General features: G+C 44.7%; 1 long non-coding RNA gene across 1 annotated transcript; it reads right to left on the bottom strand.

Moving 5' to 3' along the window:
- Positions 1 to 25208: 25208 nt before the first annotated feature.
- LOC138467117 (uncharacterized) lies at positions 25209 to 101376 on the bottom strand. The gene is made up of 5 exons (XR_011268049.1): positions 101234 to 101376; positions 100375 to 100459; positions 84945 to 85058; positions 84680 to 84829; positions 25209 to 27346 (listed from the first exon to the last, which is right to left on the bottom strand). It is a non-coding gene; the product is annotated as an uncharacterized lncRNA (long non-coding RNA).
- Between the last annotated feature and the right edge of the window lie 42803 nt (positions 101377 to 144179).

Genomic DNA, 144179 nt, shown 5'->3' with positions numbered 1-144179 from the left:
TGCATTCATTCACTTGCACATTCAAAATCATTCATTCACATTCACTTCCACCAGGCCCACCTTACCGAGCCCATATCTACCCTCACGCATATACATAGTGCACTCCCAAACATGCACACACACTCAAAAACACAAAGTCACTCAAATACATGCACCCATGAAGGTGAAGGACTAGAATGAAGGTGGATGTTTAGGGCACAGGAAAAGGACTGGAATTAATTACTAGGATGAGGATAAGTACTAGGAGAAAAGAGTAGATGGACTGTGACAAAATAAAAGTGGACTAGAGTAAAGTAGAACGACTGGGGAGAACAGAAAGGGGAAGAGGGAATAAAATAAGGGAGAAGGAGTGGGACTCTGATTTATAAAAAGGCATGAGATAACGGAGAAAGAGTGGGATGAAACAAAGAGAAGCAAAAAGACTGGGTCTCACAGAGGGAAGAGAATTTTAAAAAAACTATAAGGAAAGAAAAGCAGATGAATTGGCACACTGAGAAGGCAAAGGACTGATATGAAGGAGAAAGAGAGGGACTGGGGTGGAGGTTGGGAAGGTCTGGGACAAAGGAGAAGGACTGGATTAATAAAGGAGAAGTAAAACTATGATGAAGGAGAAGGACTGAAATAAAGAAGAAGGACTGGGATGATGGGTGGGGGCGGGTGGAGAAGGACTGGGGAGAAGAAGGTCAAAGGAGAAAAGGGATTAGGGTAAATGAGAGGTAGATGGGCTGGGGCCAAGGAGAAGCACTGGGAGGACAAAGGGCTACAATGCAGGTGAAGGACTTGGCTGAATAGGAAGGACTACGACTAGGACAAAGGAGAGGGAGAAGGGCAGGAATGAAGGTGAAGGCGAAGGTCTGGGGTAAATGGGACGCATGAGAAGGACTGGGATGGACGTCGTGGTCGAAGTGTACGAAAAGAAGTAGTGGAACTATGTTCCCTGCTGGCCTGCACCCACTCCCCACAAACCCCATTGCCACGACCCCTCCCACACACAATACACCCCCCAAACATTTGCACCTGCTGTTTAAGGGAACGTTCAGTGCATTGCACTGAAAGTGAAGGTTTCAGCTTCTTCCTACACTTTTATTTTAAAATGAAACCATTCTGGAACGGTTTCTTTTTCAAATAAAAGTATAGGAGCTGTAAAAGGTAATTTAAAAAAGTAGATGAGCACCGCTCCCGACCGCTCCCGCTCACTTCGACCACTTGGAGAAATACCAGGATGAAGGAAAGGTCAGGCAAGAAAGAGGACTAGCACAAAGGTGAAGTAAACGATTATTATTTGGTAAAAGGGGAAGGACTGGGACGAAGGAGAAGGGTGATAATAAAGGAAAAGAAGAAGAAGTAGGACAAAGAAGAAGTACAGCTAAGGAGGACAGGGACCAGGGTGGAGGACTGTGACAAAGGAGAAGGACGAGGACTTTTCAGAACATTTTTCTTCCTGTAAATATAATGTGATTTAAAAAGAAAATACACATGTTCAAAGCACAATTCATTTTAAATGTAAAGAAAATGAGACCAGGTTTACCATGAGCTCTCAGGTCATTGTGAAAATCATCAATATCTGCTGTCAAGATAGCCACCCTGTGTACATGCCACTGATGCTTATGAAGAAGAAAGGATTCCTCTATGTGCATGGTTTGGGTTAGGAGGGAATGCAGAGGGGAGGGAATGCACATGGGCTTTACCGTGGCATTGGTCATGGAGGAGGAGGACAAATACCCAGACCAAATTGCAGGCTGTGTCCCTCTTCACATGCCATCTTTTTCCTATCTTAACTTCCCAGGCCACGAGTTTGGGCTTCTATTAGCCATCACTAATGAATAAAGAAAAAGTAGACAGTAGTAAGCATAACATTAGGGGTGTACCGAATCGCACATTTAGTATTTGGTGAATGCTAAATATCTCATCAAGTATTCGACCGTAGATGCATATGAAGCAAATGGTTGCTTTATGTAATACATCTTGTTCCAAACTTGAAAAATAAACCTTTTTTAATGCAAGCACAATTTTAAATATGTGCTCCCAGGTTTCATTTATTTCTCTTAATTTCAATCAACATGTTATTCGTTTCTAATGCAGACAATCCAGAAAAGAACAGATAAACTAAAAGTAAGGGCCCATATTTAAGCAGGAATGTTGCAAATGGGGATACAGTACTACTCAAGGTGGCAGTCTTCAAGAGTGCAAAGTGTTAGGTTACAATGAACAAAAAGGATACAGGATTTTACAAGCACTGCAATACCTTGCAAGGTAGCTTAGGTGGAAAGTGAATGTAACACTTCCTTTTAGCTTGCATAGGAATGTATAACTGGTCTCTGTTCACTCATGAAGGACACAAGACCAGGATGCATGTGGGGTGTGTGCACTGTATCCCCTCGCTATTTTTAAAGAGGAGACTCCTTGCCTCATATGATAAACATGGGAGAGGACTCACTAAGAAAATTATTGAAAAGATGTCACACGATTCGCCTCTACACTACATCCACTACAACTTCACAAATATTACAAAGAAACACTTACCACGAGCAGTCTTGTGTAACCACACGACTGATAGACACATCACCTATTTTCCTCTCAGCAATACAGCAACGATACATATAATGCATGCCAAAGTGGAAAGTCATCATACTTCAAATTCGCTAAATTATTTATAATACACAGAACCTGGAAAAACCAGAAGTCCCAGTTTTGCCGGAACCATTCCGGAGTTAGGTCACCTATCGTTTATTTAAAAACGGGATAGCGACCATTGCAGAGATTTCACAAATCAAGGTGACCATTATTTATAGTTAAGAGCTCCCTGGCTTCTCATTATTGTGGCGTTGCCCGATGACGGGCGAACGCGGCGGCGTGACGCGTCACGCCGCCGCGTGGTGTTTAAATAAAGGGGGCGTTCCCGGCCGCAGGAGAGCGACCGGGAAGCCCGAACGAACAACACCGTGTCTCCGTGTGCTGTCTGTTGTGGGGCTTGCGGGACCGCATCGGGGGCGCGGATGGCGACCCCCAACAGTGGCGACGAGGTGTAGAGGAGACCCGGGCCCGGCGGTGAATGTATTCATCACAATTTTTCTCGTGGGAGCGGATCGAAGATTCGCTCCGATCAAGGCCGGGTCGCGAGGACGCACACGCGGCCGGCGGCCATTTTGTTTGAAGGCCATAAATATTTCGAAGGCTCCGGTTCGGAGCGGAATCACTTTATGGGCCTAATTTTTGGACACATCAGGAGCGGACAGCTCCATCTGCACGCCCATACCTGTGATATGGTTTTTTGAGTTTTCCTGGGACTCACACGTCGTGTAGAAGCCCGGAGAAGGATTGCCATGACTGGGCTTGCCTGATACCAATCCAATGCTCCAGGCTTAATTTTTGGAACTTTCTGAGTTGGAAGGGACATGACACAGTGGCTGCATGCAATTTTCTTCATCACCCTCATCATCAGTGTGCTGTGCATTCTTTTTCGTCTCCTTCATCATCAGGTGGGTCTGAGTTGCGGCCCCCAACGCTGTGGCTGGGGGTGCCTGTGCGCTCAAGTCCATGGATGAATCGGATGGTGCTGACAGTGACTCTTCATTAACGTCGCAGCCCCGGGATCAGAGCCAGGTGACTGCCCCGCTGACCAACCAACAGCCTGCTGCTGCAACACCAGGTCGGCCACTGGGTCAACCTGCACCCCCCATCATGGCTCAACTCCCGGTGCCCATCGCACATGCAGCTCTGCAGCCCATCCCGGAGTTTGATGCATCGGGTCCGCCCTCAAGCATGGGGCCTCGATGGAGGAGATGGGTGAGTCGTCTGGACATGTATTTCAGGGCGGCACACGTAACGGATGACGACAGCCGAATTGCCACTATGCTGTACTCGGCTGGGTCGGCAGTCCAAGACATTTTTGAGTCCCTGACGCCTGCCAACAACACATATGATGCGGCCAAAGCGGCACTCCTGAATCATTTTATCCCCCTCGCCAACGCGGACTATGAGAGGTTTATCATGCTCTCGGCCAAACAGAAGGAGGAAGAGACGCTAGACACTTTCTATGGTCGCCTACGCCGTCTCTCTCTGGGATGTGCATGGGGTGATGCGGACGACATGATGCGCACTATGCTCATTCAAGCATGTTCTTCCGGAAAACTCAGGAGACAAATCCTCCGGGAGCCCGGTATCACGCTACAGCGCATACTGGAACTAGGCCGGTGCCATGAGGTAGCGGAGGCCAGGGCCGTCAAGATGGAGTCTGGATCTCGATCAGTGAGGTCGGAGGAGGTGTGTGCCGTGTGGCGAGGTGGGCGAGGAGTGAGGCGTCCAGGCGGAGGACCCAGAGACAGGGCAGGGAGAGCCGGTGAGTCATGCCAAAAGTGTGGCTACGACCTCCCTCATACCGCGGAGTGCCCGGCGGCCGGAAAGGTCTGTGGAAGATGCGGACTGGCAGATCATTTCTCGAGGGTGTGCCGGGCCGCCCTGCCCGTGATGGTGCCGAGAGGTCAGGCTAGGATATGGGCCCCTCGCCAATACCAGCAGCCCAGCGTAGCCCAGGTGGAACAGGGTGAAGGTGATCCTCAGGCGGAGGTGGCGGATGAAGAGGACGAGGAAAACATATTCATCATCTCGAGCGTGGGGATGCTTAAAGGAAAGAGCAGAAGGCAACCACGGTGTATTGTAGGGATCAACAACGCCCCGGTCCCAGTCCTGGTGGACACAGGTGCCTCGGTCAATGTGATGGCCAGGGAACATTATGACTCTCTCAGGCCTCCCCCAGTTTTGGTAACGCCGAGGGCCCGCATATTTGCGTTTGGTGGTCAAGATCCCATACCACTGGACGGGGCATTTATAGCGCAGGTGGAACATGATGGGTCGCACATCAAGGCTCGATTCTACGTAACACCAATCAGTAGCAACACCTTGCTCAGTTGTGCGGCTGCGGAGGCGTTGGGAATCGTAAAATTTGCGTACGCCGTGCACCGAGAGGACATCAGCGACCTCCTAGACCGCTATGCCAAGCTCTTCAAGGGGATCGGCAAGATGGCTGGAGAACCGATCCGATTGCATATTGACGAGTCCGTGCAACCGGTGGCGCTGAAACACCGCAGAGTGCCATTCCACCTCAGAGAACTTGTGGACAAAGAGCTAGACAATTTGGTACAACTCGACATCATCGAGAAAGTGGAGGGCCCGACACCGTGGGTGTCCCCGATCGTGGTTGCCAGAAAGCCCAAGCAACCTGACTCAGTACGCATTTGCGTCGACATGAGGCTCCCCAATAAGGCCATCCGAAGGGAGCGGCACCTGACACCGACTATTGATGACATTATTGCGGAGGTTCAAGGGGCTCGCGTATTCTCCAAGCTGGACCTCCGAACGGGCTACCATCAAGTCGTACTCCACCCTGAGTCCCGGTACATTACGACCTTCACCACCCATCGGGGATTGTACCGGTACAAGCGGCTGAGCTTTGGAGTGTCATCGGCCGCCGAGGTATTCCAGAATATCATCAGGGGCGCGCTGGCAGATCTGGAGGGCGTCCTGAATATAAGTGATGACATTCTGGTGTTTGCCAGGACCGAAGCGGACCACATGCAGAGACTGGACAAGACCCTGGAGCGTCTCCTGTCGCTGGGCCTCACCCTTCACCGGGAAAAATGTGAGTTCCTGCGCTCGTCGATCGAGTTCTTTGGATTCATATTTAAGGAGGGTGGGGTATCGCCAGATCCAAAGAAAGTCCAAGACATTAAGGCGGCGAAAGCACCTGAGTCTGTCACGGAGGTGAGGAGCTTCCTAGGTATGGTCACATACTGTGGGCGGTTCATTCAAAGTCTGGCCTCAAGATCGGAACCCCTCCGGGCGCTCACCAAGAAGGACACGCTGTGGCACTGGGGCCCACTGGAACAAGCTGCCTTCGACGACATCAAAGGTGCCCTCGCCAGGGAGGATACGATGGCATTCTTCGACCCAGCGCTGGAGTCCGAAATTGTGGTAGACGCGAGCCCTTTCGGGCTGGGCGCTGTGTTGACCCAAATTGATATCACTGGGACCATCAAGCCCGTGGCGTACGCCAGCAAGGCTCTCACGGACACGGAACAGAGATACTCCCAAATCGAACGGGAGGCTCTAGCGGTGTTGTGGGGCTGCCGCCATTTCCGGCTCTACGTGCTGGGGCGCCCGGTGACGGTGGTGACAGACCACAAGCCACTGATCCCAATACTGGCGGGGTCCTCATCTAAACCCCCGGCAAGGATCGAGAGATGGATGCTGGCCCTACTGGAATACTCCGTAACACTTGTTTACAGACCAGGAGCTAACAATGCGGCGGACTATCTATCCCGCCATCCTGGAGCGAGTGGGGGAGAGGAGGACGAGGCCTGTGAAGAGGAAACTGACAGTCACATACGCATGGTCGTGGAGGCGGCAACACCAAACGCGATGTCCATAGAAGAACTGGAAGTCGCCGCCGCAGGAGATGAGTGCTTCCGAATTCTGAAACAAGCCATGCACAGTGGGTCCTGGAAGTCCGTGCTGGAGGCCGGGGCTGGACGCACGCCAGGAGCGAGAGCATGCCTGGAACAGTTGTGGAAGGTCAAGGAAGAGCTATCCTTCTCTAACTCAGGGCTGCTGCTCCGGGGGGACCGCATTGTCGTTCCACAGTCAAAGGTTCTTGAGGTAATCAGCCTTGCACACCATGGTCATCAAGGAGCTGCCAAGACCAAGGCGCGACTCCGTTTGAAGGTTTGGTTTCCCGAGCTCGAGAGGAAGGTCGACGAGTTCGTGGCCGCATGTGTGTGGTGTCAAGCGGCATCCCCCCTCCAACGGGAGCCCGCCATTCAGGCCATGCCCCGGGGCACGAGGCCGTGGGAGATCGTCCATGCGGACTTTGGCTCGACATCGGTGGGGACCCATTTCCTGGTGATCATAGATGAATACTCCAGATATCCAGAGGTTGAGTTCGTGGAGTCCGTAGCATTCGAACATGTGGTGATCGCCGTTGAGAAAATATTTGCGGCCCATGGTTTTCCACACACGCTCTGTTCCGACAATGGTTCACCGTTTCAAAGTGAGAGATTCTCTGAGCTGATGGAGAGCTGTGGAGTACATCACCGGAAGGTGTCCCCCCTGTGGCCCCGGGCCAATGGGGATGCCGAGAGACTCATGCGGACCTTGAACAAAACATTCAGAATTGCTCAGGGACAAGGCCAATCACTACAACGGGCCCTGTACCAGTTTCTCCGTGTGTATCGCACCACTCCCCACGCCGCCACTGGAGTGGCCCCGGCGGAGGTGTTGTTCCAGAGGTGCCCCCGAGGACTGCTGCCGGAAGTGGGGGACAGGGAACCAGGGGTCATCGATGATAATCGTGTTGAGAGTGAAAGACGGCTTCGGATTGAGCAGGAAAATCTACGACGGGGCCTCCAACCACAGAGTCTTGAGCCAGGGGATGAGGTTTTAATCCGGAATAGACGTCCCCAGGGCAAACTCTCACTCCCCTACGAACCCGACCCCCTGGACGTGGTGGCGGTGAAGGGTTCCATGATCACGGCCTCGGACGGCAGGTCGGCCGTCACCCGGAACGTTAGTTTCTTTAAGAAGTTGGGTGATTCGCGAACTGAAACCCCCCCTGAGCCTGATCCCCCCTACACGTTGTTCAATGACAGTTTCCCGGCCGAAGTGCCGGAGTCTCCCATCCGAGGTGAAGGAGCCGAGGGGCATCAAGTGCCAGAGGTAGGCCGGAGGTACCCCCAGAGACCTGGGCGTGGGAAGCCCGCCTACCTCAGTGACTATGTTGTGGGGCAGATGGCCCCTGAGTCTGGGGATCCGAATGGGGGTGGCTGTCATTAAAGGGGTCCACGAGTTTGGGTGTGCAGTGAAGTTTTTATAAGTGTGGGTTTAAGTTAATAAAGTTGACGAGTTTGCAATGTTTGTTGATCCTCCCGGAAAAGGAGGAGTGTGGCGTTGCCCGATGACGGGCGAACGCGGCGGCGTGACGCGTCACGCCGCCGCGTGGTGTTTAAATAAAGGGGGCGTTCCCGGCCGCAGGAGAGCGACCGGGAAGCCCGAACGAACAACACAGTGTCTCCGTGTGCTGTCTGTTGTGGGGCTTGCGGGACCGCATCGGGGGCGCGGATGGCGACCCCCAACAATTATCACCTTTGTCAGATCCATCTCTGAGACCCAGAGTAGCCTCGAACCCCCAACCTTTCTGTTTACAGCCACATGTATTTATTGATTGCACCTCAAAGACTGGATGAGAAACATACATTGCAAAGCTTGTAATAACAATCAAAGGAAAACTCTTTTATTTTTAACATGCTTATCTGCAGTTTATTTATAGGAGTAGTGCTGGAAATCGTATTTATTTTAATGTGCAATCCTACCAAGTGGGGCAGGTTTTGGGTTTAGGCGGATTTCAATGGGCGCTAGTCCTACTTTTATGTGTGTGGCTTGTCCCAGTTTTTTATTTTCAAAATCTGTTCACCCTAACAAAACCCCATTACAGTTTGGACATGTTGCATTAACACCAGAGGCGGCCTGGGAACGGGGGTACCAATATTACTGGTGCTGGTAATTCCGGCAATCCCCTCCATGGAGTCCTATGGCACTCCATGGAATGGGGATGTACCGCCCTTTCTGCTGCCTGTAATATCCCGGAGATTCCGGGATATTAGGCAGCGGAAACAGTAGGGGTAGTTTGCCGGTATCCCACCAGAACTTTAATAAGGCCCTTGGTATTGGAATTTATAAAAAAGGACATAAAAGGGTGAGGGTCTTAGCTCAACCAAGTTTTGTGTATTCAGAACAATTCCACCTCCTACCAATTGCAGTCTTGCTGAAAATCTTATTAGTACTCAGTGAGGGGTGTGTGGCAGCATCCCAGCCAATGAGGAGGCTCAGAGTTGGAGTTGGGACTTTACCACACCGTAAAGCTCCTGCTCCCAGCCTCCTCAGAGCGGGTGGCTGTCATCTTCCCTCACCAAGTTTTCCAGTTAAGTGTGCTGCCCTGCTTTCCTGCGCCACCGTGTCATTTCCCCCACCCCCTTTTTCAACCCAAAAAGCACCCACACCACCTCCTCACTTACCTTATTGCTCCTTGTCCGTTGGCTGCGTGGGAACAGTAGTGTTCCTGGCACAGCACCAACGTCTGCAAGGCCACCATGGAAAGGGAGAATGGAATACATATAGTCCCTTCCTCCCGATCCATGGCAGCCATCTTTTCTTTTATAAAGTTGCGGTTTCGCAACTTACAAACTATTAATATCCAGGGTACATCGTGCGAGGTACTAATAGCAATATTCTGGGCCTGTATCTATGTCCCCAAAGCATTACTTGGCCCAGTAATGTCCCCCTGCCCATGTAATACTGCTTAAATAAAGTAGATTCTGTGATTTGTATGGCCCCATAGTAAGTGTTTTCTCTTTCTGGAGACACAACATATTTTCACAATAGTCTGTAATAACAAAAGATTTGTGAAAAGCACCTGGGCTTCCCATTACTATTGCCAGAAGGCCAGCTGGAAACACACCAAGTTATTTCCATTTCAATCAATACTTTTGACAATCTTACAATTGTAGTAAGCCAGTCTGCAAAAATGGTACAGAATAATCTTTCCCACAGTTTCTGAGAGAACGAGCCAGCCTCATATTACTACTTTGGCTAGGATTTTTCCAGTTTTGAAAGCTCTTCTGGGTGTAAATCAGCGGTTGGTTGGCATGGAAAGCCAGCTCCTCCAGCCTTGATCATTTTCATCTCCACCCCCTCAACCCTCTTCCTAGCAACTTCCTCTCTTTCAATCACAATTTCTTTCATTGCTGACAGGAGTGTCTAAAGCTCGAATCAAAGAAATGAAAAGGGAGACTTTCTGAAACATTTAAGATACTCTATCATCAATGTCTACTTTTTTCAATAACTTCAATCATTTTCAGCGGATTTCTTTCTGGAATTGTCTTGCCTTGGCAAAATCTGGTGCTTTCCAGGCTTTTATAGGTCACCAGGAATCACTTTTTTAGGTCACCAGGTCACTGCGACCAGAAATCAAAACTGCACTGAAAGATTAGATGCTGTCTCGTTGTTCATCCATTATGCTCAAAGGCCGGAACAGAATCCTCACAACAAAGTATGTGCTCCGCTTGATGCAGTTTAGGGAGCCACGATTTTTTGCTTCATTGAATGTTAATAATAGATGCCTGATGTGACCACAGTTCTGTCCCTAACATTACCCTTTTGGTCCTGGGCCAGTGCAGTAACCGATGCAAGCTGGGATTACAGAGGTTGCCAGGTCTGAAATGTCCCATTTCAGATCATTGCAGTTTGGATATTTTGTAACCACATGCCGCAGGAAAGTGTGGTGCTCAATGCTCATAAGTGGAAAGCATTTGTCTCTTAATACAGGATCCATGCAAGGTCAACAACCAGGCTCTCAGGTAGCAAAAGGTTTTTGATCTGTCTGCAGTGGTCAGTGCCTATATGGTCAGGGTGAATGTTGATGATTTTTGCAAAGAATGGGATATCTTGGGCATCAGAATGAGTTTTTGAAGTATGCAGACAAGCAGAGCATTGTCCTCAGTCATCTTTCAGTGCTGCTTTCTGGTATGTTTCAACACTCGCATCACAAATTCACATGGTTCAACAAAGACTGTATGAAGACCCTCAGTTATAAGGGGTTATAGAGAAAATCAGGAGCTCAACGCCCAATCTCAGGGTTGCATCTATTCAAATGTTTGTTGACAGCAAATCACTTAACTTTCCTCTGTATCTTCCCAGGCTTCTTCTCAGGTGTGGAATCAAAGTCATTTTCAGATACCATTCTGACACTACAGCCCTCACCAATTTGAGTTAGACCATGACCAAACATCACCACAGCTCTGTCCCATTCCTTTCCACTAGACACAATCCTAATCGTCGAACTAAGTAGCAGATTTAAAAATGGGTTTCCCTAGATCACTGCAGGCTGCACACCACCAGAATCACACACACAAAGGCTGCCACCAGCCAGTGAAGCCCACAAAGCTGTCTCTGTGAGGAGTCTCACACAGGGACTACATGACCTTCTCAGCCCCCTAGGTGTGAGATGTTTAAGACCTCAATGGAGAACATTCAGACTTGCATCCTTATGAGGCATCTGATAAGGAGTCCATAGGAAAAAGTCAGTTAAGCAGGCAGGAAAACAGTAAAGCTCGCTCTACAGGTGCATCTCAGCTTAGGAACTCTGATTTCACAAACATCATTCAGAAAGCCATTACTTCTATCAAATGGGGGCATGACACACACATGTGAATGATTGCAATTCAGCTCCTGTTTGATCACAGTCATGCAGGAAATTATCTCTATCTTTTCTAAATTGTTTTGTCTCTCATTTATGTTCATGTTTAGTACACACATGATAAGAATAAACACAAATGACCAATGAAACAGACATAAACTAGGTTGTAAACATGTGTTAGGCACATCAGTGTGTACCTATGGAATGGTCATTGCACCAACAGGATAGGCATTCAATTTGTGTGTGGCTAGACACCTGAAACAAGAACAACAGGGCGGTGACCCTATGCGATTATAGCTCGCCTCGCCTGGATTCCATAAAGCAGAATGAGGAGAACCTAGTTAGTCAATGTGTGCGTATTCTTGGCAGTCAGATGGAATACACATACTGAAACTTTTTTTTCAGGAATTAATCCTAAAGTTTGAAAGTGAGGTCGTTCATTCATGAGGTGGCTTCTAAAATGTTTGTAGAAGACCCTCCATATGTATGTGAAATTTCGGAATTGCCTGCATTAAAATACGTATAAAGCGGAAGAGGACACTAAGCTAAACTACAAGTCCTCTTGACTGAGAAGCTCTACCTGGTGCCTTGCAGTACTTTGCTTGTGATATTCTAGAGGAAGAGCGGGATATGTTTCCATTTTCCTTTCTTAGCATTACCGCCCAGGCTGATATGCCCTTCACTGCTTGACAGCCGGGGCATGACTGCTGGGAACCTTGAGAACTGAGATGCCCCTCAGCTGAACAAGCCAGCAACCTACATCTGTACAATGACACCAGAGTGCGGCATGAAAAGAAACCTGAGAATGGTGCCCTCACCTCTCCTGCAACCCAGTCTATTACTGACACCCAGTGCCTCCTTCTGGTGCTACCCCCATTTCCCCCAGACTACCCGTTTTTCTTCTTGGGGCTATCTGTGACTTCTGTTTACCAGCACAATACAAGTCGTTTCTCTGCCGGATCAGAATGTCTTCACCATATCCAATCTCATTGACACAGTGGGTCTTCCGCAGCTCTGCCGCTCCGAGTGATGCCTCAGCTGACTCCACACCAGTACTGATAGAGAAAGACATTGCGTGATATGATTCCTGATTACACCAAAGCCTGTAGGACCCCAAAGATGGGTCTACAGCAGTCAATAACCCTAAAAAGCCACATATCTGGGTAGCTGCGGCCTGACAGCAGCAGATGTATTCCAGTTGTAGGATATATGCAGAGCTTGCTGCTGTTCACATAAACTCTCCTTCTTATACAAACATTTTGACCTTGGTAGTAACCGTGAAGAACTGGAAAACGAGGGGCAAAGCATCCCAGGAGCACATGGCAGCAGGAAAGCATAACTGTATTCTTCACTATTGATGTCCAAGTCAGGGTACCTCAGCATCAAGATCATCTCCCGGTCATTCAACTATCCATGGACATTGCTATGGCAATTTGAGTCGATTGACAGACCGGGACCCTCAAATTAACCTAGCCATTTTGTTATTTTCGAATGCTTGCACATAGAGAATGGGGGTTTTCACCAAATAACACTAATTTTAACAGTGCATTACTAATCTTTGTGAATCAAATAGATGCCCTGTATTTAGAAACATACCTCTGCTTGTACAGACATGTTTAATTAAATGAATGTAGGCTCTGTCTGGATTCACTTGCTGCCCGTCCATCTCTACCACGTAGGTAAGCAAAGAGCAGTTACCAAAGTGCTGTTAGCCAATTTCTAGAGTAGTACCAAGCCTCTACCTTGGAGCCAGGAAACCTGTACACTATCCATTTATCCATTTCCACCATCAAAATGAGGATGCGAATGGATAGAATTTGTTTCTACAAACTACAGCAAATGGTACTTGGGCAGATTTTCAGAAATACCACCAATGGGAGGGGTAGTTACAAACGACTGTACTCCTGAAAAACATTCTCCTCAGAGTGGAATGAGGCCCAATTTCCTGGGGAGTTTGGGATCTTTCTGCTTCATTGTGGGCCTTTCATTCCACACACTGAAAACCCAAACGTAGCCCGTGTCTCCTGCTCCCCAACTCCCTCTCGACAGGTCATGCGCTAACGTTCTGACTCTGCAGTCCTTTTACGATTGAAATAAAATTATGTTCTTGCATGGTTTTCCTACACTGTGGCACAGTTGACCTGGCAACACATTCTGTTTGTAATGCTTGATTATTTTCTATTTTCACATTCCTACCATGGATTTTAAAGTGCATGTAAAAAAAGCTTTTTCCCCTGGATTCAAGTTACAGGCCGTTTGCAGCCATCAGCAAAGGTCATCAGCCATAATTGGTGTCATAAACGCTGCTAATGCAGCTAAGCTTACCCTGTGCAAGTCCCTTGTCACAAGCTAATATATCACTGCTTCATGAGATATACACTTTTGTTTGATATGACAAGGGAATTAAGTCACCCAGAAGGAGCCCATAAACTGCCTCTGATCTTGCCTTTCATTGCATCGCTTCACTGCAGACATGCACTTTAATTGGAGGAAAGAAATCTCTGCATTGCCCTCTACAGAGTTTGGAACATTGATACTGAGCTGGATTGCTTCCAAGTGCCTAACATCCTGCAGTGCACTATTTTGTAGTAGGAGATCCCCCCTCTCTTTTGGTGTCCCTCGTCATACTCAACTCCTTGTCCTCTGTGTGGAGGTTGGGGTAGTAGCACGTTCCACACTTTGAAGATGGTGCAGACAACCCCTCTCGCTTGCTCTGATGCCTACAACTCTATCCCTTTTCTTCTAGAACCCTGCTATTCCCAACAACGTACTGCAGCTGATAGGTTGGCAGACCACTAAACTATCCAAACGACAAGCTTTGTGAGGAATATGGGCTTCATTACAAATTCGGCTGTTCCGTAACATTGGTGGTAAAATGGCAGTAATTCCATTACCTTCCCATTACAGCCGCATTACTGCACCACCAAGTTCCGAGTTTGGAGGGCAAGTGGCCGATTCACCTTAAGCAAAACAGCTTGAGGTAGATCCTCCACTTTACCCCAAGTAATCAGCAAATATACCGCACAAAATTACTGCTCACAGTAAATCTGGAAAAAAACCGTGTGGTGACCTATGGACTCCAGAAATGGGGATTTGCACAGCCATGAGGCCACTCGCAATCCTGTGGCAATGGCACAGGACTGAGTGGGGGTAGTGGTAAACAGGTTTGGCAGTAAATCATCAGATTTACCACCGATTTACCACCAAACTCGATATGAGGCCCATACTCTGTTTAACGTTTGTATCATCTGTCATCAGTGAACATGTGTAGTTGCCCAGTGCTATGCCCATTATCTGTGATAAGAAACATTGTTATTATATAAGGTAAATACCCCTATGTTATAAGGATATTGAAAGCACCAAGAGTTTTCGTGACCAAATAGACAAATAGGTTCCTTCATGAGGTCACAGAACAGCAAGGTGATTTGCAATATCCTTTTTTTGTACGCTAGGGGGTATTTTATTCCATATAATACATGGCCACACACTGTCCTTACCTTACATTCCTCGTGTCTTGCACAATATAATGTAAGAGATCTTCCATTTGTCTGATCCATTTAGTCAATATAGAATCTGTTTGGATTTAAAAAAGCAAGACTTCAGCTCGTAATGTGTTGCAGACAAATATTTCAAGCAGTTTAATAAATTGTATTAAAAACGTTTATCATTGTGTGCTTTAAAATAAGTAATAACATGCAGATTCTTGCTCATAAGTGTTAAACTCCAGCAGTGCACGAATTAATAAACATTTTACTAGAAAACTATTCTGCAAGCACAGAATTTGCAATGCTGTTCATAACTTGTGCTGCAGTGACACTTGGACTTTTCTCTGCTGGCTCAAGTAGGCATTGTGGTGTCAAAGTCGAAGCATAATAGCTGATAACAGAGCAGTTGTGATGTCATTTTCCTATTATAGGTCAGCTCTGATGTCACAACTAGCATGTCATAAGAACATTATCTCCAGTCTGTATACGGATATTGCCGGCTACCATGTATTATACCAAATATTTATTCACTTTCATGCATTTATATAGAATTAAATTACTTATTTTTTCCTATATATCACTTTACTATATTGTGTCATTATCGCCTCTCATCACAAAGACACAGGCTTCCTACTTAACGCCCTATCAGCAGTCAGAATTAATAATGAAATTCACAACATCTCAGATCAAAGGATGACTGCATCTTCATCACTAAAAATGTCCTTCTCGAGATTGCAATGTATCGATTACTTTGGGAAACCACCATAACACTGAACTCCTACCCTCAGCAGATTGCTCAGTTATTATAACAAATTGACTTCTACACAGCTGTACAAGGACGAGTCGGGGCTGCTGAGCCCTCACACTTCTACAAAAATAGAGCAAACACAAAATCATAAAGGTAAAACAGGCAAATTCAAGAGCTATACCTCTTTTGCCTTTTGTAGTGACGTGGGCCGAGGAAAGGCTATACCTCTTAAGAGGAGTGTGAATTTGGTTCAGTAGCAACCCGAGCAGCCTAGTATAACAGTCCAAAATAAAGAAATGTCCAATCAAGGTTCTATAAAAAATATATACTTTAATTAGACACCCCATGTACAATACTAAGTAACCAGAAAACACTGTAATAACACACACTTGAAGAAGGAAACCCAGAATATGCACAGATAGAATAGATTCAGCGCTCTGGGTGTCGAGACAAAGGGGGGAAAGGCATTCAAAAGACCACACTATTCAAAAGGATATTTCTTCAAAATGCAAAAAAGGGTACAATGTCCTAGACAGTCTCTAGGGCCCAAAGATGGACCACAGGGGCAGATATCAGTTAAATTCCTTCTGCAAATGTCTTCGGGGGCTTAAACAGCGTCGAACCAGGCTTCTCTGTGTTGACCATGGTGTCGGCTCATGTCACAGGTGTGGCAGTCCCAATGTTTCCGTGGCAAGCTGCGGTCGAGTCAGGGGTGAACGGAAGGGGAGCTGCAGTCTCGAAGCGTCTACTCAAGCTGTACAGATCAAATGGCTACCAGGTGTGTTTCAGTGGTCCAAGATCGATGGAGATCGGGCTGATATCAAGCTGCGTAGGGAGTCGGTTTCGATGAGAAGGCTCAGAGGCTGCAGTTCGGGGAACACCAGCATTGGGTAAGTTGTCTCACAGGCGATGAAGAAGCTGGTGTTTCTGATGGCGACTTGCGCAACAGTACTTCGCAGTTTGAGCCAAGGCAGTGACTCGCTTTTGCTGGTGTGGTGCAGTGGCGAACAAGGTCGAACCGGGGATGGCATTTTAAAGAACAATGAACGTCAAAGGGCAGCATCTATGGGTCCTGTTGGACCACTCAGAAGCAAGGTGTGCCTGAATCACTGTTCAGATGGGCCCTCGCCGACAACAGGGATCTCAGTTGTTCTAGCTTCCAGGTACTGTGAGTGCCACTGCATGGTCTTGAGGGCCAATGTCAGTCCATTCTCTGCCTCCCAAACATGGGGGAGGCTGGCACACACCTTCAGGGGACCTGAAGCACTGTGAGTTTCTGGGCACAGGTGGCTGACAGAGAGGCAGACCTCTGGTCCAGCAACAGTGTTCACTCCCAATGGAAACTGGTGATGGTAATGGAGCAGATCTTGCTTCTGCCTTTGGAACCACTGCATTTACCCCACAACTAGAGAACTTTAGAAGGTACTGCTCTGTCAGCATGGTTCAATTAAATCTTCAGGATGATTCAAGATGACTCCAAATGATTTAAATAAGTGGTGGGAGACCCCTTCTTTTATAGTCAAAAGTCCCCAGGTGCTTGGACTAAAGCTAACCTGCTTTAGGGGTACAATCCTTGCTCTTGAAATGTGTGTATGATGTCACATCCAAAGTGCTTTGCTCCTGAGGAGAGGAGAAGACAAGAAGGAGAACGAGAAGCAGAGAGAATCAAGATGGCAGAAGATGTATGCATACCCCTCTGTGGCTGACCCTAACTCTGCCCCCCCCTCTCAATAGGATCAAAGGTCTTTAGAAATGCTGCCCCTTAGTGTGAGGCCTGGCTATTGTTAAGGATTCCAATCGGGCATCACACACTGGACCAGGACACTTGGTCTTAGCCTGGGATGTGGTGTTCAGTAGGAATGCTTTTGCTTTAATTTCAATGAATCCCGTCTCACACCCCCTTTTACAAATACCCCGGGTCACAATGGACCATGAACCAGGACGGTTGGTGAAAATGCAATATTTATTTATTTTTAAAATTCACAAAAATCACACAAATTTTAATATTGGGCAGCAATCACCAATGGGGTGATAATGACAATGGAAATGGAAGCAATGCACTTGGTTAACCTTCTAGTAGAACACATCCAACGCACAAGTGAATAGGAGCACTTTTTGAATTAGGATAGATAGCACCCAAGGTAAGGTTTCCCCCAGGAATGGTCCCTCAACCCACAAAATCTGACCTTCCCTCAAAAAAATAAGAGGCAAAACGGATTTTAAACCCTTTGCAAAGGCCTAAAATGACACTCGGATTTTGATAAATAAATAATTATATGTGTGTTTAAATAAGGATACACATATGTTTTATCATAGTATTAGGGATTTTATATCACTATCAACAATAAGGTAAGGTATCACAAAAGCATACAGTTCACAAAACAGATTGAAATTGAAAACCGAGTGCAGACGAATTCACACATGGAAAAGTTGCATTTTTTCTAGTTTGCAGTTTTAAATACCAAAACGTTTCTTTTTTTAAAACGGGTGAAAAACAATGAATCGGAAGGCGGTGTTGGGGCTCGGTGATAGATGCACTGCACAGAGACAATACAGAAGTGATTGGAGGGCTGCAGCTGGTGTTTTGAGAGAGTTTTGGAAGGTAGAATGAGGTTTGTTTTTAGGTAAATAGAGCAGTTCAAAAGTGAAAATAGGTTTTAAAAATGAAAAGCAAATTTTACTTAAACTAAATTATTTAGACTATATTGTTAAAGTAAGCCACGGTACTTTCAAAGATTGATTCGCAACATCAACCTTTTCCTGCCGGGTTCTGATCTATGCAGGAATTAATTTAAATTACTCCAAATATTACTAATGAGTTACAAGATGAGGTGACTGAAAGAATTGCATTGTAAAACACTGGAAAACAAGAACAAGGTGCAGAGAGAACAGCCTAGACAAGTTATCAGGGTATGGATATGGGCGCTTAGAGAGTGGCACAAAGACAAAAGTCAAGATGGGGTAGACTATGTGTGATGGGATGGGGGATACTCACACTCCGCTCTTAAATTTGGGATTAGGAACAGTCAACCGGGTTCTGGACTCCAGGGCTCAGGTCACCAGTTGGAGGCAGACTCTCCTAGCAGAACAGCCGCTGGGCCTGTCTGATCACCGGATAATCAGGACAGCTGGATGGCAGGGTTGCAGCGGGCATGCAGTTAGTAGGCAAAAAGCCTGTCAGGTCTCAGGATGCTTCCCAAAAGAATACCACAGCTTTTCCCGTTGGTTATTGGGATTTTTTTAGTGAGATATCTGGATTGAGGCCTTGCTGGGATGGTCAGCAATACTTTAGCCTTGCAGTGGTATCTGGAATCAGCTATGCTTTGGCTTTGCAGTAGAATTTGGAATCACCTATGCTTTGGCTTTGCAGTGGAATCTGAAATCAGCTATGCTTTGGCTTTGCAGTGGGATCTGGAATCTGGCAAGATGAATGTACAAGATCAGGAACGCAGGTGCAGGGAATTCAGGAAAGAGTCTGTCCAGAGTTCTGTCAGCCACCCTTTTTTATACAATATGGTGACATGATAGAACTATAGGGTAGGGCAGGCATAGCTAAGCATGCCTCTAAACAATTGGATTGGTCAGGGGTGATAGTTGCCGCCTTCTTCTCAGCTTCTTGGGTTTCAAGGGCATGATGTTGGATTCATGAATTGAGTTTTACAATGTCCAGAACCTCCCACAGTTACTTTAGCTAAAATCCAGTTTTGACATAAATGGCACATTTGTACAGTTGGGGCATCTTAACAAATTACATAAGCAAGGCACATATTTTATGTAGAGTATGCCAGCCTAACTCTCCAGTTTGTATGACATTGTTTCGCCCTACTAATCATTTTTAGTGATTTTTAGTGTGATATATTCGGCCTAAAATTCTATAACTTTATACATGTGTATGAATTATCATTAGGCATGTCAGTATTGAATTTCCCATTGGCATTATGTACACTTTCCTTGGAATACCCAATTCTCTGCCATTTCTGTTCCCAAAGAGGCAGGGAAGGCTACAACGTCTTAAATTAAAACCCACAAAATTACATTAAAACTGTAAACATTTTACATTACTGCACATTTCTGTTGCAAAAATAACCATCTTCAAAGTTTCTTGATAAAATAGTCTTTTGAAACAAATGGGTTGGCTTTTGTCCTTCACTGGACCATTTTTCTCTCTTCAGGTACCACCAACTGACACTTTTTGGCTTCCCAGTTTGATTGAAGGTTTATGCCCCCTCCACTTGACAGGTTGGTGTCCCAGAACTTCCATTGGAAGAGCCCTCAGCCCAGACAAGAGTCTGCCAAGATAGCAATTAGCATGTGTGTGTTTTAGCATCTACTGTGAGGGGCCTTCTGTTGCTGGCAACCCCCAAGCAGAAACCTGTTTGGGGCTGATTTCCCCATGTAGCCAATGCAATTTAATTCTTTATTTTATTTCTTTTTGTTATAAATCAGAATAAAGCCTGCTGAATAAGATCTCCCATATATGTACAGCACAAAACCCCTTCACATTGCCAGATAAGGGCAGGGCCTTATCCAACATACACTTTTAAACAAGTTTTGTCTTTATTTGCAAAAGTACAATTAAACATGTGGTGACTGCTGACATTTTCCTTGCAAACTCGGTTTTTCTCTTCCCTCTGAATTTCCACATTTTCTTGTAGCCATAGTTAGTTTCTTGTGTGCAGCAATTTGTTTAAACAAAGATGCACTGAAATTGACATAGGCCCAGAAAGCCAGGGCCTCTTTGACGCATTGATCTTTGATATTTTGAAACCCAAAAGTAAAGCATTTGCCATGTAGCTGAAGTAAAGCTTCTTTTGATTTCTTCAGATCTGAACAACAGCCTGTAATTCAGGGATACTGCTCCTGTCTGCTGGAGCACACTGTGAATGTGAATGGGCATGGCAAGGTCTCCTTAATAAAAGTAATGTGATGAAGAATCAGAGGAAAAGAGAATCAGAGCGGCATCATTTTTAATGTAAATATTTCCTTTTTTAATGGGAGATTTGGGCTTGCAGGAAATCAACGCTGCTTTTTCACTCGTTTGTACATATAAGAAAAATACTGGAAGGTTTTCTCAGTGTGCCCCCTTGATCCATCCGGCGCAACATGTGTTTGGCAAGATGGTGCAGCCATCTTTTTGTAGTTGCAAAATGCATTTTTTGGGCACCACTGCCATCAGGCAGTGGTCCCCAAAGGAGCCAGTGCAGCCATCTTGCTGTTTCTGCTGAAATGCAGCTTTGTTATGGATGGGAGTACTGCTGAGTGGGTAAATATATCCCACACTATCTGTGAATGGCTGTCCTGAGTGAGAGGGTGTTACCTGCCTTTAAAAAGGAACAAAGAGAAGCAATCTCCCAAGGCTTGTCCTGTCAGTGGACAAGGGTGGGCCTTGTCTGTGAGAAATACACATAATCCTTCCCCTGCTGAACTGAGCCCACAGGGCTGACACATGTGTTAAATCAATGTAATGTGGAATAACTCTGAGAGATGCTGTCCACCATGCCCTAATTCGAGGGTGACTTATATTTATAGTTTTATGTGCCACCAGGACAACAGCTTCATGGTTATGTAGTTCTTGGAACAGGGCTGCATATCTTAAATGCAGCCCCTGTGCTGCAGAGACTTGGATGTCACTGTTGCTGTCAAGAGGGCACCCGTGGCTTTTGAACCTGCTCTGTGCCACTGGTAGAGCAGGTGCTGCGAATCAGAGATGCATCAAGGCACAGGTACACACTATGCTTTTGGCATGGAGCTTATGAAAGGGGATTCTGATTAGCAGATTTCCCTTTCAGAGATGGAAATACCTGCATCATTTTATTATTTAATACAAATTTGAAAAAGCCAGGGCTTTCACACCCTTGTCAGATGGCAATTCATCACAGTTATGAGGGCCTCTGTCCAGAATGAACACATCTTCAAAATAAGATCCTTACTGGGGCCTTAAACTCCTCACCATTCTGGTCAATATAACTGGATCATAAGGAAGCAGGGTGGTGCTCCTGCCATAACCAAGACCAACCTGATTAATGAACCTTCACAGGGAAGAGGTGGGGGCAGGATAGTGAGTTATGTGGCAAAGCATTGGCCCCAGTTTAATGGTGATTATCCAAAGTAATTAGTGCATTGCCCCTTGTCCACTCCACATCACATTCTTCACCTATGAGGGTGTATTCAGTACAATAAATCTATTTTAACATCACCATTGGAAATGTCAATGAAACAGGACACCTACACATCTGTGACACCCATCTCTATGTACTGCCAAGTGAACGCATGAGACCATCACTGATCTTATACAGCGAGAAGAAATATGGGCTCAACCAGAGCCTAACATAAAATGTTCACTTGCAATTGGCAGTGGGAAGTAAATAGGGAAGGCCAAGTAGTGGCCTCCACACATCACAGAGAGGAAGCCCCACGTTTTAGCCTAGATGATGGCATCCCTCAAGTTGTTTGACCTTGAATAATAGGGAGAAGGGGAACAGCTTCTTCACCATTCTCTTTGCTAATTACCCTTCATATTCATCTATTTCCAGGAGCAGGCTGCCATACAACCAACAATGCTTGGTTCTACACAAATAAACCAACAATGCTCTCTTTAAATCCAGGGCATGAAAACAAACTTCTTTAGGTGAAAAGGAATCTTCACGTAGAACTGGAAGCACCACCTCCTGCTTCATCGGACGTCAAGAACACATTTATGGAGAAAACCTTGTGCAAAAACGAGTGCCCCGGTATTATAGTTTCTTCAGGAAGCTTCCATTTCTATGGAAGCTTCCTGAATTGCATCAAAGAGTGGACCTTGCAATGACCTTAACACCAGATGTAAACCTCAAGTAGGAAATCAAAGCATGCATGGATGATTTAAAAGAAAGAACTATTAGTAACCTGAGCTCTAGAGGGCCTAACATGTCTTCACTTTCCCAAGTGAGCCTTTATGCTTAAATAGATGACCATTGAAACTTTGAGGTAGCCACTGCTTTTTATGAGCTTTCCAATAAACGCCAAAACCCCCTCCCTTGATGTCTGTGCTACACACGACAATCTTTGCTTTTGCACTAATTGTCATTTGCCAAATGAATACCCATGTCTATTTAATTTAATCCTTGAATATATGATTTCTTATTAAATAGCCCTGATTTGAAAAAGACGGCTGAGTCCGTTGAAACACGTGTCCAATCATAAAGGGCACTTGCTTACTATAAAGTTACAGTTGCAAAAAAACCAAGACTCGCCTAAGTGTAGTCTTTACAAGTTTGAACAGGCGCATGAGTGATAATTAAGTAACCACCCCCTTACTATTCAATTACAAAACGGAGTGGAGGAACCATTTTCTCCGTTGTTACATAACTCATGCGACTAGTATTGGGATCTCCTCAAAGGAAATAAAAGGGCGCTGAGGTCTACTTTGACGAGTGTTCTTGAAAAAAGGTTCCTCAACAGAATTCTTTCCAATAAGATGACTAGAATCTTGTATGACAAACCCTTACTCAAACACAATATCATAAATGGTTTCCAGTGATTAGAATCGTCCTTATATGTAGAAACTCTGCTTGCTTTGTTGATTGGAATTTTAAGCGCTCAACAGTTCCAATGTGGGTGTCTTGGTACTAAGGACTTGTGCAGGTCATGGATTCATGCTGATGGAAAGAGAACATTTGTTACCTTTTTCCTAAAACAATGACAAGATGTAAAACCCTAAGCTTGTTCCAATGGGGGCTATCAGATAAGACAAAGAACAATCACCTACCTGTGTACATTTAATTGGTGGTACACAGAGTAAAGCTGTAAAGATAGATCAACAAAATCACAGTAGAGAGAAAACAGAGACTTTTTTCCAGTAGAAACGGGAGGAAGAACACCATGTACTACACCCAGTCCATTGTACAAGATTGTCTGGCCAACAAGAAGCTAGTGCAGCATTAGAAGAGTTAGTTTGGTAGAGGTAGAGAGAAGTTGGTTTAAAAGACTCATTGCTGCATGTGACTGCACCCTTTAAAGCCAGTCAGTAGCATGCTTGGGAAGACTAAGGTAGACCCCATTTGCATATTCCAGCCTAAATAATACCAGGGCCAAGGTACCCGAAATCCATTGGGGTTTGACCAAGTATTTGAAAATATGACTGAGAGTTCAGAGGAAAAAAACATTAGCATTAATAATCTGAAGAGATATAGATAGTGTGTTATTGAGGGGGAAAAAACAAGGTTTTTACTCCTTCACTTGCAATGGGGGCAGGACCTAGGCAGGAGAGACAGCAATCTGAAAAGATAGAAGTGTCTGATGAACCAAATATAATCAACTGTGTTTGCTTGGGTTGACTTTCAATTGTTTTCCCGTTATCTAACAATCAATGTGGGAAAGATGTGTTTCCACTACTATTGGATCAATTTTATTTACAACCCCAAGTTAAATAAATGTGTGTTTGAAATGCATAGCTGAAAAAGCTCAGCCGATAAAATGGAGTGATATGAACCAGAGGCAGTAGATAAAAGTTAAAAAACAATTGTGTGAAAGTAGATCCCTGACGGATGCTGCAGGCAAGTAGTCGGTGTGAGGATGAACAAGTAGTAATAGAAACTTATGGGGTTGAGATAGTTCTTTCACCAGTGAAGAGCAGAATCCTTGACGTCCAGTGTTTCGAGACTGCTTAAGAGGACGGCATAGCATAAGGTGACAAATGCTGCATAGGGAACTAAAAGCAGCCACGCCAATGTTTCCCCTTTTTCTAATTCCAGGGGGTATTGTCAAGCACTGACATGAGCACTAGCTCCATGCCAAAGCCAGGCTTCAACCCTGTCTGCGAGGGTCATAGAATCAGGTAGGTTTTCACAGGTTTTTGTAGTTAGTCTGAACTACCGTTTACAAATGTTAAGCCAGGACATGGAGGTAAGAGATGGGGTAGTAGTTTGACAACTGTTCAGTATAAAGATAAGATTATTTTAAAAGAGAATTCATCACAATATGTTTCAGTGATGGGTTGCTAGAGCCTCCTTAAAATGAATTATTAAGTGTGGAACAACATAGCAATGACAGAATAGGTGAATGAGATTTATTTTAGCGGTCTGTGGAAGGAAGGGGTTATCTGGAAATCTTGAGTATTTACTAGAGGCACCCACAGTTTATTTACACTGCATATCAGTGTAGACATGTCACACTCTACAAGGAAGCAATTTTAGAATAATTCATGATATTCAAATAATAAAAATATAAAACATGTAGGTTCGACAACCATTTATTCATGAAATGTAACACCCTTTAATGTGTATCACATAATGTAGTCATATGTCCACATATCCGCAATATCAAATGAACACATTGACCAAAAATTAAACAAAGTTTTGAAGAATATGAAATAAAGTAAACCATCAACTGGTCACAGTATTCAAGTGTTACCAAAAGTAGAAATATATATTTTCAAAATCTAAAAGACAGTGGGCCTCATTACGACCCAGGCGGTAAGTTACCGCCTGGGTCGTACCTTTACCACCATGGCGTAAACTACGTTTACGCCATGGTGGTTGGCGGACTTACCGTCCCATTCCAAGGTGAGTGGGGCGGTAAGTCCCCATTAACCCATTTACCCTTCCCCATTCCCATTTTTGCCCCATAGGGCATAATGGGAGTGGGGAAGGCGTTAATTACGCCACCGTAAATTACGGTGGCGTAATTAACAACAAGGTCCCTTAGCGCCATGGATTTTAACACCTGCTAAAAGCAAGTGTTAAAACCTCCATGGCGCTAAGGGACCTCGGAATCAGGCGGTAAGGGTCGGCGCTGTTTACGCCGCCGTAAACCCCTTACCGCCTGGGTCCTAATGAGGCCCAGTGATCCTTAACAAAAGAGACAGTGATATGTTTCAATTTCTCTCAGCGGGTTTCGAGTGATGCTGTGCTCCTCTTCAGGAGAACAAGCATCTAACTTCAAATTAGTAACTCTAATAAAAAAAGGAAAAAAAAACGAATTAAATGTATACAAAATTGATCTTTTCAAAAAATAGTCTTCACTTTTTAAAAAAATCATTGTTTTAGAAAAACATTATTCACTAGAATCCACATGAGAGGTATGTGAAAATGTCTTGTCAAATATGCCAAAAACAAGATATTCAGCAGAAATTAATTAAAAAACACCCTAAAAGGAAGTAGGAACCCCATGAAAAAGCCAAATAATATGTAGAGGTAGCAAGAGGATTGAGATCCATAAAATCCAAAAGTCCAAAATTTTATGAAAAACACATAGCTTCTCTAATGAGGATTATAGGGAGAGGACTTTGAAATGTTGAAATGGACTATCGCTAAAAAATAAGCAAAGTCAGTCAACTCTCTCATGGTAGTTAAAAAAGTAAGTGTACAAATGTTTTAAGAAAAAAAATATGTAGGTCTCTCCAAGCATGGATGCAAGTGTGCTCTTCTAAGGCCGCATTTGCAAAATGATACCCAAACAGCAGCAAAACATGTGTTGCCCTTATAAGGGTAAAGGGATCCTGCCAAACTGTTTGAATGAGATTGTTAAAAGAGTCAAAATGAGGAATAATTTTGATAAACAATGGTACAGAGTATCACACAAAACACTTTGGAAAAATCCTCTATCTCCTAATCACAACATTAATAGGTAATGTGGTTAGTGAGAGCGTTAAACTAAAGTTTATCTTGTGCACAGTAAGATCAACATCAGGGTTTTTTTGTGTCCTCAAGGTAGACTAATAGTTTCAGCTCAGCAGAGAGGAGTTTGTCTCTTGTTACAAGATCTGCCCAGATGTGTTGGGACCCGTTTGTTTCAGAAATGGTATAAGCATTAGTAGAATGCTTTAAAATATTCAAGAGCGACCTAGCATAGTAAGAGTCAACTGTGGTTAAGATCAACATTCTAGAATGAACCTGTGAGGTAGCTAAAGAGTTTCAACACCGGTTTTATTTTTAGGAAAGATTTGTAGGTTTCAACTGTAAGACTAGGAACTTGTAAAACCAAGGCTGGACGGTATGTCCAAAAAAGGGGCTGGGATGTCTCAGCTTCAACTGCCTGGTCACTAGTAAACTTCAGGTCGCACACATGGCCTCATTGGTGAGGGCAGGTGTTGAATAGATGAAAGTGATTCATGCCTGGGAGGTCTTCCATGAGGTGTCACTGGGAAGAATTCATGGAGAGGAGTCCTGTCCGGCTCTTATATTGATCTAATACAATAATGTGACAATAATCAATAACCTGTAGTGTGATGAAATCTTTACATGTTTTTAGACCAGATGGCTAAATAAGAAGAAAGCCATTTTTCAGGTACGAGGTACAGTGTAATTAGAGATATTCATCTTATTGTTAAGCAGCAGATACTGCATCATATACTATGCCTAGAGCCCTTAAACTCTCAACAACCAAGCTGATACAAGCTGATACAATATGCTGTAATACCCTCAGAGTTGGCAACGTTGGCCACCTAAGAGGACACAACATCAACTGGCAATTCCCTCAGCAAGGTAGGCCAAGCACTCCTGCTCCAAAAGGGCCACGTGATTCCGTCCATGCACTTTTTCCCGAATTTCAATACCTTGATGTTCAGGCTAATCAGAAGAAAAGTATCCAACAGGCCTTTGTCCAAGCATCTGATAGAATCAAAATCTCACATGATTGGATCCTGGACTCAGGAACATTCTCTTCTCCCCTGTGATGAATAATTCCTTCATTCAAATTCCAATGGTTGTGCAGATCTGATGAACGGCCTCTTGTGGCAGAAGCAAATCCAGAAAGGATGAAAATCTCTTGTTGAGTCTGTAACCAATTGGTTCTGTATTCCCTGAATAGGCTTTACTATGCCCCTTGATTCTTCTTATCCCAGGAACATTTTATTGAAGTTGAGGAGCGGGATCTTTACCTGTGTCCCTTCTTGAAAAAATGAAAAATATCGTTATGTTTATAATTGTGTTGTGTGCTGATAACACAAAGCTACTAAATAGCTCAACAGAGAGAGATTGATGTATCTTTCAGAAGTCACACAAAAAGATCAAGGGGTCAATTTAAAACTACTACTTCATGCAGACAAAACAATCTTTAACAAAGTAGCTATTGTGAGAACAAGTGCACCTTTAATAGGTTCTTAAAAGCTAATATATTACACTGTGATAGGAGTTTAATTGGTAGGTTGTAATGTTTTGGTAATTCTAATGTAGCGTCTCACACAGGAGACATCTGGCCCAATCAAATGGCAAAATTGAGTTTCAGGCTGAGACAGCCTCAGGGCCTCCAAGACTAAGAGGGGCAATCTACAAACTGCCGTTGGTCAGATTGCGTGTTTCCTAACTTGATGAACATAGCATGGTTGCTGGGATAATTGCAATAACATTCCAACACATTTGCACACCAGAGTGATGCGCCAATACCACATCACCTTCTCCCTCATTTCTTAGATGGGTAACACAATCTCACAACAACTGCCCTCTCCATGTCCCACACCTGTCCATCTTGCACTTGTGCAGTATTCTTTCAAGCATGCACATCCTTCTGTTTGTTTGAATATTTCACAATCCCTTTCCTGACATGACCTGGCAAGCTTATTGTAACAAGATCTCTGACCTTCACCCTCATATTCCCTACCTACACAATTCCTCATCAAACCTGGCTTTGGCCTTGCACAATTGTCAGATCATTATTATTTTCACTTGCTCAACATTATCTCCATAGGGCCAGCCCTCCGAAGCCAGCAACCTACAATTAGTTTGCATTTCCATAGACGCTTGAACAGGGACACTAGAGTGGTAGCGAAGCTATGCAATATTGGAAGACTCTCTCAATTGCTGCATCGACCCATTCTATTCTAAAGAATTTTTATATAGCGCCAACACAACTGCAGGCCTCAGGGTGCTCACATGACAAAAGACAACCAGAAACAGAAAAAGGAGGTGTGGAGCAGTGGGAGGGAGTAAAGAGAGTGAAAAATCCTAAACTCCTCCTCCATCAAACTGATATGTCTTCAGGGCTTTCTTGAATTGGGCAACTGATGTTAACTGTTTTAGAGACTGCAGAAGATCATTCCAGACCCTCGGTGCCCAAACATTAAAGCTCAGGCCTCCAAAACTATTTAAGGAGAATCTAGGCTGTATTAACAGGTCCTAATTGTTTGACCATAAGATGCGCCTATGCAGAAGCCTCATGACACGTGAACCAAAATGATCCGAGTATCATCCACGTAATTAGCAAACTTGACACCCAGACCATCTAGGAAATCAAATAAGGGTTTGAAATAAATATTATAAAGCAGAGGGGAAACACAGGAGCCCTGTGGTACACCACATCTGAGTAAAGATTGTTGTGACTGAGAGTCCCCCCTAACAACTCTAGCCTTCCTTGGCCCAAGGAAAGATCTTAATCAGTTAACTGCTAACTTAGAGCAGTTACCTTCCTTGGCCAGCCTGTCCGCCATCATATCATGATTCATCAAATCAAAGGCGACAGAAAGGTCTAGCAGCAACAGCATGGCCAGACTCCCCATATCCACGATTTTAGCCAAGCAGGATTTGGCGTACACGAGGGCAGCTTTGGTCCCATGCTTCTTCCTGAAGCCTGACTGGACCTTAACCAAAATTCCCTTCTCTTCCACAAAAGCATCGTACTGTGTACAAGCAATCATATCTATGACTTTTAACAGGAAAGGAACATTAGTTATAGATCGATAGTTGTCAGGCTCATTTGGGTCTAGACCCTCTTTCTTTAGTACTAGGGAGATCCAGGCCTCTTTTAAATGGTCAGGAACCAACCCTTCTTGACAGAAGTGGCTTATAAAGGTTGAAACAGATGGTGCAATAATAGTAAAGTAGTCCTTAAAGTATGTCGCTGGGAAAAGGTCACCCTTACAGGACGTGGGTTTCATTTGGGCCACAGTTGCTGATACTTCTTGGACTGTGACCTGCTGAAAAGCAAATACATCCATCGCCCAGTCTCCCTCGGTGCTAGTTGTCTCGGGCCCGTATCTATGGCCTGAGAGTTAATGGTTCTAGCTGGTATGCATTCCTGCTATTGATTTACTTTCTGCTTATTGATTTACTTTCTGAACAAATCCATCATATATTTTTTTGACACCATGCATCATCAGTAATTATGTAAGGCTCAGTTATCGTACCATTCTCCCCCAGATCCACACCACACCATGATGGCGTTCAGGTCTGTACATCTGAACCACTTAAGAGTGCCATTGGACTTGGTATGGTACAAGGTTGTACACACATGACTTATGCCATTTTCTTTAAGAAACTCTGTCATATTAAGGGAGGCCATTCGTTTGCAGTTATCTGATGGCAACCTAGAATGGAAGCCTTCCCTCAAAATTAAGACTCCAGGAATCTTATCATGGTGTTGGAGCTAACCTCATTTATGATGCATTTTTCTTGCCACCTGGAATATAGATACACAAGTATCAACACATATGACACATGCCCAGCCCCTAAACTCAATGGACCACAATATCACCATTGTGGCACTCGCAGAATCACGGTATCAACCATTCAACCAGATCATGCGTTGCTGACCCCAAACGATTGAATGAGGGCCTTGGTTTTTGACATTCCAAGCTGTACCTCATGGGCCAACTTTATTAATCGCTCTCTTATAGAGGTTGTGATTCTGCTACCCTCAACTAATCTTCAGTTTACCATTGACAACTCGTCCTTAACCCTTTTGAAGCATTTGTCATCAATACTCTGCCTGCTGCTTGACCACCCACTGTCCATCAGTCCTTTCACCTCGGAGTAACAGACATGATCCGCAAAATTTGTGTCTCATTCAATGGAATAGAAGGCTGTCGTCATGGCGAATGCCTCCTCAAACTCACTCTCAGCCAACTCATCACTCATACCTGGCCATGCCAGAAACCTGGCCAGGTGATTATCCTCCATGTTCAGCTTCCCCAAGATGTTTTCCATCTTAAAGGTAAGCTAATGAAGCACCTAGAGACCTTCCTCTCAACTAGTCAGCTGCTGCTGGAGCAAGGTCTGCCTGCTGCTGAGATCACTCATAGCCAGGGCTCTGCAACTGGATGAGGCAGGACTGCAGGTGCTCTCTGGCAGCCGTCCTATTTAGGAAGGGCAGAAGACGGATTTGTCTTATCCTTTGAGACCATGGAGTGGGTCAGAGAGCAACCATGGAACAAGAACTGGGCTCTGGTTTGCACCTGGAACTGGGAACTGGGAACTGCTTGTGGGCTATGCCGATCCCAAAATTTTCTGCCTGCCCCAAGGTTCTTCATGCCAAGTTCCATTGCTACTTAGTGAACTGCACTGTGAGTTGAACCCAATCAACCCACTCATCAATCCAATGAAAAATCATTGCATTAGATAACTCCCACTCTCCTGTAGCTATGCTGTGGAGCCCAAATAACAAGACTGAAAGCTATCTGTAGTGGTTCTCTCCCCCTTGGCCTGGTTTTAAGGTCAATAGAGATATTAAGACCCCACTCTTTACCTTTCAAAAAAGACATATACTTTAAACTTTAACACTGCTGCTAAGAAACTTAATTACCGGTAGACTCATGTCTTCATACCCAGTGTGCCTCCTTTTATCTAAAAGTCTGCATATTCTGTGTCTTCTTGCCGGTGTTGTTAGTGTGTTTGACAGTGTGTTTGCATTTTTTGTTTAATAAATTAAAGACATTTGTTTTCATATAAATATGATTGAACATTCATATGATTGGTATTACAGTACTATTGTTGTTTGGATAGTTCTGTGCTAGATTACATCCCTCTTGAATAGTATATCCTACCCTGGGCTCTTGCTACCTTCAAGAGGCAAAGGAGGCACACTTTTCTTGCCCTATCTATTACCTTGATACATCGGTCTTCATTGTCTGCCTTTTTTCTTATGTCACTAGCCTGCTCAAGGGTAAGCTCACAATCCAGGTGCTCCCAATATTTTTGGTCTCTGCATCTTGCTCTTTCCTTTGTGAGATTCTACATCAGTTTGGCAATGAAGAGTCATCAGTTTGGCATGAGGAGTCACAGGACACTGAACCCACATGGAGTGCCCTCTTGGTGGGAGGGTCACCAGGGCTAAAATGGAAATACAGGGGCCAGGACTGCGAAAATTACCAATCACAACAAGAACTTTCCATCCCTCCGAGTATTCTAGGTTTCCACAGGTACAGGCAGGTGTCATTCTCAGAGAAATGGTGCAGTGACTATCAACCTCCACTTGTAGGACATGAAAAATGGGTTTGCCCCATATTGCACCAGGCACGATGCTCTGAGAGGGCACTCCATGTGGGTTCTGAAGTAAAGCAGCTCAGTACACTTTAGCTGGACAAACACTTAAGCTTTATTAAGGTTCATCTTAAGTTACATCAGGATGTTACATGAGGAATACCACTGGGTCCCATCACCCAGGCAGAGACAGCATCAATTGACACTCTGCAGAACCTTAACATGCATTCACAGACCAACATTCCACATCAACAGTGAAACATTCTCTCATCTCACTACGTTTACGCCATGGTGGTTGGCGGATTTACCGCCCCATTCCAAGGTGAGTGGGGCGGTAAATCCCCATTTCCCATTTTACCCATTCCCATTTTCGCCCCATAGGGCATAATGGGAATGGGGAAAGGTGATAATTACGGCACCGTAAATTGCGGTGCCGTAATTATCGCCAAGGTCCCTTTGCGGCATGGATTTTAACGGCTGCAAAAAAGCAGCCGTTAAAAGCCATCCCGCAAAGGGAACCTTGTAATCAGGCGTTAAGGGTCGGCGCCATTTACGGAGCCGTAAAACCCTTAACGCCTGATCAGAATGAGGGCCTATATTCTATATAGCTTTTATTTACTGTGAACCCAAGCTGTGAACTTTGTATCAGCTAAAATGTATGTTTCTGCAAGGTTATGCCTGTTTTAAAAACAGGCCCCATTATACATCACTGTGACAATAGCATTAGAAAGGCGAATGGCACACCTCTGTGTACTGTGGACAATGGTCTGTGTGTATAATATGTAAAAATATGTAAAAATGCATTCCAACCTCAGGATTCTCATGGTCGCATTTTTGCAAGTTTATGTGGAAGGCGACCCTGTCCAGAGATTGATGAATGCATTGTCAGTCATTAATGGCAAGTTCAAATAAGCAGATCTCCACACACATTCTGACCTCTGATCTGAAGTGCAATTCATCCTCATGTCGAGTATGTCTGCTCGATTAAACAGCAGATTCTTAAAAGTGCCTTGGTGCTATTTTAGGCAACATGTTGTTCAAACCCTCTGAATTTTCATCCAATTCCAAACTGGAAGGCGTCTGCCTAGGTAATACATTCCTGTCCATAATCTGGGAACTGGTTTCTTTGGAAATGGGGCAGTGCACAAACCATCATTTAAGCTCTGGAAAGCTATTTGGCTGGCAGGGGTCCAAGTGATTTTCTATGGAATTCTTTTAGACATCAAGTCACTCAAGGGAAGGTCAATTGCCCCATACTCCTTGATGAGAGATCTGTAAGTGAGGCACAGGAAGGTGCTCGCCTGAGTCTGAGTGGAATGGATGTCCCAATCCTGAACCACATGTATCTTGGGCTGGAGATGGTGTTTCTTACCACCATCCACTTGGTTCCAAATAGTTCGGAGTGAGCAGCAGAGTGAGGTTGCAGACAGCGGCAGACCGGAGTCTTTCTGCTGTTTCTCCACTTTTCCCAGCATACCTGTCTACAAAGGGGCCTCCCACCCGCGGAGCGGCCGCGGAGTGAGCAGCAGAGTGAGGTTGCAGACAGCGGCAGACCGCGGTCTGAGCGTGGACTAAGGGAAAAACTATCGATATGGATACACATTCGTGTACAGGTGAGCCTGAGAGGACTACACTCGCATCGACCATTGTGAATGACCAGCCAGCTACAATGGTGGAGTCACCTCAATCAGGTACACCACCCCCTACCTATCACTTGCGGGGAGCGGAGGGTCCCGTAAAGGATCCTTCAGCCTGTGACTTTTTAGCCCTCCCCGCTGCCCGCCCACTCTCCCCGCTTCCCATGTTGGAAAAGTCTCCCCTTCACAAAACCTGTTTTCCCGTTACCCTATCCACTTCCCTTACCCTTCCACCGCCTCCCCCTCCCCTTACCTGTTCGATTCTGGAGGTGGAGACTGCAACAAATCATCGGGTGCTTAGACCTCTGAAGGAGACCTGTCCTGGAAGAGGACCTCCTCGGAAGCGTGGAGAGAAGAGCACTGCTCTCAAGCGGGTGCCGAAGCGCACTATTTCTTCTGATCAAGCCGAGCCTCCAGTGACACCTAAACCCAAGACCGCGAGACTCTTGCTGGACAATTCCTGCGACGAAGCGCCCTGCCTCACACTGGAAATGGAACAAGGCAGGCCTCCGCTTTTGATGGACTTGAGAGGCAACTCGCTAGCAGAGACTCAGCGGAGAAGAATTATTGTACCAACAATGTCGCCCCCCCGATCCGCACGTGCGCGCCGAGAGGGGGAGGAGAACCAGATTGCTAGAAATCGTACAGCTTGCGATGTATTGCCTGCTGCTGATGCGAACCGCAATAGCCCCAAGGGAGAAAAAGATCAATCTGAGACATATGTGGGACAATTTTCAAGGACGGCAGCGGTCACCGACGACGAGTTTTCAGAACACCCAAACACTAGAGGCAATGACCAAGATGCTACGTCTAAGCTGTTGGGGCCTGCAACGAAAACTTTATGTGCTGCGCAAATCCATACTGCATCAGCACCAGAAAATCAAGAGTGCAATTTAAAGGAACCCCGGCTGATGCAATCCGGGGCCAATGAAAAATCTAGAGACGCATCCAATTGTAAAACTGCACACCGAAATCCAGCGGTTTTCGATTATTCAGTGGATGGAAATACCGAGGATATTGAAACCATCACGGAATCGGGTACTGCATCTAAGACCCTGGTAAAACCGACCGTTGCTTATTTCCAAATGAAAACCCAATCGAAAAAGAAACAAGAAAAAACGGGAACGGATAACGAGAGCCTGGATATCATATCCTTAACGACGATCTGTAAACCGCACCGACATAATTATAACAAAGTGAGAAGTAGAACGACTCTAAGACCGAAAGCTCTACCAAAAAAGAAACGGGGGCCAAAAGTTGGTCCCATCAAAGGCTGCACAGTGGCAGCCATGAACGATTTTTTTAGAACGAAACTGGAGCTAAATCTAAATCAAGGTCATGAGCTGTCAGACTGTGAAATCCTTGAGAGCCTAGGTGAAGCAGAAACAAATATACTAAGATCTGAGTGCCTTACAGCAGAGGCCACGGCAAGTCCAGATCCACCGATCAGTCTATCAGCCAAAGCACAAGGAGGGTTCTTTACTCCTCTAAGATGGCACTACTCTAATAATCACAAGAAGATGACTGAATTGAGTGAATCAACGGGAAAGACCACTGAAACAAGCTCCCAAGCCTCACTGGAGGCTGAACTAAGGACAGAAAAGGAGAGAATTGAAGAAGAGATCTTGACCCAAGAGTCTAATACATATTCACATGAAACCACAATTATAGAAGGCAGCTTCACCAAAGAACCACGAGATACGGACCCAAAAAGCGCTAAGAACAAGAGACCACAGGCAGATGAGAAGCTAGCGATGGACGCCGGAGCAGTGCTGCCTCCAGCTGAGCGAGGCCTAATTGTTTCCCCAAAGGAACATGAGAACAACAGGGGAAAAACAATTCTACTACATCGCGCACGATCTGTGACGCGGAGTCTCGAGGAAACTCAACAGTCACAGTCACATTCATTAAACCTCTCGCAGCAAAGTACGGACCAATCAACATTAATGTCGTCAGTAACGATAGCAATGGCGCCATTCACAAAGATGTACGAGACTATAAATGACACGCTTCGGGACCAGATGTCTATGCTTTCCGTAATGCAATCTAAATTGCAATACTTGGAAGGCTACATTACGGGGGCCCAAAACCCTGAAATGGAAAGAAGTACGCAAAAAAAAGGACAGGTTGAAACCTGTCGCTGCGGTATTGTCTATGGATCCCATCCGCCAGTTGAGGAACCAGAGAACAAACAATCACAAAATCCCAACACAGATCAGATAGCCCCCTCTATCAGACAGGACGAAACGGCTGGGTCATTGGCACATGATGATAGAGTCACCAACACTTTCAACATCGAACAAGGCGATGAGCCACTGGACGCTATTATAGCTATTCTTGACGAAGGAGAGAATCATATGGTGACGGAAAACGAAGCAGTCACGATGGGGGCAAACCAAGAAACAGCTAATCCCTTTTCCTACATCCAGACTGGGGACAAAGTTGGGAACCCCAGTAAAGACACCACTGCAAAGCCAAAGAACTTTACATTTGGAATATTCTCGCAACAAAAATCAATTGTTAGTCAAACTTCGAAGAAGGAAGGGAATAGACCAACTACTTCTTTGATTTCTCAAATACCTCAGAAGCAGCTAAAGGTTGCCGTTAGGAAAAACGGTCTTGCAAAGAAAGCAGTGAAGAAAACAGCTACTCGAATTACTGATGAGAGCGAAAAGCGATCTAACCGTGCAAAGGAAAAAGAGCCAGTTCTTATGGTTTTGGAGCAGTTGGATGGGAGTCTTGTGACCGTGGATGAGACAGGATCCGAAAATTACCCAACAAAATCGTCAAAGAGAAAGGTACACAGAGCGATCATGGACTCTCCCAAAAATGAACCACCACACAAGGTCTTTATGTATGAAATTCCTGATTCACCAATAGAAGTAACAGTGAAAAATCAAAGACCGCAAAAAGTTGACTCCACATCCACTTCGAGTTCAAGGCCTAACATCCAGAAAGAACAAAGATCAAACGAGAGATGTAGACACGTTACAAATATATGGAAGGAAAACAAAATCTGGTCTACTCCGGCTCACACTCGAGGTCAGGCGGATAAAGGAGAGCGGAAAAAGGCTCGTAAACTTAGCCACGATAACAAAAAAAAGACCTCAGACTCTTACCTCCAATACATTACTGAGGTGAACCAGAAAAAAAAAGGAGAAAGCACATTAGAACAAGACCAAGAACGGAAAAAAGCAGCAAAACAAATCCTAACCGCCCATATGTTAAGACTGAAAAACATCAACTCAAAGCAAGAGGATATAACTATGAACAGATCAAATATTTTAAAAATTTTGACCCAAATCACAAGTCTGAAGCAGATTGAAAATAAAGACCTGTGGATAGTAGAACCAAGTACCATCGGGAGAACTGATTATTCTTACATACATCTCCACTCGGAAAATACTAAACGACACATACTGAGAGAATCCGAAAATCTACTATCTATGGGATTTGAACTATCTGACCCCAAACAGGTTCACGTAAAAAAGGATTTATTTACACGAACTGAAAGAGACAAGAGAAATATAAAGGCCACCCCGCAAATGAGCACTAGATATATCAGCAAAATGCCTCACGCACAGCCAGGTTGGATGAATCGTAGTCCACCCAATCTAAGAACTGGAGTGGATAATCAAAAAGAGAGAAAAAGACCCAAGATAATTTCACAAAAAGACGCGCACCGGGAACAAAACACTCATCGAAACAAACGACCCCTATAATCTAACGGTAATAACCGGTCTCCCAACAATGATGGTAGACTTAGTTCAAATGAAGTGGAATCTTGGACATGGCACAGAGCTGAAGCTTCAAATCGAAAAAACCACTAGCAACGATTGAGGGGAATGAAGATCTCTATGTGCTTGGGAAAGCCAAAAGTACGGAAGACACAAACTCCATCGCCACATCCACTAAGACTTGGCAGTTGGAATACGAGAGGCTTTGCACATTTAACAAGAGAAACCGACGTTAATCTAGGAAATTTTGACGCACTCTGCCTCCAGGAGACCTGGTTAACTACTAAACCCCAACTAGATGGCTACGATATAGCATTCACGTGTGCTAGAAAAGGTGAATCGGGAAGACCATCAGCAGGCCTCATTACCGCCATCAAAGCAGGATCAGGCCTGGAAATTTTTAAAATATTAAAAACTCCTTACTGGATACAAGCCTTGCTTCTTACAAGAAAACCCTACACACTGAATCAAAAGGAAAGTTTGATTCTTTTGGTCAACGTCTACTGGAACCCTCAGGTAACAACCAACGAAGATTTCATTAATGAACTTCAAAATGCTCTTGAGGAAGCACAGAAGATATGGAACGACCATAGTACCATTATAGGCGGGGATTTCAATGCCATATGTGAAGGAATTGGCAACCGTTCTACATCGCCAAACCTAAAGTCTCCCGCGCGGGAGAGAGGCATTTTTCTTGACAAGATCATGGCCGAACGAGATATGCACAACCTGCACTGGCAGCGAAATAAGGCAAATCTGGCAACTCCCTCATGGCAACGAGAAGAACAAAAAGGAACGATAGACCATATATTCGTCTCGAGAGACATCTTGCCAGAGATCTGCTCCTTTACAATAAGGCCAACAACTTTTAGTGACCACAATCTCTTGGTGACTGAAGTATGGGCCGCCAAACCCCAAACGACTCTGAAGAATCTGCCATTGGAGACAACAGAAAAAGGCAAGCGAGTCAAAATATCTGCAAAGGGTATACGGGAACTGGAAGCCCAATTTGTTGGCTCTCAAATTCCAAGATCAAAAGCGTCAAAAAGAAAAGAGTTTGACCTGGACTACACACCTCTACTAACTAGGTTTCTAATGGACCCAGTAAAAGCATCGGCGGAGAAAAAAGATCAATCTTACCCCCATGCTTATAATAAAGATCTGGTAGTGAAAAGGAAGGAACTCAGAAGACTTAAAAGATTAGCACAAAGAACTCCATCCTCAGAGAACTACGAAAAGTGGCTAAAATCGGCCCGGCACTACAGAAGCTGGCTTCAAAATCACCGTTACCAGCTGTACCTGAACGATTCTCAGCAAATGTTGTCAACCATCTGTGGCAAGAAGCCTAAAGAGTTCTGGAACTTGATCAAAGGAACACAAAAGAACACCAATGAGAGTATCCAGAACAACGTGGGTGAGGCACGCTGGATCGACCATTTTTCAAAATTATTTGCACCCATTAATGCAGTGAACGTAACTGAAATTTCTAAGAGCGACCGTCACAAAAAGACAAGCCCATGGTCTATTCCTGATGATAAAGAGTCTATCTTAGATAAACTAAAGAAATTAAACAACTCGAGGGCTCCTGGACCCGACGGGATTAGTAATCTGGAACTGAAAAAAAATCCTGAGTGCTGGGCCAACATCATGAGTGAGCTCTTCGCTAATTGTAACAGAAAAAGAGCAATACCACCAACATGGCGAAAAGCCAACATTGTGCCTATCTACAAGAGAGGTGCGACCGACGACCCGAACCAATACAGGCCCATCGCCCTCTTGGACGTAATGGGGAAAGTTTTTGCGTCCCTGGCCCTAGATGCGTTCCAAGAGTGGACGCGTTCGTCAAAAGCAATGGACCCATTCCAGAACGGTTTCATCAGAAACTCTGGAACTTCAATGAACATTCTACTCATGAGTGTCCTAAAGGGAAAGGTTCTGCAAAGTGGCAATCCAATCTATATCGTTTTTATCGACCTGGTACAAGCGTTTGACCAGGTAGATAGGGAGCGCCTATGGGTGAAATTGGAATCTAAAGGTTGTCCGGAGTCAATCCTAAACCCAATCAAGGCTCTACACCAAGGGACATCAATCCGAGTTCGTCTGAGTGCAGATGGTCGACTCTCGGAAGAAATCGAAACAGCACGAGGAGTCAAGCAGGGCTGTCCTTTGGCCCCATCGCTGTACAACTCTTATATCGCCGATTACGAAGATTCCACCCTCACGATCAGACATTTTCCCCCGACAATGGGAGGGGAGAAGATAGATCGACTACTGTACGCGGATGATATCATTCTGATGGATTTAACTCCTATAGGTCTCCAACGACAATTGGACAATATGGTAACATATATGTCGGAAAACAACTTACGCCTAAATACTGCAAAGACTAAAGTGCTCATCTTGGGCAGATCCTTAAAGTGGAATTCCAAGTTTACCTGGCATTGTGACGGAAGGAAGCTGGAAAGAGTGGAAGCCTTTAAATACCTTGGGATCACAATCAGTAACGATAAAGAGGAAAAAACTATGCTTGAAACACTCTGGGCAAAGCTAAAAAATCTCACAGCCCAAGCTAAGGCCGTGGACAAGAAACACGGCCGTTTTTCGATTGTACCTATCGTGAGATTTTACAAAGCCAAGGTTGTTCCGGCCCTAATCTATGGGATGGACGCAATGCTGCTAGCTCCGAACACCATCTGCGAGAAATTGGAAGCTTTCTTTTGGCGAAGGGTCCTTGGTTTAGCCCAATCCACTCCAATTGCACTAATAAGACGAGAGCTATGTATTTCCTCACTGTTGGCAATAAAATTGAGAGCCACCCTGATGTTATACCGTAAGGTAATAAACAATCCAGAAGCCAGAGTACTGGACCTCATACGGAAAGAACTTTCAGAGGGAAAAAATCGGACGCTTGTAAATTGGGAACAATTCAACCGGAAAATGTTGGAAGAATTGGATCTTCCTGTTGAGACACTCATACACAATCCAAATCGAGTGTCGCAAAAACTTTTAGAAGCAGACTGGATTCACACTCAAGAAGTGGCTTGGTCGTATTCCATCACAGCACAACTACCAACTGCTCCAATGAAGCTAAATGCTACGCGCGGCTACTTACTGAGGTTTCCAGACAAGAACCTAAGTCGTCTGTTTCTAAGATTCAAGCTGAACCAAATAAAAACCAACGAAATTCTGGCAATTCGCAACCAAGTACCATCGAGTTCCTGTCGCTTCTGTCAATCTATAAATGCCATAGAAAGCACAAAACACTTGCTAATGGAATGTTCCGGGCTCAAAACAAAAAGAGACAAATACCTTGCAGATCCACTGAAAAACCACCTCACCCTCGACGAGGAAAACCTCTGGACACTCCTGACGAACGGGAATAATATCAGATGTGTCATAGGAGTAACACTCTTCCTTAAATCCTTGAAGCTCGAGCAGGAGGAATTTCCTCAAGCCTAAGCTTATTAAAAGGAATCTGGACGCTTGATGTATGATGTATGAAGACTACTCATGCCATATTTTTGTAAAAATTGTAACACAATTAAAACAAAAATAAAAAAAAAAAAAAAAAAAATAGTTCACAGTACCCTGTGCTGTGTGGCACTTTGGAGCTTGATAATCAAGCCAGAAATCTGCATGGCTTGGAGTGTCTGATTCAGATTAAATAGATGGTGTTCCTATGTGTGGCTGCAAAAAGCCATATCATCTTAATAGGCAATGCTGGTGTTCTCTAGGTCAATTAGGGCCTGGTTTAACATCCTTTGAAAGGTGGCAGGGGCATTATTTTAACCCAAAAGGTATAACAGTGAACTGATAGTGACCTTCTTGTGTGGAAAATTCTGACCTCTCCGTTGCTTTGCCAGTCAGGCAAACTTGCCAGTATCTGGCAGTGAGGTCAAAGGTTACTCATGCACTTGGCAGTGCCTAATTTGTCAATAGATTAATCAGCACATTGTATGGGTGTACATCTTGGTTGCTCACAGAATTGAGCACCCTGTAGCCCTCACAAAAGTGGGTGTAATGTTTCATATTGCTGGACTTTTTAGGAATCTGCACCACAGGGCAATCCCAAGGGCCATGGGAAGTCTCAATTGCTCAGTAGTTCACAATCTTAGAAACACTACCTTACTGTCTCCTTTGTCTATGTCATTGACACACACGTTTTTGAGACCTGCGTTCAGTGACAACAGACCTGCAAACGGGCCCATCAGCTGCTGGTAATATTGCAATTGCTGTTTTCTAAGGCCAGAGGAGATGTGCACCTCCTCTATGGAACCACCTCTGGTTTCGGTGTCAAGCAAGCCTGGGAGGGGACCTGTTTTCTCTTCAAACTCACAGCTAGTCACCAGAGTCAACCATAAGTAATCCCGGCTGTCTGATATGAAAGACTGTAAGTGTCTGCCTGGGATCCTTGGTATAAATTAGGTAGCTAAGCTAACTGATCTTTTCCAGAATAACGTAGGATTCAATCCACTTATCCTGAAATGCACTAGGCTTGACAGGTTACATAATCCAGACCATATGTCCTGTAGTGTATTCTTTCATGGTATCCTTCTGGTCTTGCCAGAATTTTATCAACTTCAGCCTACCCTTCAGATTTCCAGTAGACTGTCCATGTATCACGCAATTCTGGATCATAACCCTATTACATAATCCAAGATATTGTGGGAAGGACTTTGGGGGTTACTCTCCCATTTTCATGATGAATTGTACTTTGTTCTGTGGCACCTCGTTGCAGGTGAAAAGCAGGAAAGGCATGAGAATATTGATAATCTTGTCAGGTGCTCTTCTAAGCCACTATCATGCCTATTCGGGTCTTGTTAACTCTCTCAGCACACCCATTGGTTTGGGGACGAAAAGCTGTAGAAAATGTATGAGTATTTCCACTCATGATGGGTCATGCAGATATGATGTTGGAGCTCTTGTCAGAAATTACCTCTTTAGGGAGCCAAAAATGAAGGAATACTCCTCAAAGGGATTGCTCCTTGGTCTAGCATTACCAAAATGTAGCAATTCCCTGTGGTGGTTTGGGGCTCCAAAGTAACCCACAATGCCATTATCTATTCTGTCGAAAGACTGCATAAACACTGATAATGTAATTAAGGGGACCCTGAATACGAAGTCTGACCCCCTGTCAAAAATTGCTTCTTCAGGAAGGCTCCAAATGAAAGAATATGCCTATCAGAGGCTTTTCCACATGGGTGCTCTGATACGCCTCAAGGGTACTGCTTCAGCGTACCATGGAATGTCCACTAATTCCAAAATCTACCAGTTCCCTGAGTTAATTTGGGGATCCGAAGGATGATAATGTCTATTCCTATTCAATCAAAAGGATGTCCCACCAATAGTAGTGGAATTAAGGGTGCCTTTGCTGCCCCACCTGACTTCCAAGAAGCATGGCAACTATGACAGTAGGTCACAAATTCTTTGATTTGTACGCCTGTTTGCGGTCAGTAAAATGAGCAGACAATCAGGTTTTTTTATGTCATGCTTTATGCAGGAGTCCAGTCTCTAGTTGTGCGATGAGTATCATGCCCATGATCAGTGCTGTCTTGCTTCCAAGATGAGCGTGTTGACCCTGAGCTTTCCTCCCGGCCACCTATCCACCTATCCACCTATCAGCTGATTTAGTCTCTGCCAAAAGAATGTTGTGAGTCAAGTCAAGTAGGATCCACCTATGGCATTAGGAAACAACCAATCTCTGGTCATCCCCTGTGTTAAAATTCTTGGTCTTACCATACATGTGGCCGCACTAACAGTACAGCTTGAATAACCCAATGTCTTTCCCCTGAGCCTGTTCCTCTGCATGATTTCACATGCTGGGGTGAGGCAGTCTCTCTGCACCTTGCAAAGTTCACCATGACTTCCTTCAGCTGAGCACAATCCACTCAGATCTGGTAAGTTCCTAAGGTCTTCAGAAACGCTGTCCTCCATCTCAGGTTCCTGTTCTAATCCTTAAAGCAAACCTCATATCACTCAATTCTGTTCCACCACAGTAGGCACATTTGTGTTCACTGGGCCCTCTATCGCAGAAGCCGGTGCCCAAATGGACTTGGCCTCTGAACTAGGCACTACAAGAGTCTCTGGCACTGCCATCAGGACGATCCTCAGGGTCTATGGTGTCAAGTACAGCTTCTCTGTATGATTATTGTGCAATCATTCTAGTGGCCACTGCCATCATCACAAGAGCAGGAAGCATATTACCTAACTGACATGCTACAAGAATGCACAGTGAGGTTTCTCCCTGCCAGTTAAATTCTGTCATTGCCACGGGGCATGAGGTAAGGCCATCAAACTCGCTAACCAGCCTGAGCCCTGGATGATATTGCCTTCTTTTATCCACTGCTGTTTGACAGCTGTGACACTGGCAGCACTGTCACATAGTGTGGGCTTGTCCCCATTAATGATGGTATGCTCCAAAAAGACCTGAGTGTTTGCGGGAATTGGGGACTCCTCTGTGGACCCAGTACTTTTCCTTCTTAGTCACTGGGTAGCATTCATCAACTCCCTGGCATAGTGGGAATGCATTGTCTAGGATGCCCAAACCTACTATGGTCTCCTACAGAGCCTATTTGGGTACCTCCATAGAAGCTGGATCTCTCGTCCTATGTGTCATGTTCCTGCACAGAAAACATATTTCTCCACTGATAGAGGTACCATCAACCTTCTTTTATGTGGGTGCTGACAAGCCATGTGGCTGAAATTGCACAGATTGCTGGGGGCCTCTCTCAATAGAATGATAGAAAACTTTTTCCTAACCCTGCTTTTCTTTATTTTACAAGACACCTTTGCATCTGCTTTGGGTGTGTTCGCCTGAGACTTTTTCCAGACTCAAGTATTCACATACATGTTAGTAGACTAGCAAGATCCCTGGTGTCTGTTATATTCTTGTCCACCAGATTCTGGTTTAACTCTTCCTCACATGTCTTTAGTATATGCTCATATGCAATCAAATGAAACAGTCCCTCAATCAAGTTAATTAGATTACCAGTCTCCTACCCACTCAGATATTACAAGGAAAGATGTGCAAATGATTCAAAAGATGATCTGACCCTTCTGGAGATTTTTCTCAAACTCCTAAGGTGTTGCTCTGAAATTGGAATTAGAGAAAGAAAGGGTTTGCTCTCAAACTGCGCACACACATAGAATAATAAGCAATTGCAAATTAAATGAGTGGTTTTAATCAGAATTGGTGCAGCCTGACACGTGTTTCGAGCTTCCCGCTCTTCTACTGAGGCTTAATCTTGGCTAGTGTGTATTTTGAATACAAACCAGTTCCCCACATAGCAGTGAAAGTACTGCAAGATAATAATTTACTGAAAATTCATTCGTGCAACTGCAAAATAATGGGAGCCCACGCCTAACTTTGTCAGATTACTCAACTTCTACCTTTGTATTCAAAATACACACTAGCCAAGATTAAGCCTCAGTAGAAGAGCGGGAAGCTCGAAACACGTGTCAGGCTGCACCAATTCTGATTAAAACCACTCATTTAATTTGCAATTGCTTATTATTCTATGTGTGTGCGCAGTTTGAGAGCAAACCCTTTCTTTCTCTAATTCCAATTTCCAGTGGGAATTTGGCAGGCTCCTACTCAAGCTCTCAGCCGCAGCCCTATCACAGCCACATAAGTTACCGTTCTATGCGCTGTATCCTGCTGGCCTTTTCTGCCACTTGCTCTGAAATTGTGCAGAACCTCCTGAGAATGCTGTGCTTTTTTTTGGAAAATGGACCTGCCCTCAGGAGACAACTGAATGATGGAACCAGTGCTCTTCTCTCGATCAGTGACACATTGGGGCCGCACCCCACAATCCTTCATCCACCTCCTGAAACTTCAAATCAATCAGATAGCTCTTTTCACACCTCATGCAGCTGGACTAAGTGCTTGGGAATGTGTTGCCTAGGCTTCCCTTGAGTGTCACGAATGGAAGCACTTCCCTCCCCCTCAGAAGACTGCCTATAGTTTTCCCTTTTCTCTTTGGGCTCTAGCTTGCACAGTTCTAGCATTACCAGATCTCACTGCTTCTCTTTTGCTAGGACTGCTAAACCCCTCTGCTTCTTTTTGACTAAGGCCACATTCCATAACTTTAGAACACGCTCCCTCACAGCCACTTCCACCTCATATACCCTGGGACCTGGCTGAAGATTGGGACCTAACTGAAGCTCCGGACTTCACTGATCAGGATCTTTGAAATACTACATTACCTGCCCTTTGAAAGAAATATGGGGAGCAATTATCGCTATCACTACCCCAACCCCCTACTAAACCCACTCACTAGAATAAGTACTTTACTTAGTGGCTCAAGATCATTACTCACTCTCTGGGTCTCCTCTGCCAGTATTCCTTCTTCAAAATGCATAAAGGCTTTTTCTGCATTTCAGGTGTGCTTACCATATCTCGATGGGGGAGTCTTCTTTCTTTAGATAGCTATCAAAGGGCACTGGACTTTACACCCTTCAGTGAGTCCATGTTCAGTTCCATTGTGCAAAAATCAAATAATACCTGTCAGACCGTTGTTCTTTAAAGTTGCCAGCACAGTGTTTTATTTTGGCTCACTAAGCAGTAGGCATAGGGCCTCATTAGAAGGTTGCAGGTATAACAATATTACCTGTACTCTGGCTGGCAAAATTACCGCTGGTAAAGTATGTTAATCCCCATTTCATGGAGTCCGGAAGGGGGGATTTGTTCGTATTATCAGCACCGCTAATACCGGCTATTTTTGGAGGTAGGATGGCAGAATTACCCCCAGTTGTTAGCTGGAGGTAATTCCAGCCACCCGGCAGGCAACCTTGTACTTTGCCAGTACAGTAACGTGCCGCTAAATGGAATTACCGGCACAATATAACCACACCGGCAGTTTTAATGAGGCCCCATAGTCTGCAGCACTGCCACCCAGTTTGATGAAATGACTACTGCTCTGATGGAGTACAGGGATGAGTAGTGAATACAACTCCTTATGAGCCCACACTACTGCTAACCCAGCAGTAATCCCAGTCACAAAGTGAAACAAACACAGCACGACAGGTATACTCCCTTTGCACCCTATGGTAGCAAAGGCCGAGGGCAGACTATAATCCTGTGAGATGTGATCTGATACAGTGGCAAAGCAAACATCAATAGTACTGTGGTACCAGGGTTCCATAAAAATAGGATATTTAATTGAACTAACGAAAATGCCCAAAATAACAAAAACACTAAGGGTCCACCCCTGTAAGGGAAAACTCAGAGAAGGCAGACTTTAGAGCAGGGTAACTCTGGCTTTGTAGACAGGGGTGATCAAGCAAAGATTTGTCATCTATCTGTAGGACTTTGGTGTACACCGTACCCCTATAAGTGTAAGGTGAATCCGTCCTCAAGATTTATCCAGAAATTAATCAACTAAGATGAGCATCTCTCCACCCCTTATGTGGCAAAATATCACAGTGGATTGATTCATACTAACCCCATTGTTAATGACCCAATCCATGCAACTGTAATTTGCCTTCTGATGTCATACACATAGAGCTGTGTCAACGGAAAGTGGAGAGGGGAACAGGAACATTTTGGGAGCCCTAGCAAAATCCACAGAGGTGGCAACCCTGATGGACTGAAGCACTCTCATCTGCTACTCCAGTAATCAGCACCTTGTGAGAGGTGGCCTTTGAAGCAACAGTTATCAGCTGAACCCCCAGGGTGTGTTCTGGCTCTCTGAAGGATGTGACGAGCTGTCCCAAGGAGATCAAATGGAAGGTTTCCTGGGTGGAATCCACATGGTTGTTTTGGGTAGAGCCAGCCCAGATACCTTAATACACATCAGACCCTGTAATGAGCAGGTCTACCACCTCCCACCACATTGACGATACAGTGACATCCATTGTTTGTGGATGTATAATTGTGTAATTGCAGTAGCCACCACGTCAAAAACAGACATGGATTATATTTAGTGGGGGCAGTTATTTCCTAACTGCCACCAGACTTCGTGGGCACACAATTATGATATTTTAAACCCAGGTGCTTACAGTAAAAACACAACTCCTGAATATTGGGACTTTGGGTTCCAGCAGCTGTGTTCAGGATTGCTCATTTGACCTTTGAACCTGCCCTATTGCCACTACCAGTCATCTTCTGGGGGATGTCAGTAGACTGCCCCACAAAGGTACACATGTGCACTATGCTTTTTGGCATGGAGCATTGTGAAAGGGGGGTTCTGATTAGCAGAGCTTACTTTCAGAAGTAGAATGTTCAGCATCATTTTATGCTTAGTTAAATTCCAGATAGCAATTCAAGTGTTTTGGTGGAACCCTGTTTACAAGCAAAGTCACAGAAATGGAGACTTGGTCTGCAAATGAAAGTTTGTGGAAGCGTATTTAAAAAAGATTTTCATAGAATCAAAAAGTGTGCAGGGTATATTTGTTGCTGAGAGTAATAATAATTAATCATAATAATTTAGCATATATGTAGCGCTACAAACCATTAGGTATCTGAGCGCTGCTTATTATTACCCACAGTGTGTGATGCTCATGTATCAACCTTAGAAGGATGAAAGGTTGAGTTTGGCCCGACCAGGATTTGAACATGCGTCAGCAGGCTCTGCACAGATGTCAAAGCAAGCGCTCTACTCGATGTGCTATCGGATTAATAAGAATGTACTAATTAATTTACTGGGTTTTCACAGGAGCAAATTATATCTGGGTTTGTGAGTGCAGTGAACAACCTAGGTCAGATATGTGCAGGGATTAATCCCTGTACCAGTCAAACTGCTTGACCTGTGAACAACATAGTTTGTGTAAACAAATTCTACTTATTAACATGGTATAGGTAAGGAGGTTAGTTTTGTCCCTTGAGTCCCAAGAAAATACTGGGATGTCATGCTTGCATGTCAGGGAGGGTTTTATTTCGACTGGGAACACTGCATGCGCACATGGTAACCACTGTTTCCAATTGATATTAAACACTCGCCGACATGCGCACATGGCAGGGAGGGTTTCATTTTGTACAATGGATGCCTCAGAGTCGGTCTGCTTTATACTGATGCATAATGCAGGTGGACCCCAAAGGGATCTCAAGCATTTGTGCCACATGCCGGCAAAAATACTGGAGCATTTGTATGATGTAGAGGAAGGAGGTGGCTGATATGCTAGTTACATTCCGCCCCTCTTCTCTGCCATACAAATGCTTGAAAATGAGTCCTGGCGTGAATGCAAGGCGTTATAGCTTACTCAAGGTCTTTTGTTTGTGGCCCCGGATAGAAGCCCGGGTACTACACTTCTGTATAAGTGCTTTACAAATAAACCATTACAATTGCAACCAAAATGGCTAGCTATCCCTGAGTCTCGTCAGTCCCGACATTAGTGTAGCCCCAGATCTTTTCCAGACCTAGCAACACCATTGCCTTTTACTTATAGCTTGCAACGTTCCACTTATCTCAATAGTGCTCCCCAGTCTCCTCTGGTCCCCTGACCTTCTTAGCTCTTGCTATTGTGCTCTGCCAATGTTCAATACTCTGGTTTCTAGGGCTCTTGTAACCCTCTAGGATGTTTGGTTCTGTGGGTTGGACTGACCCATACATGGTTTTACTCCACTGGCTCTTCTTTTCCTTTTCAGGTTTTGTTTTGCTCGCCTCCCTCCACACTGGTTAATCCTGGTATCTTCACTATCTTCAGGTGTGCTCCAGCTGGGTGGCATTTCTGAGGTGCCGTTCCTTGCTCTCCTCAGTGTCTTAGTCAAGTAAGCGCTGGGCTTCCTTAGTCTGCCCGCTTCTGTGCCTTCGTCAGTTCTCGCTCCAGGAACAGAGGATTTGTTCCTCTATTGCTCTATGGTCTCTGCAATTGTGGGGTTCAGACCCACCAGTGCTGCAGCATAGTCGTGCCAACAGGCACCAGAGGGTCCCTTCCATCACTGCCTATGTGATTTTGCACTTCTCGCTCCCCGCATCTCTCTTCCGCATCGGGGTCTCGCAGTACCACTGCTAGCACTGCAGGGCAGCATGGGTCTGCCCCTCCAGGATGTGGTGTCATCAGAAGATCGCCTCTGCGTAAGATTTCTCACCCCCATTCTTGATTGATCATTCCTTTATTCTCACTGCAGTACTTCCAGGGGGCGTGTTGCTTCTCAACCAGCTGTTGTGTTTTGGGGAAGGTCAGCATTACCATGAGCCAACGGTATGGAAGCAATGCCAGTATGTTTTCAGTGTTTATCGATGGCTGTAACATCAGTCTCTTCTACTCCCATATAGGCAGACAAGGTATTTCTTATAGGGAGTTCCTGATAGGAATATGAGCCCTTGTCCCCGTGAAGGGGAGTCCCTCCCAGTGAGGCCCTGCTTTCCCAAACCCCTAAGGAGGGTTTTGCTTAGCAGACTCATCTCCGTAACATCGAATTGGGTACATAGTACATACAAAAGAGTGATGGCAGGGGCACAACTCTGGGTCCCAGTTGCAATCAGCTCCAAGGTCCAGTGATGTGAATCTTCTCTGCGTGAACTTATGTATGTATTATCTATGTATGTATCCATGTATCAACAATACCTGCATGACAACTAAAATTCCTTCTTCCCTAAGCACTACACTATTGTATGAAATTCCAAGCCCAGGGCTAACACACTCCTGTTGTAAAGCGCCCCCCTGCTCGCCAGCTTGGTTCACAATAAAAGCAATAAAATAAAAAAATAGAAATCACTGGGCTCAAAGATCAATTTATTGTTAACACTTGGTTTATATGTTGCTTTTAAATTCGATCCAGTTGAAAATGCAGTGCTCCCCTAATGCATAAAATGCTGTGCCCGATGCTGGTACATTCCCGTTGTAAAGCGCTCTTCTGCAATTGCACAAGGGTCGCGCTAAAAGTAATACAAAAAAATGAATTCATAGTATTTATAAAGCAGAAACCCACTGGAAAGCAATGAAGCAATGTACTCGGGGACAGCCCCATGAGGTTGAAAGTAGGTTGACGGTTAGTAGTGGCTGTCTGAATGGGGACGGGGAAGCAGGGAGTTAAGGGTTCTCCAAAGTGGGAGATGTAGAGGTAAGTGGAGCAATTAGGGATTTGCCAAATGTTCTTTGAAGGATAGGGTCTTCAGGTAATTCCTGAAGTGTCCGATGGAGGGACTAGTCTTTCATCACAAAGAGAACGATTGTATTCACGTTTGTACAGTCTTTTCTATTTTGTATTTTCAATATTTCAGGGGTTTGGGATGGAATTTAATGAGAAGACACAGGCCGCTATGCATCAAACTCCTTTAGCATCCTAGAGGTGCATGAAGAAAAATCAATGTTCTCTATTCATTGTGTCTTTTTACTTCTTCCTTCTTACTATTAATACTGTATGTACATTTTGCATGTCAGTGTTTATTAAAGGCTTTTGCTGCAAATTCTCTAAAAACATTTACTTAACAATATGCATGGGAGTGCATTCTAAGGCTAACCAAACCTGAAATGGCGTGTTGCTTTGTTCTTGCTGTAATGACTCTTTAATTGAGCACCACTTTATTCAAGGAGATTTTACAATACACCTTCAAACAAGATTCAAACAATTATTTATTTGAAGTCATTTTTACAGACGTAAGAAACCTCTGTATAATGGTCTTGCAATATACCAATGCCACACCTACCATCTGGAACTAGATACAATCCAATTTGTAAGGTGATTCCCCACCCATAGCACACAAAATATGCTTAAACTCTGTTGACAAACCCAAGCAACCAATGAAATATGAACAAAATAATAAAGTCTGCATAGCTTTATCTTTCTAACAAACTAGAATACACAATGCATGAGTAATTGGAATCAATTAGTCACAATAAACACCGAGATTGAATTCAACTAGTGGATATTTAGTCAGAATAGGCAGAATAATACATTTAAGTGCATTCATTCAACCCATCCCTTACTGTACCACTGTCTGTCATGACATTTTCTACTGAGCATCATCAATCCGCAACTCTTGGGGGCAAGAGCGTGCAGTTCTCATACCCATTCATACAGTTACACCTGACCTTGACTGACTCTCACATGTGCACCTAGAAGCCACAAACTCACATTCACACACTTCATTCTCCATTCACTGACTGTGGACCTCGAACATACAAACACAATGCATTCTCATTCATTCACAGACATATGTGCTGGCACACGCTCACTCACACCCATACACACACTTCACATGCACTATGCACACTACACATGTATATTTATATACATATAACCATATTACAAACACACCCATTTTCACACATTTTTTCAAAAAACATCTCGTCTTTGTGTTTCCTGTGTCAGCGCCGCAGACCTGATGCTTCGTGTTGACCCGCTCTCCCGAATCCGGCCATGCACACCACATGCAAACAGAAGCAGGCTTGCTTCCTGGTACCTATTGCACATGTGCTGCACAACCGGAGAGTGACACACTCTACGACCACCAAGCAGGCAGAGGTAAGTGGAGCAATTAGGGATTGTCAGGAATTTCTTTGAAGAATAGGGTCTTCAGGTCCTTCGTGTAGTGAAGGATGGAGGGATCAATCTTTCATTAAAAATTGATAGGTTGTGTTTACGTTTGTATAGTATTTTCTATTTTTAATATTACAGGTGTTGGCAGAAATTTGTTTGGAAGACACAGGCAGTTATGCCTCAGACAGGGTTTAGCGTCCCAGAGGTGGATGATGAAAAATGACAAGTAGCGTAAGGCATTTCTGTGGGGAAATCTGGTGTGAAAAATGTTCAACTACAAATTTAAGGAGGCATTATTTCACCCATAGTATATTCTGGTGGGTAGTTAAAGCCAAAGCATTGTATAACTTGCAATCTCTTTTGTTATGTTGATAACGTTCACTGTGGTGACTCCCATACTTAACCCACCAGGAGCTGGTTTGCATCTTTCTTTCCCATCTCACTTTGGGCCATATGGCTAGCTAGACTGCTTGTGTGCCCAAGAGTAAAAGCCATGAGCAAGAGTCAAAAGTTGCAAAATATGATTTCCAGTTGTTGTCCCTCAGAAAAATTCATAAACATACTGATTGTCAATTCAACAGAGGAGAAGAAATGTAAACGACAGAAGGGAATAGGAAGATGCTGTGCAAATGCAAACTTACAAATTCCAAAATGCAATTCAGTCCCTACAATTAAGTTCAGTGAACAGTTAACTAGAGGCCTTTATTTATAATATTGCTAATATCCACTGTGGTAGCTATCCAGTGCCTGTGCACCATTGGAAACAACCACCATCCCAACGGTAAGCGGTTTGCAACTTCCATCATCAATTCACCTGCTCACTCTTCATTTGAATAATTATATATTTTCCTTAGCATATTGCTTGTGGTGTTTCGCAGGTGATTCCCCACTCAGATTTCCAGCAAAATATTCTGAAACACTGTTGACAAATCAAAGCTGCCAAAAAAACATGAACAAAATAATACAGTCTGTCTGGCTTTATCTTTCTAACAAAACAGACTACAAAATGCATGATTTCATTGGCATCAATTATTTGACCAAACTCCCAGCTTGAAATCAACAGGTGAATATTTAGACAGAATAATACATTTGTTAAATTGTGTCATTTACTTTGGTGAAATCAAGAAATCAGGTAATATTATCCCCACAAATAATGTCGCTACATATGGTCGCCGGGAAAGGCCCTAGACGACATTATTTGTGGGGATATTTTATGGGGTAAATGGGAGCAGGGGTTGCGGGGGTGTCCCCTGCTCACTTTAAAATAATATGTGGGTTACGGGGGTGTCCCCCGCAGGTTCCATGGCTTAATATCGCCACAAAAAGGCGCCATTCTTGTATGGCGATATTATTGCAGGGATAGTAACACATGGAACCGAAATCAATAATCACAACAGGACAGGTTTGCATTTCAAAATGTTGAGAGATAACATCTAAAGTTAGTTTTAAAATGGCACAATCATGTGCTTAGGACAAATCAGAATAGCAAGACAACCTACAATTCATTCATTTTATGGCTCAAAGGTCAACTTATTTTTTAAATTATTTTTTTTATTTATTTATAGTGCAAATTGGTTAATTAAAACCTTATACACTTTTACTCAAATACATTAAATTTCCAAAATGTCCTATAACTTTCTACACCAAATACATATTATATCATTTCATTGTCAACACCACAACCAAATAATACAACAATTATAAAAAAAATGGTATAAACACATGTACATAAAAACATTCCTAAAGACAATATGCAATACCATTTCATAATATCATATCCATAACATAATAAAATCGGATCTGGGACCTCACAGTAATAAACTTAGCCGATAGCCACAAACTAGCTGGACTGAGCTTGACAAAGTTGCTAATCCCCCCCACCATTTGCTCAGGTTGCTATAGCCACAGCTTTCTTCCAGATATAAAATGCTGCTCCTATGTATAGCAGGACTTCTGCCATGTATATTGACAAACAAAACTGATTGGTAGCGATAATTTTTAAATCACTGACAAGATCCACATATCCCTTCACATGTCCCTTAAAATACCACTCTTGTAACTTTTTAAAGTCAGTTAACAGATGTCTAATGGTCTCAATCTCACTTCGTCAATGCCTGAAAAGTCTATCCTCTTTAGATGTTCCAATACAAGCCCCTAAATAGTCATTACAAGGCAATATATTGAATCAGAGCAAGGTGATAAATCTCACAAATTCTCTATTCCTAACCTCCAGCAAGTAACTCCTAGGGTTAAAAGGTTTCAAGCCTTGTAGCGAGGGCATAACACGCTGTTTCTTTTTATATAGGAGAAAATGATTATTACTAACATCCCATTCTAGTGCTTTCTCTTTCAATTGTATATGCATTGTCCCAATTTCACCCGCATCCGTAGGAAGACTCATATTGATTTCTTTTTAAGAATGTGGGATATTGAAAGAAACAGCCCAAAATGACTGCACTGACTCCTGTGCGCTCCAAAATCTTTAAAACTGCGTTGTGTCACAACCAGAAAAAGGCTGCACACCCTGCCACACACTGTTCAGATGGGGTGAAAACAGAGTCCTCACTGCAGGAGCATTCCAGTGGGCTCTGCCGCATTCAACATGGTGCCAAGGAAAGAAGCAGCATTACCGTGCTGAAAAACCCCAGGCCAAGACAATAGCAGGATAAGACACTCAACCTTCAAGTGGGAGGGGCAGGAAACTTCAATTAACGGAGGGAGGCCCCATCCTGTTCAAAGGAATTTGACAGCTGTTGACAGTTGAAAGAAAAGAAAAACAACATGACAAGTGACATTTGGTGGTTAAAATGTCTATTTGTAATTGAACTTTAAAGACATGTAACTTTGCCACAAGAATGAGGAGAAATCTGAAAGTTCGTAGTTTTAACCCTAATTTTATGATTGAACCCTGTACTGCATAAGGAACAGAAGTTGTGAAGAATAACCGTTTGTGGGGAAAGCATTACATTTGCGCACATGACATTATGTACACATATCCCAGGGGGTAAACCTGCATCCATATACAAAACTGGGAAATTTTAGGCCAAATCTTTCATGGTTAAAATTGCCAAAATGTAGCAAAAAGGCAAAATCATGTCCCACAGATTTGGGACTTGGATTGCAATGTGACCCACGAGATATGTAACATGTGCATCTGATTTTCTTAGAGGTCATAACTATATAAATATGTATTTGTGGGAAAATTTGATTTTGGTTCTAGGAGCTGGGGGAGGTTCCTAGACATTGTGAAGATCATCTCATAAAACATGACATCCCTTCAGTCATCCAATCAGCGAAAAGCAAGGCGGAGATTATGCTTTTGCCCAATCATAGCATCATGGGTGTGGACAGTAGGCTTGCCCCTGCCATATAATTTAGTGATGTCATTTGGCATGATAAATAAGGGAACCTCACAGGACACTGATTCCTGACTTCATCCTGATTTCTGCGTGGCGCCCTGTTCCTGAATTCCCCATCTTCGTTCGTGATTCCTGATTTTACTTACCAAGCTAAGGCCTCAGCATTGCTGAACTCCTTTTTCACCTAGGCCCAAATTCTGAAGCAATCCAAAAAATCCAAGGGAAGCATTTTTGATCCAGTCTGGCTTGCTACTACTAAGGCATTCCTGGAGCAAACTCGCCATCCCACTGATCTCCTGTCTCCAGTAACCAGTGCAGTCCAGTGCAGTCTCCAGTCCAGGCAGTCCAGTCCAGGACCAGAACCTGACGGTCCAAAATCTTAAATTACAGTGGACTATAAGTATTAATAAAAAGCATAGAAAATCATAGCATATCTTGCCTTGTTTTGTTCCATTTAAATCTCTAAGTCATCCTCTCCTTACCTTAAGAACTTGTAACATTGTCACAACCATTCTTGAAACCTTGCCTTGATTCTTTGCGCTAGTGCTAAACTAATTTAAATAATCTTACCTTGTGTAATCCCAAACCCTTAAATCGTCCCTCGGGTAATCGGACTGAGTCAGCCAGGGCAGACACGGAGGTGCTGGGATTGGTACCGTGGATCAGCTCTAGAGCTTACTGTGTTTCAATTCGGTACCCTGGCCTGAATGCCCTAGTGTAGAATAAACTATCCTTGTAAAAGTTGATTTCTGCTTTATTTTTCGCGCCTTTATTTTCCAAATACGCCTCTCATTCAACATTGCATATCTTCCTCAGTTTAATAGCCAGAGCCTTCATTTCAGCTCTGACTTATACATAAGACATGTAGCTACATCCCAACACAAAAGAATCAGTATATTACATCCGTTTTTCTTAAAAACTGTTTAGTGAATTTAAGGCGGGAATTCGCATTTCTGCAAAGTTTTACACATGCGATTGTTGTTTTAAATTATTTCCAAACTATTAAGAGTAAAGGTGTTTAATTTGGCTCAAACTATAGCTTATGATTGTTAGTATCTTTTCAATGTTGCTCCCATAGAAATGTATACTGACTTAAGGATTTTTACACACTTTTCATTGTTTTGCTAAGCCATTTTCGAATGTCATTTTAAAAGTGTAAGATTGCAACCCGTTTTTCTCTCTGGTTTGGGGAGGGAAGGTGGTATTTAAACTCTGTTCACTGTTCTTTATTCCTGAATACCTGCTGCTTACTCAAATCTGTTTAGAATTGCTTAATTGTGGGTTAAGGAATTTTGCAGGGGGAAATCTTAACTCAAGTGCTATCTTTCAAACAAGCCAAAACTGTTAATTTCTCTGTGTTTTATATTCTGTGTTGCTAAAAGTGAATTTAACTGCCTTACATACCTACCTATCTGTCAATGTCACTACATTGGTGATTGCTGCTCCCTATTAAAAGTATATGTTTTGATTTGAATTTTAAATACATAAAAAAATATTACCTTTACCAACCAGCGGGGGCACGGCTACAGAGCCATGAGCTAGGTCGTAGTTCCTGAGGGCTCCCGAGATCCGACGTCGATCCGTCAATAACGAGCTTTCAACTGGTGCTGTAGAAGGTGGCACTGTAAAGCCTGCAGTGTGAAGATATAGAGAATATGCTGCTCCGTTGCTTTGTAAAAACGAGGTCTGCCGAGGGGAGAATGACGACGGGAAGTGCAGAGGTCCCCAGAACCGAAACCTAAAAATGCAGTCTGTCCAAAGCCATCACTAGACTCAGAGCGGTGAGAGAGCTGCTCCAAAAGAGGCACAGCGCGCCCCGGCTGAAGACGGCAGAGTACTACAAAGTAATGGGGCTGAGTGAGCTTACATGCCTGCAGCTGAAGCATTAATGAGCGTGGGCTGCGCGACGCCAGAGATGCAATGTATCGTGTTTAGATACATTGTTACAGCGATCTGAGAGCCGTGTGCGCAAAGTGGGAGCTGCAGGGAGAGTTAGAGACTGTGAGTGCAAACATGCAGTGAAATCAGGAGAGCGGATACGTTAAGGGCTCAGCCAGCAGCAGTGCTAACCCAATCAGTGTACTGGATGGAAACCCGAAGTGCTGCCGGCGAGGGGGGAACGAAATCCAAGATGGTGGGTGCCATCTGATTCAAAAAAGGCCTGTGCACATGCAGATAACAGACGGTAGAAAGCCTCCTATATATTAATGGATTCTGCAAAGATGCATGCAAGAGACAAGACACGAAGCGGATGACAAGCCTGCATGGAAGCAGTGGGGAACACAGCTAGCAGTGCAACAAAGCAGCTGGCACGTAGCTGGACGCACTGGGGTACCCCAGAGTGAGAGTCATGGCAGATGGACAGTGGTCTTGGTGATAAGACTCCGACCCCTCTTGGGCATGGCTATGTGAGCCATGTGAGGAGTTGACCTCTGGGAGAGCTCCTGAGATCTAGCATTCGATCCTGCAAATAAGTGCACACACGCATGCAGCTGTATTCTGAAAATGTGTGCGCCCATTTATGAAGGGGCGCACGGATATCCTGCAAGTCCGGAGCCTGAGTGACTGCCGAGGGCTGCCCTGCGGGCATCGCCGTGCCCACGCACTCGGGGGCATAGACTCCAAAATGGCAGATGTGAGAAGCAGACAAAGGAGCCAGCTGATGGAGCGGTGAAGGTGTCTGAAGAAGAAAACAAGCAGTGTGAATACAGCATCGGCCTCCTGGAGTCCAAAGCACGAACATTACGATCCTGGTCAGGCTGGTAGTGACACCCCCAGCCTGTGCAGGAAACGAAGAAGGCGCTCAATGAGGCGTGTATGGTGGAAGCTCCACAATAACCACCACTTCTGTGGAGGAAGAGACGGCAGCCTGGTGTGGTTCATGGCGGATGCACGCTGGGACGTTGTGTGCACCCTGGCAGCCCCTTAAGCTTTGGGGTGTGCACTCATGGACCCAGACCCACAAGGGCAGGGGCTTGAATCTTGAAAGGACTGCACAGCTGGGAGGACACAGTCCACTGCAGGATCAGAACCAGTAGCAGGGGGGCACTCTGGACACGTTCTGCCCGGGCCCTTACCCAAGTGGGCAATTTTGACTCACCAAGATCGGAGGCCACACGTATTGGTGTCTGAACACACAGCCCAGGCACACCACGATGACTACCAAACTCCCCAGAACAAAGGGCAAGCAGCCCACACTCGAAGAATATACCAAGGCATCGCCACTTGGTGAAGGGGCAAGAAGCAAAGATAAAACCCTCGCTGGGGGCACGGACACTATGAGCAAAGACCAGGAGATCCTTGCTGGGATCACTGACCTGAAAGTGGCCTGGGAAACCAAACTAGGATTGGCCATGAATGAGCTAAAGGCAGCATTAGAGCTCAAAGTTGGGGCAGTACAGGAGGAGGTGAACCTTCTCCGGCAAGACATCAGGTCGCTGGCAGAACGCACAGGTGACCTACAAAAAGGAGGTGGCCCCGAATACACCGGCGTGTGCAGCCCAAACATCTGAGCTTCATGTCCTGGTGCAACGAGTGGGCAACCTAGAAAGTAGAGCAGAGGAGGCGGAAGGACACGCACACAGGAATAACATACAGATCGTTGGATTGCCTGAAGGAGCCGAGGGACCCAACCCTACGGAGTACATCGAATCTATGTTGCTGCAGGAGATAACAGGAGGAGTGTTGACTCAGGGCTTTTCTGTGGAAAGGGCGCATAGGGCCCTGATGAGGAGGCCAACCCCGGGAACCCCCCCAGGCCGATGATAGCTAAGATCCTGAACTATCGTGACCGGGAGAAAATCCTCAAACATTATCGGAAGGGTAGTACGATACAAAGAGGGTCTGCAAACATAACCGCATACCCGGATTACACCGTGCAGGTGCAACATCAATGCATGAACTTTTGGGGCCATGAAAAGAAGACTGCGGGAAGCAGGCCACAAGTATATGTTGATCTACCCTGCAAAACTGAAAGTGTTCCACAAGAGCAGAACATTGTTTTTTGAAACCCCGGAGGATGCCATGGGGTAGCTGGACACGCAGAGCTGCCCCCAGGAGTCGGGTATCCAGACAGGAGAAGGCACAGATAAGTAACATGTAGCTGCGGCTCCAGGAATGGCACAGTCCAAGACATTGGGACTTGAATATAGAACATGTCATAGCCTTCGAGAGAGCGCGATCAGGGCTATATATATTTGCATGATCCGGAAGCACGAGAAGCTCGGATAACAGTAGGGAGCCTTACGGAATCAACCCTTATACCCCCATAATCAATAGATTAGTTAGGTCACTGGTAGTCCAGTGACACCCTGCCGAGTTCCTGTCCTCTGTATTGCGAGGCAGGACTGAACGCGGGTGAGCCTGAGATCCAGGGAAGGAGCTGGGCACATGCCTGAGTTCCGGGGATGGAGCTGGGCACTGGTTGGGGTTGGGTAGGAGGGAAGGGGTTGTGTACAGTGTTGGTAGTTGGGCAGGAGGGGAGGGGGTTTAGTTGGGGAGTTTTTGTTGGGAATGGGAGGGGAACAAGCCCAATCATGTGTTATTCAGTGTCACATCAGGCGGGAGGGGAAACTGGGAGGGGAGGCGGGATATCCAATAGATGGCGTGGGGTAGCCTTAGAGTGGTTACCTGGAATGTGAGGAGTCTCAATAGTTATTTGAAGCGTAACAAGGTTATGATGTATCTAAGAAGGAAGAGGATCGACATAGCATTATTACAGGAAACCCACCTTACTAGGGAGAAACTGGAGGTAGTCAAGAGAAAGGGGAGTTATTGCATGGGTGGCACTGCATGTACCATTTCAGGTGCTTCAGTCTACAATGGACCCGGAAGGCAGAATGATAGTAGTGCGGGGGATGCTGAAAAACCGGGAAGTGAGCATTATAAACTTATATGCCCCTAACCAAGATACAGCGGCTTACTTTAGGTCTTTATACCGTAAAATTAGCCCCCTAATGGGCGGCGTGATCCTATGCGGAGGGGACTTCAATTGTACATTAAATCCTAAAATGGACAGATCAGATGGTTAAATAGACAATCCCACCCTGGCAGCTAAGGCGTTACAGGCGCTGCTGAGAGATTTTGCACTTGAAGATGTTTGGAGGCAGCTACACTCAGCAGACAGGCAGTATTCACTTTACGCGGCCCCACATAACTTGCACACAAGGCTAGATTATATGTTTGCTGCTGCTGAGTTAGTAGGAGAAATGACGGGTGCGTAGTGTAAGGCTAGAGTGCTTTCGGACCATTCCCCCTTGGTCCTGGAGTGGCGACACCAACCTTTACCAACCAGCCTGATTCCTAATCCATTGTGACCTGGGGGTATTTTGAGAAGGGGGGTGATATGAGTGGTATATCACTCAGAATATTGAATCTATAGACATCATAAAATAAATATTTCATTTGTGCACTGCATACTAGGCTGAGACCAGGGTGTATTGCCTGCTTGAAAACCTTAACAGATTTGGGGGCTCGTGCCGTGATTTTGAGTTCGAGTTACCACCCGTGACAGTCTAGCACAGCAGACTAACCTACAGGGTAGAGACACCTTGTTTGGTTGGTGTACTGTGCTACACTGTACACGCATGTCTCAAAACAAATACTCCAAAGACAAGGCCGGTCTGTAAAAGCAAAAGTAAATCAACCTCAAAATAATTAATAAAGAAATTGATAGTTGCAAAATGGCGATTCCGGTAGAAATTAGCATCGCTAGGGAGCACTGCCTGCACAAGCTTTTTGTCAGGGGTGAGTGGCAAGAACAGAATGAACATTTCTGGCTGCAGGAAATCACAGAACAAGTCACTGCCATGGATGTGGCTACATAGCAGGACAAGGGCCCATTACACCAAGCTGTCAGGAAAGGGTTGACTCTCTGCAACAGAGTCAACAAAAGCCAGCACAACAATTACAGTTTAATAGAGCCTGCACAGAGCAGTTAGTTACCCTACAAAACCAATTAGAAACCTTGGAAGAGGAAAACAATAAATTAATTATGAGAGACCTATGCTCTCAAACAGAATTTGATGAGGAGCACCAGAAATCCAGTGCCATCAAACAACAAAGGGATGACCTGGCTGAACAGAGGGGCACCCTAAGTGAGGAGAGGGACGCCTTAGGCAAGGAAGTAAGCCATTTAAAAACCGAGCTAGAGGGAAGAAAGCTGGCCCTCCAGGAGCTCAATGAATTAAAAACAGAATATGAGAAGCTACTAGAGCACACCAGATGGGTGGAGGATGCTCTGGAAAAGAACACCCAGACTAATGATGCTAAAACTCAGGAGGTGAGTCTTCTGCAGCAGAAATTGGCCCAGTACTCCCAGACCAGGCAGGAAGCACAGAGAGACAATGAGGCTCTCTGTGAAAAGAATGATAGGCTCCACCAACAAGTAGCAATGCAAGAGCGAATCATTGAGACCAGTAAGGCCTTGATAGAGGAACAAAAGGCTCAGATTTTTGCTTACCACCAGGAAATAGAGGCTGAAAGAGAAAAGGTAGAGAGGGACAGAGCAACCCCTGATCCTAACATCAGGACCCCTGCACTCAGGGACTCAAGCCCCTTCAATACCATGAACTCTGCCAGCTTCTTGTCTACTGGCTCATATGAACCAGGGGCCAAGGGGAAGGTAGACTTCAACAGAGTTGGTAAGAAGGGACTGACAGATCAGTGCCCCCCAGAAATTGATGGACAGTTGTCCCCGTACAGATCCCCAAACATTAGGGCTAATATCACTGACCAGGAAGACTCAGATGAGGGGAGAGTCAGAGAATTGGATCCTACCGCCTACCAAAAGATCAGTTTGTTAAATTTGGTGGGGAACTCCAGGAAATAACGCCCAAAAAGAGTATCCTCAAGACCTCTACCCAGCTAGAGCAGTGGGGGGGAGGGTAATCCACCAATCCTGGGAGCAGGGGAGAGTCAGAAGACTATTCTGAGCACCACAGGAATAAGGAAACTAGGCCCCCAAATTCTGAAAGCCTTTCTCAAGCTCGCAGAATCAGGGAGTGCCTAGAGGATCAAGATGCCACCTCCAGTAGTAGTGCCTCTGAGTCAGAGAATGAGTGGACTCGGGTGACTAAAACCAAAAAGGCAAACAAAATGAAGAGAGCTATGCAAAAAGATCCCCTTAAGCAGATCAAGGCCATTAGGAGTGTGTATGCGAGGATTGGTCCAAGAAACCCCCCTCCCCTGCAGCCTCTCCCCCCTGTGAAGTCCATGGCTCGTCAGGGGTTCCCACTGCCACCAGGGCCCAGGTCGCGGGTGGACCACTGGCTGAAGACATTGACCAAACATGCTGTATTTAGCTAGGCCCTGGAAACCATTTTGTGAAATCAAAATGGCATGAGCCATGTGCACCACAGCGCGGGTCCCACCCCTGGAGAGTCTCACTTGTCCCTGCGGCCGCAGCTCCCTGGCAGATCCGCTGAGAGCCCGTTCCCACGAACAGACGGACATGAGCTAGTGCTAGATGCCAACACTGTAACATTTCACCTTCCGCAGTGTATCACTGTTCCCAGTATGACCCGGCCAGCAGGGCCGGGGTGGAAAAGAACTGTAAAATGGTCCCCTGACAAAAGCAGAGCCCCCAAACACTAATGAGCAAACTACCTGTGATGAAACTCTTCTCTCCATGACCTTTCTGACTAAAAACATGTAACCTCCATGAAGATGGCAGAATGTGTGTTTATATGGCATTCTGGTTGAAGTACCCACATCCCTGTAGCTATGCGCAAATGGTAAAAGTGTCCCGGGGTTTTCATATTATATGTTTCACCGAGAAGACTGCACCCCAAGGTCCCATGCCATAACTGAACTAATGCTGCTAGAGTGCAAAGGAAGAGAAATACAACCCCATTGGGAGCTCATGTAAATGGTGCACGGAAATGCACAATATGTATGTCCAAGCTCACCATGTGTCACTGCCATCAGTCTCATTAGCCGGTTGTTCCTGCGTGCTCCACCATCCTTATTACTACCTGGCTTACTGCGCATGTATAGAAATGTAACAAAATGTTGTGGTTGTCAAATACTTAACATATAGGTAACGCATTTGAAATGGCCATGTAAAAGGCACTAACAATGTAGAAAACATAAGCTTTGAAAAGACTCAATGAGTATTGTATATTATATGAATGTTTATGCCTCTTCCACTTAACATGCAACGCACGAGGAAAACACCATTGTGGGCATATCCAAGGCCATTCCCCCTTCCTCCCCATTGAAGCCGGCCAGACGGAAAGCAGAGGCCTATGCTGCTCTGCTTTACCTCCCCCAATTCGGCTGGAGCCGCTTCAAACATTCACGTTCCCCCGCAGCTCCCAGGGCCGCGGCCTGCCACCTGAATTATTTACAACCCAGCAGTAAACCCCGGCCATAAACGCAGGCCCGAAGGCGCCCTTTCTTAGGCTCCACGACCCACCGGCTCACCCTAGGTTAATGGCCCCTGTAAGATTAGGACACCCAATATTATAGCAACACTGCAGGAACACATTCATAATGACTTCTAACGGGACATGATAACTCGGACGGCTCGTCCCTTGCCCTGAGACCCAACCTCGCGACCTATGATACCCGGTCAACAGGACGATGGTAACCATGTATTGATGTATCACTAAAAGACCCCACTCTAGGTGCATTCCTCCTATGTTGCATTAACCTGTAGAATAACCTATTGGAAGATTTACCGGGGAAGATAATATTGCAATATTGAATGAATGCGGGGTGCGTGGCCTTAGGGCAGAAAGCCAGGAAAGACGTTCATCACCGACACTGGTCACGGCTGGCACAACAACACCGTCCGGATGAACCCAGCAGACCTGCCTGACCCGGCCCGGCCCACGAGGGTAACCAGTGACGTCCGCCAACCACGGCAAACCACATCACAGCGGCACCTATAGTTAGTCGTCGCCACCCAATCCCCATGAACTTGTGCCCCCTATAGTATGTAGGTTCTTATGACGTTTTTTGTAAATATATACGCCTGTCTTTGCTATTGTCAGACAAAGCGCTCTAGGAGTTTGCAGAGTCCTTTGCATGCCCTATTCTGATTGATAAACTCCCATTTAAGCTCACCCGCACTTTGTCTTAGCCTTATTCCCATTTGGGAGAGTCCATTATTGTCTCTCATTGTGGGGAGGATCGTACTATCTGGGGGACGCTCGCCTTCAAGTGTTGTAACTCCCTATCATAAAAATGCAAAGGTATTCGGTCTGGGAACACCTGAATTATATGAACAGATGATGGACACTTTTCATCTTAAAGATAGACAGAATTGCATCCGGTATGTGAAATGGACATCCTTTCCAGAATACTCCAGTTTCTTTGCAGGGCTGGAGGATCGGAATCACTCAAGATGGTCCACCTGCACGGTGGCCATCTTAAAATACTTCTATGCACACAGAAACCCACAAGAGGCCCGCAAGGCGGCCTACAATCTGCAGTGCGGGGAGGATTTGGCCCCACAAGAATTTGTGCAGGAACTCAAACGTGCCTTTGCGCAGACCACCAGGAGGGTGCGCATAGATAATAGGAGTTCATCAACACCTTTTTCCATGCACTCCCCAAATATATCATGACCCAGCTGGTGAGGGACTTTCACGAAAAGAGATCACTGGACTGGGTCATAGAACAGACAACCCGTATTTATGAGGTACAGAAGCCTGTAGATAACAATAACACAAATAAACCCCCCAAACCAGCCAACACCCCTGCTGCTTCTAAGGTGGCGGAGGTGAAGGTTGCCCCCATTTTAGAGCTGGAAATGGGGGGGGCCTAAAAATATACCTGTACAAAATCCATCCAGCCAAAGTACCAGAAGGCCCTCGGGCCAATCCCAGACAGGTAGTCAGGGAGGTAATCCCAAAAATGGGACCCCTAACTTCCCTGATTACATTAGCCCCTGATACAAGGGTAACAAAACCATCATGGGGTATGTGTGGACTCCCCCAGCCCAAGGGGGGTGATCCAACCAGGTAGGTACCACCCCAGGAAACTTCCCTCCTAACTTTCCTCAGGAGGGTAGTAATCCCCCAAATGCCGGGTTGAGTTTCTTTCCCCGGTACCCTCAAAACTTCAACCTACAGAACAACCCTCCTTTCTTTCCCCACTTTCCAGAGCACAGACAGTCCAATCTGGGAGAGGAGAGGCCAAGGGTGGAGGGTTACGTAAAATTTCCCAACCCAGGGTACTATGGGAGAAGGGATAGCTATGCTTCTCGTGAGTCATCAAGAGTGGACCAGAGACCCCCGTACCAGCCAGAGCAGGTAGCACAGCTGGAGCGCCAGGTCCAGAACCTGTCCCAGGATCTGGGTCACATTTTGAGGGCCCAGCAGAACCCTCAGACAAACATGGCGGCTCAGAACCCCACAAACCAAGGGTCTGGTACTCTAGAGCAATGACGTGGAGAGAACCCCGACAATTCACCAGTTCCAAAGGAGGAGGCACGGGGGGAAGGGAGGTGTAAAGCCTTAGAGGAAGCTTCCTTCCTCCACTTGTGAAAAGCCCCTGGAAACCCAGGAACCGGAACCAAAATCTCCTGCCCCCGAAAGTCTGCAACTTAAGGAACAGAGGGCAGGTAGGAGAAATAAAGAACCCATTTTGTGGAGGAGGTTAGCGTCCTCCAATTTGAAGGAAAGGGGTCCTCAGAGGATTCTGGAAAAAAAGATCTTCTCCATCAGGGCTGGGGGAACTCCTCCGAAAGAAAAATGGGTCCCAAGAGAGCCTAATGAAGACTGGGTGAATGTGGGGACTGAGTTAGAATCGCCCATCATTGAACCCCAGAATGATAATCCAGAAAACCACATTGCCCAAACCTATTCTGGTGACTGCCTCCAAAAAGGGGGGGCGGCCCAGAATCAGAACCAGGGGAGACCAAAAATCCCCCAATATCCAACTGCCATATTTTTCTTGCAGATCCCCAGCTTGGAAAGAATCATGCCCAAACTACCCTGGTGTCGGAATCAAGAATCAAGAAACTAAACAAGCAACTGGCCCAAAATACACATTATCTTTGCCCCCTTGAGAAGAAGGAGGGAAAATTTTATGCCCCGGTCCAAATACAAGGGCAATGTACATTTTAGGCACTGGTGGACACTGGATCCCAAGCTACTCTTCTGTCCAAGAGAGCCTTTGATCAGCTGAATTCAGGAAGGGGGAGAGAGACCAGATCCCTCTCACCCCTCTTCCTGGACAACTTCAGAACTTCGATGGGAATGAATTTCCTGTCGAGGGGACTGCAGATTTGGAAATTAAAATTGGGCGACACAAGGTAAAACACCCGGTCACAGTCGTGGCACCGGAGGGCACACCCTGTCTACTGGGGAATAACATCCTGCGAAGGTTGTCCCCCCTAATAGACTGCATGAACAAGGCCCTCTGGACCCAGACTAACCGGCCAATAAAATTAAAACATAGTGTCAACCATGTTAGTTTAAATGGCACATGCCACATGGTTGAACAAAAACAGGATCATATTTATTTCCATTTTCAAAATAACCAAATACCAGACATGACAATAATTTCTGTAGGACAACAAACTGGTAATGGGAATTCCTCTCTATTTCTGAAAATCAACCTTCCTTCCAGTTTCAAGTGACATTCCACACTGGAAGGAAATACTCTGAAATTTCATACTAATTCACAATCTGAAAATCCCAATTCCATGGTCAAGAGTGATGAAAAACCAGCCCAAAGTTTAGCTGACATTCAGAAAATTTGAGAACAGTTATTTATCCCTATTCAGTTAATTGAAGTGAATGAATCTGTTCTCGCCTGAGTGTGCGTGAACAAGGGTAAGAGCTTCATCAGCGAAGCCATGTTCCGAAAACTCCCAAAAGATCCAGCCATTCCCACATTTAAATTGATCGACAAATGGGAAATGGACCTGGAACTCCCAACTCCAAACAACCCCTGCCTAGCAGGTGTATGCTCAAAATGTCCATATGCAACAAAAGCATAGTACATCATTTTGGGTCATGCAAGATGTCCCTGGTGCATTTTATTTAGGCAGTGACATTCTCAATACGCTTTGCCATTAATTTGGACCTGATAAACTACAAATCCTTGTCCCGATTAGGGGGTAATCCCATGGACTTTGAGGATTCAGAAAAAGCATTTCGGTCAGCCCAATTGCTGCCTTATGCAGTTGAAGTTCAAATTGGAGAGGAAATCACCATCCCTGGATGGACAAGACTATTCCCACTTAAAGTAAAAATTAAAAGAGGACAGAAAACTGCAAAATCCTGACACATATGTACACCTCATAACCCATCTCCAATAGCAAGGGTTGGGGTTAAACCCAACCCTATTAGTCAATATAGAACACAACACCATTCAAATATTGGTGGATAACAGCGACCTTAGGAGTATCACTCTGGGCACAGGCACCATTATTGGAATGGCAGTTGATGAGTGACGTTTTTCCATAGATTTAGGTAATGAACTGATAGGACCGATCCCCATTGACTGTTTTGACAATGATAGCGACAATGACATAAAACCGGACAGGATCTTCACCCGGCATGGGGGGAATTTCCTGGTGTACTCTTTCTGCCCTTATGGTAAGGAAGAGGTGACCTGTGACTTCAGGAGGGATGAGGTGATCTTTCAAGTCCACAAGGACTGCCTTCCCTGCCTGGAAACCTCTGTGGAGATCAATACTTTAACCAGGGACTTCCCCACCCAGCTGGAGGAGGCTGCTGAGATAGCCAAACCAGAGGTTTTTCAGGGCTTCAGGCAGATGGTTGAAGAGAGAGTCAACCTAACTGATGCCTTTGAGACTCTGGAGCAAAAGCAAAAGTCGAAAAAAGTTTTCTTAGATTTTCAGGATCTCTTCGCGGTGGACTCATATGACTGTGGTTGCACCGAAATCCATACAACAACAATTCCCATGGACCCTAGTATGACTCCAGTGTTTGAGAAGCAATATCGCTTATCTCTCGCATCCATGGAGTCCCTCACAGAAATAATTAAAACCTTCAGTCCTATGGGATAATTCGTCCAGTCCACAGCACCTTTAATAATCCGGTGCTGGGGACTTTAAAAGCAAACGGCCAGTGGAGACTCTGTGCTGACCTAAGGGAGCTAAATAAACGGGTCCATACATACCGATGGCCCCTCCCCTACATTGACCAGGGGCTGGCCCAGATCCAGGGGTCAAAGGTATACACTGCCATTGACCTGACCAAAGGGTACTGGACCATGCCTGTCATTAGGGAGGACCAATACAAGCTGGCCTTTACCTTTGGGGGGCAGCAGTACACATGGACCTGGACTCCCTTCGGATACATCAACTCCAGCAACAAATTTAATATCTTCTTACAGAAGGCCATGCCCGACTTGGGTGAAAGGGGTAACCTGGCCTATGTAGATGATGTTCTGATCAAAAGCTCAATTGTGGAGGAACACATACCAGGGATCCGTTATGTTCTGACACAGTTGAGGGCTGCCGGAGCAAAACTATCCTTCCAAAAGGCACAGTGGTGCAGGACCCGTGTCACTTTCTTGGGCCATGAGATAACTCCTGAGGGTTTCTGGCCCCAGGAAAAGAAAGTGGAAACTCTCCTAAAACTAAAAGACCCCACATCTCTATGTGAGCTAAGGAGCCTCCTTGGACTGACTAATTACAGTAGAAAGTTCATTGAGGATTACTCAGAGATCACAAGACCTCTGATACATCTGTTGAAGTGGGGGGTCAAGTGGAAGTGGGGTCCAGAACAAGCCGAGGCAGTAAAGCAACTCAAAAGAAGCCTCTCACAAGCACCTTGTCTAGCTTACCCTGTCAAAAACAAGGAGTGCTTCTTGGAGACAGGGTTGTCAAATAAATGCTTGACCACAGTATTATACCAAAAGCATGACAAGGTCAATAAAGTCAACTACTATTCAAGTAAGACTTTATCCTCTGTAGAGGAAATATTCAACAATTGCGAGAAGGCACTCCCGTTCATCCAGGGGGAACACATCATAGTGGAGACTCTACACCAGCCTTTGCAATATCTTCAAAGTGACAGAATCCAGGCCGGAAATATGAGTAATTCCAGGATTACTTCCTGGATTCTGTCAATGCAAGGCTTTCCTGTGGAGGTCAGATATGGCCAAAATAAGAAGAGTCCCCTAGTGCAAGGTCTGGCTGACTTGCATGATTGTGCCAGACAAACCTGTCTCGAAGACGAAAGTCTTAAAATACGGGACAACATGGATGTTTACCTAAATTCCCTGCATAAAGTCTATGAAGAAGACAAGTGCGAGGGAATGCCCACTGTTTAAGTGGATGGGTGCTCCTACCATGTTGACAACAATGGGGAAAGGGAACTGGTGGCCGGTGTTGGGAATGCCTGGGTGAATGATGCCCCAGAACCCTCCGCTGGGTACAAAATCGGTCCCCGTAGTAGTCAGGTGGCAGAGCTGATGGCAGTTCATCAAGCCATCCTCACTGCTGGTCAACATCAACTCCACAAACTTGTCATAATCACTGATCCAGATTATGTCTGAACGGGTTTGTGGAGCACCTGGTAAATTGAAAACCAGAGTCATGCTATGTGCTAACAACAAACCACTCAAACATGGCAAGCTAATACAAAATATTGATAATCTGGTCACCTCTAGTGGGATGACCATCTACTGGAAAAAGATCAAGGGTCATTCCAGAATAGAGGGACCAGCCAAAACTGGAAATGATATTGCTGATCAGTTGGCCAAAACTGGAGCCATCCAAGGGGATCTCCTTGAGATCAAGTCCCTGTTGGGGGAAATCCAGGTCCTGCTATCACTAGGTCCCAAACATATGGTCACAATGAACTCTCAACTGCCCAGTGGAGTAAAGAGACCCCAGATGCTGATTTAATCACAGCTCAAAAAGGGGATCTGATCATTGGTACGTTTTATCAACACATTGAGGACCCTGTGAACTTTCCCCTGACGGATACTGATTGCATTGGGAAAGATGACCTCAGAGTGTTGATGAAATGTCCAAAAATGTTCTGAATCCAAGACAGTTTGCTGGTGAGGAGATCCATATCTGGCTGTGACCAGTGGGTGGTCCCTACCTCATTCCGAAGCCTGATGCTAAGTCACAGCCATGATGCAGCCACAGCCGGTCATCGGGGGTTTCATACTACATTAGAAATCATGCGAGAGGTTGGATACTGGCCACACATGGGGCAGGACCAATATTTGAAGGGATGTCTTGTGTGTGCACAATTTCAGCCAACATCACTCACACACCGAGCTCCCCTCCAAAAGAGGGGGATGACACTGCCTTGATCAGATTTACAAGTAGATTTCATCGGGGCCGTGATTCGCTCCACTGGGGGGAACAAGTACATGTTAAATGTTAACCATAACATGCTTGTTTGCAAAATGGGTGGAATGTCTCCCGGCCCCAAATTACAAGGCAGAAACAGCAGCTGCCCTGATGATAAATGACATCCTCTTGCATTTTGGACTACTCCAAAGGATTGAGTCAGACCGAGGTAGTCACTTTACCAGCGAAGTGATGACGAAGATGTGGGAGATACTTGGGATAAAAAGGAAACTACACATTGCATACCACTGGTCCTCTAGTGGTGGAGTTGAGAGGTACAATAAAACCATTGTGAGCATATTAAAAAAAGTTTGTGGCAGACTCTGGGCCAGGTTGGGATATTCAATTACCACTTGTCCTGATGGCCGTCGATCTACCCCTTCTTCTGCAACTAAAATGTCTCCATTTGAGCTGATAACTGGAGGATGGATGGTGCTACCCCAGCATCTGCTCTACAGAACTCAAGAGCAGACCTTAATAAATGCTTCCACAACTCATGAGTATGTTGAGAATCTGAGAAAACACCTTCAACATGCTTTTGCGTATGCTCAGCGGAATCTAGAAATATCTGCAGACAGCATGAAGACCCACTATGATCTTAAGACAACCAAAAAGGAACATCAAGTAGGAGACAGGGTCTACTTGTACAATTTCCAAAGGAACCAAGCCAAAGAACGCACATTTTTGCCTAGTGTCGGGGACCTTTTGAAATTGTGGACAAAATCTCGAAAGTCGCCTACAGCATCCGCATCCTCAAGGGCGACTTGACAAAAGAAAAAAAGTGGGTCCATATCAATCAGCTAAAGAGTTGCCACCCCAGGCACACTTTGCGGCAAATAGTGGATTCCATAAAAAACCAAGGGGGGGATAGCTCTGAAGCATAAAAATATGTCAATGTTTACTGAATGAATGTATATCCCACTGCTGAAATCCCAATTGGAGGACAGTAGGGGGGAACATTGTCATAACTGGTTTGTGTTCTATTATATAGATTTGCACTGATGATACCTAACAACCAAGGAGGACCTCCTCCTGGACCCGGAAGGAAAAACCCAAAGAAATCTGGAGTGTACCAGACAAGAAAGCCTGAGAGAAGACGGGCGTATCGTTCCACATCCGAACAGAGGCAGCGAGGAGAGCGTGTTGCATCGTTCACTGTTGGGAGAAGGACTTACATCTGACTGAATCTACTTTTTCAAGAAAGAAAAATCCCACTTACCCGACTTCCCCACGTCTGGAAGTCAAGCCGAAGTTGGGGGTAGGGGGTTCCTGTGGGATATTTTGACCCACTCCAATGTGCTTCACTACATCACTTTACTGCAATGGTGAAAGAAACCGCCAAAAATGACCACGCTGACTCCTGTGCGCCCCAAAATCTTTAAAACAGTGTTGTGTCACAACCAGAAAAAGGCTGCACACCCTGCCACATACCGTTCAGGTGGGGTGAAAATAGAGTCTTCACTGCAGGAGCATGTCAGTGGGCTCTGCCACATTCAACATGGAGCCAAGCAAAGAAGCAGCATTACTGTGTAGAAAAACCCCAAATGCCTCTTTTAAATGTCATTTTGCAACCTTCAAAGTGCTGTTTTGGCACCAAATCCATTAATTTCTCATAAACCACTATGATCAAAAAGGCCCTGAAATAATCAGGATCATCCATTGTGGCTCAGAGGACCGGGCCTCATTGAATGACAGCTCCTGGCAACAGTATCCTTTGAAAAGCAAACCAGGGACTGTGTTTTATTTTTCCACAGGAAACGCGGCTAAAACTTTGCGACAAGTATCAGAATCAGCTGTGCAGAGAGAGACTCTAAACAAAGGCATGATACATGTATCCATGCTGCAAAGCATTCCAGCACTCAAGGGAAGGACTAGAGCTGACTAAAATGGGTATTTGCTGCAGAAGAAAACCGAATTTAAAAGAAATAAGTTAAATGTGCTGTTTCCTGAATGAAGAGCAAAAGCGCCCATTTTAAAAGTATATTACTGTGTAAAGGCTTGATTATTTAAAAAAGTGAAAGGATTTGCTACTGTTAGAAACACACATATAAACTGTTTAATTCTATATGTTTAAAACTTAAGATTTAAAAGTGTACATCAAAGCAAAAACCCAGGCTGAATGGCAAACTATGTCAAAGAAAAAAATACCTGCTATCCCAGAGTGCCAGCCCTGAGAAAGGGTGACACATCATAAACCTCTGGAGCAGGAAATGCTAATTGCGAGCATGGGGGCTTTGGTACCCAGGACAAAGAGACTTCATTAGACATTCATCTTTCCCCCAGGCCAAGACAATAGCAGGATAAGACACTCACCCTTCAAGTGGGAGGGGCAGGAAACTTCAATTAACATATGGAGGCCCCACCCTGTTCAAAGGAATTTGACAGCTGCTGCCAGTTGAAAGAAAAGAAAACATAAACTGACAAGTGACATTTGGTGGTTAAAATGCCTATTTGTAATGGAACTTTAAAGACATGTAACTTTGCCATAAGAATGAGGAGATATCTGAAAGTTGGTAAGTTTTAACTCTAATTTTATGATCTTTCTTTGAAGACGTGATTGAACCCTGTACTGCCTAAGGAACAGAAGTTGTGAAGAATAACCGTTTGTGGGGAAAGTATTGAATTTGCGCGCATGACATTATGTACACATATCCCAGTGGTAAACACGCCTCCATGTACAAAATTGGGACATTTTTGTCCAAATCTTTCATGGTTAAAATTGCCAAATGTGCAGAAAGGCAAAACCAGGTCTCACAGATTTGTGACTTGGATTGAAATGTGACCCACGAGATATGTAACATGTGCATCTGATTTTCTTAGAGGTCATAACTACATAAATATGTATTTGTGGGAAAATTTGATTTTGGTTCTAGGAGCTGGAGGAGGTTCCTAGACATTGTGAAGATCATCTCATAAAACATGACATCCCTTTCTGTCATTGAATCAGCGAAAAGCAAGGAGGAGATTATGCTTTTGCCCAATCATAGCATCATGGGTGTGGACAGTAGACTTGCCCCTGCCATATAATTTAGTGTTGTCATTTGGCATGATAAATAAGGGACCCTCACAGCACACAGGACACTGATTCCTGACTTCATCCTGATTTCTGCATGGCGCCCTGTTCCTGAATTCTCCATCTTTGTTCCTGATTCCTAAATTTACTTACCAAGCAAAGGCCTCAGCATTGCTGAACTCCTTTTTCAGCTATGCCCACATTCTGAAGGAATCCCAAACATCCCTTTTTCCAGGACTGCTCCTGTTCTCTCCTTACTGATGAAATTGGATTTCCATTTCTGTCATCCTGGCTTACTTTCTGGTTGTCTTCATATATGGTTCTTGCATAGGGTCATACTACATACAGGGGCCCTTTACCACACTAATTTGTGATATATTGTGATGTGGGGTACTTTTCATTTTGGTCAATATATAGATTGGCTCCTCTTGCTCTACATCTTGTGAAATCCACCCCTGCCACCTGATTTATAATAGTTTGTGAGTTGTGCGTAGGAGGATTTTCTCTCAGATCATATTCCTCCCATTGAATAGACACACTAGGTCGTGAAATCACCAGGATGGCTATAAATAAATAAATATGATGCCCAATAAACATGGTGTTTAAATGTATCATAATCTAAAAAAAGTGGCATTGGAGTCATATTAATAATTTGATTTCAATTAACTGATATACATTATCTCTAGAATAAGGACAGGAAAAGATAGTTAATTGATCCTAGCACATCATAAATTGCTTCAAGCTGCATAAATCTTATATGTCCTGTAAGTCATAAATCTCCTATTTATAACTATGCAGAAAAAGCTATGGTCAATATTAATGCTACCAGTGCTTGTTTTAAAACATGCATGTTTTAAAGATGTAATTTTCATTTCTAATGCAACGCATTCTAGGCTGTAGGGCACTTGCAGTGATGTACAGGTTGGGATTTTGATTATTTGCAGATAAACAATGATGCTGCATCTTGACAAGAATAAATACATCGGTTTTCTTAATGTTCCTGTTAATGACACATATGCAAGCATTCTCCGTTTTTATGGTCAGGATGGGCTTGACATCTGCCATGGAAAGCTAATAATTTTGCGGAATTTCTCTCAACTAATGAATGTTTAGGTTTCAGCTGCAATGTGGCCTTTGATGATAGGAAATAGAAATCATGAGTTTTCGAGAGTTATTCCCAGGCCTATTACATCATAATATTTTACAGCCTTGAGCCAACACTAACTTGAGATAGATCTAATATTTTTTGCACTCTTCTTTTCAGGTATTTAAATGCATTTTCTGACACCTGATGCAAGCTATTTGGGAAGATAATCATATATCCTTAACCTTTTTTGGTGTGGATACTCTTAGGAGTTATTTGTTATACACCACATCATAGGCTAAGGGTGATTCGCACACTGTTGGAGACTTTGGGCCTCATTACGACCCTGGCGGTAAGGGGTTAACGCCAGCGTTAGCTGCGCCGACCCCTCACCGCCAATTACGAGGTCCCCTAGCGCCATGGTGCTTTTAACACCTGCTTTTAGCAGGTGTTAAAATCCATGGCGCTAAGGGACCATGGAGTTAATTACGCCACCGTAATTTACGGTGGCGTAATTAACGCCTTCCCCACTCCCATTATGCCCTATGGGGCAAAAATGGGAATGGGGAAGGGTAAATGGGGATTGGGGACTTACCGCCCCGCCAAGGTCGGAATGGGGCGGTAAGTCCGCCAACCACCATGGCGTAAACGTAGTTTACGCCATGGTGGTAAAGTCACGGCCCAGGCGGTAACTTACCGCCTGGGTCGTAATGAGGCCCTTTGTTTTTTTTTTTTCCGTTGGGTTTTTGGAATCTACAAAACATTGTGAAGTATCTTCCAAGTTTAAGTCAGCACTGTCAGGTGTGGGTCAACGTGTCTCTTTCTCTTCTCTGAGAAGATAACATTGTTTGGGTGTGTCTAGTTATTTGGGGAAATATACAAAAGTTTAGCATCTCGAACCATACAGAGTACTTCCCTATCAAGGGGGTTTCAATTGGGTGTAAGAATTCTGTGCATCTTTTTGAGTATGCAGCTGTGATAAGATTTCGGTTTTCAGTCCTTGTCTTTCCTTTCTAAACACTAGGTGGTGATGCCCATGGTTGGATTTGTAAAATGTCTAAAGTAAATGAATCCAAGTTACAAAAAATGACTTTCTTTAAGATTGCATTTTGTAATGATAAATATAATGCATAACATTAGTTTTTAAGTCAAACCGTGTAGTTAAATGATACATGTTTATAGTAAATTCTTCTGACCTTCTAATATATGTGCAAAGCATTATTTCTATGTATGTGGCTCCATACATTGATTTATTGAAATAATGGAAGAAGAAAGTATTTAGTTAATGCCCAAATGTCAACCATCAAACAGCATGTTTATGTTGTGTATTACAAACTTTGTTTAATGCTGCAAAATGGCTGTGTAATGTAATTCTTGGACTAGTTTAAGCATTTACAGTGCTGCATCAGAGAGCCTGTTATCATTGTGAATGTAAGGCACACAATCAAATCTGTATCGGATATGCATTTACAACACATCTCTAGCCCCAGCCTTTCAGCCATATATGAATTGTGTGATCCCTATGTATGCATAATTTTGGAACGATACAAAGAGAGCTTACAAAAGTTCATCACAATGGACACTGATACGTCCAATATGTTCAACCATTGCTAAATTGACTTGTTCCCAGAGACTGGTAAAAGTTTTGAAATAGAGAAAAGGTTTCTGGTCTTGTCTAAGGTAAAAGTGGGTGGCTTGCAATTCATAAATACGTACTCCAAAACACTTTTTAAATGGGAGGAAAATCTTCAGGGAGAGGGCGAGAGAGAGAGGAGGTGTTCAGAATTGGCTAGTAAGTAGGTTGACCAGGATTACACAGGCAGAAATAAAGCATAGGACATTAAACCATGCATCAAGCCATCTCCATAGGGTAACACTCCTGCTGGTCGTAGATTAAAAATCAGACTGTTAACATAGCTGTTCCTCCTTCTTTGGCCCATATAAATAGGTTCTATTGAGTTGAGTAAACATAATATTATTTATTACACAGGGCAGAGTGGGCAGAGTGGGCAGAGTGGGTGTCAGGTCAGAGAACTAGCTCATTTAGCTTCTGTGTTTTTGCAGTGGAGGATTTTACAAATTGTTGGACATTAGTGTGATGGGGAATTTAGATGCCTTTTTTCCAGTATAATAAATTATGCCAGGTTTTGAATAGAATAGACCACCATCTATGCTACCCTGTTTGATAATAAGAGCCTATTTTCGTGTTTATTCTTCTATTTTACTTTTCATTACCAGTGCTTCACTAATAGGAACTAACAGTCACAGACTATTTTAGAATAGTTTATATTTGTATTAAGATATGAACTATTTTCATGATTAATGGTCGTGTTTTTATTAATTGTTTATAATAAAACTGAATATATTTTTTCAAATTGAGTTTGATTATTGTTGAACTGTTGAATCCTCTATCTGCCTCCATAACTCTTTGAATCTACCCATACCCAAAAAAAGGTAGGGATATCACTACTGAGGTAGTGTAATTTAGGATTCCCTCTAAATTATAGTGCGCATTTAGATGTACAACACCCTGCTCTCTATGGCTTGTGAGGAAGCAGCACCTCAGCCTTACCTCACTGATGAAACCCACAGAGTCAGATACAAGTGTCTAGTGCTCATGTTGGTACTGTTGATCTGAAGATATTTGCCTAGCATTTCGGCATTACCTTTATTAAAAAAATATTCAATTGATTTTCCCTTCTTCTATGTCACATGGGCCTAAATAGGGAGTGAGATAATCTTTCAAGGGCCATATCCCATAGAACAAGCTATTTTAGTATGTGTTCTTTATCGGTAGAGCATGTCTCACATTGCTGTTTAGTGGTCTGGGACAGTTTGAAGGCCTTTCTCCGAGGTATGGTAATTGTAGAATCACTTAGAAGAAAAAAATAGGGACAACATGAATGGCCACCTTCTTCCCGATGATTGCATCGACCAGGTGAAACTGACTTTTCTATTCTTCCCTCAGCAATATAATTTACTTAATTTCTAAAGGGTTGGCCTTATGAACGAATCTTTCAAAATATGTATGGCATCCCTGGTACACTTGCTCAGCAGCTATGTTCTCCACTATCACATGTGTACCAGCGACATTCAGTGGCACCTTCAACTATTTGATGATGATGGTGCCAGTCAAAGAGGTTGGTGTCCACCTCCCTCCTCTACATTGATGTGTGGCTGAATATTAACAATCTTTTCCTGAAAGTATAAAAAAATTAGTTGCTGCTACTCTTCCCTTGGACAATAACCCGTCCCTATTGCTGTGCCCACCTGAACTGGGTGTGAACCTCACTTCAAACAAAACCATACAACATGGTTTGACTTTTGATGCAGACTTGCTCTCCATGCCACACATGTATGTTTTCACGCAGGCAGACTCCTACTACCTAAGAATATTTTGGGGTATACTCTCCCTCCTAGTGACTAACAACAATTGTGTGCTAGTCCTTGTAGGAGTCTTTTTGAGTACAACAATTAACCACACCATTCTACTGGCCGGATAGATACACATACACAGTGTGCACAAACCTATGCTGCTTGGCACATCCTTGGCCAAAGATCTAATAACACGTCCCCGGCATTGAAGAGTTTGAACTGGCTCTCTATGAAACCATGTTTTATTTATTTATTTAATATTCATAACATGCGCACAGAGGACAAATAATGACAAACAGCAAACAAAATAAGTACAAAGATGCGTAACAAAATGAAAACAACCATAGATACTGCTTAAAGAAGTACCAGTTATGAGATTTACGTTAAATGTCAGTCAAATCCAGAGGCCGATTAAGTGAAGAAGTGAGTCTTGAGAGCCTTCTAAAAAAAGTGGCAGTGAGTCTATATCTCTTAGATCTGGTGGAAGATTATTGCAGAGACAAAGAGCTATGAGTCTAAAGCCAATCTTCGAGCTCTTTCGAGTTTGACACGTGGAGTGTCTAACAAATGGACGTTATTAGAATGCATTGAACGAGGGCTGGATTTTAAGTTCAATTTGGCTTTCAAGTAGGAGGGAACACTCCCATACAGATACCTGTGGTCAATAATAGTGACCAGGAAGGCAAGGCCCTCCCTCACTGGAAACCACTGGAGAGCACAACGAGCCACACTTATGTGGTCACTTCCCTTGAGCTGATAAATGATCCTAAACGCACTATTCTGCAGAGCCTGAGAAATGCCATATAGGGACTACTACAATAGTCCATTTTTGTACCAACAATGGCTCGTGCCAGGTGGGCAAAGTTCTCCTTAGAGAGAAAGGGACAAATACAGCAAAGCAGCTTCAGATAGTACGACATTGTAGAAACATTGTATCTGGTTTGAGCTTTCAAATGTAAGGTAGGGTTAAGGTAGACCCCTAAATTCTTAACCTTGGCTGTCACTGGGATGACACATCCAGAAATGGGGAATTTATTGAACTATGGGCAAAGTCTACCTAATCTATATTGTGTGCCAACAATAAGAAGCTCTGTTTTGGCACCATTGAGTGCCAGTCCATTAAAATCCATCCAACTTTTCATGATGTTATTAATCTCATGAATGTTGGCAGCATCCTCTTCATAATCCCCAGAGAGCTGACACAGTACCTGTGTGTCATCGGTGTAGTTGGTATAAAGAACACCAAGATCATTGAGAATATCAAACAGAGATTTGGTATGATATGATATTTTATTTATATTGCGCTTGGACACAAGTGTTTCAGAGCACGACCAGGCAAAGGGAGGGGAACAGGGGAGAACAAAAACAACAATCTTACTAGGCCCAGTGACATTAAGAGCGTGCAAGTGCATGGGAAAGCGAGTAGGGGAAAGGGCATGGAAGGGGGAGGAGTAGAAAGTGCAGAACAGAGTAGAGAACAGAATAAATAATAATAAGTACAATAAATAAATAAATAAATAAACAAATAAATAAATAAATAAATACGATAACAGTGATAGTGCAGCCAGCAAGTGGTAAAGTGCTAGGATAGTCAGATAGGCTGTATCTGATAAGTGCAGAAGAAATGTGAGTGGGGGACTGTATGGGTACAGATACAGATCCCAGTGCAAGGGGTGGCCTGGAGGCAGTGCAGGAGCGAGGCAGGGTGAGCAGGTACCTGGGCCCGAAGGACAGAAGGTGGCCAGGTGCACAGTACCGAGAGATCAAGCAGATCAGCAGGGGAGAGGAGGGGCAAAGGCAAACCAAAGAGGAAGGTCTTGAGCTGCTTCCGGAACCGGAGAGGGTTCTCCTCAAGTTTCAAGATGGCAGGGAGGCTGTTCCAAAGGTAGGACCCACCCAAAGACAGAGATCCACCCCCAGCTTGTTTCTTTGAAAAACGACTGACCCTGAGTGAGTTAGAGGTAGAGGAGCAAAGGGCTCGAGAGGGGAGGTATTTAGGGAGGGATAGCTGAAGGTATTTTGGACCCAGGCCCCAGAAAGCCTTGTGGACAATGCAGAGGGTTTTGAATTTAATCCTTGCATACACTGGGAGCCAATGAAGGGATTTCGGAGCTGGAAAGATACGATCCCAGGGCTTAAGGCCAAGGACAAGTCTTGCAGTTCTGTTCTGGATTAGGTGTACCTCTAAGGAGATTCAGTAAGAACTTTGACTTTTTAGAGACGTCAGAGATGTGTGTGGAGTAGGAAAGTGTGGAATCAAAGATGACCCCGAGATTCTTAGCCTCACAGGTAGGAGTAGGAGGAGGGCCATGGGATGCCAGCCAGAGAGTGAGGGGAAAGTATGGTGAAGGTGTGCCAATGAGGAAGATCTCAGTCTTGTAGGCATTTAGACAAAGATTGTTGGTGGCACACCAATTTTGAATGGCGATTAGGTAATTAGAGATGAGGGAAGGAGAGGAGGTGGCTGAAGGGAGCCTGAAAATGAGTTGGGTGTCATCAGCATAGCACTGGACATTTGAACAGAAAATGGAAATGCAATAGGAGAGAGTTGCCAGGTATTGGTTGAAAAGCCAGGGTGAGAGGTCAGAACCCTGGGGAACACCACAGGTAGAGAGGGAGACAGAAGATAGGAAGCACCCAAATTGTACCTGGGAGGGTCAATCAGAGAGGAAAGAGGTCAGCCAGGCCAGAGCCTGATCAGTGATACCCAGGTTGTCACAAAAACGATTGAGCAGGGTTGTATGGGTGACCGTGTCGAAAGCAGAGGAGAGATCAAGTAGGATGAGGACAGAGGGAATGTTAGAGTCAAGATTAGAGAGCAGGTCTTCACGGATGTTCAGGAGAGCAGTTTCCGTGCTTCTGGAAGCTCTGAAGCCAGATTGGTGGTCAGCCAACAGAATCGGAATGAAGGTTAAGCTGAGAGATGGCCAGCTTTTCCAGGAGCTTACCCAAAAAGGGAGTTATGGAAATTGGGCGATAGTTAGCTAAACAAGAAGGGTCAGCTGTGGGTTTCTTGAGGAGAGGATGCACAAGGGAGTGCTTCAGAGGGGAAGGGAAAGATACAGAGGCAAAGGAGCGGTTGTGGTCCTTAATGGTTTTAGAAGAACAGGATGGACCTGTTTTTATGAGGCTTTCATAGATCGGACTTGTCTAGTGACCTCATCCGGGGAGAAAAGAGGGAAGGAGGAGAAAGAGGGAAGGTGGGTAACTGAAAGAGGGTCATCAAGCAGAGAGGGTGAGGGGCGGGGGGAGTGGAGGAGAGGGTGGACAGGATATCCTGGGTTTTAGAGAAAAAGTGAGAGGCAAGGGCATTGCAAAGAGCCTGGAAGGTGAGAGAAGGGGTAGAGACTGCAGCAGGGTTGGCCAGCTCTTTACAGATTTTAAAGAGTTTGGCCGAGTTGTTAGATGCAGCAGATACACAGGCTTGAATGTGGGCTCTCTTCTTAGTGCGGACAGAGAGTCAGTATTGCCTTTGGAGCAGGCAGAAGGATGTGTAAGAAGCCCTCCATTTGCTCTCAGCCGCTCTACACTTACGTTTAAGTGTAGCTAGGTCAGAGTCAAACCAAGAATTGCATTTAGCTTTGGATTTCAAGCTTATCCTCATGACAGGGGCAAGAGCATCAAGAGAAGCAGAAATAGAGGAGTAGTGCAGAGAAAGGGCTGTGTCAGGGTGTGAGTCAGCCAGGGGTGGAGGAAGGGGGAAGAAGGTGGCAGCGAAAGCCTCGACCGAGAAGCTGGGTGTCAATCTTGGGGTAGGCTTCGCTTGAGGGGATGAGATGGGAAGATGAGAGGAAAGGAGGCAGTGATCACTCCAGGAGAGAGGAGTGGTGAAGGGAGTAGAGAGAGGGAGGCCAGAGGAGATCAAGACATCAAGTGTGTGACCAGCAGAGTGAGTCGAGATGGAGGGGGGGCTAGAGAGGGAGAGTGAGTTGCAGAGGTCGCGAAAGAGCACAGATGAGGAATAGGGAGAATCAAGATGGATGTTGAGGTCACCAAGGAGGAGTTGAGTGGTTGAGGCCAGGAGGGAGGAGGAAAGGTCAGCCCACTCAGAGAGAAAGCAGGTAATTTGACCAGCGGGCGGGTAGAGAGTAGCAACGGTAAGAGAGTGGCTAGGAGAGAGAGAGAGCCTATAGACAAGGCATTCAAAGGAGGAGTAAGTCTGAATGGTGATAATAGAGGCTAGAATCCACTCAGGGAAGTTTTGGGCCACACCCCCTCAGGGCCAGGTGGATCTGGGGGTGGAGACTATCTTGTAGCCATCAGGGAGGAGAGTGTCAAAACTTGTGGCAGAGCTGGCCGTAAACCATGTCTTGGTAAGACCGAGGATATCAGGGTCAAGTTCTTCTATTAGGTGGCAGATGTCAGAGGAGTGCTTGACAACTGAGTGTGAGTTGAGAGTGGCAAGATGGAGAAGGTTGCCACCTTAAAGACCTTCTGGAGAGGGGTACAAATCAGAACTATGCCCTGCAGAAGTGTGGAGGGGGCTTGAGATGAGGCAGAGGAGGAAGGGAAAGAGGGCAAGGTAACCAAGGGAGGAGAGTAAGGGATAGCTGGGGATGAGAGGACGTTGATGAGGTGAGGGAACCGCCTATCAAAAAGGAGGAGATTGGCCTGAGGGCCTTGCACCATGACAGTGCCATTTAGGTATACATTAATGATGACTCTGGAGGAGTGAAAGAAATCCATGAGGACTTCCCAGCCGGTGCCACCATTAAAGAGAGAGAGACAAAGAGGATATCAGTGAGGGTTTGTCTGGAAGAGGCACTGGAATATGTATCAGGGATGGGGAGATCTGGGTTGGAGGCCAAGATATCCTTTTTAGATTTCTTCTTACCAGACTTAGTGAGAAGGGAAGGATAGTTGATGGAGAAACAGTTAGAGTAAATAGGAGAAACAGATAGCGCCATGGGCAGGTAGAGAGAGGAGGCAGTGGGAGAAATATGTAAATACAGCGGTATGGAACAGTCACTGGGCTAGCAGGTTACAATTGAGGGGCATGGTGAAAAGGAAAACACACCCAGATACACACATCTAAATTTGACTTTCTAAAACACACCCAAGTTTAACTTTCTAAAACACACCCAAATTTGCCTTTCTAAAACACACTCAAATTTGACTTCCAGAACACACCTAGATAAACACACCCATATTTGACTTTCTAAAACACACCCAAATGTGACTTTCTAAAACACAATCAATCCAAATAATAATGATAATTAATTTCATCCGGAAAACATTTTAAATCAATGAAGGACACACACACACACTTGTGTTTTTAGAAAAAAACATAATACCAACAGATAACACTATAAGTTATCTAGCTCTCTCAGATAACAATCTTGAATATAATTAGTCAAACTTGAATGAAGATGGTCTCTCATTTGAATATTCTTATATCCAACACTAGGCGTTTCAGGACTCAAGGTCCAATCATCAGGTGCGATTTATCTTTCCAAATAATGTGTGTGTGTGTAGTGTGTGCAGAGGGCTGCTGTGCATTGTAGCCAGGTGACAGTTTCAGGGATCAGATAATCCAAGGGATTCACTCCAAACAGCACTGCACCTCAGAGGGGGAGATCTAACAAAAATCCAAGTTTCCTTTGTCAATGCTTTCAGTTCCAAGCCCGGCTTCAAAACTGTTGTCCCAACCTTTAATGTTACCAGGAGAGAGTGTTCAAATTCCTGTTCTGAACAAGTTGTAGAGGGTAGAGGACAACAGCATCCCTGTGGCATGCAGCATTGCAAAATAAATGGAGCGGCTGCGAAGGATACACACTGAAGACTCTGGCCACATGTACGGATAAAGAGGAATGAACCCAGTGTGCAGCCTCAGATGAAAAGTTAGCTGAAAAGCACAAAATGTTCAATATATTGTAATCGACCAGGTCAAATGCTGTAGAGAGATCCAGGAGCATGAGCAAGGCTAACCCACCATTGTCCAGGATCTGTAGCATGCTGTACCTAAGGTCTAACAATGCAGTCTCTGTGCCACGTACAGCCCTGAAGCCCTGAATCCCAACTGCCTATATCCAAGTAAATTGTGCCTTTCAAGATAGAGCTGAACCTGTAGATAAGCAACCCTATCAATGATCTGTAATAGGAAAGGCACATTCATCATGGGCCGATAATTCATAGCCACATTGGGGTCCAGAGATGCTTTTTTCAATAGCGGGGTGATTCATGGCTGTTTCACATTCTTTTACAATAGCTGCTGGACAAGTATCCCCTTTACAGACCGTGGGCTTAAGAGAATTAAGAATAGATGTGACCTCTTGATCCGTAACTTTAGAGAATGAGAAAAATTGAAAAACAGGGGGAAGAGGGTTCCTACAAATAGGAGTGGAAGGGCAAGTGCTTGTTTTAGAAGAATTGTCTCTTTAAGGGTGTGAATATTATTCATAAGAGATTCCTGTAAAGAGGTACACCATGCCTCGTCCTCCAAGATAGATTTGTGCGGTTTCACACCCCGAGATTCCAGTTTTCTAAGGATTTTTAAATAATCCCTTAGTATCAGAATTAGCAGAGCTACTACGTGACTCACAATATTCTTTCTTAGCCATAATTAGTGCACTCTCATATTGTTCAGTTATTAATAAGTAACTTTCCTTGTTATTAGCAGATAAGATCCAAGCTAGCTTTTGTACTATTTGTTTTTCTGATTGCAATTTGTGTAACTCCGAAGTAAACCAGGATTTAGGAATTATTCAAGGTTTAAGGTCTGGAATGGGTTAAACAAATTTGATAAAATAATGATCTGACCACAGACAAGGTTAAATAACAAGGTCATTAATGGTCATGTCATGTGTACAGGCCCAGTCCAGTGTGTGGCCATCTCTATGAGTAGGGGCTGTAATATGCCGAGTAAAACCAAGGTCAGTGAATGCCTGATTAAGATAATCAGCAGCAAGGTCTGTGCTATAGTGAAAGGCCCTGAATATCATAACGTTTCAAGCAGGTTTAAGTATAGAGATGAGAGTAGAGATCAGCTGAGTCTCAAAGAACTGCACCATGTTTGGAGGTCTATAGAGAATATAGACATTGGATGTGACAGACAAGTTAACTAATAGCTTAACCAAAAGCTGTTCTGAACCTTCTGAAACTTCAATAGACTTCATGTATGTTAAGGTTTTTTGCGAACGATCACAGCCATCACAGCCACCCCATCTCCCTTGTCAACAAGCATATCTTTAGTGAGCTCAGAGTAACCATCTGGAACGGCAAGTGCAAGGTTGGCGCCAGTGGTATCCGGAAGTCAGGTCTCTGTAATTGCAATAATGTCCACATTAGTTTCTAAAATGTACTCTGATATATCAATAGCATGTTTGCATAGTGACCATGTATTTATAAGTACCCATGTTAAATTATTGCCACTTACTATGGCATTAGTCTGTGTCATTACTAGATCAGGCGCTCCCAAAATGCAGTCCTTGTATTCAAGACTGTTCTTTATGGTCCAAGCATCCAAGTACCAGTATCAGCTGTAGGCACACTATGAGGCAATTTATTGAGACAAGGTAATGTGGAATCAGCTTTTTTGCACAGACAATAAGGCAGGAGCAATCATGCCACAAGCGTTCTGGTCAGCCAGAACAGGAGCAACATGCGAGGACAAGCAAGAACAAGAGATATCAGCAGGGACAGCATCATCCATGGCACGAGTGAGCTTATGGGCAGGATTATCAGACAGCACTAGTGCAAAAAGAAGCTCAAAGATACGCTCAGTAGGAGGAATATCTAAGGAAGAAGTACACACGGGTGTGTCATTGGCACTGCAAGATATCATTTGCGAGGAGCATCACTTCACTTGACTTGAGCAACTACCGCCATGCAGTAAGCCGCAGGACACGTACCTAAAGAGAAACAGACCTGAGAGATAAGCAGATGGTCAGGATCAGCCGTAGTCGAGTTTGTATTTTATATTTTGTATTTTATTTTGTATTTATAAAGCGCTATACGCCAAAGCACTGTACATAGTCACATCATCAGATTACAATAAGAGAAATTACAATATCATGAAGTCAGCGAAGAAGGTGAGTTTTAAGATCTCAACTAAAAAGTGTAAAAGAGGTCATAGAACATAGAGAAAGGGGAAGAGCATTCCAGTGTAGAGGTGCAAGAATTAAAAAAGAGCGGAAAGAAGACTGAGCACAAGAGGGATGTGGTACAGCCAGAAGAAAAAGAGACTGAGAATGAAGTGATTGTAAAGACGAACATAAAAAGAAACTAGAGAAGAAAGATAAGGAGGGGCCAGATTATGAGGAGATTTGAAGACCATACAGAGGAAATTAAATTTAAGTCGGACAAAAAGACAGCCAGCCAAGAGATAATAATGATGATGAAATTGAATCTCTTATAGAAAGCGAGCAAAGAAGACAGACATAAGAATTAAAGATACATTTGACAGGAGCCAGACATGAAGCAGGGAGTCCAAAAAAGAGTACATGAATAATACAATAAAAGAGAAAAAACAGGTTTGTGCAGACCGTCTCAGTCGTAGCTTTATTTTGAAAAGCAGGTACCACATGGTCCGTAATAAATACAACAGTGGACTCGTGTAGCATATCTAAATCCTTAGCCTTGATTGCCTCATAGTGCTGTTTGTGTCGCACCACCCGGCACTCCATATCACTTTCACACCCTATGATGAGAATATATACAACAGTAAAATTGTATACACAATACCGTAACAGTGCCTTAAACAATCCCAATAAGCAGCCAAAGGACTGGGGCGGTTGCTGCGTCTAACCACCTCTCTGACCTGAGCTGGCACAAACCGGCTTCCATGTGTTGGCGCTCACGCACCTGATCAGGTGTTTATAGGCACCACAAAGCACACTGGGATATGTAGTCCCACAAGAGTATTGTAATTGTTATTTATGCAATAAAGAACTTCCTAGCAATAGATTTCTACTAAGCACAGAGCGAAAATGCAAAGTGCTGTAAATCAAGTCAGAGCAAAGCAAAGCGCTACAAATCAAATTTAAACAATCAACATGTGCTTTGAATTTCAGGCTCTCTGCTACTCCCCCAAAGCTTACTATTTTTTTGCTTGGCCCGTAACACTAAGTCCAAGATTTGCATCTCTGGTTCAGCCCACCTCTTACATTAAGCCTTTAGGAGTATGAGCTCTCAATAGAAACCCTAAATAAATAAACATAACAAGGTCTCACTAATTTACGTGGGGCATTACTCTAAATCTTTCTTTTCCTCTGCAGACTACTTTGGCTCACTAAGTGCCTAGAGGTCTGGGAGTCTGTTACCCATTCAGGACACATAATTAAAAAAGTACATCCAGCTATACATTGCCATTCCTTTTACAGCTGAATGCATGTCATCATCTCATGAGATCCCAGGTGCGAAGCGATTGGGCACATAGGTCAATGCCACTACTCTTTCATATGGGGTCTCTCAGTTATATCCAAGCACCACCACCTTTCTAGAAACGTCCAGATTGTCTTGTTCCTGTCTGTAAGTTATATCCAAACACTACCTCCTGCGACGATTCACAGTATCTCGTCACTTCTCCCCCAAAGGGGAGCCCTTTTCTGTGAGGCTAGGGTGGTGAGCCTGCTTCAAAACATTCTCCCTAGGGGTGGCAGTAAGCAGGACCTCACAGGAAGAGAATCCCCTCTTCGGGAAAAGAATGCCTGTTTCATCAAGGAACGCCCTAAATCCCTCTATGAAGAACCACAAAGACCATCAAGTCTTCTGGAGAAACATCTTCTACAAGTCAGTGTTTATTATTGTAATGTCACACAAACTCACAGTCATAAAAACAAACATACTGAGTAGAGGAAGAGGATACCAGAAATAGCCTAGTGGCTGGCAGAAAACTATTCTGGGACAAAGAAGATTGAGCGAGTGAAGAAGAGCACTAAGGACCGAGAACCAAAGGACTATCGTTCTACGCTGAGGAGGGCCAAGTACCTCCCCATAAAAATGTTGGTGTAGCCTGGGAAGTTCAAAGCTGGCGAGAGCGAGAAACCAGAGACATCTGGGAGGTCTTCGGCTGAGAGGACGCAGGCAACCACAAGGCGAAGCAGACACAAAGAGGGCAGGGAGCCAAACTATGTATGCCCCAGAAGGAGAGTCAAGGCAGTGACGTGACCTGGAAGAGGTGCACTGACTGGTCCTCAAACAACACTGAGACCGCGATTGGAGAGGCTCTGGGAACCGCGCATTGGAGCCAGAAGAAAGATGAAATGCTAGGCGTGTACAAGCTACGAGAGGCAGCCGCCCCACAGGAAGAACCAGTGATGCCAATACATCCAAATAGAGGTAATGGGAATGGCAGGAGACCAGGGAGGAGACCAGAGCAGGAAGAGTGTAAGGGGACTCGTCATACTCGTCCGAGTGGTTGTAAATACCTTGAAGACATTGAAGAGTACAAAGGGACTCGTCATACTCATCCCAGTAGTTGTGAATACCTTGATGAAAGGAAAGAGCACAAAGGGACTCATCATATTCATGCAAGTGGTTGTAAATACCCTAACGACATTGAAGAGTACTAAGGGACTCGTCATATTCATCCAAATGGTTGTGAATACATTAAAGACATTAAAGAGTACAAAGGGGCTCATCATTCTCATCTCAGTGGTAGTGAATACCTTAAAGAAAGGAAAGAGTGCAAAGGGACTAATCATACTTGCCCAGTGGTTGTGAATACCTGAAAGAAAGTAACTAGTACAAAGAGACTCATCACTCTGATCCGAGTGGTTGAGAATACTTTAAAGAAAATGAATAGTAAAAAGGGACTCGTCATGGATGTCCTGGTGATTGTGAATACCTTAAAGAAAGTGAAGGACAGTTCAAAGTCCAAGAAGTGGTTGAAGTGTAAACCAAGGATCAAAAGCAATATAGAGACACTGCAAGAATCCGAAAGGAAAAAGGGTCAAGACCCAATTGTGAGAAACCAAGGAACTGTATGGAAATCACTGAAGGGGCGGGGGGTCAGAAAAGTTGGAAAAAGCCCTATAGGACTTAATTCACATGGTTACCAAGAACTATTTGAAAATAGCCTATTAAGGCTGGAAGAAGCCTGTCCGGGAGAAGGGAGTCATTCTCTTCTCCTGGACCTCTTCTTTTCTTTTCATTTTTGACAAGTGGTAGGGTCAGAGAAGGATAGGTTTTGGATGGAGGACAGATCATTATTTTGGACTACTTTACTGACAATGAGATCCATAGTTAGATTTGGGTTAGGTAGGACAAACCCTTGTAATAGGGATAGATAGGCCTATTCCTATTTTTTTTATTAAAAAAATAAAGAGAAGTGTGAGAATGCCACCATTTGGTCCGCCTCCTTTTTCTTACCTACGGCATATGGTGTCAAAGTGGAATCATGCCCAACTGACAAGAGTCAGGGGACCCTGTGAGTATATGGATAGGTCCTTCCACCTCTTAACCCTTATGGGTACATTAGGTATAAAACCTAGCTTGAAAAGAGTAACCCCAAAATATTTTAACTCCAACACTCTTTGCAATGTGTGTACCTGGTGAATGAGAGAATGGTAGTGAGTGTGGTGAAACAGTAACAGTAGAAAATTCAGGGGAGAGAATAGTGTGCCATCCACAGTCAATATAAATGCTATTGTGCCCTGTTAGGGAGGTTGGTGGATCATGAGATACAGGCTGAACAATGTTTTCAGGAAGGGTTGAGAGGCTGCAGACTAATCAACTACGCCCCCAGCAACCCAATGGGGTATTACAACCTTATAAGGAAGGGGGGATCTGGGATTTTTTATTTTATTTTATTTTGAAAGGTTAACTCACCCATTCGGGTGGGATAAAAATCTTAAAACCTGCTATTTGATACCACTCTTAAGAGGGGAACTCAATGCGGCCCATCAGACCCTTAATCCCCAAGGTGTGACCCTTTTGATGAGATTAAGAAAGGCCCTTTAGAGGGAGTGGGACAAACATATAATTGGTATAGACAACCATTTCGAAATATCCATCTAGGTCCCAATGAGAAGCCCTTGGAGTCTGGGGCTCGAATTCAAAGGACACGTTTTGAATGGGTTGGGAAAAAGACTCTTTCCAAGATACTGGAAGTCTTGGCCTTAGAACAATTCACTAATGCTCTACCCCCTTTCCTATAACGGCTTATACTACAGCACTAAACACCAACTTTTGATACAGCTATCCAAATAGCCCAATCAAATGCGGATGCCGCAAAACAGTGAAGACCTCTCTATAAGGCAACTGAAGGAAAAAAAGAAATGAAAAACCCAAATAAACCCCAAATAAAGTTGTGGGAAAAGACAGTTAGAAAAGAAAAGGGGTACAGGGGGAAAACACTTTTTCTTCTCCAAAAGGGGCTTCTACAGACAAGGGAGAGGTATTGAAAAGTAGGACGGGTCCTCCATTTGTTCCAACTTGTTTCTCCTGTGGAGAGAAAGGACACTTGGCGTGAGGTTCTCCAAGTAATAAGGAAGAAGAGCCTATGGAAATACGGTGGATGTCAGGTGAACCCTGGCAGGAGGAACAGACAGAACAAGAGGAAGAAGCTGAGGCCACTGAATGGTATTTTTACATTAGCAGTCCCTTTAAGTCCCATTAAACTGTCTTAGTAAACAGGGTGACAACCCCAGCATTGATAGATTCTGGAAGTAAAAAACGTCAGTCTGTTCTGACCTTATATGTCCAAAATATCTAAGGGAAGGACAACCAGTAAAGATTACCTGTGTTCATGGGGATGCAGAGATACATAATGGAATACCCGTCACATTGAAAGTAAAAGGACAGTCTGTGATGATTAACTGTGCCATAGTCCGGGTCTTCCTGAGGAAGTTATCATAGGAACAAATGTCCCTGACTTTAACGATTTACTAGGATGCTTGTGCCCTTCTCAACCCAAATGCTCCCGACATGCCACTTGGGAAAGGGATTGTGAACACTCAGACTATCCAATATTGGGTTGGGAAAAAAAAAGATAAACCTTACCATTTGCTCTCCAGGATTTGATAGGTCACACACAACCAATCTGGGAGGAAGGGGAAGGCAGGCTCATAAGGGAAAAAGTATGTGACAATTCACAGAATCTTGTCACTTTTCTCCACAGGGGAGCCCTTTTCTGTGAGGCTAGGGAAGTGCGCCCACTACACAGTATTCCCCATAGTGGTGGCGGTAAGCAAGACCTCACAGGGAGAGACTGTCCTCTTGGGTACAATGACTCCCATTCTGTCAAGGAACTCCCTAAACCCCTCTATGAAGAACCACCAAGACCATCAAGACTTCCGGAGAAACATCTTTCACAAGTCAATGTTTGTTATTGTAATGTTGCACCAACTCACGATCAGAAAAACAAACATACTGGGAAGAAGTAGAGGATGCCAGAAATTAAGATTACCGAGTATTTGCCAGCCAACCATACTGGGACGAAGAAGATTGAGTGAGTGGGCAAGAGTGCTCAAGAGAGAGTGAGAAAAAGGGCTAAGGTTCTATGTTGGGGAGGGCCCAGTACTTACCCATAAATAAAGAAGAAGCACCAACGTATGATGTTGGTGGAGCCCGGGAGGTTTGAAACAGGTGAGAAACCAGAGGGCTCTGGGAGGTCCCCGGCTGAGTGGAGGCCGGCTACAACGAGGTGAAGGAGACACCGAAAGGGCAGGGAGCCAACCTATGGATGTACAAGAAGGAGAGTCAAGGCAGTGGCATGACCCTGAAGAGTGGCACCGAATGGTCCTCAAACGACGCTGAGACTGCAATTGGAAAGGCTCCACGGAGCCGCGCACTGGATCCGGAAGAAAGAAGAAACGCTAGACACATACAAGATACAAGATGCAGCCCTGCCACACAGGAAGAACCAGTGATGCCAATCCATCCGTATAGAAGTAACAGAAGCGGCGGGAGACCTTGAGGGGAACAGGGCAAGAAGAGCCTAAGGGGACTCATTATACTGTGTGCTTTTCCATTTTACTGCTGCACTTTCAAAATGTGTACAGCAATAAAAGTATTTGGAACGCCAAAGAGGCATGCTTCTAAAACATGTGTTTAAAATCCGTTTTGCGCGCATAGCAGGATTATGTCATCCCGCTACGGAGTGATGTCATCACGCCCAGCGCCATTTTAAATGCTGCCAATGCATGTAAACATTAAAGGGAATGATTTTTACATTTTCCATTAGCTACACAAAGGACTTTATTTGAAAATAATAATTTAAAAAATAATGGAGAAACGAACACTGATAGGGGAAATGATTTTTTTAAAAATATGAATGAAAAGAAAAATGAAAAATGTTAACATAAGAACTATTACGGACAGCAAATTAAGAGATGATTCTACTATGCATAAAGCAATCGCCCTAATAAAAATAAAATAATCATCTATACCTACAGCAAAGAAACTACAACATTTGTGATAGAATCAATTCACAAGCTCATGTGTTGTATTACATTTGGTATCATTCCATCATATTTCCTGACCAGTGCACAAGAAATAATTAAGTGAAATTATGGAAAATCCTGCAAAGTTACATTCCTCATGCATTCCCCATGGAACGACTGATTCCAATTTATCAAAAGGTTTCGTTTTGGTAAAGAATATTAGTGTGATGATGTATGTGAATATGTATTTTGCAGTGAAATTGTAATTAATAGATAGATTTTATCTAGTGTTTTATTCTGTTTTAGAGGCTAGAGTTTTGCAAATTGAGTTAGATTTTGTCTGAAAAAATGTTCTAATGTGTTTTGCTTGTATAAAATGGTTGATACTTTTTTTGTAAAGGTTTGAAATAAACCAAATACAAATTAAAAAAGAAATAAAAAAAATAATAAACTGAAAGTCTATATGTTGTGGTGTACTATCACTTACATTAGATAGGTGTTCATTCCATCTTGACTTTGCTTTGTGTATCAATTGACCAACATAATACAAGCCACACGTACAATGGATACAATCAACAAAATAGTCATACTGTCGCAAAATGTCTTAGCCGTATTTTCTGTCATTCTCTTTTAGGCAGGTTCACAGTAGATCACTTTCAAAGTGGGTTCGAATAAACAGACTAAACAGCAATAGCCATAACATTATTGTATTATTTTATTTTGGGTATTCATTGAGTGCGACCCTCGCTTTGAGCAGTTATGACTGTGATCATTTTCTCAAGCACTTTCTCCAAAGTCCACCCACTGAGTAGTCCCCATATGTACTGTTGGAGTCCAGCAACATAAGTATCAACACGGTGGCCTTATTCTCAATCTAAGCATCAGTGAAATAAAACAAAGCGTAGGTTAAAATTAATGTTGAAGCGAAAGCGTCACAATTTATAATTTCACTTCACAAGTGGAGTGTATTTTTTTCACACTTTTGGTTAATTTCTTTTTCTAGGCCGTTTTTGACTGGAATGTTAGCCAATACAGGGTCTGAAACAGTCCACAGTCACCTAATTAGCAGACATTTTGGGCAAAACAAATTATGGGGGGGGGGAAATGGCAGTGAGCGATATTATTGGCAAAGCAGGCAGATATTGTCCAGAATTTGTCAACTTCTCATGAGTTCATTTTAGCCATTTCGCCCACCCGTACATTTTGGCATGTCCATCAGAATGTGTGACAAATGGCTAACAATCTATTGTAACATTTCAGGAACCTCTTCTAGACCTAGATGCGCCGCCAATCATTCAGCACGTGCTGTGCCCCAGCGTTTAAAGTTCAACTGTCCGCCATTCCGTGTGGCTCTCCGTCTGACGCAACAGTGCGCATCTGTAAGTGATAGTCTCCCGCCGAGGAAACCCTCTCGGTCCAACGTGTTTAGGCTCTGCTGTACGAAAAAGCTAAACACCTTCCTACAACACGTTGTAAACATGTCAGCGTGTTTAATATTATCAGCGTGTTCTGCTCTGTGGCTGATCTGTGTTGAAATGAAGCACAGCATACTGTTTCAATCGGGCGGGAGCCGATTCCCAAATAACCCTTTGAAATGATGATGTGTTGAAGAGCGTCACGTGTTTTGTTTTCTGCACTCTTAATTGAACAAATACACCATGCTTTTGAGCTGCAAACAGCAAGGTTTTGTAGGATCAGCAAATCCTCTAATTTGTAAATAGCAGTTTACATTTTTTAAGATGGCTACTTCATCTCTGATACATGTGCATAACCAGTTGCAGCTGAAGCCAAGTGAGCCAAAAAGAATTGCTTCCACCCCCAGCGAGTGAAACAGAATATCGTTGATCTCTGATTGGCTGCTAACTTTCCAAAATACATCATAGAAGCTTGCATTTGTAGCCAAGGTTGACTGGATAATTCAGACTGGCAGATCCCTTGAATTTTATTGATTAGACGAAAAAGAGGAAAAAAACATTGGCCTCTTTATGCGCACACAAATAAATGTGCAACTGCAACGTCATGTGGAGTGCACAGTAACTGCTGAAGTATAAAAAACGAAGCGAAAATCCATTGGGTGAAAAGACGGCACAGTCCGGGGTAACGAAAGGGAAACATGACGGGCCTACTACCGGGAGATAAATTAAGCGAGAATAACTTCAATGTATTTGCAAACTCAACCTGCCTTTAATAGCTCGGGCCATATTAGAGATACTTTACACCGTGCATGTTCAATGTTGTACAGTATGAGCACAAGGGCCAAAATTACAATAGTCCAAAAAATATGCTTTCATTGTAATTTTCTAACGTCAAAACTGACAGTTGCAAAGTTTCTGAAATAGCACAAAAACAGGATGTTGGAACACCCTTCCAAAAGGGAGAAGTTAGCAATATAATCAGCATAGGATAAATAGATCGCTGGTCCCAGATAGGTTCAAAACAGCTTATTTAGGGATTTTTCAGATATTTAGTGGAACCGATATATATATATATATATACATATATGCAATAAAGTACCACTTACTTTATGGTATAAGGATATTACAAGTCACCGAGAGTTTGTGTGCCAAAACAGAGCAACAAAGTGTAAGGCAGAGTTCCTTTATAAGGTCACAGAGCGCTGTGCCTATTTGGAATAACCTTTTTACATACAGTAGGAGATATCTTATACCTTTTTTCCCAAAGTTATGTTTAACTGGTTTCTCCCTCTGTCCAGATAACTTGCTGCTAGGTGTCTTGCTTCTGCTGTATGTTGTAACCTAGTCCCTTTTCCCTTCCTGGACACTTTATTCTGGATGATTGCATTGCTGGGTGGTGTAGTTTGGTGCTGTGCACTGCAGCTTTCTCCCTCTCCCACTCTCGCCCCCCTTCCTTCTCTTCGCTCTGCCTCAATGGTGCTCTCAATCTCCCCTATTTTCTCTAACTGCTATTCTATCACCTATCCTATTCCTCTCTCGAAGTCTAGAAGGAAAATGTTCAAGAAGGATCTCCTGGTCACCAATCCAGGCCGGCCCATCGCTGACACCTATGTCAACGTCTCTCCCATGCAGACTTTCACTGACATCCTCTTTGTTGTTACTTCTACAGACCTTTGGATTCCCCATATGGTCTCAGTGCTATCCCCTTTTTCTTCCTCTCCTACTAATGGTGGCACCTGTGGGGAAGTACTCTTGGCATCCTTCCTGTTCTCTAGGGCCATCATTAATGTCTACCTAAATGGAACTGTCATGGTCCAAGGATCTCAGCCCAGCCTCCTCCATCAAGATAGGTGCCTTGCGTCTCTCATCAACTTCCTCCCTTCCCCTGCCACTCCTCCTTCTGCCACCTCTCGAGTCCCTCTGCCACCTCTGATGGGTGTACCACACTCCTGTACCCCTCTTCGGAAGACCTTCAAAAGTGGCAACCTGCTCCACTTAGCTACCCTCAACTCTCGCTCTGCCGTCAAACAGTCCTCTGACATCCGCCACCTCCTGGAAGACCTTGACTTAGACATCCTCGCTCTCAACGAGACGTGGTTCACTGCCAGCTCTGTCACGAGTTTTGACACTCGCCTCCCTATGGGTTACAAGATCCTCTCTAAGCCCAGGCCTAACTGGCCTAGGGGCAAAGTGGCCCTGATCGTCCTTAAGTAGGTCCCTGCTACTATCATACCCACTCCGGCCTACTCCCCTTTCGAATGCATCATCTGCAGGATTGATGTCTCTCCTGTCGTCTCTCTGACTATGGTGACCACCAACATTCCTCCTGGCCAGGTCTCCCTCTTCCTCTCAGAATGGGATGATCTCACCTCTTCTCTCCTGGCCACCACCACCAAGATTCTTCTCTTCAGAGACTTCAATATTCACCTTGACTGCCCTTATGCAGCCTCTTTCCCTTTCCATGCTTCCCTCCAGTCTGACACACTCAGATGAACACACCTTGCATGCTCTCATCTCTGCAGTCATCCACATCTCAAACCCTTTCATTACTCCTCTCTCCTAGTCAGATCATGCTCTCCTGTCATCTCACCTGGACCTCCTGGGTCCCCCGGCTTACCCCCCAGCCGCACTGCCAGCCTCCTTTCCATCATTCGACCTATAAAGCGAGTGTCAGTTGCTGCTTTTGCCACCACCTTCACTCCCCCCTCCTACTCCTGCCACTGGCACTCACTCTGACTCATCCCTTACCAACCTTAAACTCTCCATCTCCAACACTCAGGATATCCTTGCCCCTGTCATGAGGATCCGCATGAAACCTGCCTCCAAGTGCTACTCCTGGTATGACTGCGACCTGGCCTCTCTGAAACGCAAGTGCAGAGCAGCTGAGTGGAAGTGGCAGGCTTCAAGCACATCCTCTGACAAAATGCTATGTCGCCTACTTCAAAGGTACTACAGACTTTCCATTTGCTTGAAGAAGAGATCCTATATCCAAGTCTGCATCTCTGCAGCCACTAAAAACATGGCTGAACTTTTCAAAATCTGCAAGGAACTTGCCAATCCTACTACAGTCTCCACCTCTCCTCTGGCTTCCCTGGCACTCTGCACTTCTCTGGCCTCTCACTTCATTACTAAAACAGAGGACATCCTGTCCTCACTCTTCTCTTCACCACACCCTGCTCCCTCACTCCTCTCAGGCCTCCTGTCACACTCACCTGTGTCTCTGCGGGAGTGATGGTACCGAACCTCCAGGTCCTGAGTGCTCACTTCCCCAAGTCAGCCTGGGAGGGGTGTATGTCAAATAAAGAGATAATACACTAAGAAGTGGGCTGCTAGACCTTGAACCCCCTCCCTCTCTCCCTTGTGAAGTGACGTGGATTGCTTTCCTGTTTTGCAGCTCGCCTTTGCTTTTAAATGGATGAACTCTCCATCCTGCACTCTGCAGGGGCGCTATTCTTCGGGGAGGGAACTCTACTCCCTTTTGCAGTTATAATAGCCAATGTGCGTGGATGCCAAAGTTCAACCTGCCACGTTGTTCTGCCTTCACAGCGTGTGCTGAATGTCTAGAGTGCCAGTTACTGTACTAGCAGATATAGCCTGAGGTCTCAGGTAGGTGTTCCTCGCATATCTGTGCTGTGTAAAGATTAAAGTTTGCGAGGTTTGTAATGCAGTTCTTCTTTGTCTTTCAGAGGCTGCCAAAAGTGCGGAAAATAACAGAAGGTACCTTTAGGTAAGTAGTGCAGCGTTATTGAGTCCTGCAAGCGCCTTTTGAAGTCTCTATTCATTGCAGGGGCTAGTGGATGCTCACGCTACGAGCCGGGAGGAAGATAGGAAGACCGGTGAGTATGCGCGGTGTCGTAGGGATTTGCGAGTGCTGAATGATGTGTCTTTTCTTTGCAGAAGCTGGTGAAGGCTTGCGCCTCGAACAGGAACGAAGATAACAGTCGGTGAGTATGCGCGGCATTGCAGGATCTAGCAAGCGCTCACTAACTTGTCTTTCTTTTACGCAGGGATCGGACCGGAGCTGCTGGATGTTTCCGAGGAAGTGCCGCAACAGAGAATCTGGAGCTGGACAAACTCAGAAGCCGGGAGCACGTGGGTAAAACAGGAGCACAGTGAGCGTGTTGCTATACAGCATACATGATGCAACACAAAGTGCTGGTGAGTCTTGGGGCATGGCTTATATAGCCAGCCACGCCCAAGCACTAGAGTGCACAAAGAGTTTCTGCACACTTCCATTCTGGCAACAGGAAGTGACTGAACCATAAGCAAGAAATGTCTAAGGAATAAACAGGATACAAACCTTGTTGACGCTACCTAGGGGAAATTTGCCAAACTAGGGATGTTTGTGTGTACTACATGCCAGGCCTGCCAAGCTCTCACCAACCTAGCCCCGGCTAAGTACCCGGTGTTCATGACACCTCCCTTGGCCCCCTTTTTCCCTTGCCTCCTACTCTCCTCTTTCACGGCCATAACACCTGAACACCTGATGAGGTCTCTAGACAAGACTGCTCTATAATAATAATTTAGCATTTATATAGCGCTATGAACCCTCAGGGATATGAGCGCTACTTATTCTTACCCATGGTGTGTGGTGCTCATTTATGGACCTCGGAAGGATGAAAGGCTGAGTTTGGCCCTGCCGGGATTCGAACCTGCATCTGCAGGCTCTGCACAGATGTCAAAGCAAGCGCTCTACTCGCTTTGCTATCTGATAGGCATATGACTATGAAAGTCTTATGCAAACAGGTGCTCCCCTGCTCCTCCAGAACTATCAAGGACAACATTGTCTCCCTTGATCCAGCCTTGGCTGATTTCTGCAAATAAAACTTTGTCACTGAATCTTTCCCTTCAATCCTCAATCACTCCCTTGTGCACCCTCTCCTCAAAAAGCCTTTTGACGACTCTTCCTGTCCAGCTTACTACTGCTTTCTTGGGCAAACTCTTGGAGAAACTGGCCATCTTCTAGCTTATCCACCATACTGAATCTGTAGGTTGTCTCCACGACCACCAGTTTGGTTTCAGAGCTGCCAGAGGAATGGGAACAGCTCTCCTGAACACCGTGAAGACTTGTTCTCTAATCTTGATGGCAGCTCTCCTTCCGTTCTCATCCTTGTTGACCTTTGCTCTGCCTTTGATACGGTTAATCATGCCCCCTTATAAATTGGCTCCACGATACCCTTGGCATCACAGACCTCGGTGTGGGTTGGGTGACCTCCTTCCTCTCTAAACAGCCTTCCCATGTTTAACGGGGCCCTTTTCTCTCCTCCATCTCACTCTCCACATGTGGTGTCCCTCCGGGCTCGATTCTCTCGCCTTGGCTTTTCGACATCTACCTTGCCCCCCTAACCCATTAGATCTCTGCCTTCTCTCCTAACTTCCAGTGTTATGCGGACAACACTCCAATGCCCCCTCCTTAATGTCAGTAAGAAATAGATCCTTCTCATTTGACTTATGGCCTGATTTATAAAAATGTTTTCAATGGGACTTTCCCATTTTAAAACATTTTTGCAAATCAGACCCTTAGACTCAGTGTGCTTTGTGTCTGATCACCAGGTAAGCTTCAATGTAGACAGTTCCTCAATTTGATTGAACACCAACATAGGTCCTACATGGAGTACCTTGATGCAGAAGATAAGTAGGGTGGAAATATCTGGAGACCATACTAGGTACAGATACATTTGGGCCAGATTTCCTTAAATGAAACATTGCAAATTATATGCAAGGACATTATGTGCAGAGGAAAAACAGCAATATATGGACTACCATCAGAAACACTCGTTCTGGACAGGGAACAAAACTGGGGTGCCTTTCATCTCCCTTATCATTTCTAATGGCATGGAACCTTCATGCAGTGGATCAGAGATAAGTCAGATATTAAGGGCATCAGCCCTGTCCACATCATACAGAAACTAACAATGATTCATGGTGATTATTATTATTATTTTTTATTTGTATGGCACGAAAAAAGGCCCAAGGGCATAGGGGCGCCTAAACAATACTAACAGACATAAAACAAAGAAAACCAATGCAGGTAGACCAGATACCGTGAGAGCACTATATCAACACAACACAAGGTTGAAATAGTGAAACAGGACAGTTTTCAGTCCTTTTTTGAAAGCCACCAGAGAGGAACATGATCTTAAATAAGGGGGTACTGTGTTCCATATTTTGGGTGCTCCATAAGGGAAGGAACCTTGGGCCATGATGGACAGTCTGGCCTGTAGTGTGTTGAGAAGACATGCATTGTTTGATCTTAGAACTCTCTGTGCTGGCAGCCAGGCAATACTGTTCAAAAGATACTTAGGACTCCCAGCCTACAAACAATTTTGCATGTGAAATGTCCCCTGAAAATGATTCTGCTGCTGATTGGTAACCAGTGTAGGGTGGTTTCGAGTCGCTGACACATGATCAGTCTTACACAGACCTTCAATACTGCACATGGCATTGTTTTGAGTAACCTGTAGGCATGTACGTTCGCCTTTGGCAATGCCCATCAGCAGACTGGAGCAATAGTCGAGTTTAGCTCCTATAATAGCGTGTACAATGGTAGCACAATTTATGGCATTTAGGATGATAGGATGTGCCAGAAAAAAGATTACTGACTTGGGCTTTCATATTTAGCTCTTGATCCAGTAGAACTCCAAGAGCCTTAACTTTACTTAGGGTACAGATGGAGCATCCAGCAATATCAAAGCTCTGGTATTCTTGACTGAGCTTTCTCAGCTGGGCAGTATTTCCCAGGACCATAAGCTCTGTTTTAGAATCGATCAGACGAAAGGCCGTTGGAGCACATCCAGGTTTGAAACTGGCCGTGTATGGTTTTCACAGTAAGGGAGTCGAGGGCATTGTTTTCAGTAATCGGGATGAGACATTGAGTATCATCTGCGTAGTTAGCATACACAATGCCTTCGCTGTCCAGTTGTTCGAATAGAGGTAGCATGAAAATGTTAAATAGAGTGGGGGATATGCATGAACCCTGTGGGACGCCTCAAGTTACTGGGAATTCCTCTGCCATTGTTTTACTTGCATAATGAAAACCTTGGCTTTGCGATTCAACAGAAAGTACCTTGACCAGTCGGTCGCAGATGGAGAGAAGTAGGCCGACTTCTGTAATCTCTCTGCTAGTATCGCATGATCCACCAAGTCAGAAGCTGCGAACAAAGCAGAAGCATTTTCATCTTGTCTTTTTCAAACGCATGAAAGGTATTCATTTTTAAGTCTAAAAGGGTACACTTTGTACTGTGTGAATGCCTAACACTGGATTGTTTTTCACCCAGAATCTTCTGCTTAGTAAGAAACACTTCAATTTGTAAATGGGCTGCTTTATCTAGAACCTTAAGAAGATAAGGCCCATTAGTAAAGGCACACTGGGGTCCAGGGCTGGCTTCTTAACCAAAGGAGATGAGATGTTGATACATTTAATAATAAGCGGAGTGAACTGGGAAGCACAAGATTTCACTATGAGTGCAGGGCACAGGTCTATCTTGCAATTCGTAGGCTTGAGTTTTCTCAGAATTTCTAGCACTTGATATTCACTAACTGTCTGAAATTCGAACATATGGGGTGTCGAACTAATCCCCGTGGGAGCTGTGTTCAGGTTACAATCATCACCTGTAACATGTTTAGCTGTAATGCCTGCTTGTATGTTTTTCAGTTTAGCTGAGAAGGCTTCTTGAATGGCAATACACCAGCTAACATCTTAAATCACCTGGGATGAGCCTAGGCATGGATCCTCCAATTCATTCAGAATTTTAAAAAGCTCCTTGTTGTTAGATGATGTGGTCTGGGTCTCTGAGCCGCCGTAAACGCTTCCAGAAATGGCAAATGAGTTGGATGTGCATGAATAGGTATCAGGGTTTAAGGTGATTATGTCCCCAAGGTTTTAAGGGATGCAATGTTGGATCTGCAGAGATAGATGACCTTACCTGGAGTATGGCTGGCCCGGCTTTAGTTGATTTAAAAAATGACCTCTGCAGGATAATCTCTACTCAAAGTCCTATCAACACAATGGAACAAGATAGCATTAAAAAGGTGCTGAGAGAGACAGGTAATTTATATGAAGAAATGGTGCCACAGAATAGAGTGTCTAGTGAGGCCATGTTCCATCCTTAGAACGACAGAGGCATTGCATGTCCTTACCTGATCAAAAATTCAGCTGCACAGCTACAGGTCACATCTGAATGGCAGAAAGGGACTCATTTGTCCACTGGTGCTGAAACACAGGGTCAGCAGTTGCAATTGTCCAATTCAAATAATTGATCTGGCTAGCAAAGTTGTTAAAGTCATATTCATGCAGTCTGGATATATTGATAAGCTTGGCTATTCAGGACTCCATACCACCCAAGAAATGCCTTAGACCCTTTCCTGGGCTGTGCACACCAATAGAGATTACCAACCACGCTTTTTCACTTAGGAAATTCTGACCCAAAGGTTTGGAAAATCAGAAAAGGGTGGATGTGAAAAGATTGATCACATGCACAGTGTAAAGTTGAATTTATTAAAACAGTGTAAAGTCAAATTTTGTTTGGAGAAACAGGACAGGGTATTTTACATGCACTTGAGACAATGGGTATTAAGAGTAAGGTAAATCATATTAATTTATGATCCCATAAAAAGAGACATTTGTTCACAAACCAAACAATGAGAGGGACTTAAATTCCATCATGTACAACTTACCAGATAATAATGACACAAAATTTCTCTTGTGCACACATATTATCTCATGGGTGGAGATTTGGAAGAAATGTACAAGGAAACATGGGGAAACCATCAACATAATATGTCTTCCAGAACCAGAGGTGTCCAACTTCAACACCCTGCATTTGAAATGCTTTACAGATGGTGCTTGATTGCTAATATCCTGGAGAAAGAGTGGACATACATGAACCATTAGTTGTGTTTGGTGAGAGTGTCCAACCATTAAATCACACTGGGAAACGATGGTCAGAACTAGTGCTGGACTATCCTCCTGGACACATGCCCATACGTTCCCGTGCTGAATGATGAAAGCGCAATGGGGGTTTATGTGGACAGTGAGAACCCAGTTATCACTGTGTGGCAAACATGACTGTGCAAAAATAAGGAGGAGCTGTTGGGTGCTCAAGCTGCCCCGGAGTTGTGTCAGAAGACACATTAATGTGGTGTGGGATGAGGTAGTAACAGTGATAGTTGAATAACCTTTGCAGGAGGATGTTTAGAAGGTTTCTCTGTGGGTGCATCAGGCAGTAGTGGAGTTATGAAGAAGACGAAGAGACTGCTGAAGTAGACCTTTAGAAAGTGGTAGAATCGATACAAGGATATGGCACTGTCTGGGTGGCTGGAGAAAGAGAGGCTGGAGGCTGCAGGAAGACAGGTGGCATCTGTGGGGTAGGAGGAACTGAAGGCAGAAGCTGAGAGGCTCTTTCAGGAAGAGGGAAATGTGAGGGTACCGGATGGCGGGGAGGCAGATAAATAGGTGCAAGGTGTGGAAGAGGCAGATGTAGTGGTTCTTGAGGATGCTGAATCTGTATGGTCCACTGCTGCAAAAGGGCAATGTTGATCAAAGACCAGAAGACTGCTGTACCCATGTCAATTGGCCATGGAAGTGAGGTGATTTCTCCGTACACAAGCAGAAGTGTGGGAAGACAGGTGGACGCAGCATCATTGGCAACCTCTACAACCGGTCTCTTGAATGGAGAAGACCAATATGCATTACACATTGGAGATGACAACCAGGTACAACCATATTCAGGTGTGCAATGAGACCAACAACCTCATGTTCATAATGCATGCAGAAGTGAGTAGGATGCCCTGCCAACATCACTTGCGATGTTGGATGGTCCCAATCCCCACCAAATCATTGAGACTGGCAGCTTGGGAAGTGCACTACATTCAGTGGCCTTCCTAACTACAGCCAGGTCTCTTAGCATCACTACTGAGTAGGTTGCGTCAGTTATGTGCCCTCTTTAATATAAGGGAGGTTATGCCACTGCATTTTTGCAACTGTTGTAATCACCAGTCCCAGCAAACATGCCACATAATGCTGGCATTGCAGGGCAATGATCATCTCCGGTGAGCTGGAGGACTGAGCAATATAGGATGCTCTGTAGGATCACATGTGCACCCACCATCTTCATGTATGATAAATTGGGCAGGCGAGAAAGAGGGTGGAAAGGCAAAACATTTTATGAGCATGCAGCTATTGTGTGGGATAGAAACCTCTTAAAAGATTCAAGACAGTGCCTCTCCTGGACAGGAAGGAGAGACATAAACATTTTGAAGGAGCTCCACTCTTGTGTGCAAGTGAGAGAGTGAGAGTGGTAAACATTGTCAAGGAAACAGATTCTCGTATGGGGAGAGTTGTAAACAGTTGTGAGGTAGTAGCTATCTCGTAAATGTGAGCCATACACATTTTAGAAAAATAATCACTTGGTCATTTTGGGAGCAATAAGGATTATTGAGATGGCATCTTCTACGTTTACAAGGGAGATCTTTACACATATGTTTGGTTTAGCTTTCTTGTGTGAAAGAGGGAGCTGTACAATATATTGAAGGAGAGGCTCTCTTGGACAAAAGGCAAAGGCATAATGAAGAGAGTGTCCTGGAATGCCCTTCTTGACCCTCATAAGCATGACAGCCTGAAGAGCCAGAAATGCAAGATGCCAGACACTGTTTGGACAGCCACCAGGAGGGCCTTTGACGACTACATATGTGAACATATATTCTCTCAGACAACCATTTAAACCCTACCCTGCTAACATCATCATGGATACAGGTGCCCTAACACAGATCATGGATCCAATGGACAGGATCGACTAATGACAAATATCCTGTGGTGCTGATGTCATTAAAAACACCACAACATAGTAATGTTAGTCATGAAGCACACTCGCATCCATGCACGAAGTTACACAGACACACACATGCACACACGAAGAACATGCTTACACAGTTCTGTAGACAGAGGGCATATATATGTACATACTGTTGAAAGCCTTTATTTTTTTTCTCATTAGCCAAAGGCAGAAACACAGAAACTAAAGAGCCAAGATATTACTAACCTATAAGAGGAACAGCACAATATAGATGTACAGAAATCATAGTATAAACTATAGTAAAGTTACATGAAGCCACAGGCCTCAGAACGAAAGACAAAGCAAAGCAGAATAAGGCTGCACGAAGCACCATGCCAGGGCTTGCAGCCAAGGTCAGAGACGAGCAGAACATTCCTAAGGTGCAGAGACAGGGAGCCACCTTCAAAAAAATTGAATAAATCCTCACCAATTGCAGACCAGAAAGCTCAATTTTGTGGTCTTCACCCACGTGGTACAGCCAAGCCCAACAATGGCCATTCACTCGTAGTGGTAAGAGGAGCAGTTCCAAGTGAAAACAGACACAACAAGATACATGTTTTTTCTACAATGTTGCAACCCTGCAGGCACTCTCTAAGGCAAAGGTGGTAATACCGATGGTTACATTGGGGACACATAGGGCCTCATTACGAGTTTGGAGGCAGCCATGGTGCTATTAGCACCATGGCTGCCTCCAAACCCGTGTCCGGGTAGTCCGAATGGGGACTTACTGGGTCATTCCAACTTTGCAGGACCCGGTAAGTCCCCATTCTGAAGACCATTCCCCATTCGAGCCCCCATAGGGCTCAATGGGAATGGAGAAGGATCTAATAACGGGCCCGAAAATTGCGGGCCCGTTATTAGCTCCCTGGTCCCTTAGCGGGTCCTGCTAAGGGCAGCTGGTAAAACCAGCCGGCTTTAGTGAGACCCGCTAAGGGACCTTGGAATGTGGCAGTAGGGCATTAACGGCACCGGCAACCTTACCGGTGCCATTAACCCCCTACCACCATACTCGTAATGAGGCCCATAGTCTTTCTTATCATCTTGAGAGGCTGCACTGAGTGCTGAGAACAGAGCTAGGTCCCAGGTCTAGGGCGATCAGCTCCAGTCAATCAGGGAGAATAGGTCAGTGCCTTGGAAGCAAGACAGGTTCAATAAGAAGCAAGACAGGTTCAATAAGCGGGTCTGCGCTTAGAAACCTATGGATATTAAGTGCATTATAAATAACCTATCATATCATATCATACATCCAGGGGTGGATGGCAGAGGGCAAGCGCCAATGGTAATCCTACGACTCTGCACAATGTAAAAGATAGTTTCTGGGGAAGGTTCAGGCAAACCCACCTGACATGCAAGGGCCAGTAAAATAACCTCTATATGTGCCAGGTATAGGTGCCAGGTATAGGTGATACCACCCCAATCACCCACTCAGGCAGGCTCTTAGGTTTATGGTGAAGAGCCCTGCTTGGTGATGTCAGATCACAACAAAAGCACCCAACACGGGCTAAGGAGCTGTGATTGCTTGAGAGTTCTGTTCTTCCTGTATGATCTCTGTCTGTTATGGATAATAAAGGACAGTTCTAACTTGCCCTTGGCTGAGTCCTCCGTTTGTATGCCGGGGGAGGGTTCTTGGGCCCTCGCTGCCCTGAACCATGAATTTTAGTGTGAACCCCGGTCCTCTCTGGCATACCTAAACAAGTGGTAGCAAAGGGATGGTTCACTATGCCCATTGGGCATAGAGCCACCTCTTCCGTCTCAGTGCCTGGATGACTGTGAGGCACCTCACTGAGCATGAATGCACATGGATGTGCACCTATGCAGGGGCCATCAGGAGCCGTCTTGGAAATATCATGCCAGCGGTCTGCGAGGAGCCCAGCAGACCAGAAGGGTGGTGTTGCATCCTTCGGGAGAGCCGGTGGCCGAGCAGCATCACTTGATCACGGAGTTTAAGTATCGACTCAGACACAGCAATTCAGGGGGGTGGTAAAGAAATATTGGGGTTGGTGTGGTGATGAGTATTGTTGAGTATTGGTGAAGTATTGTCAAGTGTTGAGAAGTATAGTAGGGAAAGCAGCGGAGGTAAATGTCATTTGTTCATGGTTAGGGAACATTCGATCTTCGATGTAAAAGGTTTGGGCGAATAGCCTAGACTATTGACTTAAGGGTACGGATGACAGAAGTTATATAAATATTGGATTTCCTGTCGATTGGATGTTTTATCTCTGGTCATGGATGATGGTATCCCCGTATATAGAGCTTAGCAAATGGAGCTAGCTCAAATTGCAGAAGGTGCTCTTCTGGTTAAGTCTCGTGGAGGCGTTTTATCTGCAAGGCGACACTGTAGGCACAGATTGAGCACATGAAATATTGTTATTCCCTGTTAGCAGTCAGGACGACGGCCGTGGGTGTATGTGGAGTGGGTTCTTGACAATATCTGTGTATCGAGAGAATATCGTTATGAGTTCTGTTAGTGGTTTCTATCATTCCCTTACTCAGAAAAGAGGTGACGTCACCAGGGAGGTCTGTGCAAAGGGTTTTGACAATCACAAATATTGACGCAGTAAGCTGTTCTGTGGCAGTGTGCGGAAGCCGCATGTGCAAGATTGGTGGGTGTGCTTGAGGAGGCAGAGAGTTTATTTATTTATTTATTTGTTTATTTATTTATGGCACCAAACCTGGAGGTATCTAGGCACTTATGCTTAAGAAATTGGTTACAGTGCTTATGGTTGCATGCCAGAATGAACACAAAGTAGTTACATCATAAAGTGCAATGAAGTTACAGGCAGGTGCAAACAGAATGTAATGGCATAACAAGAGTGCAGATGATTTGCAGAAGGGTGGCGCACGGAGCATGCATGAAAAGTTGATTTGGAGCCAGAGAGGCTCGTGACAGCACAAAAACAATTGCCATTCAAAATTGGGCATAATAAGGCATAATCTGTAAAATAACTGGAGTGGTTGAAACCCTCGACTGGAGGTTAAGTAAGTATTAAAAAGCAATGTTTTGTGGTAAAGGTGCGAGGGACATGCCCCTACAGCACCTGTGTAAGGCTCTTCAGCGATATAAGGACAAGATTTGTAAATATAGCGCAGAATAGACGAAAAGCACAGAAGGTAAATTGACTAACCCATGGCCAAAGGGAGCTTCTCCAAATATGTGCAGCTACCACTACACATACACCTACAAGAAGTTGAGCAATCGTATGGTGATATTTGAGCTCTGGAAGATGTTTCCAGACAACAGAGGGGATGTTGCGAGGCGTCAATGGATGGTGAGCCAACAGCTCACCAACAGGAGAGCCCAGGGAAACGCCCTCGGCCCCCACTTACCCACCTCCTCCTGACCATGAGAGCGAAGGAGCTGCAGCAAGAGCACAGGGATTATACTCTATACAGGAGTTAAAAGCTGCAGAGGGGTAGTCTAATCCAACACTGGAACCTCCACCATATACAAAGGAGGAGGGGCAGAAAGGGGCCGCACAAGCAGGAGGTGGAAAAGAGGTGCACAGTGAGGCGCAGACAAGCACAAGGGAAGGGATGGTGTTATGCTCACCTGATCTCTGCGGCGATGTTGGGGCATGGTTGGAGCCCTCCCTGGACTTGGCTCCCCTGGATCTGGGTTTACCCCCAGCTGCTGTAGTGTGGACTCTGGTTGCTGGCAATGTCCTTGGTAGAATGTAAGAGGCAGTGAAAATACTGTGGCTAAATTGCGATCCCCCTCAAACCCCTCTTGCCAGAATGAGAGGAGCATGCGTTTTCCCATAAACTCTCACCTGTTTTGTAAAGATGAGCTCTCCGTCCTGCTTCTCTTCAGCAGGGGCGCTGTAGATAGACCTAGTTGCTTCACTGGTCCGTATACGTGATGGCCCAGACCGGCTGCAACCAATCCACTTTGGAGGTAAGTGTTCGTAACAATTATTGTCCATATGCTTTTGTAATGTCTTTCCCAATGCTTCTTGTCTGTAATTCTTATAATGTCTTTTCCTTTTCCCAACAGGTGTGAAGATGGCCATGCTGTGTCGCGGTGTTGGAAGCAAGTCCACACGGTGCCAGAAGGGAAATGGAGCGGCCCCGCTAGAAGGTAAGTAGGGTTTCAAGGTGGTACGCAAGGCTTAGGTATTGCGCGGCCAGGCATTAAATGTTTATGCATTTTCTAACCTTGTGTGTTCCTTTTCTCTTGCAGGGACAGCCTGGCATCGGATGATGGAGAGCGGCGATCCGAGAACCTGTCAGCGGCTGATAGATGGAAGACCCGTGATGATGCTGGACGAGAAGTAAACTCCCGCGTAGATGTGCTCGAACAGGTGAGGATGAGATGAGCTGCAGGTGATGGATTTGCAGAGACAGGTAAGATGCGCGCTGTAGATGCTGAGTTGAAGATAGTTGTGCTTCTAGCGATGGTGTGGCTGATTCAGGTAAGATGCGTGTCACAGAGGTAGAGTTGAAGTAGCTGCGCTGTGAGCAATGGTATGGCTGATTCAGGTAAGATGCGCGTCGCAGATGTAGAGTTGAAGTAGCTGAGCTGTGAGCGATGGTATGGCTGAAGATGATGTCCAGGACTTGAAGAGATGCGTGCTGAGCTGGAAACAGGTAAGAGCTTCAGACGGCGGTAAGCGTTACGCTGCACACAGCAGACTAACGCGAAGCCTCTACATGCGGGTGGGGCTGGCTTAAATAGCCTGGCCCCAGCCACTCCCCTTTAGCTCCGCCTTGTGGCCCCACCTCACCACTCCCATAGACTTCTGCATGTGCCTTCCAATGCCTTCCAATGGCCATGCCTGACCTGCATGCAGAGCACACTTTCTTATGAGCCTGGCGCCAAAGGTGCAAGGACAGGGTCCATTTGGACCCTTCGGAGGATGGAAGTCATGGTCCTTGGTTAGTGGCCATGACAGCTGGAAATATAGCATCAAACAAATGGGTAGGAGAACAAATACTCCTGAAATTAGATGGGAAGATAGCAGGAGAAACCGGACGAGTGAATAAGGAAGTATCTGGTTGTAAAGAGAGCGGGGAAGCACGAGAATGGGCAGAGATAATGGAAGAGATAAGAAAAAGAGGAATGGAAGGAATGCGAGAAAGTACAAAAGGTTAAGTTAAAGTCAGAAGAGAAGGAGTGGGAGCTTTGAGAGATGAGGAGAAAGAGAGAGCTTGAGGAGATAGAGAGAAAGGAAGAAGATGAGCAGGAAAGACAAGTTCTAGTAATGCGGGAGATGAGGAAATGGCAAATAGATCAGCTCGCAAGAGAGCGCAAACGTAAGTAGGAGGAGCGCGCAGTGAGAGACATAAGACTAAGGTTGGGATTGACCACTTTTGAAAATATCAAAGTAAGGGACGGGCAAGTAGAGCAAGAGCACAGCAAGAAAGGTGATCGTGCAGCTACGCTGCCAGACAAAACCAGCCCAGGGTCCTCCATGAGGGGGGATTGCGATAACTTGATTTACCTAGAAGGGGTACCACAGAAAGTAAAGGTACTAAGGAAACTGAGCTTCCACAATGATTTTGGCAGTGACTTCGGAGACACAGAGTCCGAAGATGACTTTGTAGGGAGTGACCACGAGGGAGTAGGGCAACTTGATCGTCGATCGACAGGGAAACACACCGATCAGAGCTCCACGTGGGGAGCAGACAAAGATACAGGGGGAGTGCAGGGTGACAAGGACAAGAGACTACAACAGTCCAGGGCTACATTGCACAGCATGGATGACATAACCCCATATGCGCAGAGGCTTAGAGACCTTCCAGCACGAAGGAGGGGAGAACTGGCCAAGGGCATTCACATCCACTAAAGACAGCGGGAGACTGGATGCGGGGGCAGCGCTGTCACAGTTCCCCTTACTGGAAAAGGGAGGGGGGCAAGCTCAATACATAACATGGAAACATATTGACAAGGAGAATTTGAGGTGTAGGTTAACCTCGTTGACCATGGGTGCTGGGAAAGGAATGTACGAAATGGAAAGGATGACAGCAGGACAAGAATTAGCAGCAGGGAAAATAAAAGGTTTACTGGTGGCAATCCTCAGAGAGGCTGCCGATGACGTATGGAAAAGAGCAGGTTACCAAGGAGTAGCAACCCAAAACATGGTGCACGATGGTTCGCCGTTTGCTAACTGCCAAGCGGCTGTATGGCAAGCTCTACGGACGCAGTACCCAGACATGGCAGACATTGGTGCGATCATGGCACGTAGGAAGGGGGAAGACTAAGACCCCCTAAAATATATTCAGGCTATTCAAGAGTTACGGCGCCTTGAAACTCAAGAACCGTGGGACAAAACAGTTTAATTATTCTATCATATACTATGGCAAGATTTACCAGAACAGGTTCAGAGGCAATTAAATAAGTTGGTGGGGATGGAAGCAAAACCATTTAGTATATTATTGTAAGCTAACGCAGGAAAGCGCAAGGAAAAAGCGTGAGGAAAGAAAGCAGATGGAGGCGAAGTTAATACAGAAGAAACTGTCCAAATACATTATGGAAGGAGCAGTATTGACAAGCGTGGGAGGACAGGGCGCACCACAAACACAGTACGCACCGCCACCCATGGGAGGAGGGTTCATGGGGCAGGGGGATGCACAGCATGGGTTTCGAGGAAGAGGGGGGCCACCAAGGGAACGCAAGTATTGGCATCAAATGCAACAGAGCCAAGGGGATTTCTGAGAGGGTATCAAGGATATGGGTAACACATACAGCAGGGTCCAGAAGAGTTGTCTGGAGGGTATCAGTGGCAAATAAGAGAACCACCCAGTGTTGAGGGTGTGGACAGATAGGACATATCTCTAGGGTATGTAGAGGTAGAGGGGGGATGCCACAGAATGGGTTAATGCCACTGAATGGGAGGATGCAATACCAGCCAGCATATCCAGGGGAACAGAATGAGTATTATGCCCAGGAACAGAATGAATATTAGGTCCAGGACCAGACACAACAACAAGGACAGGCACCAAACGCATACCCGCAGACACACCAGCCCAAGACAGAGACACCACAAATGCAGGCACCAGCACAACAGTATTCACAGAGACCACAGATACTGCAAATGCAGAGTAACGCGCAGCCATCACACACGGCACAGTCAAACGATGGGACACTGGCCCGCACATACTCCATGACAATGGCTCCCATTAGGAAACTAGGAGGGTTAATATAGTGGGGTCAACCCATTTTTAGGAAATGGAATGCCATTATACCCACAATAGGACAGCCCAAAGACGGACCTGATGTGTTCCATCGTATCGATAACACCCAACCCTGTGGAGGAGCCATGTATAGGGGTGACGATAGGTGACAAAACATTTTGCTTTCTTGTAGACACAGGGGCGACTAGATCCTGCATCATGGAGGGAAAGTGTAGTATGTCAGGCGATGCCATGAATGCTCAAGGATTCTCTGGGGCAACGGAATTGGTTCCATTTACAGACGATATTGCACTTTATATAGGAGAGCACGACTTAGCTTTACCCTTACTATATTCACAACATACTCCATTAAACATAATGGGGAGAGATATCATGAGCAAACTTAACATGTCCATCTCATTCACTGACAAAAACGACTCGATCGGCTGAAAATAAAACTAATCTCACGACTATTTGCTCCCTTTACAAAAAGGAGATAATCCGTACTAAGAAGGAAGCCTATAATGTTAGAATAAACCAGGCAGGTTCCTGCGCTGAAGAACTTTTCACCATTCTAAAGGAATTAGAAAATCCTAACCCACCGACGGACACCTGTGTGAAAGACAAACCCTGGTGCACTAGCATCCAAGACGCCCTCGCCAACAAAATCACAGGCCTCCAAACTAAAATTAAGGTCAAACAAGAACAACTCTCTACCAGTAATTCCACCACCCCAAGCATACCACCTCCCTCTAATACTAACACTGGCTTCACGTTCAAAAATGTAACTATACGAGAAGTCCAAAAAATAATAAACTCCCTAAAACCCTCAAACTGCAAAGGGGACAGTTGCCCCGCCCAGATCATTAAAGATGCAGCAAGAGAACTATCCCCCTTCATCTCCAAACTAATAAATCTATCCTTTTCCGCTAACTCAGTACCCAACAACCTGAAACAATCATGGGTTCTCCCACTTCTAAAAAAACAATCTCTAGATCCGGCCATTCCCACTAATTACAGACCCATCACTACAGTTCCATTTTTGCTAAAAATCCTTGATAGCGTTGCCTACCTGCAAATTCAGGATTATTAGAGACCAACCAACTGTTAGGAATACGTCAATCTGGCTTTCGACCTCAACATGGAACAGAAACTGCCCTTGTTGCCCTCAAAAAGTCAGATTGATGATATTAAAGACAAAGGTAATGCCGCCATCCTACTCCTTCTAGACCTTTCAGCGGACTTCGACCTGGTCGACCATAAAATACTCTGCAACCACCTCTCATCTGCAGCTCACTTTTCCTCCTCTGCTGTCATGTGGATGCAATCCTTCTTGGCCAACAGAATTATGAGGGTTTTTTCATCTACGGCAGCAGCAGACCCTATCCCTATCACCTGCGGTGTCCCACAAGGCTCTGTGTTTCCCCCACTTTGTATAACAGCTTTACAAAGCCTCTCTTTGACAAACTGGACCATCTGGGTGTCACCTACACCTACTACGCAGATGACACCCAGATACTCCTCAACATCTCAGGTGCTGACGTCATCAGAATTAACAAAATCTTCTCCATCATTCAGGCATGGATGGCCACACACAGCCTTTGTTTGAATGATGAGAAGACTGAGCTCCTCCTTGTCGGCTCACCTAATAACCGGCAGAAACTTAGCCCTAACTACAACAACATCATCAGACAGAAACACAATCCCTATTGTTAAAAATGTCAAAACCCCCCGGCTTTTATCTCGACGCCAATACCAACCTCTCCAAACAAGTTAATATGACTGCCTCAGCCACTGCCTACACTGGGAAACTAATTAGGGCCTGTAGAGGCATCATGGCGTGAAGTAAACACACAGAACACTAATGAATAACAGTGGTTTAAAAAAGCAGGGTTTTCAGAAGACGGCGGAATTGAAAGTGATTCTTAACATGTCGAAGGGAAACAGGGAACTCATTCCACAATTTGGCGGCGGCAATAGGAAAGGCCCGCCCACCGATCCTAGAGAAGTGAAACTTAGGAATAGTCACTAAAAGTGCATTTCCAGAGCAAAGAGCACGGGGTGTGACATAAGTTAGACATTTTTCACAAAGGTAGTTGACTCCTTAACCGTAGAAAGCTCTATGTACCAAGCAAAGAGACTTAAAGTCAATCCATTTGGTCACAGAAAGCCAGTCTAAAGAGCTAAGTACTGGGCTGATGTGGCACGGCAGAAGGTGGATGTAGCCACCCTAGCAGCAACATTCATAAGACGCTGCTGCCGACGTATGAACCCCAAAGATTGAGCGAAAAACAAGGCATTACAGTAGTCAATCCGACTGAGCACAGCCAAAGCCACAACCAGTAGGAGCATACGGGCAGGGAGAAAAGGTAGAATCCCCCGAAGTACCCGTGATAGGAAGTGACCAGTTTTACATACAGCACTCACTTGAGCAGACATAGAAAGTGATGCGGACAGATAGATGCTAAGATTTTTCACCAGGACCTATGTCTTGTCCCAGTTGAGTTTCAGCCAATTGCTACCCATCCACTCCCCCACGGCCGCCAAGCAATCACACAACCGTACCAACACCTCAGACCTGTCAAGATCTAAACGGACCAGCATCTGGGTGTCGTCGGCATAAGAATAGCACCGGAAGCCGCGGGAGCTGATGAGACACATCAATGCCTGAACGTAGATGTTGAACATCATCAGGGACAAGGCGGATCCCTGCGGGACACCAAAGAAAAGTGCATGAGAGGAAGAGCCTAATGGAGGAAGTGAAAGAGATTGGGCCTTATCTGTAAGAAAAGAAGAAAACCAGGCCAGTACAGGGCCAGAGAGACCAGCACACACCATGCATGACAAAAGGATAGAGTGGTCGACAGTTTCAAAAGCTGCTGAAAGATCTAAAAATATCAGAGCTCCCACTCCATCCTGATCAACCAGCATGGTGAGATCATCGACCACAAATACCAGGACACTCTGGGTCCCTCGACCCAGCCAAAAACCTGACTGGAAGGTGTCAAAAAAGCTAGAAGACTCAAGAAATGAAGATCGAAGAGGATAGACTAGTGATTATAATAGTTTCATAAGAAATGGTAGAAGGGAAATAGTTAGCCAGAATATTTGCATCCAGTGAGGGTTTTTTTCAAACGAAAGATGACAGTGCCCTGTTTAAGTTCCTTGGGGATAGTGCCCTGCTGACAGGATAAATTAACAGCTGTCATAACCCAAGCGATAATGTCCGGCAAGATGTACGGTAAGGGGAGTCAGATCAGAGGGGGAAGCCGATTTCAGATGGCCAACTGCCCTAGAAACTTCTTCCTAGGAAAAATCTGGGAAATGCGACCACACCTGGGAGCTAATGGAAGGACCATCAACTGCGCTAGATCCCATGCTGGGGGCGTTAGTTCTAATAAGATTGCTAATATCAACAATTTTGGCTCTAAAAACTCTGAAAGGGAATCGCAAAGACTTTGAGTAGGCTTGACACTTTGTGTAAAGCGAGTAGCCGAGGAAAAAGATTTAACAACCGAAAACAGGTCTTTTAACTGATTGATTGCTGATTCAACCTTATGTGTAAAATAGACCTGTTTGGCTGTCCGAATCGCTGCATGGTAATCACGGCTAAGGTGCTCAGAGAACCAAGGTGCTTTTCCTCAACTGGGTCCCCTTTAAAGGGGCTACCAGGTCTGCCGCCTCACACAGGATTACAGATAGTGATAATATATCAAGTGTGGGGGTATTGTGACAAGCATCATTAATAAACGATACCATCTGGGCCAAATTTGCAGTCCGCCTATTGCATTTCATTATAATGGCTGGACTGCATTTAGGAATTTGGCGTGGATAGACAATTTAGAAAGGGACAACATAGTGTTCAGACCACAATACTGGCCTAACTGGTGCCACAGCAATGGAAGTGTCTGCAGCTAAAAGAAGTTCAACAATACCACCCAATCTATGGGTGGCTTCCAACATAGTCTGCTGGAAAACAAGGTCATCAAAAGACTCAAAGATATGCGTCAATATAGGGACTAATGGGGCATTATATCTGTTGTTATAAGCTCCCAACATCACTAGGTTGGAAAACCTGACTTGAAGTGAAGCGGTCAGTACCAGAAATGGAGCAAGAAAGGCAGCGTAGGGCTCCAGGGTTGATAAATAATTAAAAATGTGTACAGTATGAAGCATCAACAGCTAAACGCAATAATACGGCTTCCATTTTCAGATTATGTGACAGTGGGAAAGTGGTGACAGCTAAATTGGATTTAAATACAATAGCAATTCCTCCACCAGGGTGGGATGTGATCCGATCTAAATGGGTCAGTTCATAGCCCTCTGGGAGTGCCCCAGAGAGTGTGGGAGCAGAGCTGCCTGAAAGTCAGGTCTCTGTGAGGCACATAATATCTGGTAATTGATTTTGCAGAAACTCATAAACAGAGGTAGCATGTGACACCAGAGAACACGTGTTTAACAGGGAGGTGCTATAAGCACGTTTACCCATATTACAATCAATAGTATTGATTAATGAAGGAGAATGAAATTTAGGGGGAAGTACGGTATCAATAGGTGCGAGCTCCAGCAAAGCCTGATGGGTATATGATATGATATATGATGGGTTATTTATAACGTGCTTAATACCCAGATGTTTCAAAGCGCGGACCCAGGGACCGAACCTTGGTTGCTCTGTGTCGTCTTGCTTCCAAGGCGGACGTTGCCCCTGACCTATCCTCCCGAGACTTACCTGAGATAGAGAAAGTGGCCCGCCCTTGCCGTCCGTGGCCTGGATGGGTACAGACGAGCTTAACTTGGGCGTGACTTCGGTGCGGCAAGCTCGATCATGATGCGCCCAACCACAGTTTCTTACATACACACATAGCATTACTAGACAAGTCCCCTTGGGATGTCACTGAAATAGAGGAGGGACTTCCTGTTGGCAATGCATGGATGTAAGTAAAGAAAATAGAACTACCAACCTGAGTGCAAGCCTCGGAGTCCTAACGAGGCCAGGCCCCCTCTATCAGCATTTCTACAAGGAAAGAAAATTAACTGAAATCAGTAAACAAAGCAAAACAAAATTATAACACCAGCAAGTGGCTTGCATGCAGAGAATGCGACGTCTAATCAAGCGCCGAGGTTGGCATTACAGCCCGAACCTGAAAGGAAAACAAAAACAATGTGACAGCTGAAATCAAATAAAATCAAAGGCACCTAGACGCTCGGGGTATTAGCCTTAAGATGCGTATCCAACGAGCACTGCAGGACCTACACCTATGAGCTCAAGAGTGGCCAGTCCCTTTGTGATGTCACAGAAATAGAGGAGGGACTTCCTGTTGGCAATGTGTGGATGTAAGAAAAGAAAATAGGACTACCAACCCGAGAATGAGCCTCAGAGTCCTAAGAAGGCCAGGCACCCTCTACAAGCATTGTGAGCAATGCTACAAGGAAAGAAAATTAACTGAAATCAGTAAACAAAGTAAAACAAAATAATAACGCCAGCAAGAGGTGTGCGTGCAGAGAATGTGATGCCCAGACAAGCACTGACGTTGGGCATACAACTTAAACCTGAAAGGAAAATAAAAACAATGTGACAGCTAAAATAAAATAAAATTAAAGGCACGTAGACGACGGGGACAGAAGCCTTACCATGCGTAGATAGTACCACTAGAATTAGAGGCAGTAAGAGTGGGGGAGGACTGGATATCAGTACATGCGACAGAAGATACAGGATGACCATAGCGATCAGTGATCACTGTGGCAGAAGGGTACAGATTGACAGCTGTTACAGATGAAGAGCTGTTCAAAGACAACTGATCAGATGACAAGGTAGTATTCGAAATTAGCATCCCATACCGGGTGAAAATACATTACAGAGAGCTACCACAGAGAATGACGATGACTAAAAGCACCACCAACATTTCTCGAGGAAGATTTGGCAAAGGTCCCCAGCATTTTATGGACCACAAGTCCTTCTGATGTAGGGCTTCTGAAAGGGATTGGAGCAGTGAAAATAAAGCAGGAGACATTTTACTAGGAACAAGGCAAGACGAGGGTATTCATGAGACAACTGCAGCACTAGTGAAGCAGGGCATCCTAGTACCATCAGAATTACTGTGCAACACTGCAGTGTACCCTGTCAAAAAGGCAACATGGGGTCATGGCATTTTATACAGGACTTGCACCCTGTGAACCACATTGTAGAAGCAGAATTTCCTTGAGTTTGTAACCCAGTGACAATTTTGTGTAGCATTCCCATGGATGCCACCTACTTCATGGTCATAGATTTGAAGAATGTCTTTTTCTTTATACCGCTACATCCAGACTCACAGGACTTAACTTAGTTCCCATATAGAAATAAGAAGTAGAAACATGCAAGACTTTCTCAAGAGTACTGTGAATCACCTTCTATATTCAACAGGTTCTTCAAATAGACTTAGGCAATGTAAAATTTGAGAGCACGGTCATAGAGTATGTAGACGACATATTGATTTGCAACAAGACAGGGATACAAAGGCAGTTTGCACATCTCCAGTGTTCGGGATCCCAGATTATACAAGTGAATTTTTCTTGTTCTCGCACTTAAATGGAGTGGTTATGGCAGCAGTACTGACACAAAAGATGATCATGGGGCACAAGCCCCTTGCATATTACAGTGGGAAATTAGACACAGTTATGAGAGGAAACGATGCATGCGAACAGGCATTGGCTGCTGCCGTATTCGCAGTAGACAAATCAGTGAGTATTACCATGGGATGCAGCACCACTCTTTATGTAGAGCATGCTCTCTTCGCAATACTGGAAAGACCCAAGAGCACGTTGACAACACAGAGAGCATCAGGGTATGAGGTGTCACTGTCAAACCCAGCTCTCGGGATAGTAAAATGTGGACCAGTAACTTTCATTGCCGAACCCTTAAAGGGGGGAGACTATGTGCACAACTTCAAAGCAAACATAGAAGAATTCAGCACAGGAGAACACACTTGAGGGGAGAGACCTGATTTATATTGCCGGGTCATCAACTATTGACCAAACGACTAGGGAAAGACATACTGGGACAGTAGTAGTGAGGTTGAGAGAGGATGGGATGAGTGAGGTGGTGACAAGCACACGTCTACCATCACATTTATCAGCACAAGCAGCCAAATTAGTGGCTTTAATATTGGCATTGGAGCACAGCACCGGAAAGGAAGTGACAGTGTGTTTGGATTCAATTTACGTGACATACACAGTGCATTCTGTCCTGTCACATTGGCTGAGTAGGGGCTTCAGACATGCTGATGGGTCACCGGTGCAGCACACACTCCTATTGGGCAGACTGATAGAGGCACTCCAGTACCCAGAGTGCATAGCAGTGGCGAAGTGCCAAGCACACACGAGGGGGGAGGATCCTGTCTCTAGGGGCAACGAGGCAGCAGATGCTGAAGCAAAACACGCTGCATATTTTGGGGGCATTTCTTGAATGCATGCTTCATCACCAGTGTGCAATCATGTGTGAACAATGATGCTAAACATAGGATATAACACATTACCTGTGAAACAGATTATGGAATTGCAGGGAGCTGCACCCAGGGAAGAAAAATAATTTTGCATTAAGAGGGGATGTACAGTGTCTACGACAGATGCCTTATGGCAGCAAAATAACAAAGGAAAAGTGGTAATGCCATTTTCATTATTGCCAAGTGGTAATGCCATTTTCATTATTGCACAATGCATTGACACAGTTACGCCATGCATATAGGGAAGGAATTGTTTGCTGCTTATGTTGGAGAGGACTGGTTCTGTCCTAACTAGGCAGAACATGTGTAGTCTGTAAACAATTTAAATAATTTACAGCTGGTAATAAATTAAAGGTAGTGAGAGGAGCCATACCTCGCCCAATGGGTCCATTGCAACACCTGCACGTCGACTATGTTGACATGATCCAAGTATGCGAAGGGTACCGCTACATGAGAGTGGTTGTATGCCCATTTTTCCAATGGGTCGAAGGCAGTCCTTGTTCCCACCCTGATGCCCTTAGAGCAGCGACATTCATGGCTCAAGAAATCTTCTCACGATGGGGCGTGTGTGAGGTCCTGTGGTCTGACAATGGCCCTCACTTCGCCAAAGAGATGTTTCAGCACATCACCACCTTGTTGGAAATACAACACACATTTTCTTGTGCCTATCACCCACGAGCAAACAGGATGTGTGAGTGTCTCAATGGCCTGCTCAAAGAAGGCATTGCCAAAATTCAAAAGACCCTCAATAAGAGTTGACTTCATTGTCTTCCATTAGCATTATTCGCATTGCACAATAAACCAGTGTCTGACTACCCTTTAACCCCACATGAGGTGGTGACAGGACAGCGCATGTGACTTCTCCTGTCTCCTCCCACTAGGCCACTGAAAGTTGCAGAGAAAGTTTCTGATGTATTGGGTCAGGAAATGTACAAATACAACGCTTCCTTGATGGCTAGTGCCTCTTTCATTTCTCGTCAACTGCAGGGACAACAGGAGAGGCATGAAGCAAGAGAAGAGAACAACAACACCAAGGCGAATGAGGACCTCTTAAAGCAGCAACTGTTGTATCCAGGGATACATTGCTACTAAGGAACTTTGCAAGGAAGTGGGACAAGCCATGTTTTACTGGACCTCACACTGTGTAGGTAGTGACTGAGCGAGCTGTGAAATTGGTAGGGAAGAACACTTGGACCACCTGGGGGACATCAAGCCTTACCAAGCAGCAGCCTCTCCTACCACCAATATTGAAAGGGCCAATGATTCACAAACCGAAGAAGAAAACAATTGCCGCGAACAATCACAACCCAGCATAGGACACTGTATGATTACTTGGTCCAGAGCAACAGAGATAGGTAAAGGAGTTCCTACACATCCAGAGTGAGGGCACACTGTCTGTTTATTACTTTTCTTTCTGCACACTGACAGCATTCAAAATCCAACTGTTATTATTGCCTTGGTACTATTGAATTGTTTCATTCTTCCCTGTGACCCTCATCCCGAAACCTTCAAAGGCCAATTTGTCCAATTTGTCAGGAGGTCCAATAGCACAAGGAGACACCATCCAAATGTGTATTTCCGTGTCTTCATAGCTTATTTGTCCCAATTATATCCACACCTGGAAAGAGGAACTCCATCAGTACTCTCAGTACTCTGTGACCCCAGAATAAAAGCTGTGTGGGAACAGCTATTATTCTTGTTATGGCCGAATATTCTGTTCGCTGAGCTTGAATTAATAAAATACTAACACAGTAACTTGTTTTCGCGCATTTTAGGCGTGCAACTGATATCTTCAAACTACACAAGGATCCAAGAGGTGTAAGTGATGGAGGAGATCATTAAAAGAATGATGATTGTGTCTTATTCTCATGCAGTATTTTCACCCTCATCTTTTGGCGAGTTTCACATATTGCTAGTAATACTGCTGCATCCTCTACTAACACAACCCCAACTCCAACAGGTAGAATGACCAAAGCTGGCTGTCGTATATATTTTCATGGATCCCAACATGGACGGACGACGGACTAAAAGTAGTACTAGGAGCACTAATATTGGTACTAGTAGGACTGTGTATGATCAAGATCTGCATCACGCAATGCCGCAAGACGGCAGAGAAAATAATAGGGATGAAAGCGATAGTTGACATAAATACAAATGGTGAAGAAGATAAGATAATAGAGGAAAGAAATAAAATAAGGACACAGATAAAGGAGTGCCCTTTGTTCCCCACTAAGATGATAACATTTGATGATCCAGTGGACAACAAGAGGTACTGGTCGAAATGGATATGGTGTAACTCAGAATGAGAGTACAGTTACATGAAATGGAGTTTCGATGCCCATGCAAATGACTATGGACATCTTGGAGGAATAACGAAGATATGGCTATCAAAGGCAACAGTGACTAGGTTTGGTGGTTTGGTCGACAAGTCAACCAGAGGGGGGACTGAAGAGAGGGTCCCTGGAATGCCCCTCTTAACCCCCATAATCATGAGAGCCCAAAGAGCCAGAGATGTAAGATGTCAGTCACTGTTTGGACAGCCCCCAGAAGGGCGAGTGAAAACTACATATGCAAACAGATATTCTCTCAGACAACTATTCAACCCCTATCCTGCTAACATCATCATGGATACAGGTGCCCCAATGCTGATCATGGATCCAGGCGCCTCAATGGACATGATCGACTAATGACAAATATCCTGCAGTGCTGACGTCATCAGAGACACCACGACATACTAACGTTAGACATGAAGCACACTTGCATCCATGCACGAAGTTACAAGGACACACACATGCACACACGAAGAACATGCTCACACAGTTCTGTAGATAGAGGACGGATACATATACATACTGTCGAAAGCCTTTATTATTTTCTTCTCCTTAGCCAAACACAGAAACGCAGTAACGCAAGGCAACAAGAGATGCAGAGCAAGCTTGCAGATGCCTATTGCTACCTACTAACCACATGGAACTACAGGATCATATAAGGGACCTGGAAGAGCCAAGATATTACTGAACTTTAAGAAGAATAGCACAATATAGATGTGTAGAAATCATAGCATAAACTATAGTAGGGTTACATGAAGCCACAGGCCTCAGAATGAAAGATGAAGCAAAGCAGTATTAGGCTGCACGAAGCACCAGGCCAGGGTTCGGAGCCAAGGTCAGAGACGAGCAGAACATTCCTAAGCCACACAGACAGGGGAGCCACTTGCAAAACAAAATAATAATTCCTCACTAATTGAAGACCAGAAAGCTCAATTTTGCAGTAGTCACCCACCTGGTGCAGCCGAGCTGAACTATGGCCATTCACTTGGTGGGAAGAGGAGCAGTTCCCAACAAAAACAGACACAACGTGATACATGTTTTATACTACAAAGTTGCAACCATGCAGGCACTCTCTAAGGCAAACGTGGAAATAATGATGGCAACAATGGGAGCACATAGTCATTCTCATCACTTTGAGAAGGTTCACTGAGCACTGAGAACAGAGCTGGGTCCCAGTCCTAGGGAGATCAGCTCCAGCCAATCAGGGAAAAAAAATCCAGCAGTGGATGGCAGGGGGCAAGGGCCAATGACAATCCTGCGACCCTGCAACAATGTAATAGATAGTTTCTGGGGAAGGTTCAGGCAAACCCACCTGACAGGAAAGGGCCGGTAAAATGACCTCTATATGTGCCAGCTATAGGTGATATCACCCCAATCACCTAATGAGGTGTGCTCTTAGGTTTTTGGAAAAAAGAGCCCTGCTTGGTGATGTGAGACCACAACAAAAGCCCCTGACACAGGAGCTGTGATTGCCGGAGAATTCTGTTGTTCCTGCATAATCCCTTTCTATTATGAATATAAAGGACAGTTCTAACTTGCTGTTGGCTGAGTCCTCCGTTTGTATGCCGTGGGAGAGTTCTTGGGCCCTGGGTGCACTGAACAGTGAATTTGTAGTGTGAACCCCGGTCCTCTCTGGCATAACTAAACAATAAGATATTTTGAGGGAGTGCCTCCTGTGTTTTAAATGGAGAGCTGTAAACAATTTTAAATAAGGAGCTCTGTTATGTAAGAGGAATATCTATATGAAATGATTCGCTTTTTGCCTTTTCAAATAATGAACTTTTTACAAAATACTTCAACAATACAATAATATAACAACCAACATACATTAACACATTTTCATGATTAATTACATTTAATTTAACTTGGTTTCATCTGACCTACATAATTCCTATATACCTATCTCCATTTAAAACACTAAAAATCACACTAAAATCATCATCACAGCAATAATACTCACTAAGCCATTTCATATTTACCCCATCTACGGCAGTGCTTTAATTCATCTCATTACACCCAATAAGGGGCACGGCTATAGTTACTTCCATATTTTCAACTCTGATAGGCTAGTCGTCATCTCAACAGCAACATTGCCGTATTCATATCAGGCAAAATGTATATAACCTAATGTCACCAAACAGGTCTCGTAGGGAAGTTTCTTTATGTGCTTGACACTTGGTGATTACCCCAACCGTAATCTAACCTGGACCCATACTCTGTAAAGAGCAATGTGGACACTCTCTGTGTCAGTATTCCTATAATAAAAGGCATCCGATTTTATAGCATCGTACTGGCTCACAAAATCACCCAGCACATTCATTTACCAGGAACACATTTTGGGGCATTGTGTCAGCATGTGCCTTGCGGTCTCAAATACTGTACAGTTTTTACAAATATGACAAAACCCTTCTTCCAAGCCAAGGACATTCCTCCAGAAAACGCCCTTCAAGGACATATAACCATGCCAAATTACTCATTGCTAGTGCTTCCAGTCCATAAAGAATTGCCAGTACAAAACTCTGCTTGCATAAATTTATAATTCCAGCTAGAGTATAACAAGCTGATTGTCTGGAAAACCTTTTCATTGTGTATGTTAACTGCCTGGCCTTTCTTTTCTTCATTTCAATCATTTCAATCATTATATCATAATTAGCACGAGATGAAAACTCGAACCCTAGATATTGATAACTATTAACTCGTTCCAAGATACATACAGTAAGCTCAGTGTTGACCCTGTGCGCCCTTCCGCCAGCGATGACCATTAGTTTAGTTTTCCACATATTAATTTCCAGTTCATTTTTACCCACATAATCAATCAAAGACGTACATTTGTCTCTAACACCACTGATTGTGCGGTCCATGATGACCAGGTCGTCCGCGTAAAGCGCACCTCCCACCATATTCGAGCCTAATTTCACTGGGCACGCCATCCCTGATGTTAGTACCTGCAGGAGTTTTGAGAGGGGCATACATACAACCTTGTTTTACCCCTCTGTGCATCATTACCTCCTCTGTTAATGTACCTCGGTTATCCAATCTAACCTTGACACGTGTACTAGTGTGGAACTGGATGACAATATCTGGTAGCCAGTCTGGGCAACCTAGCCTGTACATCTAAGTCCATAGTTTGGCTTGGTTCACAGAATCGAAGGCAGCTGAGAAATCTACAAATAGAAAGTATAAAGACAGACACTCCTTCCCAGCAGCGTCTTTGATTACTGAGTCCAACAGACTAATGTTATGGGTTGTGCTAAACCCAGTTCTAAACCTGGTTTGTGAGGGGAGCAGGGCGTTTATATTTTCTACCCATTTCTGCATTTTGACCAGAACCAGGGAAGCAAAAATCTTTCCAACCACATCAAGTAGGGAAAGCAATCGGTAGTTTTAAGATCACTACTAGCCACAGACCCAAAATAATCATGTAACGTGCTTCAGCTGTGTACTTTCCGTTTTGTCCTAAACATGTTTATTCATTGATTTTGTTATTTATCCAAATCACAGGGAAAGAAATGCTTTTTTGGCACAAAGAAAGCACATACAAAATGTACCATTGATAACAGAGAGGAGGACATTGGTTCTTTTCAACAGGGTGAGAGAATGTGACTTGAAGACGAGATGTTGCAGGGGAAGTTGGAAACATAAACCAGGGACGAGGACAGGACAGAATGACATAGGAATGGAATGGGGAAGGAAGTGCTATATTAAGAATGGAGAAGTGATGCAAAAGTGCTGTAGGGTTGTCCATGAAGGGTAGAGAGGGCAGAAAACAGTGTGATGTAGTAGCGTAGAGTGCTAGGAAACAGGCATTTCAGAAAGAAAGAGAGCTTTGAGGTTGGATTTAAATGGTGTTAGAGTTGGAGTAGTACAAAGAGAGAGAAGAAGAGCATTCCAGAGTAGGGGAGCGTGTAGAGATAAGGAGAGAGGGAGCGGAAATGAGAGGGATTACAGGGGGCTTAAGTGGTGGCAAGAAAGTGAGCAGATATGAGGATGATCTTAACGAGGAGGGAGTGAGATGAGCACATGGATAGGGTGGGGCGAGACCATGGATAGTTTTGAAGATGATGAGAAGATGTTAATACTTAGACCTTTGTTTTATAGATAGCCAGCCAATCTGGTGAAGGGCATAGGAGGTAGAGGTAAAGCAAGAAAGGTTAAAGATTGTGTGGTCTACGAAGTTGAAGACTTTGCTCAGAGGTGAAACAGCATAGTTAGGAAGGCTATAGAGGACACTGGCACAGTACTCAGATCAAGAAAGGTCTAAAGAGGAGATTAGCTGTTTAGTAGTATTGAAAGGAAGAAGCTGACAGCCTTTCTGATATTGACGATGTTTAATCCAGCTGCAGTTGCAGATTTATAGATGCACAGGGAGAAGTTGTGTGATGGTGCAAAGTGAGACCCCATCTAATATTTGATGGCAGAGAGACAGTTTGACATTTTTGACAACAGCTCATCAGATATGGAGTGACAGGAGAAGTTCAGAGTGTCATCAGAGAAGAGTTGATAGGAGAAGCTGTATGAGGAGATCAGGGCATCAAGAGTTGAAGTATATAGAGTGAAGAGAAGAGGACCAAGGACAGAACCTGGGGAAATCCGACAGTAATAGGGGGTGAGTGGGGAGATAATGACAGTATCTGGGGGTAAGGCATGAATCAAACCAAGCGAGGGCCTTATCTCTGATGCCAAGGTGAGATCATGTAGAGAGAAGGTCAGAAGAGAGGTTGAGAAGAATAAGAATAGATCAAAGGAAGAGATGAAGTTGCTGACATTGAGGAGAGCTGTCTAGGTAGAATGCAAAAGACGGAAGCTAGATCGAAGAGGGTCCCGGAGTTTGTGAGTATCAAGGAACGCAGTGAGTCAATTGAATACTATCTGCTCCAGGATTTTGGTACAGTGTGGTAGAAGAAAGACAGGGCAAAGGTTGGCAGCACAGTCAGGATCTAGATCAAGTTTCTTAGGGAGAGGGATGACAGTAGCTGTCTTATAAGATGAGCGAAAAGTGGCATTGTCAAGAGAGGAGTTGAAAAGGAAAAGCAAGATGCATAGCAACACTGGGAGCTATGTGCTTCACAATGGGTGGGGATAGAGGGTCAGTGGGGTCACAGGAAGGGTGAGCCTAGAAGAGTAGGGCACGAATCTTATGAGGGTTGGTGGGGGCAAAAGAAGACATAGCAGTGGGAGTTGAGGGTAGGAGTGGTGGACAAAAGTGAGCAAGAGGAGGGTATAGAAGGTAAGTATCAAGGGTATTGTGAGTGGTAGACATTTTAGAAGCAAGTAGAGAGCAAGATAATTTGCAGAAAGTGTAAAGGAGATTGAGGTGAGTTTAGAAGGTGAGAGAATTGAGTTGAGAGATGTTTGGAGGCACCTAGGTCGGGAGGATTGAGATGAAATGAGAGAGTTGGTGGTGACTGACTACTTTCACTAGGCAGTCACCACCAATGGCAGAGATTTCAGTTTCACTATGACCACCCAACAACCCTATTCCACATATTTGTCAGATGTGTAGCAAGGAGCAGGCCACCATCCTCTGAGCTGGTATAATTCCATAGTGTGCCCCCAAAGGAGTGCTGATCAGTGAAATGTAGTTGTGCAACTTGAGGCTTCTGCTTCAAGTCAGACACAATGCACAGTAAAAACATGTTTCACAAGCAAGGGGACAACCTTGGGGTTCAATGGCTACACTCCCAAATGATGGCAGCCAGAGAGATGGCCCACTTAGTAAAATAACACTATGGTGGATCACTATGCATTCTGAGGTGCATGTGTCAAGAAGACACGCTTTGCCACTTTGGCATCCATAGGCACCCATTATGTTGTGGACCAAGGCAACCTAGGATTCCACATCTAGGATTCCTGACTCCACTCAGGGAGACATGTGTCTGACAGGATAGTCATTCTACATATAGCATGTGCTGAAGTGTTTTTCATGAAATATGACCCAGTTGTGGATAAACAGTTGTAGCTGTGGCAAAGCAGTCATAGAACATGGAACACATGGATTGTGGCATGGATGTACTGCTCCTGTACTTCACATCATTTGTATCCCAAGAACAGCATCAGTGATTTTTTTGTACATTTTGATTGGGTCTTGTTCTGACTTCTCATCATCTGCAATGTGCTGAAAAGTCACTTCCACCTTGAAGCGTGGATCAGGAAATTATACCACAAGGTATTTTGTATTAATTGTCATTGTAATTATGCATGCATTTCCACACAAGGTTGATATCAGTTCTCTAACCAGCTGTGCAGTTGCTCACATGCTAATTTAGCCATGTCTCCTCACCATGAAGGACATCAGTTCCAGATACACCAGTGAGAACACTTCACTGACTGAAGCAGCATCAAGTCCTATACCCTTGGTTGCCTCCTCAAATGATTATAGCCAGGGGAGTTGCTAGGTTTGGAAAAGACCCGGGGCTAAGCTGATGTTGGAACTGTTGGGACTGGGGGCTAGCTAGTCTTTTGGCTGTAGCTCCTGAGATTCTATCAGGAGCTACAACCAAAAGATCAGGGGCTATAGCCCCCTTAGCCCCCCCCTAGCAACGCCCCTGATTATAGCACAGGACAGTCAGTAAGAAGCAGCTAACACAGACTCAGTGTGATGACTGCCTCATATAAAACGTAAATGTGAATGTTGCAGTAGTCACTTGATGCCCGATATTGCACACTTAGGCAGTCTCCTATGTGCAATGATTAATTGCAATAGCTGACACTACGGCCTGCAGCTGCTGCTATGGCAACTTGCAATATGCTTGCAATTGGAGAACCAAATCTCTTGCCCTGTAAGTACAGCTAAACGTAAAGCAGATCTTCTGAGCCAATGAATCATGCAAAGACAGAAAAGCGACAGTTTAAAATCAAACATGTGAGCTGCAGACTGCACACAGCATTTGAAAAATAACATGCGTGAGGAAATGTGTGTGGTTAGCAGCCCACCTATAGCAAGAGCAGATGTCCGAAGTAAAACACAGGCACAAACATTATTTTCAGTTACATGGAAGAATCCAGCATATGCTTGTGAAATGGAAAACAGTCATTTCTGGAATGAGAAGCACAACCGTTTACATGAAAATAATAATAAAAAACTGAATTGCATTGTGTATATTTTGCTTTACAGAACTGGGAAGCAGCTTTGTAGAAAGAATGATACAGAAATATGAAAAATATAAGTCAGTGGGCAGGACTTTGATTGCAAAGAAAAAGTTATAAAGTTGTTCTGGTCAAGCTGACAATTGCAATGTTGAAATGAAAGAAAGGCTACATTTCTGAATCAAAACGGCAGCTTTAGGTCTAAAACGCCAAATTGTATTCCTTCCCCCAACCAACCCATAGCAACACAGCAACATGACTGGGGGTTGGCTTGCCTTCCCACGGGAATAGTGTGAACACTGCTTGCCTTCCCATGGGAAAAGTGTGAACATTGGCCTTTGAAGCTCATCTATAAAAGGGTATTGTCCTCATCACAGGTTGGGCGGAGCGGAGAAAATGCAGCAGTAATGCTATTACTGCCAGATTACCGCTCCGCCCAATCCCAAATTTCGGCAGAAAGCTGGAGATTTACCTTCAGCTAAAAGCCCATTTCTGGGGCTATTACTTCTGGCACCATTACCGCCAGCGGTAATAATGCCATAAAGTCCCATAGAGTCCTATGGACTCTTAACAAAATGGTGAATTACAGCCTTACCACAACTCGTGATCTGGTGCTAATAGCAACAGACTGAGTTGTGCTAACGCTATTCGCGTTGGTGGTATTCCAGCGCAAATACCGCTGGGATACCAACAAGGCTGTGATGAGGCCCTATGTCTTTGCCTGGAGTTGGTACTCAACCAGGCCTTGCAATAAAAACAAATGTTCCCCATTTATAACTTCCATATATGTATGAGCTAAGGCTAATACTCCTTAAACATACAATTTATTTGCTCTGTGATGGTCCCATCTCATATAATCTGATCTGTGGGTCAGCAAGGCCATTCTAGATGGAAACGTGTCACACTGTTGGAGATGGGATGGCTCATAAAAGTGGCAGCCAGATCCTGGAATCATTCATGGGGGCGTGGCTGAATCACAAATGTCCTTGCCAGCTCTGTAATTCAAAGGACTTTTCCCAGAACAACCAGAGCTCTCTGGGTCAAAAAAGCTCTGAGCTCCGAAAGCAACTGATACCAAATGTTCTGTTACAGACAGAGAAACTGGAGATGCCATGTAATTTTTGGGGAAATGAGGCAAAAAATGCCTATGGGAGTTTTACATTTGGAATCACTTTATTGCTTATAACGTTCGGATGCAATGTAGAGAGTTGATTAAAAAAAATAAAAAGTATGTGAAAAGCAATTAGCTGAATGTAAAATTATATTTTTATGAAAATATGTTTATTATATAAATTAGGTGAATGTGGATATCGGTGGGCAAAAACGGCACGCACCATTGATTTATCAATCCTGGTGTCCTATTGAATTGAATTGATATTTTATTTCTATCACGCTCGTACACAAGTGTTTCAGAGCGCGACAAGGCATGGGAGGGGGACAGGGGAGAACAAAAAACGATCTTACTAGGCCCAGTGACATTGAGAATGCGCAAGTGCATGGGAAAGGGGTGGGGAAAGTGCATGGAAGGGGGAGAAGTGGAAAGTGCAGAGCAGAGGAGAAACAGATAAATAATAATATAAATAATAAAGGCAACAAACAGTGGTAGTGCAGCCAGCAAGTGGCAAGTGCTGGGTTTAAGGAAGCAGACAGGGTAGGTCTGATGAGTGCAGGAAGAAAAAGGGGGGCTGTATGGGTACAGATACATACCCAGTGCAAGGGGTGACCCGGAGGCAGTGCGGGAGGGTGACAGGGTGAGGTCACCTGGGCCCGGAGGACAGAGGGTGGCCAGGTGCACGGTGCTGAGAGAGAACAGATCAGCAGGGGAAAGGGAGGGCAAAGGCAGAAGCAAAGAGGAAGGTCTTGAGGTGCTTCCAGAACCGGAGAAGGTTCTCCTCAATTTTAGAGTGGCAGGGAGGCAGTTCCAGAGGGAGGCCCCAGACGAAGACAGAGATCTACCCCAGCTTGTTTCTTTGAGAAATGACTGACCCTGAGAGAGTTTGAGGTAGAGGAGCAAAGAGCTTGAGAGGGAAGGTATTTGAGTAGGGGTAGCTGAAGGTATTTTGGACCCAGGCCCCAGAAAGACTTGTGGACAATGCAGAGGGTTTTGAATGTAATCCTTGCATCCACTGGGATCCAATGGAGAGAATTCAGAGCTGGAGAGATACGATACCAGGACTTGAGGCCAAGGACAAGTCTTGCAGTCCTGTTCTGGATTAATTGCAGAGGGCGGAGAATAGAGGCAGGTAGATTTAGAATGAGGCTGTTACAATCGTCCAACCTAGAGAGAACCAGAGCTTGGGAGACAGTGAGCTTCTGGGGGATGGAGAGGAATGGAAGAGTACCTCTGAAGCAGTGCAGTAGGAAGTTTTACTTTTTAGAGACATCAGAGATGTTGGCAGAGAAGGAAAGTGTGGAGTCAAAGATGACCGGAGGTTCTTAGCCTCGCAGGTGGCAGTAGGAAGAGGGCCAAGGGAGATCAGTCAGAGAGTGAGGTGAAAGGATGGTGAAGGTGTGCCGATGAGGAGGATCTCCATCTTGCTGGCATTCAGTCAAAAATCGTTGGCGGCAAACCAATCTTGAACCGTAGCAATCAAAGATGAGAGAGGGAGAGGAGGTGGCTGAGGGCAGCCTGAAAATGAGTTTAGTGTCAGCGTAGCAAGGGAAATTTGAGCAGAATATGGCAATGCAGTGGGCGAGAGTTGGCAGGTATTGGTTGAAAAGCCAGGGCGAGAGGTTAGACCCCTGGGGAACACCAAAGCTAGAGAGGGAGATAGATGATAGGAAGGACCCAAGTTGGACCTGGGAGGGTCGATCAGAGAGTAAAGAGGTCAGCCAGGCCAGAGCCTGATCGGTGATACTCAGGTTATCATGGAGACGGTTGAGCAGGATGGTAAGGTTGACCGTGGGCAAGGTAGCCAAGGGGTGAGAGGAGGGGACAGCAGGAGATGAGAGGAAATTGATGAGGTGAGGGAAGCGGCTATTATAGAGGAGGAGATTGGTCTTGGACCATGACAGTGCCGTTAAGGTAGACATTAATGATGACTTTAGAGGAGTCGAAGGAAGCCATGAGAACTTCCCAGCAAGTGCCAACATTTATGGGAGAGGAGGAGATAGGACAGAGCATAGAGATCATATGAATAGTCCATAGATCTGGCAAAGGAACAACAAAGAGGATATCGCTGAGGGTCTGTCTAGAGGAAGCATTGGAGTAGGTGTCGGCGATAGGAAAACCAGGGTTAGAGGCCAAGATATCCTTTTTGAACTTCTTCCTGCCAGACTTAGTGAGAAGAGAAGGATAGTCAATGGAGAAGCAGTTAGAAAAGATAGGAGAAACATAAAGAACCCTGGGGTGGAAGCAAGGAGAGGATGGAGAATCTGGCGGGCTACGGCAGGTAGATGTGGGACAAAAGAGAGCTGTGAGGTCACTGGCTGGCAACTTACTGAGAAGCAACAGCATACAAGTATATTACAGAGAATTTAACAATGGGCAGCAAGATTTGACTTTCACACAAAAAGCAAAAACAGCAAGATCTGACTTTCTAGCAAAAAGCAAAAACAGCAAGTTTTGACTTTCACACAAAAAGAGAAAACAGCAAGCTCTGACTTTCTAGCAAAAAGCAAAAACAGCAAGATTTGACTTTCACGCAAAAAGCAAAAACAGCAACATCTGACTTTCACGCAAAAAGCAAAAACAGCAAGATTTGACTTTCCAATCAGGGATGCACATCAGAATGACAACATGGGAAAAACATGCAGAAAGAACAGTGATAGTCAAAGTGGCAGGAGTGAGTCCAGAAGGAGGGAAATAACCCATAGTTCTGGAGGTGACAATGTCAAGGCAGTCCGGATTTCTTAGAGGAGTGAGGTGGCAGCATCATTGTAGTTAAGGAACAATGAGAACCCCAATTAGTGTTCCAGAAGCATACATGGAGCAGACAGGGGCCTTAGAAGTGGGCCTCTGCTGAAGGGGTCGGCTAAAGCCTGACGGTCCCTGGTTAGATGGAAGAAGACACTCAGCAACCAATGGGAGTGCTGCACAGGGAAGGGCAGGTCAGCCAGCCTGCTTTCACAACAAAGAAACCAATGGCGGCCATCTTGGAAGTGCCAAAAATTTGTCAAATAAGCAGGCAATAGCGGGACAAGTCATGCTTTCAAAATAGCAAGGCAGCTTCAGGTATTAAAACGCTCACAAAATGGCAGTGCAATGAAAATGCACAATAAAACAGTGCTTTTCCAACAATTGCAAGCAAATTTCATTCTTTTTTTCAATTTTTGAATTTTTTCAGGTTCAATAATTCCCCTGGAGGTGCAGTAATGCACAGAAAGTGCACCTACCTAATCGAGGTGGGGCAGCAGCCTGGCACAAACTTCACACGTGCAGAAAACAACAGTTGGCCAGGTGGGTGGAAACAGGACCTCACTCTTGGTGAAAAGCATATGTAAGAAAAACAGACAGCCTGTTATTGCGAGATAAAAATATCATTTTTGCATAAAAATGTTGTATGGAAAAATGTAAAAATCTGTAACTCATTCACCATAGCTCATGCTGAGTTGAAAATCACATTATTTGAGTTGCCTAAGTGAGAATAATCTGATGAATTGATTAATAACTTGATAACATTTGAGATACATGCTGTACCAGAAAACTACAATTGTTTAATGTAGAATTATCCAAGATTACATCACATCAAATGGGAGACAAACTAGGTGTAGAAGTCACTCCCATCAGACTGCCCTCTTCATTAATGTTCCCAATGTGTACGAAGAGATGGTTTAGTGTGATGTTCATTTTTGGAACCCAATCCAATCACATACATTGATCAATTAGATTAGAAAAAATATACCCACCTCTAAAGGAAGTGGTTTCGGCTCTATGAAGGTTCAAACCCATACAGTTCACTCGCTTACTCACCAACTAGCTGACTGACAGAAGGAGAGAAAGGAGAATTCATAACAAGAGATAGGAGAAGGGACCAGATTGCTTTCCTTTAGACCCATTTCTGGATGACTAGCAGCCTAATGTAAGAGAGATCTAACTGGAGTTAGGATCCAGGCCTTCTTCATTGGAAGAGACAACAGACAGGCCCAGGTAAAATGGAAACCATACTGTGAAGAGAGGCTGACCCCATCTTGCTGACTAAAGACCACCTGTTCCTGATGCAGAGAATGAAACCAGTTCTTAAGAGGACGCCCACATGTCTGTGAGACAGCCACAAGAAATGTAAATTTAACAATTACATTAAGGGGGACTAATCCTTTAAAGAGGAGTAGATTCAATACCATACCTTTTTTTTATCAGTGAACGTACTGAGGGGTTGTGGCATGCAAATTGACTAGACATACTGAGAACTTAAATATTTTAGCAGTGTATGTGCTTCTGGAATCATGGATTCGATAGAATAGGGTCTATGGTGTGTATAGTGGGAGATGCTCTGCCTGCTTCTCTGTGTAATGTCCAAGCAGAGAAGTAGTATCTGGGAGTAAAAAGAAATCTCACTGTGTGCATGCCTCAAAAAATAATGTAAATTGAAGTCATTTCCTGGATATTTCACCAAGCAGAATCCTGCTACCAATGCTAAATCATAAAAAAGGGAAAGGGTGATTATTCGCTACACATTTTCCAGCCTTTAAGTTGCCAGTTGAAAAATAGAAATGCACACTTCTACACCTTAATGCAATAGAAGCACAACTGAAGGAAATCTAGCAAACATATATTTTAATTTTGTACATGATTCACAGGCAGGAATGTTAACTTGCTTGTCTTGCAAATTTGTTTTCTAGAACACTGTTTAAAATTCTGACATGTCCGTTGAGGGGGGGGGGGTGTTTATTTGCAATGAAATAAGAAGTAGAAAGATTTAGATAGGCAGGGATGTTCTAATCTCATTTGCTTCCCTATAAAATGTCAATTTATCCTGAGCCCTCATACAGTGTTCAACGCATGGTGGATGCATGCGCTGCATAAATCAAATGTGCATATGGTGACCTGTGTGCTACAAAAATCCACATTTATGTAAATGTGGCACCCTCCTTTCTTATTTTTGTAGTATTGATAGAAAAGTGATGCAACCAGAGTATTGATCGTTCTTCATTCAAGCTGGAATTTCATAGATGCATACATTCTTTATATTTTAATTGATTCAATTATTTTCCTTTTTTTTTTATAATGGCCCGAAAGGCAAGAGTGGTTGTAGGGAATCAATATTGTTAAATTGGGGTCACAGGTAATTGTTAAATTGGGGTCACAGGTTCAGAAAAAGAACATTATTCAATAACAATAAATGGTGCCTGCCTGAATTGTGGTGGATGGAAAATGCTCCCGAATTAGCTGTCGCCCTATTAAAACATCCTACAGCTCGTAATTGCCTTTTATTCCACAAATGCTGAACTGAACCTCATCTTCCTCTAACGTCACCTGACCAGATTGCACTATTTGTACACATTGCATCTCAAGTTGCAAACCAGTGTCATATCTCAGACAGAGCTGAATGCAAGATTATTTTCGATGTGATATACGGCACACAGCGCTGTTATCTCCTGTTTACACATCAGCGGTGACAGCTCTGTAAAACATGATCCAGATACATGCCTCCTGCAACCAGAGGCATGTTTTGAGGATCCAGCCATTGTGGGAACTGAACTATCTTCAATTGTTTTCTATATCAATAAGAGGGCTCTTTCAATTTGGAGAGATTTATTCTTCCCTGAGGAGAGGTCATGTTTGTATCTCACTCTTTAACTAGTCTCTATGTAAATGTTCACCGCCCTCAGGAAAAATCAAGTATGTGTGTGTCTGTGTTTGTGTGTGCTAGCCTTGGCATTTTCTCATCTCTCAGGAAAAGTTATGTATGCGTGCCACTCTCAAGCTGTCCTTTTGTATTTCTTCCTCCCCATGAAAAATCTATGTCAGCATAACACATTCAAGCTGCCTTCCCAGAATTCCTCCAGCCTTTGAAAAAAATGGCTTGTGGAGGCATGATATGATTTGATTGGTTCTTTATAACGTGGGTTTCCAAGCAGGGACCCGGGGATTGAACCTGTATTGCTCCGTGTCGTCTTACTTCTAAGGCGAGAACTTTGCCCCTGAGCTATCCACCCCAGACACTCTAGTTCGGTTCTGGCATTTTCTCTTTCTCAGAAAAAGGCATATGTTTATGTCAAACTTACGCTAGCATCCGGGATTTGGTCCCCCCACCGAGAAGCTCTGGTGTGTGTATCACATTTAAGCACATATTTGTGCTTTTCTCCGAGTAAAAAAGGTAATGTGTATCAAAACTTCATCAAGAAAGTCATGCATGCCAATTGTACTTAACTAGTCTCTATGATTGCATCCTTTCCCTAAAAAAATGTTACACATGTGTATGACACCAAACTCATTTCTGTGGTTTCCGCTTCACATCGAAAAGTTAACATATGTGGAAAGAGGGAGTGGACAGTCTTTTATACGGAATTCCAGCATCAGGAATGTTGTGATAGACAAAGTCACATTCTGTATATCCTCCCAACTCCAACATGCCCCAGACCTTCTTTTTCTGTCCAGACATCTGGCCTTCTTTGACTGACCCTGACCTATGTCTTCAAAGAAAGAAATGTATTGGGCAGTCAATTGACAGTTGTCCCCTTGCTTGGGTATACACCGGACCTCCTTATAATGCAAAAGCATTGTATTCAAATGATTCCTAGCGGGTCCAGGTGAACAAGCGTGTTAAATAAATATATTCATCAACATTCATCTCTCCATCATTCAAAAGAAGTTCTGAATCTATATATGAAGCAAAAGACATACAAATATAGGTGTATTTCTTAATTGCAGTTAGGCACGTATGGTGTGGAGGGGATTTGAAAATTCCCAAGGTACATTTTCACTGAGTACAATTTAACAAAGTTAATATTTTAAAGTCTTCTAGTTCAAACGAACAATTAGACCTACATGAAAAGGTCAATTCTTTGTGCCAAATCTTCCTCGAGGATAACAACAGATTATCCAGTCATCCATCGGAGCGCTAGGCATAGCCTATTCAAGGCGTATGGAATATTAAAATATTAAAACAGCCACTGTTTAGTGGGAGGAATTATATCTGAATATATCATAGCCTTCTTGTATAATGAAGTAACACGGAAACAGCAGACGATCCATTTTGTATGTGGAAAAATCTGTGAGGGCTTCTGAAAGTTAAAACACGTGGGTTGAGTAGATAATACTATAGTTCCTGAACGTTTAGTGAGCACATAACAAGCATTGCATATTTAATAGGAATATAGACTTACCATTTCAAAAGCACCATGTTTGTTTAAAGGTAAGGCTGTAATAGTGTGGTCTTTCTCATTCATTCAGCATTCAGAGAAGCAGAAAGAGGCTGAATGATTCAAAACACAGCTTGATGTAGAATAGGGATGTCATTTTACCAAAATGCCAGAGGTGGCGTAAGTGACATCACACGATCCTTGACCCCCCCTGATGACATCACAGGAAGTGATGTCATTTGACCCCCACCCAAAGTGATATCGCGGGAAGCGATGGAACACAACTTTTCACCCGTTGACAAAACAGGAAATGGCATCACAGCATTGTACACTACGAAAAATATGGTTACGATATCACTATAATGTGATGTACATTTCATACAAGAATGGATCGCCATATGTATCATTAAGATCAGTGTGTATAAGCCCATATCACCAAATTACTGTGAATGCAAGCAGACGTCCATGACCAAATGATAATGATGTGTTATTATATATACACCCAATATCACCCAACCTGTGTTGGTACTCATTTATCGCCTTCAGAAGGATGCAAGGCTGAATTGAGGCGTTTAAGAACAGACTAAATCAGTGACTCACCCTCTGAAGTGTGCCTGAAATAAACCTTTAATGAGTCTAGCAATTATTGAATAGAATTCCAGAAAGACACATTATTTGGTATTCCTGTTCTTTCTTATTTCGGGTCAGTGCTGAAAGTGTTAGACTTGTGGCACTCCTGTTCTTATTTTTCTTCTTTTTTTTAAGGGGCCTGAACAAGAAAGCCAGCCACTCCAGAAGTAGAGAACCACATGGTGCTGACCACAGCCCAGGAGCTTGCATTACAACAACAAAAACAAAAACATTTTTTTTTTAGAGGTTGCAAGGTAGACCTCAGAGGTCACAAGGGAGACCTCAGAGGTCACAGTTGCGACCTCTGTCGACCCCTAAATGAAATACCTGAGGTGGAATATGATGCTTTGAGTTGGTTATTAGAATAAAGGATGTTTCCTTCATGGTTATTAGTATTCACTCGTGTGAAAAGGGAAGTGGTCATTAGTGAGAAGGTTTAGATTGATGTGGAAAACATTAAGACTTGATTTGGGATGAATTCTTGCCTTTGGAGAGGGGAATAGAAGTGAAATTGTTGTTTGAAAGTTGCCCTTGCATTTGCTTTGAGTAGTCTGGATCTTTGGGTGGGAGTGAGGCCTGCCGATAGCAGAGCAAGGTGTACTCGTTTCTACCCAATGCAGAATGTGGCTCTTCTGTGTATGGTTGCTGATTTCTTTAAATATGGCCGCCGTTTGAAACAGACTTGAGCATGCATGAAGCTGGCCATCTTGAATGGTGAAAAGTTAATGGATAATTGCAATGGGAGGTATATTGTGATTGTCTGTAAAGTGGAGGCATATTATTCACCCTTTGTTATGAGCAGTTCAGCACTGAATGTATCATTGATAATAGGCTGGATTGGATTGTCAAAATATCAGGTTGTCCAATGAAAAAGATGCATTCAATGGAACTTGTGCATGGGTATGACCATCGTGAATTATTTGCACTGTGTTCCTACAGCACACACAGTTTTTCCTCTAGAAATGCATGGAGATCTGTGATGCCTACCAGAACACATTTCACGACATCTGGAAGGGATTCAAGTTTTTCGCGCGAGGGACTCTAAACGCCTTAGTCCATTCGGTGGGGTGAGTCTGACCTCTGCCAACCAACTGACCACTCCCGTTCCTGCTCACCACTTTCTGCCTCGCCGTCGCCCAGCCACAACAACCTGGCCTCCACTCCGATACTCCTCATCTCCTTTCTCAACGGGCCTCTGCTGCGGGGACAAGAAACATCAGCAGTCTCCCCTAACCAATTTCCCTGCAGACCTCTTGCACTCCTGCCCTCCCCAACCTGCCCCCCTTCCAACCTTAAACTCCTTCTCACTGTTTCCCTCCCCCTTACAATATTGTACCCCTCATCGACCCACTGTCCCGTATATTCCTCCTCCTCTTCCTCATCCCCGATAAAATACCATGGTTTATGTGAGCGCATGCTCGGGCCGGGCAGCTCCTCCTCGGGTGAGCCTGAAGTGTCCACCCCGCCTCTCCAACAATGTCTCCTCAGTGGGGCCGTGCAAACCCCTGCCTGATCCTCTATTCTAGGGCGAGGGGTTCTCTATTCCACCCTTTGTTCTTCCATGCTAGGGGCCATGCTGTGCCTCTAGTCTGTCCTCCAAACTCATCCGGAGGAGCCTTTCTCAAGCCCTCTCCTTGTTCCTCCTCACGAACCGCGGGGGCCATACTATGCTCTCCGCCCGAAGTCCTCCTAAGCGGATGGTCGTTCCGCACCTCACCCTTTCCTCACTACTTAACGGGGACCGCTCCCTCCTCTCCCACCTGCACTCTTTTGCAGGCACTTCCCCCCTCTGCCCATCTGCAAAGTTGCCCCTCTTGGGTCCGCACCGCCCTCACTTCTTTTGTGCCCACCTCTGGCCCAACTCCTCTAGAAACCTCCTCCGGACCTTTAACTACCGACCCACTGCCCCCCCTTCACCTACCTCTGCCCCGGTCCTGGACGCTCTCCTGGGTACCTCCCGCCTGCTCCTTCTGTCCCCTTTTACCGATACTCCCCTGCCTGCTGCCGGGCTACAAGCTACCACCGTCTTGAGGGCCCCATCTGCTGCCACTCTAAGGTGTGGCCTACCCTCTCCCTTCCCCTTTTCCCCTGTAACGTCACCCACTGCCCCTTCCAACTGTTCCTTAGTTGCCCTGCTAATGATGCTCAGTGCCTCCCTCAATGCCTAGGCGTCCTCCAATCCCCTATTTCCAGGTCATTTTCCCACCATCCTTGACACCTAAAATTCAATCACTAAAAACTGTTGCCCCTTGCCAATTTCCCAACTAAGCTGGTGCACCCGAGCATTGTTAACCCCCTGCGTGTCCTACCTGAAAATATATATTGAAGCAATACCAGGCTTCCTACAGAGACCTGAGCAGTTCCCCTGCAATTCCTAAAACCCCAGAGGCCTGCAAGCACTTCCCCTAAATAATAATGGACAATGCTCCTTAATACTGTTAGTGGGCTGGGAGACTGACCCCCACACTCTTTATAATGATAATCCTATGACAACACATTTTCAAAATATATGTTTTTTTTCTTTTTAACTGATCCTCTCACCCCTGCAAATGCTCCTGGGGGTACGACTACCCTTTGCCCTAATGTGTATCCCCCGCTGAGACTGCTCAGCGCACACTGCTATTCCCTGCCTTTAAGGGCTCAACAGTGCCCCCTTGTGGCGAACAGGTGGCACCGCACTTCAAGGCTGTGCCTGAGATGTAGATTAGCCGCCTAGAATGCGGAGGCTGGAGGATTCCCCGATGCGCACCTCAACCCCGCAACCGGCTCCTCCCTCTTAACGGAAGAATGCTCACAGAGATCCCTTTCCCCTGTCTGCACTGTGATGACACGGCCAGGCGTGTCACTGGACCCGCCGCCCAGTGGCGTAACACAAAATGTGGGGCCCCCCTGCGAGCCATGCTGAGTGGGCACCCCCAACTCAGCAACAAATCACGGGTCGCGCCACACTCTGGGCCAGCCTAGATTATCACGCTTGCGCAATATGCATGAATGTGCTGTTGTAAGGGTATGTCGCAAACCGCACTAGGAGAAAGATATAAATATGTGTTTTAATGCAATATACAGCACACTTTCCGAGAAAAATTGGTTAAAAAGCCAGAGTGTTTGCAATGGTTTTGTAGGGTAACACCAATCCAATACATGCAAGTCACCAACAGTGCACAGGAACATTAATGCTTTGCTATTAAAAATGCCATACCACAATGAAAACATGTCCAACTGGCTGCACAATGTAGACCAGTGTAATAACATTACAGTAAAGCATGCCAGGCCACATTTAGACATACCTAGACTGGTTGCACCAAAATGCCAGTCGAAGCAATAACTCATCAAGAAGGGAAGACACATTCAAGCCTGCGTCTCTGTGGCCTATAACAACATGGCCAAACTCTTTAAAATCTGTAAGCAAATGGTCAATCCTGTTGCGGCCTTTACCTCTCCTGTTCCCTCCCAGGTCCTTTGTATGGCTATGTTCTCTAATTTCTCCACTAAAACTCAGGACATCCAGTCCCCCAACTCCTCTTCCTCTCCCTCTTCCTCTCTTGGCCCCCCATTGGCTAGCTCTACTTCTCTTCCTCCTTTCTCCTCTTTCCCTCTGACAATACCTGATGAGGTTTCTAGACAAGTCCAATCTATGAAAGTGTTGTCCAAACAGGTGCTCCCCTGCTCCTCTAGAACCATCAAGGACCATATTGACACCATCGCTCCAGCCTTGGGCGATTTCTGTAATCATTCTTTCACCACTGGAATGTTCCCCTCTCCCCTTAAGCACTCCCTTGTGCACCCACTCCTCAAGAAGCCATCTGCCTTTCCTGCCTGCCTGGCAAACTATTGCGCAATATCCATCACCCCTTTCCTGGGCAAATTGTTGGAAATAACTGGCCATCTTCCAGCTTACTCTCCACACTGAATCTGTTGGTTGTCTCCATGACCATCAGTCTGTCTTCAGAGATGCCAGATGGCATGGAAACTGTTCTCCTAAACACCCGTGAAGATCTGCTCTCTAACCTTGATTACTGCATTCCTCCTGTTCTCATATTCCTTGATATTTCCTCTGCTTTCGACACGGTCAACCACACCATCGTGATTAATCGACTCCATGAGAACCTGGGCAACACAGATCAGGCTCTTGAGTGGCTGACCTCCTTCTTCTTGGACTGCCCCTCCCGGGTGCAACTTGGTCCCTTTCTCTCTGCCACATCTCTCTATACCTGTGGCATTCCGCAGGGCTCCATCCTCTCACCCTGGTTTTTCAACCTCTTCTTGGCCCCTTTGGCCCACCTGATCTCTACCTTCTCCTCTTATGCAGATGACACTCATCTTTCCTTTAGGCTCCCCTCAGACTCCTCTCCTCTCTCTCTCACTCTTGACTGTCTATCCGCGATTCAGGATTGGTGTGCATCCACCGATCTCTCCCTTAAAGCCAGTAAGGTGGAGATCCTTCTCATTGGGACCCCTGCCCCTGCTTTCCCTCTCGCACTCTCTCCGCTCACCTTGGGCCCTCTTCCTTCGTCTTCCTGCGAGGCAAAAAACTTGGTTGTCATCTTTGACTCCACTCTCTCTTTCTTTCCTCACATCTTGGATATCGCCAAGAAGTCCCACTACCAGCTGCTCCTCCTCAAAGGGACTCTTCCCTTTCTCACTTTCCCGCAGAAGCTCACTGTCTCCAGAGCCCTGGGTCTCTCTAGGCCGGACTAATGCAACAGCCTCTTTCTCAACCTGCCTTCCTCTACTCTCTGCCCTCTGCAACTAGTCCAGAACAGGACTGCGAGAGTTATCCTTGGCCTCAAGCCTACGGATCATATCTCTCCAGCCCTGATATCTCTCCACTGGCTACCGGTTGCTGCAAGGATCAAGTTCAAGACCCTTTGTATTGTCTACAAAGCGTTCTGGGTCCGGGCCCACACTACATATAAATAATAAAAATAAAATATAATAAATATATCGCTCTAAATATATCGCTCTCTTCCAAAATACCTTCCTTCTCAAGCCCTTTGCTCAGCTACCTCCAACTCTCTAAGGGTTAGACACTTCCCCAGTCAGAGAGTGGGGATGGGGAGGGTAGATCTCTCTCCTATGCAGGTGCCTCCCTCTGGAAAGGCCTCCCTGCCCCTCTCAAGCTTGAGCCGGACCACCTGAAGATCCGGAAGCAGCTCCAAACTTTCCTCTTCTCCTTTGCTTTCTCTCTCTCCCTCCCTTCCTAGCCTACCTGACCTACCTATCTGCTGTACTGACTGGTTGCTGGGAACCCTCAGAGTCTCACTATGTCCAGACTCTTTCTTAATCAGTCACCCATGCACTGCCTCTGGGCCTACCACGCACTTAGGAGCTGTAACTGTAACCCTAAAAACCCTTTTTCTCCTTGCACTACACAGAGCTGCACTGCCCTGGCTGCAAATACTCAGAGAATCGATGCCCTGTTTTTCCCTCCCCTCTCCCTTGCAATGCCCCCTCCCTTTCCCCTTGCACTTCTCATTCTCAGACCTGCACGATCTGAACGACACAAGGCCTAGTAAGATTGTTTGTCTTGTCCTCCCTCTATCTTCCCTCCCGTGCCTTGTCGCGCCTAGAAACACTTGTGTACAGGTGAGTTATAAATGACTTATATCATATCATTTTATCACAGATGCCCAGAAAAATATACAATGCCCCAGTATGAAACGACTTGTCTGGCAGCACTCAAATGTCAGTCTAGCCAGGTAATTACACTTAGCAGGACTGCTTTATCAGAAATGCCCAGTTATTTAAAAAAGTCATACCAAACTGAGGAATGACTAGACTGGCTGCACCAAAATGCCTCTCTAGCCACTAATACCACATATCATGCCTACTTAGACTGGACATAGACAACCATTATGATTTGTCACACAATCATGCCACCCCACAAACATCCCCTCTCCTTCTCACCCCTTCCCCAACCTCCAAGATCAGCTCCTTGGCCTGGAATTACCTCCAGGTCCCTCTTCCTTGTCCCAGAGCTTACATATGAGGCTCCTTGACTCACAGGTAAGTACTGGGATGAGGAAGAGTGGGACTAGGAGTAATGAAGATTACAAGTAGCTAACTGAGGCATTACCTCCATGTACCTCTAGCTCATCCCAGTACTTGTGTATGAGGCAGAGTGCTTCATACGCAAGTAGTGGGACGAGGAAGAATAGGGCTAGGAGTAGTTGCCGGACAGAACAGGATAAAGATGTTAAACGGCACCTGGCTTTTGCTGTTAACAAGTGCCTAGCAATTACTAACATAAAGTCTTTCACGGTTAGTACCTGCATTCAAATGCCACATTTTTTAGCCAATTGAAATCATGATGTGGGTTTAATACTTGCATGCCAGGGAAGTGATTGGAATGGTAGAGAGGGAACAGGAGTCCACTCAATTCTCAGAGCCGTCCATAAGTGGGAGCTTTAAACCTTAAAGGAGAGATTTAACTGCTCGTAACATTAAAGCTGCACTAGAATAGTCTCATTAAAATGCATAAAGAAATTGGATGCCCCCACACAATAAAGTTTGCCCCTCCCCCACCGCTCGTGAAGTTGGCGCCTCTCCCAACATTTGAAGGGTTAGCCCCCCCGAAATGTAGGTTTTGTTGCACCCCTGAACACAAGCACACACACCATTCACCATATACACACATGCACACCCAGCCATCCATCCTTTTAGGTGTGCACCCTTTCACCATACGGGCACATACACCCAGGCACCCACCCATACATTTAAGTGTGCAACCTTTCACCATGCAGGCACAGCCAGTCAGTCACCCGTACATTTAAGTGTGCACCCTTTCACCATACGCTTAAACACGCACCCACTATGGGGTTAAGGGGAGCCATATTACTTCAAAAAGAAATTGTTTCTTTTTGAAGTCACGTTGACTTCCTAAAGAAATGATTTCCTTTAAGGAGAACTATAACAGAAATAATTTATGTATGAATGCAGAATGACTTCAAAAAGATACTGGGGGTCATTATGACCCTGGCGGTAGCCATGCTGGTAAATACCAGCACAGCTGCCGCCGCAGTCATGAATTCTGCGGTGCTCGCAAATGGGCAATTACCGTTGCATTACAGCCCCAGCGGACCCGGAAATTTCCCATTCCAGGGCGCCTGAAAATTTTACTCCCCATTCCCATTTGAGTCCTATTGGACTCAATGG

This window comes from Ambystoma mexicanum, chromosome 4q (genome assembly GCF_040938575.1).
Source record: "Ambystoma mexicanum isolate Mex_15411 chromosome 4q, UKY_AmexF1_1, whole genome shotgun sequence".
Classification (NCBI taxonomy): domain Eukaryota; kingdom Metazoa; phylum Chordata; class Amphibia; order Caudata; family Ambystomatidae; genus Ambystoma; species Ambystoma mexicanum.
This window is presented reverse-complemented; position numbering and strand designations above follow the sequence as displayed.